The 139,628-nt window shown below is 54.7% G+C and overlaps 3 protein-coding genes and 3 long non-coding RNA genes across 11 annotated transcripts in view; all 6 read right to left on the bottom strand.

Annotated features, from left to right (window-relative positions):
- LOC132244898 (uncharacterized) overlaps positions 1-71 on the bottom strand; it is a 6,732-nt gene extending 6,661 nt beyond the window's left edge. Inside the window, exon 1 of the long non-coding RNA XR_009456724.1 lies at positions 1-71. This exon is cut by the window's left edge and continues 3,660 nt beyond it. This is a non-coding gene — a long non-coding RNA (uncharacterized LOC132244898).
- A 29,217-nt stretch (positions 72-29,288) lies between these two features.
- LOC132244767 (uncharacterized) lies at positions 29,289-31,698 on the bottom strand. Its single transcript, XR_009456515.1, has 2 exons — positions 30,180-31,698; positions 29,289-29,845 (listed from the first exon to the last, which is right to left on the bottom strand). It is a non-coding gene; the product is annotated as an uncharacterized LOC132244767 (long non-coding RNA).
- Positions 31,699-35,932: 4,234 nt separating this feature from the next.
- Positions 35,933-37,192, bottom strand: LOC132244899 (uncharacterized). Its single transcript, XR_009456725.1, has 2 exons — positions 36,767-37,192; positions 35,933-36,067 (listed from the first exon to the last, which is right to left on the bottom strand). It is a non-coding gene; the product is annotated as an uncharacterized LOC132244899 (long non-coding RNA).
- A 7,419-nt stretch (positions 37,193-44,611) lies between these two features.
- SOX13 (SRY-box transcription factor 13) lies at positions 44,612-116,918 on the bottom strand. Of its 4 annotated transcripts, none has more exons than XM_006261233.4 (14): positions 116,727-116,918; positions 60,688-60,895; positions 59,383-59,488; positions 59,066-59,152; positions 58,409-58,581; positions 56,871-56,939; positions 56,626-56,740; positions 55,671-55,768; positions 55,424-55,583; positions 54,692-54,804; positions 54,048-54,144; positions 52,877-53,020; positions 49,376-49,592; positions 44,612-48,359 (listed from the first exon to the last, which is right to left on the bottom strand). In XM_006261233.4, the coding sequence occupies exons 2-14, from the start codon at positions 60,892-60,894 to the stop codon at positions 48,080-48,082; spliced, it is 1,866 nt and encodes a 621-aa protein (XP_006261295.1). In that variant the 5' UTR covers position 60,895; positions 116,727-116,918; the 3' UTR covers positions 44,612-48,079. The 4 variants fall into 4 exon arrangements, with proteins under 4 accessions (XP_006261295.1, XP_019347070.1, XP_019347068.1 ...); XM_019491525.2 differs by lacking the exon at positions 116,727-116,918 and adding an exon at positions 91,410-91,479; XM_019491523.2 differs by lacking the exon at positions 116,727-116,918 and adding an exon at positions 91,236-91,376.
- Positions 116,919-120,239: 3,321 nt separating this feature from the next.
- Positions 120,240-123,436, bottom strand: SNRPE (small nuclear ribonucleoprotein polypeptide E). The gene is made up of 5 exons (XM_006261230.4): positions 123,328-123,436; positions 122,878-122,904; positions 121,721-121,783; positions 121,374-121,452; positions 120,240-120,505 (listed from the first exon to the last, which is right to left on the bottom strand). Exons 1-5 carry the CDS (start codon positions 123,379-123,381, stop codon positions 120,450-120,452), a joined length of 279 nt encoding a protein of 92 aa, XP_006261292.1. The 5' UTR covers positions 123,382-123,436; the 3' UTR covers positions 120,240-120,449.
- Positions 123,437-124,143: 707 nt separating this feature from the next.
- Positions 124,144-139,148, bottom strand: LOC102568143 (RRP12-like protein). 3 transcript variants are annotated; one of them, XM_019491527.2, is made up of 28 exons: positions 138,961-139,146; positions 138,402-138,569; positions 136,233-136,462; positions 135,929-136,012; positions 135,349-135,425; positions 135,026-135,131; positions 134,551-134,661; positions 134,270-134,390; positions 133,827-133,954; positions 133,377-133,475; positions 133,217-133,308; positions 132,819-132,930; positions 132,479-132,576; positions 132,168-132,282; positions 131,529-131,671; positions 130,612-130,733; positions 130,103-130,167; positions 129,364-129,526; positions 128,961-129,106; positions 128,541-128,614; positions 128,226-128,319; positions 127,908-127,989; positions 127,548-127,655; positions 127,005-127,162; positions 126,555-126,631; positions 125,662-125,717; positions 124,731-124,810; positions 124,144-124,414 (listed from the first exon to the last, which is right to left on the bottom strand). In XM_019491527.2, exons 3-28 carry the CDS (start codon positions 136,443-136,445, stop codon positions 124,322-124,324), a joined length of 2,817 nt encoding a protein of 938 aa, XP_019347072.2. In that variant the 5' UTR covers positions 136,446-136,462; positions 138,402-138,569; positions 138,961-139,146; the 3' UTR covers positions 124,144-124,321. The 3 variants fall into 3 exon arrangements, with proteins under 3 accessions (XP_019347072.2, XP_019347071.2, XP_059572993.1); XM_019491526.2 differs by having other exon boundaries at positions 138,402-139,146; XM_059717010.1 differs by lacking the exon at positions 128,961-129,106 and having other exon boundaries at positions 128,226-128,390; positions 138,402-139,148.
- Between the last annotated feature and the right edge of the window lie 480 nt (positions 139,149-139,628).

The raw sequence follows: 139,628 nt of genomic DNA, 5'->3' as shown, positions 1-139,628 counted from the left end.
CTTGGACTCCCTAATTAGAAAAAACCCTTTACTTTGTTTTGTCATGAACGGGAAGGAATCACTTTAGGAGTACTCACTCAGCTGCATGGTGAAAAGCATCGCCCAATTGCGTATTACAGCTCTGTCCTTGATCCCGTGGCTGCGGGACTTCCTCCTTGTCTCCGTTCAGTTGCAGCTGCTGCCTTGTTGGTTGAAAAGGCAGGTTCTCTAGTTTTGGGACACTCTTTAACCGTTGCAGTTCCACATACTGTAATGGCCCTTCTCCTCAAGGGCAAAACTCAGCACATTTCCAATTCCCGTCTTACTAAATATGAGAAACTTTTACTGTCAGCTGCAAATGTAACCTTAAATCTCTGTTCAATTCTGAATCCTGCGTCACTTCTGCCAATTGCCCCTGATGGTGAGCCTCATGATTGCCTGTCTGTCACAACTCAGTTGTTAACCCCTCGAACTGACCTCAAGGACATTCCTATCCCGAACTCTAACCTTGTTTTGTTTGTTGATGGTTCCTGTCTTAGAAATGATGCAGACAAATTAGTGGCAGGATACGCACTATGCACTCAGTATACTGTTTTAGAAGCTTAGTCTTTACCCCAAGCTCGTTCTGCTCAAGTTGCTGAACTCATTGCTTTAACACGTGCTGGCATTCCTGCAAAAAATCAAACCACAACCATTTATACTGACTCTAAGTATGCTTTTAGTGTTGTTCATGATTTTGGACAAATCTGGAAACAAAGAGGGTTCCACACTTCATCAGGGACCCAAATCAGTCATGGTTGTTATGTAAAAGTGCTCTTAGAAGCTGTTCAATTGCCTTCTGCTATTGCTATTGTTAAACGTAAAGCTCATGAGAAACCCTTTGATGATGTCACATGAGGAAATGGTCTGGCAGACCGTTCTGCCAGAAACGCGACCCTTTCTGGCCCACGGGCTCCTAACTCTGTTCTTGTTTGTTTTTCACCAGACCAGTCTCCTTTGGCTAGCCTTTCAAGTCTGGCCCTTCTTCAAAATCAGGCCCTAAAAAAAAAGGAAAAGATGGCTGGCTGCATGCAGGATGTTCACTGCACCCCGACTCTCTCTGGTGCTCCCTGGACAGCCACCTGGTAGCACCTAGAGAGCTTTTGCCACATCTTGCTCGTTTAACCCACTCTGTGGCCCATACGAGCAAAGGGGGGATGATTGCTACAGTACAAAGAAATTGGTTTGACCCAAATTTTCCTTCCATGGCACAACAGTACTGTAGCTCCTGTCCCATCTGTTTAGCTCACAACATTGGGCAACGGGTAAAAACGACACCCGCAGCCCATCCCCCTCCATGGGGACCGTTTGTGAATCTGGAAATTGATTTTGTGCAGCTACCTAAGTGCTGTTCTTATGAGTACATTCTTGTTATTATTGATGTGTTCTCTGGATGGGGAGAAGCCTATCCATGCGTACATGCTGATTCCATCACTGTAGCGAAGAAATTGCTCAAAGAATTCATCCCTAGATTTGGATTGCCCCTCACAATAGATAGTGACCGAGGCACCCATTTCACAGGACAGATAATAAAAAACATCTGCCAAGCACTCAACATACAGCAACACCTAAAATGTAGTTATCATCCACAATCAAGTGGTGCTGTAAAACGTAAAAACTCTCATTTGAAAACGTGGATTTCGAAAATTTGTGCTGAAACAGGCCTCAAATGGCCTGATGCGCTGCCCATTGCTCTTATGCACATTAGGAACACTGTTAACAGAAAACTTGGCCTAACCCGTTATGAAATACTCATGGCACGACCCATAAAGATGCCAGCTACACCACCTGTTGCCTCACACCAAACAGACGTACAATTAACTGATGAAACTGTACTAAATTACTGCAAGGCATTAATGAAATCTGCCAGGTCAGTTCATTCACAGGTCCAAGAAGCCTTACCTCAACCACCGGATGTTTCCTGTCACAACCTTGAACCAGGAGATTGGGTCTACGTAAAGATCTATCAACGGAAAAACGCACTTTAACCCAGATAGAAAAGACCGTTCCAGGTACTTCTGACCACTAATTCTGCTGTTCGTTGCCAAGCTCACCAAAACGTGGACTCACGCCTCGCACTGCAAGAAGGTATCACCTCCACTGGACCCCGCAGCAGCTGAATTCCAACCAAGGTTGAGATCTTTCCCTGAGGACAAGGACAAAGACCCTCAGGACCTCGCTCAGGCAAGTGAAGAGCATCAGGGTGCAAGTGCTAGTAACCTCTCCCCTGAACCCAACACCTCAGCCCAGCCAGATTCATCAGTTGAAGAATGAAGGTATCATCTCCGGCCTCGAAGAAAGTGAATGCTCACACTCGAAAGATCACCACCTCGATCAAGACCAAGAGCCGACGTTAGCAGTCCTTTAAGTAACCTGAACCCAGAGGACGAAGAAAGACTTTAGCTGCCATCCTGGGTTTGGCTAGATAGCAGCCCAACGTGGTCCGTCCTATACGATGCATGTCAATCGAAAGTGCCGGATATGGCAGAACAACTGTTCAGATTTGAGTACCCTTTCTGCCCCAGGCCTTTACTGGCTCTGCGAAAACAGGGCTCATAAAATCTTGCCCTAGAATTGGGTGTGGGCATGCACTCTTGGACGTGTTATCCCTGGTTTCGAAATGCATAGTGCAATATATCTAAAACAAATAAAAAATTTCAACCATCACATGAAAAGGGCGCTTAACCCCTTAACTACCAGAAACACAGGGTTCCATCAATTTGTGAGAACCTTCATACCGTGGCTTGAAATAAGAGAATTGGAACTAGCCATAATTAACGTTTCAGCCACAATGGAAGCTATGGGAAATGCCACTGCGGGTGCAATTCAGGCTCTGCAAGAAGAGATCTCCCAGATCTCACAAGTAACTATACAACACCGCATAGCCCTAGGTTACCTATTGGTATCCCAGGGAGGAGTATGTGCCTTAGTAAACTCCACCTATTGTGTCTATGTCAATCAGGACATGCGAATAGAAACCGACATTCGTAAAATTCGAAATCAGTTAAGGGTCCTACATCAAGCGGCCTCAAAAAAAAAAATACTAAGGTCTAGAAAAAATGTGGTCTTAGCTAACCTCCTGGCTCCCAGATTTCGAGACCCTTGGCAAGAAAATCCTGTATAGAATATTGTTTGTCTTCATAGTTCTGACAGTGTTTTATGTCTTAGTGCAACTGATCCTCTGCTGCGTGAAAGCAAGCAAGAGAAGCTTTAGCAAGGCAAGAAAACCCACAGCAGAGTCTAGAATAATGGTGTTACATAAGTGTGAGCAGATTGAAAGAAAACATGAAAAGCTGCATGATGAAATAGAGGGACTCATGAGAATGGAAGTTTAAGACTAAAGTGAGACTAAATAGTCTCAAAGGGGGGACTGTGGAATCAGAAAAAATAAATGCCTTAAACTTTGATCATTTGAGTTATAAGATGACATAACCGCTTTGTGGAGAATTGCTGGCTCTGTACAGTAGAACAGATAGGGGAAAGTGTTTGTTCTTTGTAACTCCTCTGCAACTGCTTCGCTCACCGCGGCCTTGAAGATAGCAAAAAGTATGTACAACTCTGATTTCCAGGTGCAAAAAGGAGGTTTGTGAACTAACCTTGCCTCCCCCATAAGTTCCCATCCTGATTACAGCAAAGAAGTAAGGAAGTAATGTTTATAGCTGCTTTTCATGCTAATTTCACTATGTGATCATGTGAGTTGTAAGCGACTGTTAAAAAGTATATAAGCCTCCTGATTTTGCTCTTGGGGGGGAACCCCTTCCAAGTGCTTAGAAAATCCATGTCACTTTGGAATCCCCCCTACAGCTGTAGTTTCAATAAAAGCTTCTGCTGACCTGACCCAAAAGTATACTGCGTGTGTTTCCACGACAGGGGTCAAAGCTGCCCCGTGGACAGAAGGGCCAGACAGGACTGAAGGGTCACGACTTCATTGACGTCATTGCACAGCCACTGGCGGGAATATTTGAACACTCATGGCGTACGGGCCAGGTCCCGGAGGACTGGAAAAGGGCCAGTGTGGTCCCCATTTTCAAGAAGGGGAGGAAGGAGGACCCGGGCAACTATACGCCAGTCAGTCTCACCTCCATCCTTGGCAAAGTCTTTGAAAAAATTATCAAGGCTCACATTTGCGAGAGCCCGGCAGGACAAATTATGCTGAGGGGAAACCAGCACGGGTTCGTAGCAGGTAGATCATGCCTGACCAATCTAGTCTCTTTTTATGACCAGGTTACAAAACGCCTGGACGCAGAAGTAGGGGTGAATGTCGTATACTTAGACTTCAGGAAGACCTTCGATACGGTATCCCACCCCATACTGGTGAACAAGTTAAGAGGCTGTGACTTGGATGACTACACATTCCCGTCAGTGGCAAACTGGCTAGAGGGTAGTACCCAGAGAGTCGTAGTGGATGGGTCGGTATTGACCTGGAAGGGTGTGGGCAGTGGGGTCCCGCAGGGCTCGGTCCTAGGACCGATACTCTTCAATGTCTTCATCAGCGACTTGGACGAGGGAGTGAAGTGTACTCTGTCCAAGTTTGCGGATGACACAAAACTGTGGGGAGAAGTGAACACGCTGGAGGGCAGGGAACAGCTACAAGCAGACCTAGACAGGTTGGACAAATGGGCAGAAAGCAACAGAATGCAATTCAACAAGGAGAAATGCAAAGTGCTGCACCTAGGGAGGAAAAATGTCCAGCATAGCTACTGCCTAGGGAATGACCTGCTTGGTGGCATGGAAGCGGAAAGGGATCTTGGAGTCCTAGTGGACTCCAAGATGAACATGAGTCGGCAGTGTGACAAAGTCATCAGAAAAGCTAATGGCACTTTATCGTGCATCAGCAGATGCATGACGAACAGATCCAAGGAAGTGATACTTCCCCTCTATCGGGCGTTGGTCAGACCGCAGTTGGAGTACTGCGTGCAATTTTGGGCGCCGCACTTCAAGAGGGATGTGGATAACCTGGAGAGGGTCCAGAGAAGGGCCACTCGTATGGTCAAGGGCTTGCAGGCCAAGCCCTATGAGGAGAGACTAGGGCACCTAGACCTCTTCAGCCTCTGCAAGAGGAGGTTGATAGGCGACCTTGTGGCTGCCTATAAGTTCATCACGGGGGCACAGAAGGGAATTGGTGAGGCATTGACTCCAAGATGAACATGGGCCGACAATGCGAGGTCACGGTCGGCAGGGCTAACCGGACCCTATCGTGCATCCACAGGTGCATCTCAAGTAGGGCCAAGGAGGTGGTCCTCCCCCTCTACGCGACACTGGTCAGGCCGCAGCTGGAGTACTGTGTCCAGTTCTGGGCACCCCACTTGAAGAGGGATGTGGACAACATTGAGAGGGTCCAGAGGAGGGCCACCCGCATGATCCGGGGACAGCAGGGCAGACCCTACGAGGAGAGGCTACAGGACCTGAACCTGTTCAGTCTTCACAAGAGAAGGCTGAGGGGGAAACTGGTGACCATCTATAAACTCATTAGGGGGGACCAGAAGGGTTTGGGGAGACCTTGTTTCCCCTAGCACCGCCTGGGATAACAAGGAATAACGGCCACAAGTTGTTGGAGAGTAGGTTTAGATTAGACATCCGTAGGAACTACTTCACAGTCAGGGCGGCTAGGATCTGGAACCAACTTCCAAGGGAAGTGGTGCTGGCTCCTACCCGGGGGTCTTTCAGAAGCGGCTTGATGCCTATCTGTCTGGGGTCATTTGAGCCTAGTTTCCCTCCTGCCCAGGCAGGGGGTCCGACTTGAAGATCTACAAAGCTCAGGAGGCTTGTCAGTGAGGCCCTAAGGGACTGTGACCACAGGGCGAGGGGAGTTCAAGAAGAGTGGTTGCTCCTCAAGGGAGCGATCCTCAATGCACAAACTAAGTCTATTCCATCTCGGAGGAAAGGCAGCAAGAGGGCACAGCATCCCCCCTGGCTCTCCAGGGACCTAGCAGACCTCCTGAGGCTAAAAAGAAAGGCCTACAAAGGATGGAGGATGGGAGTCACCTCCAAGGAGGATTATTCTGCACTGGTCCGGTCCTGTAGGGAGCTGACCAGGAAAGCCAAGGCTGCAACTGAACTCCAGCTAGCTTTGAGCATCAAGGACAATAAAAAGTCCTTTTTCAGATATGTGGGGAGCCGGAGGAAAAGCAGGGGCAATGTTGGACCCCTGCTGAACCAGATGGGGCAACTGACAACTGACGCCCAGGAAAAAGCCAACCTATTAAATAGGTACTTTGCGTCGGTCTTTCATCAGCCCCATGGGACGCCCATGCCCGCTACTGGGCCAGGAAGTCTGGGTGAGGGTGATCCCCTGCCCTCCATTAATGCTGACTTTGTGAAGGAACATCTTGAGAAGCTGGATACCTTCAAGTCAGCCGGCCCTGACAATCTTCACCCCAGGATACTCAAGGAGCTGGCAAGCATCATAGCCCAGCCTCTAGCGCGGATCTTTGAAAACTCTTGGCGCTCTGGTGTAGTGCCCGAAGACTGGAAGAAGGCCAATGTGGTGCCTATCTTCAAGAAAGGGAGGAAAGTGGATCCGGCTAACTATAGGCCCATCAGCCTGACTTCTATCCCGGGGAAGATCTTAGAAAAGTTTATTAAGGAGGCCATCCTTAATGGACTGGCCGAAGCCAACATCTTAAGGGATAGCCAGCACGGGTTTGTTGCGGGTAGGTCTTGCTTGACCAATCTCATTTCCTTCTATGACCAGGTGACCTATCACCTGGACAAGGGAGATGAGATTGATGTCATATATCTTGACTTCAAAAAAGCCTTTGATCTGGTGTCCCATGATCGTCTCTTGGAGAAACTGGCCAATTGTCGCCTTGGGTCCTCCACGATCCACTGGCTGGAAAATTGGCTCCGGGGTCGGACCCAGAGGGTAGTAATTGATGGAAGTCACTCATCGTGGTGTCCTGTGACCAGTGGGGTCCCCCAGGGCTCTGTCCTTGGATCCATACTGTTCAACATCTTCATTAATGATGTGGACACTGGAGTCAGAAGCGGACTGGCCAAGTTCGCAGATGACACCAAACTTTGGGGCAAAGCATCCACACCAGAAGACAGGCGGATGATCCAGGCTGACCTGGACAGGCTCAGCAAGTGGGCGGACGAGAATCTGATGGTGTTCAACGCTGATAAATGCAAGGTTCTCCACCTTGGGAAAAAAAACCTGCAGCATCCTTATAGGCTCGGCAGTGCTATGTCGGTTAGCACTATGGAAGAAAGAGACTTGGGGGTCATCATTGACCACAAGATGAACATGAGCCTGCAATGCGATGCTGCGGCTAGAAAAGCAACCAAAACGCTGGCTTGCATCCATAGATGCTTCTCAAGCAAATCCCGGGACGTCATTCTCCCCCTGTACTCGGCCTTGGTGAGGCCGCAGCTGGAGTACTGCGTCCAGTTTTGGGCTCCACAATTCAAAAAGGATGTGGAGAAGCTTGAGAGAGTCCAGAGAAGAGCCACGCACATGATCGGAGGTCAGGGGAGCAGACCCTACCATGACAGGCTGAGAGCCCTGGGGCTCTTTAGCCTGGAAAAGTGCAGGCTCAGGGGTGATCTGATGGCCACCCACAAGTTTATCAGGGGTGACCACCAGAGCGCCCCAAGGGATGACGAGGTCGAATGGTCACAAACTACTACAAGATCGTTTCAGGCTGGACATAAGGAAGAATTTCTTTACTGTCCGAGCCCCCAAGGTCTGGAACAGCCTGCCACCGGAGGTTGTTCAAGCGCCTTCATTGAACACCTTCAAGATGAAACTGGATGCTTATCTTGCTGGGATCCTATGACCCCAGCTGACGTCCTGCCCTTTGGGCGGGGGGCTGGATTTGATGATCTTCCGAGGTCCCTTCCAGCCCTGATGTCTATGAAATCTATGAAAGTCCCTTCTGACCCTACTTCTATGATTCTATGAAGCATTCAACAGTCCCCACCTGTACTTATCTAAGCAGACGTTAAACATTCCCCTTCCTCCTGCCCACCCCAACCCACACTTGTTGTTCCCGAGCTTTCTTCTCCTGCTTCTGTTCCTTCTTCTCCACCTGCCTTTCAGGGACCTGCACAAGTACACAAAACAGAACTGGAGTTGGCAGGCAACGAATCCCACAGAAGCCACAGAGCCCAAAGGGCTAAAGGGGGCCTCCTCCCCCGAGGTTAGAGGGGGTGGGGCTGCAGCCCTGTTTACAGGGTGCAGGGGGGCATCTCATAGTGCCAGGAGCAGCAGAACAGAGGAGCAGAGACCTGGACCTGAGTTACAGGAAGGTCACTAAGCCCGGGCTCCTGCGGGGAGAGACGTGGAGCGAGTCAGCCCCGGCGGAGGCACCGCCCGGCCCGGCCGCCCCATCCCCGTCCCCTCCCCGGCCCGGCGCCCCGCGCTCCAGCCGCCACCCCCGCACCCAGCACACGCCCCGCGCCGCTAGACCCGTCTCCACGCACCGCGCGGCGGGCGCACCACGAAGGACACTGCCGCTCCCGCCCGCTCGCGGACGTTTGCTGTTGCACCGCGCGGAGCCCAGGCCCGCGGGCAGAGCGCTCCGGGGCGCGGCGGCCCGAGCCCGGCACAGGGCGAGGCGAGCCGTGCCTGTCCCGCTGCAGGCGCAGCCCGCCGAGCTCCGCTCCGCTCGTCTCCGCTGCGGCCGCCCTGGGTGGGCCTGCGTCCCTGGGCCAGGGCCCGTGCCCCCTGCCCCGGCCGGGCCGCTGCCTCCGACCCGCCCAGTGCCCGCAGCGCAGAGGGGCCGCCGCTGCCGCTGCCCCGCGCCCCAGCCGCGCCGCGCCGCGCCCCGCATACAGCCGCCTCCGCAGCCTCCCGCCCGCGCCCGCAAGCCCCGCTGCGACCTGGTCGCTGCCGCCGCACAAAGCGCCCCTCTGCGCACAGCTGGACGGGGCCGCCGGAGGCCGTGCCCGCAGCGCGGGGCGTGCGGCGGACAGACGCGGCCTGGCAGCCGGGCGGGCCCCGCGCAGCAGCGCCTCCTGTCCGGCCCTCGCCCGCCTCCCCGCGCCGCCGCCGCCGCTTGTTGTGGGAGCGCAGGGACGTACCGGAGCCCTTGTCCTTTCCCGGCGGCGCACAGGTGCTCTGACCGGAGAGGTCCCGGCTCCCATCACTGCCCCCGGCGGGAAGCGGGTTTCCCCTCGCCGCGCTCACACCACCGACCCGGCTCCCCCACCCGCTGAGATCGCTGCTGCACCGAGTGTCAAACCAGCTGCCCTGTTAGTAGCAGCATCTCTGATCAGGCCGTGCACGCCAGCAGGTCCTCTTCACACATCTTCAATAAAGCTGCAGACATTGCACCTGGTGCGCTGTCTGAAAGGAAAAGGCTACAGGGATTCTGCCCCCTTCATCCTCCCCTGACTCGATCAACTTGAAAGAAGATATTGGTGATGTTGGTGTAACAGGACAGAATGGAGCTCTCTTTTGGGTAGACAAATTGCTTATTTGAAGGCAAGGTCATTGTCTTGCCAGCTTGGAGCAGTCACTGAAGCCTGCCGTGGGCTCGCCGCACAAAACAGAAATCCCTTTTGGGCAGACAAGGGCCTTGCTCAGCAAGGTGACACTGTGGTGTGACCCTGCCCCTGGACACTGGCCAGGATATTAAGAACTGACTAGTGATTTGGGGTGTCTAACCAGAGGCTTTGAAAGAGCCCAGGTTTTCAGCAAGTGTGGAAACCCCTGCAGCTGTATGAAAATCACAGCTTTGCGAGAGGCTTCATGGCGGGCACTCAAAACCAAAGGGCAGTGTTGAAACCTCTGCCCCTCCCCACACAGTGTAGATCAAGGCGTGAACTTCTCTATCAGAGCAAAAGTGACAGCCAGGGTAGCATAGGGAGCAGAGCAGCATTATAACCACGGCTCCTCTGCGCTGGAATAAATGCTGAAACAGCAAGAGCACCGATCCCTTCCCCATCGACTGGCCCTGCACTTGCGGGCACAAGAAGAGACATCTTCTATTTGGGCTTGGGCTTAAGATGCTCAGCAGCCAGGCGGCTGTGAGTCAGCCCATAGAAACACTAGATTTGTATCTTATACAATACGTTAATCAGAAGCCCCTACTTAGTCAAGTGAGGTGTCTTGTTTTTTCAATGGTTACAAGATATTCATGCCCTTCCAGATGCCAAGTTGCCTGAGAAATGTGCTGGCTGTCATGGACTTAACATTTCCCTAATATTTAAAGTTATACATTTGAAAAATCAATATAGTTCTAAAAATAAAAATGAATGAGAAAATGGGTTTGGCTCCCCCAAACTGAGCAGCCCCTCAGCGATGACATAGGTAGAGCTGGCTGAAAGGCTGTGGACATTATATTAAACAGCCAAGGGGGGCAGGACCACAGCTGGGCTTAAGGGACTCACAAAAACCTGGAGGCAGTTGGGGATCCACACAGTCGTTCTCCTTCTTGCAACAATGACAATGCAGCTTCCCACTGCTGGGACCCAGCCCCCACCCTGCCATTAGAAATAGCAAGACTTGTACTAAAGGCATTCAGAGAAGAAGGTCTGAAACACCTGGACTGAAAAAAACCCACCAAGTATCTCACAAGTCTCCTGAGAATTTTATTTGTATTCAGACCATGTATTCCTTTTGAGACACGGAGCAGCTGAACTTCAACAGATTACACCACAGCACCACAACTTCGCTATACTTTACCTCAAATAACTCGGAACTGCTTTCCTACAGTGCATTAGCCGTTGTAAACCAATGACTAGGAACCATGCGTTACACATTCTTTTACCACTGGTCCATCAGAAGAGGAAATATTTGCATTGCACAAGTAAGTACACAGATTGGATTGGCAGACTGAATGAAAAAGTTCATCCTTCAGCCAGCTCTCAACAGGAAAGGCCCGTAGCCAAATTTCAGCACAGAAAAGTACCAGCCACGAGGTGAAGTTTCTTAGACCATTTATTGTTCGACTGTGCACATCTAGGGCCCATTTGCTCCTGCCGGTTTGATGTTGACCACGCCAACTACCTTTACGATTGTTTAGACACAGGACAAGATCTTTGTCCTTGTGGAGCTAGAGGTTAAACACAAACACCCTGAAACCTTAACGTACAGATGCAAATATATTGCACCACAAACAGCCTCAAATTGGCCCCGCAAGCTACATCCTATGCAAAGCTACAGCCAAACCACAAACAGAACCGAGCACAAACCTGCATTTCTACACTAACACTGAGAACCGCTCAACAACCCAACCAAGAACAACCTATATGCAGCCTTCAATTGCATCTATTTTGATCCACTGCTTAACTAGCAAAGCCAAACAACCTACCAAACCCTTCACTGCTGCATATCAAAATGCACTACTACTACAAAGCCTCAACTTCCCTGCACACAATCGGGGCCAACCCAAGACCGAGTGCACAGTGCAACTTGAAGCGTGCGGCTGCTTGCTCCTAATGGGTGTTTGGAAGTGTAGAGAGGAACTCAACAGTCTCCATCTGTACTTCTCTAAGCAGACATTAAACATTCCCCTTCCTCCTGCCCACCCCAACCCAAACATGCTGTTCCCGAGCTTTCTTCTATTGCTTCCGTTCCTTCTTTTCCACCTGCCCTTCAGGGACCTGCAAGAGTACACAAAACAGAACTGGAGTTGGCAGGCAACAAATCCCACACCCCAGGAAAAACAGAGTAGAATGTAGCTCCTAGTACCCACCGTACTCTTGAGCTTGGTGTCCTTTAAAAACAAGGGGGATGTGACATACCTCCGGTTTATAAAAGAGGACGAGTACGGCCCTAGCAGTTACCTGTGTATGACAACAGCAGGACCTAATACATAAATCCTGTGTGCGCGGCTGCCCCCAGTGCTCCCACCTTCCACAAGGCAGTAATCACAAGGTCGACAACTTGCAGAGAGGACAGACACGGGGTTCAAACTCCCTTACTTTTCTGTCCCGCTGAGCAGGTGGGGATTTCTTCCTTTCTCAGTTGGTTGTCTGCCGTCTTCTCTGCTTCTCCTTCTGGGGGCTTAAAAACCAGATAGACACTGGAATTACATCAGCACGTCAGAGGACCAGACTACAGGCCCCAGCGTCTCTCCTCCTCTTACCCTTACCTGAATCTGCTGCCAATCTCTCCTCTGTCCATGGAGATGGGGGAGGGCAGACATCCGTAGGCTCAGAGGCAGACATCCAGGCCAGTCAGAAGCAGAGTGCGGCGGGCCAGGACTCTGGACAGAACTGCTAAGGTGCCACCACGAGCAGTGACTACAAACAGTGAAAACCCTGCTTACAGGACTGTGCTCTCTGCACACAGCTGGCTGCTGGGGCATGAAGCCCAGAGAAAACCTGCAAAGCCCTGAATGCCACCTGACAAGTGCCTCAGGCGGTCTCTCTATTAGGGGTCAAAGCTTCCCCATGTCTGGAGCACAAAAGGGCCAAGACTTTACCCTCCTGTCATGGGAGCCACAGTGCCCAAAGGACTAAATGAGGCCTCCTGCCCCAAGCTGAGGTCGGGGGTGAGCAACCCCTGCTTACAGGGGGGAAAGGCGGAGTCAGGGAAGCTTCTGAAGAGCAGCAAGGGCAGCAGAAAAGAGCAGTCTGGACACCTGAGCCCAGGTTACAGGAAGGGCACGACCCTCAAGGAACCAGCATCCCCTGTGCAGCACAAACACGGGGAAAGACAGACACGCACCCCGCTTACAGGAGTGCCTCACCCCACCAGCCAGCTATGGCAGCGCTCTCACACACTTATAATGGGGCAGCTACATCGTATAAGGCGCTGCACAGCTCAGTCTCACCTCTGGGCAGGAAGCAGCAGGCACGCTTTTAACAAGACGGCTGATCCATCAGCAGCCAGCTGCAGCAGCAGGCATGGGCCCTTGTTATGCAATCGTGGCCAGCAAGTGAAGAAACATCGAATCAAAGGGGAGGCGACAGGGAGGGCAGCTTCCTGCTTACAGGGCAGTCCTCCTTTCACCTGATAGCTCTGCAAGAGCTGCGGCCTCCAGAGCCGGGACCTGCTTCCTGCTTACAAGGGAGGTCCCAGTGCTCCAAGGGTCCCTCAGCCACATTTTGGCTCTTACGCAACCAAGACTTAAGGACAGGGCAGTCACTGTGTCCAGAGTCCCTTTCCTTCACTACCCATTTCAATGGCTGGCTTTCCTCCTGCCTCGCCCCTTCACCGTCAGGGCTTCCGAGGAGTGTAAGAACAAAGACCGAGACCGGTTGCAAGTCAAGGCAGCCTGAGCACATGCCAAGCGGCTGCCACTTCTCCCTTTTCCGCCCTGACGTGAAGGGGTACCAATGTGTTCAGGCTCCTCTAGAAGCCTGCAGCCCTCCCTGTAATCCCTAGATAACACCTCTTCCAAAACCCCATCAAGTAGCCTAAGAATTAGAAAAAGCAGAGCAGGAGACATGTGCCTTGCTCATAAGCTGGGGAGCCCACAAGTTCCTGGCACTCCAAGCCTTCCACGACTCACAGATGCCTAGCCTTTACCCAAATTCTCTTACCTTTGCCTCCGGGTTGCCTGGCATAGTTTTCTGCCCTGGTTATCAGTTAACTCCTATTTGTCTGTCGTCTTCTCTGCTTCTTCTTCTGGGGGGGGAAGAAAGAAAAAGACAGAAATGGGATGTGAGTCAGTGCGATGGATAATGTGTCTGCAGGCCCCAACTTCTCTCCCTCTTTTACCCTTACCTGGACCCACGTCCACTCTGTCCTCTGTCTGCAGAATGTGGGGAGGGCAGATGTCCGCGGGCTCGGCTACCAACTGTAGCGGGCAAACCGAGTCATGCTCAGGCTCTTAGCATAACTTTAGGCCTTCCCAGATCTAAGCAATTAAATTGTACAAAGTGCCTTATAAGGCCCTGGGAAAAATGAATGCTGTGATTGGTGTGGTGGGCTAACCAGGTACAGCAGTTTCCCTAAGAGGAAAGAAAACCAAAAACAGAATAGGGTTGGAGGAGTACCTATTCTGTTTTCTGTACCTATTCAAAGTTCACTTGATACCAAATCAGATGAGGGGCCATGTCAATCTTTGGGGGCCTCTGGTAAAAGAAATCCATGTGGCAACACTGACACCCCGGCCAGCCAAGGAGGAATATTCTGCCCTGGTCCGGTCCTGCAGGGACAAACCAGGAAAGCCAAGGCTGCAACTCAACTCCAAGTAGCTTTGAGGATCAAGGACAATAAGAAGTCCTTTTTCAGATATGTGGGGAGCCGGAGGAAAACCAAGGGCAACATTGGACCCCTGTTGAACCATATGGGACAGCTGACAACTGACGGCCAAGAAAAAGCCAACCTTTGAAACGGGTACTTTGCGTCGGTCTTTCATCAGTCCCATGGGACACCCATGCCCACTACAGGACAGGGAGGTCCGGGTGAGGGATATTCCCTGCCCTCCATTAATGCTGACCTCATGAAAGGACACCTTGAGAGGCTGGCTACCTTCAAGTCAGCTGGGCCTGACAGTCTGCACCCCAGGGTACTCAAGGAGCTGGCGAACATCATAGCTCAGCCTGTGGCACGGATCTTTGAGAGCTCCTGGCGCTCTGGTGTAGTGCCCGAAGACTGGAAGAAGGCCAATGTGGTGCCTATCTTCAAGAAAGGATGGAAAGTGGATCCGGCAAACTACAAGCCCATCAGCCTGACCCCTATCCTGGGGAAGGTCTTCGAAAAGTTTATTAAAGAGGCCATCCTTAATGGACTGGCCGATGGCAACATCCTGAGGGATAGCCAGCGCGGTTTTGTTGCAGGTAGGTCTTGCTTGACCAATCTCATTTCCTCCTACGATCAGGTGACCTATCACCTGGACAAGGGAGAAGAGATTGATGTCATATATCTTAACTTCAAAAAAGCCTTCAATCTGGTATCCCCTGACCGCCTCTTGGCGAAACCGGCCAATTATAGCCTTGGGTCCACCATGATCCGCTGGCTGGGGAATTGGCTCCGTGGTTGGACCCAGGAGGTGGTGGTTGAGAGAAGCCTCCTCACCCAGGGCCAGAAGGGGTGGGGGTGGAGTCCTGCTGAGAGGGTGCAGTGTGAAGCTTTCTGAATAGTGCCAGGAGCTGCAGAAGAGAGGAGCAGAGACCTGGACCTGAGTTACAGGAAGGTCACTAAGCCTTGGGGTCCCAGTGCACTCAATGTCCTCCAGAAGCCTGCAGCCTTCCCTGTAGTCTGTGGGTATCCTCTCTGGCCAGCCTCAGCAAGTGGAATAAGGGGACCCGGACCCTGCTTACAGGCTACAGGCCGGAGTCGGGGGCGCAGAAGAACGGCTGGCCAAGTGCCAGGGCACTCGCTGACAGGTACTCGGGTAGGCGATACAGTGCCTGCCCCCAAGAAGGATGGCAGTAAGCCTTCAAGCGAGCTACCAAGTGGCCAAGAGGACATACTAGCCACCCTAAAAGAGGGGGGCAAAGACCCATGCCCTGAGATACAGGGAGATTGTGTGCCCAAAAGTATTAGAGGGGGGCCCTAACACTCCCCGAGGCCAAAAGACCTGGAAATCTATACCGGTGTTTATCGCCCTAGGTATGGAGGTGGGAGGAGAAGGCTACGAGGATGCATCTCACCCCTTTCCCAGCACTGGGAAGAAAATAAAGTACGCTGCAGCGGTTTTAACAACAAGAAGAAAATAACAAATGCTTTCGTTCCCAGGCGCTCCTCTCTCTCTCGCTCGCCACACTTTGACAAGGGAAAAAATGTTCCCAGGCCAGAAAGGAACAATGTGCTGCAAACCGCTTGACCTCAGACCTTACACTGGAAAATCCTCCTCTCCTCCCAGGGGGCAAGAAGACTGAGACCGGCACCCTTCTTACAGGGCATGGCCCTCCTGATCAGCCAGACGGCCCACAGGGGGCAAAAGGGGCAAGCCCAGAGCCCTGCTTACAGGAAGGGCCCACAGCCAGCCGAAGGACAGAGCTGTCCCCAGAGGCACACTGAGACCTGCACCCTGCTTACAGGGAGGTCCACTGCCGTGCACATCCTCACTGTCCAACAAGATGCACGGGACTCGCACCCTCGTTACAGGGTGGTGCAGGGGTCCAGATGTGGAGTACCAGGCATAGGTGCAGGAGAAAGGACAGATGCCTGGACACAGGGTTTGGAGAGGAAGCCACAGGCTTCAACCCAGCCATGGGAAGGTCATCAGGCTCCAGGTTGTAAAGAGTTGGCTGTCACCAATGAGACTCGGCTCCTGTCTCCAAGGTCGTCCTGCTGCAGAACGCGGCAGACTGCTCTGTCTCTCTCAGGCCAGCGGTAGGAGGCTACGCCCACGCTGCTTACAGGGGCTCCTCTCCGACTGGTTGGGAATAGCAATGGACTCTGGCTCCCAATTACAGGATATCCAGTGCTACACACGTTCAAATCCACTGTCCTTGTCACGTGGTAGGAGGCAGCATGCCAGAAAGCCAACTGAACAATGGTTGTCCAGGTGGCGCATTTCAAGTAAGCAAGCAGCCCCACAACTGGAGGACAACAGACAAATACTAAGGCTTTCCTGACAGAGAAGTCAGAGCTCTCAAAGGACCCGAAAAAGGATCCAAGCGCCCACACTGAATTGGGGGATGTAACGAAACCCCAGATACCAGCAGTGAGCAGGGGAAGGAACAGGTGCCCACTTGCAGAAGGAACAAACTTGGACCCAAGTGGCAGCAAGCTCACAATGCCCACTGTACTAAAGAGCTCCCTGCCTTGGAAAAGGAAGCGGGAGACGACACAACTCTAGTTTACAGGATCCTGACTACTCCACCTAAAACCTATCCATGTATGACACCATCAGAAGTTAAGACAAATCCTGCTTAGAAGGAAGTGTCAGGAACACAACTTTCTGGGGCCCACCGATTCCAAGGTCTACCGCTCAGTGATGGAATAAAATTAAAAACACAAAATAAAATAAAAAAGAGTCACCGCATCAAAACTCCGTTACTTTCCCTGGGCTAGCATGGTTTTCTTCCCTCCTTGGCAGCTGACGCCTGCTTGTGAGTCATCTTTCCTGCTTCTCCTACCAGAGCCTATACTAAACAGAGACAGATGCTGACCACCTTGGAGGATGGGTCTGGGGGTCACAACTTGGCTCCCTTTCTTACCTGAATCTGCTGCCGATCTGTCCTCCATCGATGGATATGGGGAAGTGCAGATATCTGTGGGCTCGGCTGCTGACATCCGGGCCAGCCAGAAGGAGAGTGCGACGGGCAAGGACTCTGCATGGAACTGCTAGGGCGGCACCATGAACGGTGACCACAAACACCGAAAACACTGCTTACAGGACAGTGCTCCCCGCACACAGCTGGCGGCTGGGGCATGAAGCCCAGAGACAACCTGAAAAGCCCTCAGTGCCACCTTAGAAGTGCATAGAGGGGTCTCGATCAGGGGTCAAAGCTGCCCCATGTCTGGGGACATCAGGGCCACAACTGCAGCCTCCTGCCATGGGAGACACAGAGCCCAAAGGGCTAAACGAGGCCTCCTCCCCCAAGGTCGGGGGGGTGGGGGTGCAGCCCTGTTTACAGGGTGCAGAGGGGGCATCTCATGGTGCCAGGAGCAGCAGAACAGAGGAGCAGAGACCTGGACCTGAGTTACAGGAAGGTCACTAAGCCTTGGGGTCCCAATGCACTCAATGTCCTCCAGAAGCCTGCAGCCTTCCCTGTAGTCTGTGGGTATCCTCTCTGGCCAACCTCACCAAGTGGAATGAGACCTGATACGAATCATGGGGAGCGCACCACAGGAGGGGCAGCACTGACCCGGGTTTCCTCCATGCAGGGTGCGGATGCCCCATGATGGACACAGACAGAGCAGGCATCTTCAGACACACATCACAGACACAGACATCTTCAGCTCCCCGCTCTCAGCTTCACACTATTTACACCGAGGGTCCCAAACTCCCCTAGAACTGAAGCGATGTCCGGCGCTGCTCCCGGAACCGCAACACGTGTTCATTTCTTTCTCTTTAAAGAAGCGAAATCTGGTGCCTGGCGAGGCGGTCGCTGGAGAGGTTTCAGCGCCGCCCGAGAAGCAAAAGGCCCGTCTTGCACCGCCTGCACCACCGCCCACCACGTCGAGGAGCCAGGGAAGCTGCCCAGGCGGCAGGCGGAGAGGAAAGGGGCCCCGGGACAGACAAGCAGCTTCGCGCTGCAGCACCCGCCGCAGAGGAGAGCCCCACGGGCCCCGCGCACGGCGGTACCTACCCAGTCTCCCGCACGACCCGCCGTGGTCGCCACAGCACGTGCCGCAGCGCTCCAGGTCCGTCCGTCCCGCCGAACAGCGCGACGTGACTCCGCGCCGCCCGTGCGCACACCCCGCGGAGCATCGGGGTCGGACAACGAGGCTCGGCTCCTGATCCCGCCTCCCTCGGCACAGGCCAATCAGAGCGAAGGAGGGCGGAGCGGCTGTCACCCCGGCCAAACGGCCGTTCCACCCAATCGCCTCCCGGCTCCTGTTGGCCAATGGGAACACGAGCCTTGGATCCCGGCGCTGGCGCTCTCCCCGGCCCGGAGTCGATGTCGCGCATCGTGTGTCCGCCTGAGCAGCGCCACCCCGCCTGCCCCGGCCGCGGGCACCGCCCGAGTGACCCCGAGCGAGCGACGCCTTCGTTCTTGTCATCCTGCCTTGATCTCCCGCCTGCCTGAGCTGCAGGCGCGGGGCGCGGAGCCGCGTTCTCTCTCCCTGCCCTCATCTCTCGGCTGGAAACCCTGGCTTGACTCGTAGGGCAGTAGCACGGGGCACCGGATTCTCTTCTCTATGTTTAAAAAGCGGCTGCTCCGCGCAGGCTGACGCGCAGGAAGGGCGGCACGGAGCCGGCTTCGTTCCGGGCCCTTCCCTCCGGGCTCCACCCCCCGCTCCAGCCCCAGGCGGGCAGCGCGGAGCCGGCTCGGGTGCCCGCCCGGGTCTCCCCGCCGCAATGCCCGGCTCGGCCACACGAGGGCGGCTCTGAGCAGGGCTTGGGCTCCGACTTCACGGGCTGCAGCAATGCGCCGACGCGGCCACAGGAGGGCAGCACCGAGCAGCGGGGTCGTCTCCCCTCCGCAGCGGTAAGAGCGAAGCACCGGAGGGCAGCACTGAGCCGGGTGTCCTTCATACCGCGGGTGCTGGCCTGGAGGAGCCGCTGCCTGGCGGGGCCGGGAGCTCGTCCCTGCCTGGAGCGAGGTGCTGCCGCCCCGGGGTGCGGGCAGTGCCGGGCGGGAGGGAAGGTTATGGCAGGGCAGGGGCACCTGGTACGGGGCAGGGCAGGGAGCTCCCCCCGCTGAGCCCAGCGAGCCCTGCCTGTTCCCAGGGCAAGCACCCCCGGAGCCGGCTGGTCTGCAGTGCAGCAGGTCCCGGGGGTCCCCCTCCCCGAGAGGGAGATCCCGGCTCCCGGCACGAGTCCCGGGCTCTAGGGGGCAGGCCCAGGGCGGGGGCAAGGCTCCTTGGGGCGGAGGGGCCATGCCCAGGAGAGCAGGCTCCTGCCTCGGACAGGGCTGGAGGAGGGGGCTGCAGGCGGGTCTTTCTCCAACCCGCGCCCGGGGGGTCGTGATCCAGCACCGGGCAGGGCCCTGCCAGGAGGGCAGAGGAGCCCGTGTGCAGTCCTGGACAGGGAGCACCGGTCCCCTGGGCTCAGAGGCCCCCCCAGCCAGAGCAAGGCTCTGCCCCAGCACAGGGTGGAGGAGGACGTCCCACAGCGGGGGTTGCTCGCCTGCCCTTTGCACAGCTCCTGTGCACCTTTGCATGGCACAAGCTCATTGTGGCGGGGAGCGGTGTCCTGGGCACAGCACTGTGAACCCTCTCTGAGGCCAGCAGCCCTGGGATACTGATCTGGGGATTGCCCAGTGGCCGCCTGGCTTGTGGCCCTTTGTATTTTGGGGCCCCAGAGGCAGCTCTGCAGCTGGACCTTACTTTAGATGAGGCCCCAGGGGAGAGTATTTGGGCAGGTGGCCTTCCCGGGGTCCCCACGTATCTGCGCTCAGCAGGACATGACTGTCCAGCTCCCCGAGGGCAGCCCGAGGCTAACACCGAGAACCGCTCAACAACCCAACAAAGGAAAACCTACACACTGACTTCAACTGCATCTGTTCTGATCCACTGCTTAACTATCCAAGCCACGCAACCTGCAAAACTTTCACTGCTGCATATCAAAATGCACAACTAGCATAAAGCCTCAACCTCCCTGCACAAAATTGGGGCCAAACCAAGACTGAGTGCACGGTGCAACTAGAAGTGTGTGGCTGCTTGCCCCTAGTAGTTACCCATGTATGACAACAGCAGGACCTAAGACACGAATCCTGTGTGTGCGGCTGCCCCAGGGCTCCCACCTTCCACGAGGCGCTAATCACAGGGTCGACAACTTGGGGATGCAACTTGCAGAGAGAACAGACACTGTGTCCAAACTCCCTTAGCTTTCAGTCCTGCTGGGCGGGAAGGGGTTTCTTCCCTCCATAGTGGCTAATGCCTGCCCATCTGCCGTCTTGTCTGCTACTCCTTCTGAGGGTTAAAAAACAGACAGACACTCGATTTAAGTCAGCATGTCAGAGGACGAGACTACAGGCCCCAACTTCTCAGCCCTCTTTTACTCTCACCTGGACCCACGATCACTCTCCCCACAGAAAGCAGGGAGGGCAGACATCTGCAGGTTCGGGTGCCGACATGCAGGCCAGCCAAAAGCTGAGTGTGACGGGCCAGGACTCTGGACAGAACTGCTAGGGTGGCACCATGAGCGCTGACCACAAACACCGGAAACCCTGCTGACTGGGCAGTGCTCCCTGCACACAGCTGACTGGTGGGGCATGAAGCCCGGAGACAACCTGCAAAGTCCTGAATACCAGCTGACAGGTGCCACATTCGGTCTTGATCAGGGGTCGAAGTCGCCCCGTGGACAGAAGGGCCAGACAGGACAGAAGGGCCATAATTTCAGTCTCCCACCACGGAAGTCACAGAGCCCAAAGGGCTAAAGGAGGCCTCCTCCCCCGAGGTTAGAGGGGGTGGGGGTGCAGCCCTGTTTACAGGGTGCAGAGGGGCATCTCATAGTGCCAGGAGCAGCAGAAGAGAGGAGCAGAGACCTTGACCTGAGTTACAGGAAGTTCACTAAGCCTCGGGGTCCCAACGCACTCAGTATCCTCCAGAAGCCTGCAAGCTCCCATGTAGTCTGTGGGTATCCTCTCTGGCCAACCTCAACAAGTGGAACGAGACCCAACCCAACCCTAATCAAGGGGCTCTGGACCCTGCTTACAGGCTGCAGGCCAGGGGTGGGGGCCCAGAAGAACGGCTGGCCAAGTGCCAGGGCACTCGTCTCCAGGGCCTCGGGCAGGGAATACAGTGCCTGCCCCGAGAAGGAGGGCAGGAACCCCGCATGCGAGGTACCGAGCGGTGAAAAAACATGCCAGCGTCCCAAAAAGAGGGGGTCTCCCCGCCGCAATGCCCGGCGCGGCCACAGGAGGGCGGCTCTGAGCAGGGATTTGTCTACACCTTCACCTACTGCGGCAATGCCGGGACGCGGCCACCGGAGGGCAGCACCGAGCAGCCGGTTCGCCTCCCTTTCTCGACGCTGCTCGTCGTGGCTGCAGTGCTGGGAGCGCACCACACGAGGGCAGCACTGAGGCGGAGTTCGTGCGGGGAGTGGCGGCGCCCGAGGCCGCTTAGTGCGCAGGCGGAGCCGGCGGGGACGTGCCGCGGGGAGTAGCAGTAGCGGCCCCGGCCCCGCACACGGGAGCGTCCTTCCCTCGCGGCGGCGGCAACGGGAGCGGCCGCGTGTGAGCGGGGCTTCCGCGGCGGCTCGGGACGGGCTCGGGCAGCGGCTCCAGCGCGGCCGGTCTGTGGCGCAGGAGAAGCGTTGGGAGGCGGCGGCTGTGCCGGCTGCTCCGAGGGAGGGAGCTGCAACGTCCTGCGCGCTGATTGGGCGCCTGTGCGCTCTCTGCCCCTATTGGTCCGCCTCGGGTCCGGAGCGCGCTGCAAGGTGCTGGCTGCGGGAGCGGTGCGGGCGGGGAGCCGGCGGGCGGGCGGGCGGGCGGGCCAGTGCGGTGGGCCAGTGCCGGGGCCACCGACAGCTCGGGGCTCCTTTGGGCAGACAAGGGCTTATGTCAGCACCTCAGCAAGGTGACACTGTGCTGTGACCCTGCCCTAGCCCCTGGCCGGGATAGTAAGAGTGGACTAGTGATCAGGCCCTCTCAGAGGTCGAAAGAGACCCCGGGCCACTTCCATTTTTTGAGGCTCAAAATACAATGCAATCATTTGTAATAAATTGGCTTTCTAACTTTTTTCTTCTTTCAATCCTGTCAGTGTATCTCTGTGTCTGTATGTGGAACCTCCTTTGGAGACAACGACAAAAGTCTAAATTTGAGGCCCTCCGTGGCTGAGAGGCCCTGGCCAAATGGCCCTCCTGGCCCCATCTGTGATAGGCCCTGCTGGTGGTGTTGGGTGCCTAAGCGCGGGACGTGGAAGAGCCCCGATTTGCAGAAAACGTGGAAAACCCTGCACCCATGAGACGACTGTCACAGCTCTTCAGGGTGCTTAATGGCAGGCACTCAAACCCACCGGCCCGCGGGGAAAGCTCTGCCCCTGCCTGCAGTGCGAAGATGAAGATGAAGACATGAACTTCCCAGTGAGACCACAAGCGACAGGCAGGGGAGCGCAGGGAGCAGAGCGGCGTGTGACCCACAACTCCCCGGGGCTGCAGTGAACGGGGACACAGCAAGAGCACCCGTCCCTGCCGGGGCTGCAGCCAGCACTGGGCCGAGCCCCTCGGAGCCGCGTTTGTGGGCACAAGGACAAGAGGCGTCTGCGATTGGGCTTGGGCTCAAGAAGGCTTAACAGCTAACCTGATGTGAACCAGCCAAAGGCAAGAGGAGACATGTATCTTATATCTACATTAATCAGAAGCCTCTACTTAATCAAAAGCATTTCTGTTTCAATGGTTAAAAAATATTCTTTCCCTCCTTCCAGCCAAATGCCCTGGAAATGCACAACGTATTTTCCTCAATATTTAAAATAAGTAATACGTTTGAAAAAATAATTCAGTGCTTAACCATGGTTAACGATGCCCAGGGGGGCTGGCCTTTCAGCACAGCCTCTTTGCACACACGTAGCAAGCAGTGCCACCAATTCACGGAGGGGCCTGAGGGCTCAAGCGAGGCTAGGCCTTGAACCCACCACCTTTGCCACCATAGGCAGCACCCTTACCACCATGAAAAAAGAGAAGGCTGAGAGCTCCTCCTGCTGTGGGCCCCTTGAGGTGCAGTGGCCAGGCCCCCTCCACACAAAAGGTAAAGAGACCTGGACTAGAACCCAGGACCTCAGCATTCACAAGGGGCAGCCCAGCACTGTGCACCACAGGATGAAGCTGGCTGAAGCCCTCACTTCTGGTTCCCTTGACTCTTTCCCTGTGAACATGCACTGGTTTCCACACAAATAGTTCATGAAGTTTCACCTAATTAGGGGGGGGTTGACCTGCAGTTGACCCCAAATGTGACCTACTGTGACGCCAAGTTGAACTTTCTGTGACCCCTGGTTTCCCCAAAAATAAGTTGGTGATCTTTCACTTAATTAGGGGGATTTGACCTGTAGTAACCCCACGTTGACCTCTCTGCAACCCTGCTTGCCCTGAAAATTGGGCTGTGACTTGAACCCTCTGTGCCCCCCGCACCCACCCCTGTAGGCTGGGGTTGACCCTGCGTTGGCCTCACAGTGCCCCCTGCTCCTGCCGAACCCCAGCGTGCCAGCCCTCAGCCGGTCACCAGGGAAGGGGAAGTCATGCGATCATGAATGAGCCACTTCGGTTGCCATGGGCTTGTGAACTCGAGGAGGGAGGAGCCGACTCCAAGGATAGAGCAGAGTCCTTCTTTGACTCCAGTCATGTGAGCAGCAAGAAGCCGTGGAAAGGCCATTTTAATTCTTCTCTACCGTCCAGATGAAAAATGTCTCCGTATACGAACCTTCATCACTAGGAATAATGAGCCCAGGAGGAAAAGACCCAAGAATGAAGGGGGAAAAGCCCAGGAGGAGGAAAAGACCCAAGAATAAGGAGGAAAGACCCAGAAGAAAAGAGGGAGACTGAAGAATAAGGGGAGAAAAGAGTGAGGAAGAAAAGGAGGGTGGGAAAGACCCACCAAGGGGAAGGAAGAAGACCCCTGAGCTGCCCCCCACACCGCGCAGAAAGGTGAACAGGTCGGAGGCAAAGCAAAGGAAGAAAGAGAAAGCCCCCCCTAAGCCAATCCCCGCGCTCATGTGGACTCGGGCCCGGCGGCTCCAGCAGGCCATGTCCAGAGTGGCTGCGAGCAGAGGGGCGGCAGCAGCGGGAGAAGGGGGCAAAGGGATGGGGGGTGGGAAGCACAGGGGGCCAGAAGGGACCTAAGGCCAAGGCAAAAGACACAAATACAAAGGGAGGAAAAGACCGCAGAACAAGGAGGAACACCCCCAAAAGAAAAGGGGAAGAGCAATGACTAAGGTGGAAAGACCCAAGAAGAAAAAGGGAGAAGACCCAGAATAAAGGGTGGGGAAGAGCCACGAAGGGGGTGTAAAAAGCCCCAAGAATGGGGGCAGCACAAAGAAGAAGGAGAGAAAGGGGGAAGAAGAGAGGCCCAGGGGAAAGACAGAGGAATGAAGGGGGACCCCAGGGGAAGATCCAAGAATGAGGGGGTGAGAAGAGGCTGAAGAGTAAGGAGGAAAGACCTCCCCCCAGAAAAGTGGTGATGGGTGGAAGACACCCAAGAATGAAGGAGGAAGAGCCCAGGAGGAGCAAAAGACCCAAGAATGAGGAGAAAAGACCCTGAAGAAAAGAGGGAGACTGAAGAATAAGGGGGAAAAGACAGAGGAAAAGTGGGTGGGAAAAACCCACCAAAAAGGGGGCAGGAAGAAGACCCAAGAATAAGTGGGGGCAGCCCCAAGATTGGAGGGGAAACGAGCCGAGGAGGGAAGGAAACACGGAGGTATGAAGGGGGGAAGCCCCAAGGATAAGTGGGGGAAGAGCCCGGAAGAAGGGGGAAAGACCCAAGAAGGACGGAGGGGAGAGAGCCCAGGAGAAGAGGGGCAGAAAGAGCCCAGAATGGACGGGGGGAGCCAGGAAAGAGGAAAAAGCCCCAAAATGAAAGTGGGGAAGAGACCCAAGAAGAAAAGGGGAGAGTAGAAGTAGGGTGTGGGGGGACAGAAAGACCCCAGAAGAGGGAGATGAGCGCACTGTGACGGGGGGAAGCGCCACGAAGTCGCTATGCAGCGGGGAGCGGACTGAGGCATGGCGGGGCAGGGGAGAAGAGCCGCAAGCACGAAGCAGGCAAAGAGCCAGGAAGGAGGAACAAGCCCCGGAGCCAGAGGGAGAAGGACCCCAAAGAGAAACAGGGGATGGGGAGGGAAAAAGGGAGGAAAGAGATTGAAGGATCAGGAGGAAAAGACCCAAGAAAAAGGGGTGGGGGGAGAGGCAGGAAGAAGGTGGGAAAAGCCCCAAAGAGAACAGGGCAAATGACCCGGGAATAAAGGAGAAAGCACCTAAAAATGAAGGGAGGAAGAACCGGAAAGTGAGGGGGAAGAGGCCCAAGAAGCAACAGAGAGACATGCCAAAAATGAAGTGGGGGATGTGAAAAGGGAGGGGGAAAACCCAAGAAGGAAGCGGGGAAGAGACTGAAGAACAAGGAGGAAAAGACCGAGGAACAAAGAGAAACGAAACCCAGGAAAGGGGGAGACTGAAGAATTGGGGGTGGGGCGGGGGAGAGACCCAAGGGGAACGGGGCGGTTGGGACAAGCGAAAAAGAGCCAAGAATAAGGGGAGAAAGCCCCAGGAATAGCGGGGGACACGAGCCCAGGAGAAGGGAGGGGAACACCCAGGAATCAAGGTGGTGGTGGGAGGAGATCGGCAGGAGGTGGAAAGTCCTCAAAAACGGGGAAGGGACTGACTGGAGAGGAAAAGCGCAAGGAGGAAGAGGGAAGAGTCCAAGAAGGAAGCAGGGGGAGACCCGAGAAAGGGAGGAAGAGCCCAGGCAGGAGGAAAAGAGCCCAGAAGAGGGGCAGCCCGCAGGGAAGGGAAGAGAAGGGAAGGGGCCGAGAGGAAAGAGGGCAGAGAGCAGAGCCCGAGAAGGAAGAGCGCGAAGGAAGGGGGACCCGCGGGGGCGGGCGCAGGAAGTGGTCAAGAGCCAGGAGCGAAGCCGGGGAGAGACCCGGAGCGGGGAGCAAGAGCCTGGAGCGGGGGACGAGCCCAGGAAGGGGGTATTCCCGGGAAGAAACGGGCAGAGCAGAGAGTGGAGGAAGAAAAGCGGGGAAAGAGCCGAGAAGAAAAGGAGACGTGACCGCAGCGGGGAGGAGAAGGAGCCCGGGGAAGAGGGAGGGGAAGCACCGGGCCCAATGGGGGGAAACGCCGGGGGGCCGGCAGGTCATCCCTGCCCCCAACGACCCCGACCCCGGGGGTGCGAGAGAGACACGGACACGGGGTCAAATACCTTTATTGAAACGAGCCACATGGACACGGGGGAGCTTTACTGGGGTAAGGGGCGGGCAGCAGCGGGTCCCGGCTCCGGCGGGTCCCGGCTCGGCAGCGGCCCCGGCCCGGGTTCCTGCGGGGAGAGACACGGAGAGATTCAGCCCCGGCGGAGGCACCGCCCGGCCCGGCCGCCCTATCTCCATCCCCTCCCCGGCCCGGCGCCCCGCGCTCCAGCCGCCATCCCGGCACCCAGGACACGTTCCGCGCTGCTAGACCCGTCTCCATGCACATCGCGGCGGGCGCACCACGGACACTGTCGCTCCTGCCCGCTCGTGGACATTTCCCATTGCTGCGGCCGCCCTGGGCCAAGGCTGTGCCCAGCCCCAGGCGGCAGCGCGGAGCCGGCCTGGGTGCCGCCTCGGGTCTCCCCGCCGCAATGCCAGGCACGGCCACAGGAGGGCGGCTCTGAGCAGGGCTCCTTCCCCGCCGGCATGGGCTGCGGCAATGCCTCGGCGCGGCCACAGGAGGGCAGCACCGAGCAGCCGGTTCGCCTCCCCTCCGCTGCGCTGCTCCTCGTGGCTGCAGTGCTGGGAGCGCACCACGGGAGGGCAGCACTGAGCCGGGTTTACTGCATGCTGGGTGCGGATGCCCCATGACACGTGTGATACCCACACTAACGACACACACTCGTGTGCGGTGCTGTGGAAGGGTGAAAGTTGAACACCTACATCACTATCGCCATGAACAGAGACAGAGGGAGAGAGGTAGTAACAGCATCACTGTGTTAATGAGGATGTATATGAGACACACACAATCTGCATGTCTGCATATACACACACGGCCGTACTGGATACATCTCTGTACAACGTAAGGTTTCCGGAGCACGCACGCACTGAATAACACCGTCCCTTCAGCTCCCCGTTCTCAGCTTTACACTATTTACACCGAGGGTCCCAAACTCCCCTAGAACTGAAGCGATGTCCGGCGCTGCTTCCGGAACCACAACACGTGTTCATTTCTTTCTCGTTAAAGAAGGGAAATCTGGTTCCTGGCGAGGCGCTCGCTGGAGAGGTTTCAGCGTCGGCCGAGAAGCAAAGGCCCGTCCTGCATCCCCTGCACCACCGCCCACCACGTCGAGGAGCCAGGGAGGCTGCCCAGGCGGCAGGCGAACAGGAAACAGGCCCCGGAACAGACAAGCAGCTTCGCGCTGCAGCACCCCTCGCAGAGGAGAGCCCCACGGGCCCCGCCCACGGGGGTACCTACCCAGTCTCCCGCACGACCCGCCGTGGTCGCCACAGCACGTGCCGCAGCGCTCCGGGTCCGCCCGCGGGACCGGCCCAGCAGTACGACGTGGCTCCGTGCCGCTCGGGTGGACAACCCGCTGAGGATTGGAGTCGGACCAATCGGCGCACAGAAGCCCGCACACACCCACCTACACGTTAGCCAATCAGAATGCGAATAAGGAGGCCGGGCTCCTAGGCCCGCCTCCCTCGGTACAGGCCAATCAGAGCGAAGAAGGGAGGAACGGCTGCGACTCCGCCCATAAGGGCATTCCACCCAATCGCCTCACGCCTTATGTTGACCAATGAGAACACGAGCCTTGGATCCCGGCGCTGGCGCTCTCCCCGGCCCTGAGTCGATGTCGCGCATCGTGTGTCCGCTCGAGCAGCGCCACCCCGCCTGCCCCGGCCGCGGGCACCGCCCGAGTGACTCGGAGCGAGCGACGCCTTCGTTCTCCTTCCCTCCCTGACTCGATCTCGCACTTGGCCGAGCTGCAGGCCCGGGGCCCGGAGTCGCTGTCCCTCTCTCTGCCCTCATCTCTCGGCTGCAAAGACCGGCTTCAGCCCTAGGGCAGTAGCACAGGGCAGGGGTTTCGGTTGAAGCGCCGGGAGGTCGGCGCGGAGCCGGCTTCGTCCCGGGTCGGTATCTCCGGGCTCCCAGCCCCGCTCCAGCCCCAGTCGGCAGCTCAGAGCCGGCTTGGGTGCCCGCCCTGGTGTCCCCGCCGCAATGCGCCCACGCGGCCACAGGGGCCAGCACCGAGCAGCCGGTTTGTCTCCCCTCCGCGGCCCCGCTCGTCGTGGCTGCAGTGCTGGGAGCGCACCACAGGAGGGCAGCACTGAGCCGGGTTTCCTCCATGCTGGGTGCGGATGCCGCATGACACGTGTGATACCCGCACTAACGACACACACTCGTGCGCGGAGCTGTGCAAGGGTGAGCGATGAACACCTACATCACTATCGCCATGGACAGAGACAGAGAGAGACAGCATTGTGTTAATGATGCTGTCTATTACGCACACACACACTCTATCTGCATATCAGTATCCGCACACAGCTGTACTGCATACACCTCTGTACAATGTAAGTTTTCCAAAGTACGCATGCATTGAATAAATAACACCGTCCCTTCAGATCCCTGTTCTCAGTTTTAAGGTTTTTTTGTGTATCTGATATGCTACATTAATCAGAAGTCAAATCAAACACATGTTTGTTTCACTGTTTAAAAAAATATTCATTCCCTCCTTCCATCCAAATGCCCTGGAAATCCACTATGTGTTTTCCCCAATATTTAAAATAAGAAATACATTTGAAAAAGTTTTTTTTTTTTAGAAATAAAAATATATTAAAACCAATTACATAATAGTGCTGAGAATATGAGTTCGGCTCCCCCCCAAACTGAGAAGCCCCTCAGGGATGGCATAGGTAGAGCTGGCTGAAAGCCTGCGGACATTGCATTAAACAGTCAAGGGGGGAAGGACCACACCCGGGCTTACAGGACTCTCAACAACCTGGAGGCAACTGGGGATCCACACAGTCATTCTCCTTCTTGCAAGAATGACATTGCAGCTTCCCACCGCAGGGACCCAGTCCTTAGAGAAAAAGAACCCACCCAGCCATTAGAAATAGCAAGACTTGTACTAAAGGCAGCCAGGGAAGATCTGAAACACCTGGACTGAAAAAAACCCACCAAGGAACTCATAAATTTCCAGATCATTTTATTTTTATTGGGACCATTTTTTCTTTTGAGACAAGGGACAGCTGAACTTCAACAGATTATACCGAAGCACCACAACTTCACTGGATCTTATTTTTCAGTTCCTCAAAGAAATCAGGACTGATGTCCTACAGTGCATTAACCATTGTAAACTGGGAACCATGTGTTGCACGCTCGTTTTCCACTGGTCCATCAGAAGGGGAAATATTTGCATTGCACAAGTAAGAACACAGATCAGATCGGCAGCCGCAATGAAAAAGTTCATCCTTCAGCCAGCTCACAACAGGAAAGACCCACGGCCAAATCTTCTCAGCATAGAAAGGCACCAGCAGCGAGGTGAAGTTTCTTAGACCTATTATTATTAGACTGTCCGCTCCTAATGGGTGTTGGAAATTGTAGACATGCACACCACTCTCCATCTGTAATTACTTAAGCATACATAAACATTTTGCTCCCTCCCTCCTGCCCACCCCAACTCACACTTCTAGGTCCCTAGCTTTCTTTTCCTGCTTCTGTTCCTTTTTCTCCAGCTGCCCTCCAGGGACCTGCAAGAGTACACACAAAAGAACTGGACTCGACTGGCAACGAATCCCACACCCTAGGAAAAATAGAGTAAAAAGTATCTCCCAGTGCCCATCGTACTCTCAAGATTGGTGTCCTTTAAGAACAAGGGGGATGTGACATACCTCCAGTTTACTAAAAGAGGACGAGTACGGCCCTAGCACTTACCTGTGTATGACAACAGCAGGACCTAACACATGAATCCTGTGTGCGCGGCTGCCCCAGTGCTCCCATCGTCCACAAGGCGCCAATCACAAGGTCGACAACTTGGGGATGCAACTTGGAGAGAGGACAGACACCGTGTCCAAACTCCCTTACCTTTCTGTCCCGCTGGGCAGGTGGGGGGTTCTTCTCTCCTTAGTGGCTAATGCTTGCCCATCTGCCGTCTTGTCTGCTTCTCCTTCTGAGGGTTAAAAAACAGACAGACACTGGATTTAAGTCTGCACGTCAGACGACGAGACTACAGGCCCCAACTTCTCTCCCTCTTTTACTCTCACCTGGACCCACGGTCACTCTGCCCTCAGAAAGCAGGGAGGGCAGAGATATGCAGGTTCGGCTGCTGACATCCAGGCCAGCCAAAAGCCCAGTGCGACGGGCCAGGACTCTGGACAGAACTGCTAGGGCGGCACCATGAACGGTGACCACAAACACCGGAAACCCTGCTGACTGGGCGGTGCTCCCTGCAGACAGCTGGTGGCTGGGGCATGAAGTCCGGAAACAATCTGCAAAGTCCTGAATGCCAGCTGACAGGTGCCGCAGGCAGTATCGATCAGGAGTCAAAGCTGCCCCGTGGAGAGAAGGGCCAGACAGGACAGAAGGGCCATGACTTCAGTGTCCCGCCGCGGAAGCCACAGAGCCCAAAGGGCTAAAGGAGGCCTCCTCCCCCAAGGTCAGAGGGGGTAGGAGTACAGCCCTGTTTACAGGGTGCAGGAGGGCATCTCATAGTGCCAGGAGCAGCAGAACAGAGGAGCAGAGACCTGGACCTGAGTTACAGGAAGTTCAATAAGGCTTGGGGTCCCAACGCACTCAGGATCCTCCAGAAGCCTGCAACCTCCCATGTGTCATAACCCAATGATTTTTAGTGCCTCGGCACATTGGAATTTTCCCGCCACATGGAGCTTTCTTTGCACAGTGGTTTTCTCAGCTGCAGAGAGAAAACCCCGGTGCAAAAGAGGTCCTGCCACACATATGCAAATTTGTGTCCCACTATTGGTTAGTTCTAAATTATTCCAACGTAGCGGCTGGCAATTGGCTCACTAGCCATATAAAAGGTTAGAGCATTTTTCACCCAAGTTGGAGGACTCTACAACCATCTTGTGGGGAACTGTAAGTGCGCTGTGGAGCCTAGCAAACTGCTTGTGCCTTGGAGGAAAACTTAGGGGCCTGATCAGCCTACTCCCTGTCATTGTGATTATATTGACGTACCCCTGTGTTAAGCGCTCGTGAAGTCGTGCTCCGACGACTCATCTCAGTTCGGTTTGAAGAGAGATCTTACCCTCGTGTGTTTGTGTGCAACTGTAATTCAAGCAAGTTTTTTTCCTGCACTGCGACCATCAGCGGTGTAAGTAAAGTTTTCTTTATAAAACCAATACGCTTCCGTGCCTAACTCTATTCCATCGCGGAACATTCCCACCTGACAGTCTGGGTTACTGGCCATAGCCTTAGACCGCCCTCGGCCGCCGCACCACGTAGTCTGTGGGTATCCTCTCTGGCCAACCTCAACAAGTGGAACGAGACCCAACCCAACCCAAATCAAGGGGCCCTGGACCCTGCAGGCCAGGTGGGGCTGCAGGCTAGGGGCGGGTGCCCAGAAGAACGGCTGGCATAGGGCAGGGCACTCGTCTCCAGGGCCTCGGGCAGGGAATACAGTGCCTGCCCCGGGAAGGAGTGCAGGAACCCCGCATGCGAGGTACCGAGTGGCAAAAAACATGCCAGCGTCCCAATAAGAGGGGGTCTCCCCGCCGCAATGCCCGGCGCGGCCACAGGAGGGCGGCTCTGAGCAGGGCATTGTCTTCACCTTCACCTGCTGCGGCAATGCCGCGATGCGGCCACCGGAGGGCAGCACCGAGCAGCCGGTTCGCCTCCCCTCCGCGGCGCCGCTCGTCGTGGCTGCAGTGCTGGGAGCGCACCACACGAGGGCAGCACTGAGGCGGAGTTTGTGCGGAGAGTGGCGGCTCCCGGGGCCGCTTCATGCGCAGGCGGAGCCGGCGGGGACGTGCCGCGGGGAGGAGTGGCCCCGGCCCCGCACACGGGCGCGTCCTTCCCTCGCGGCGGCGGCGGCGGCGGCCGCGTGTGAGCGGGGCTTGTGGTGGGGCTCGGGGCGGACTCGGGCGGCGGCTCCGGCGCGGCCGTGCTGGGGCGCAGGGGAGGTGGCGAGAGGAGGCGGCGGCCCGGGTTGCTGCAGCGGCGCCTGCTCCGAGGGAGGGAGCTGCAGCGTCCTGCGCGTTGATTGGGCGCCCGTGCGCTCTCTGCCCCGATTGGTCCGTTTACGGTCCGGAGCGCGCTGCAAGGTGCTGGCTGCGGGAGCGCTGCGGGCGGGAGCCGGCGGGCGGGCTGGCCAGTGCGGTGGGCCAGTGCCGGGGCCACCGACAGCTCGGGGCTCCTTTGGGCAGACAAGGGCTTCTGTCAGCATCTCAGCAAGGTGACACTGTGCTGTGACCCTGCCCTAGCCCCTGGCCGGGATAGTAAGAGTGGACTAGTGATCAGGCCCTCTCAGAGGTCGAAAGAGACCCCGGGCCACTTCCATTTTTTAAGGCTCAAAATACAATGCAATCATTTGTAATAAATTGGCTTTCTAGGTTTTTTCTTCTTCTTTCAATCCTGTCAGTGTATCTCTGTGTCTGTATGTGGAACCTCCTTTGGAGACAACGACAAAAGTCTAAATTTGAGGCCCTCCGTGGCTGAGAGGCCCTGGCCAAATGGCCCTCCTGGCCCCATCTGTGATAGGCCCTGCTGGTGCTGTTGGGTGCCTAAGCGCGGGACGTGGAAGAGCCCCGATTTGCAGAAAAGGTGGAAAACCCTGCACCCGTGAGACGACTATCACAGCTCTTCAGGGTGCTTAATGGCAGGCACTCAAACCCACCGGCCCGCGGGGAAAGCTCTGCCCCTGCCCCCAGTGCGAAGATGAAGATGAAGTCATGAACTTCCCGGTGAGAGCACAAGCGACAGGCGGGGGAGCGCAGGGAGCAGAGCGGCTTGTGACCCACGGCTCCTTGGGGCTGCAGTGAATGGGGACACAGCAAGGGCACCCGTCACTGCCGGGGCTGCAGCTTGCACTGGGCCGAGCCCCTCGGAGCTGCATTTGTGGGCACGAGGAGGAGAGGTGTCTGCGATTGGGCTTGGGCTCAAGAAGGCTGAACAGCTAACCTGATGTGAACCAGCCGAAGGCAAGAGACATGTATCTTATATCTACATTAATCAGAAGCCTCTACTTAATCAAAAGCATTTCTGTTTCAATGGTTAAAAAATATTCATTCCCTCCTTCCAGCCAAATGCCCTGGAAATGCTATGTGTTTTCCCCAATATTTAAAATAAGTAATACGTTTGAAAAAAGAATTCACTGCTTAACCATGGTCACAGATGCCCAGGGGGGCTGGCCTTCCAGCACAGCCTCTTCGCACCCACGTAGCAAACAGTGCCACCAATTCATGGAGGGGCCTGAGGGCTCCAGCGAGGCTACGCCTTGAACCCACCACCTTTGCCATCTTGGGTAGCACCCTTACCACCATGAAAAAGGAGAAGGCTGAGAGCGCCTCCTGCTGTGGGCCCCTTGAGGTGCAGCGGCCAGGGCCCTCCCCACAAAAGGTGGAGCAACCTGGACCAGAACCCAGGACCTCAGCACCCACAGGGAGAGGCCCAGCACTGTGCACCACAGGACCCAGCAGGCTCAGGCCCTCACTTCCGGTTCCCTTGACTCTTTACCTGTGGACCCACACTGGTTTCCCGCAAAATAAGTTGGTGAACTTTCACCTAATTAGGGGGGGTTGACCTACTGTGACCCCAAGTTGAACTTTCTGTGACCCCTGGTTTCCCCAAAAATAAGTTGGTGATCTTTCACTTAATTAGGGGGATTTGACCTGTAGTAACCCCTGCGTTGACCTCTCTGTGACCCCGCTTTCCCAGAAAATTGGGCTGTGACTTGAACCCTGTGTGCCCCCCCCCCCCCCGTAGGCTGGGGTTGACCCTGCGTTGGCCTCACAGCGCCCCCTGCTCCTGCCGTGACCCTGAGGTGCCAGCCCTCAGCCTCAGCCGGTCACCAGGGAGGGGGATGTCATGTGATGATGAATGTGCCGCTCGGTTTGTCATGGGCTTGTGAACTCGAGGAGGGAGGAGCCGACCCCAAGGATGCAGCGAGGTCCTTCTTTGACTCCAGTCATGTGAGCAGCAAGAAGCCGTGGAAAGTCCATTTTAATTCTTCTCTACCGTCCAGATGAAAAATGTCTCCGCGTACGAACCTTCATCACTAGGAATAATGAGCCCAGGAGGAAAAGACCCAAGAATGAGGAGAAAAGACCCTGAAGAAAAGGAGACTGAAGAATAAGTGGAGGAAAGGCTCAAGAGGAAAAGTGGGTGGGAAAGACCCACCAAGAAGGGGGCAGGAAGAAGACCCAAGAATAAGTGGGGGCAGCCCCAAGACTGGAGGGGAAACGAGCCGAGGAGGAGGGAAGGAAACACGGAGGTATGAAGGGGGGAAGCCCCAAGGATAAGTGGGGGAAGAGCCCGGAACAAGGGGAAAAGACAGAGGAAGGACGGGGGGGGGGGGGGGGGAGAGAGCCCAGGAGAAGAGGGGGAGAAAGAGCCCAGAATGGACAGGGGGAGCTGGGAAAGAGGAAACAGCCCCAAAATGAAAGTGGGGAAGAGACCCAAGAAGAAAAGGGGAGAGCAGGGGTTGGGGGACAGAAAGACCCCAGAAGAGGGAGATGAGCGCACTGTGACGGGGGGAAGCGCCACGAAGTCGCTATGCAGCGGGGAGCGGACTGAGGCATGGCGGGGCAGGGGAGAAGAGCCGCAAGCACGAAGCAGGGAAAGAGCCACGAAGGAGGAACAAGCCCCAGAGCCAGAGGGAGAAGGGCCCCAAGGAGAAACAGGGGAAGGATGGGGGGGGGGGGAGGGAAAAGGGGAGGAAAGATTGAAGCATCAGGAGGAAAAGACCCAAGAAAAAGGGGTGGGGGAGAGGCAGGAAGAAGGTGGGAAAAGCCCCAAGGAGAACGGGGCAAATGAGCTGGGAATAAAGGGGAAAGCACCTAAAAATGAAGGGAAGAAGAGCCGGAAAGTGACGGGGAAGAGGCCCGAGAACGAGGGGGGAAGGCCCCAAGAAGCAGCAGACACATGCCAAAAATGAAGTGGGGGATGTGAAAAGGGAGGGGGGAAGCCCAAGAAAGAAGCGGGGAAGAGCCTGTATAACAAGGAGGAAAAGACCGAGGAACAAAGAGAAACGAAACCCAGGAAAGGGGGAGACTGAAGAATTGGGGGTCGGGGGGGGGGGGAGAGACCCAAGGGGAACGGGGCGGTTGGGACAAACGAAAAAGAGCCAAGAATAAGTGGAGAAAGCCCCAGGAATAGCGGGGGAGACGAGCCCAGGAGAAGGGAGGGAAACACCCAGGAATCAAGGTGGTGGTGGGAGATCTGCAGGAGGAGGAAAGACCCCGAAAAGGGGTAAGAGACTGACTGGAGAGGAAAAACGCAAGAAGGAAGCAGGGGGAAGACCCGAGAAAGGGAGGAAGAGCCCAGGCGGGAGAACAAGAGTCCAGAAGAGGGGCAGCCCGCAGGGACGGGACGGGACGGGAAGGGAAGGGAAGGGAAGGGAAGGGAAGGGGCCGAGAGGAAAGCGGACAGAGAGCAGAGCCCGAAGAGGAAGAGCGCGAAGGAAGGGGGACCCGCCCGGGGCGGGCGCAGGAAGGGGGCAAGAGCCAGGAGCGAAGCCGGGGAGAGACCCGGAGCGGGGAGCAAGAGCCGGGACCGGGGGACGAGCCCAGGAAGAAGGGAAGTCCCGGGCACAAGCGGGGGAAACGCCAGGGCTCGCAGGTCACCCCCTAACCCCACCGACCCCGACGGTGCGAGAGACACACGGACACGGGGTCAAACACCTTTATTGAAACGAGCCACACGGACACGGGGGAGCTTTACTGGGGCAAGGGGCGGGCAGCAGCGGGTCCCAGCTCCGGCTCCGGCGGGTCCCGGCTCGGCAGCGGCCCCGGCCCCAGCTCCTGCGGGGAGAGATACGGAGAGATTCAGCCCCGGCGGAGGCACAGCCCGGCCCGGCCGCCCCATCCCCTCCCCGGGCCGGCTCCCCCCGCTCCAGCCGCCACCCAAGCACCCATGACACGCCCCGTGCTGCTAGACTCCTCTCCACGCACCGCGCGGCGGGCGCACCACGAAGGACACTGTCGCTCCCGCCCGCTCGTAGACATTTCCCATTGCTGCGCCCGCCCTGGGCCAAGGTTGTGTCCCGCCCCAGGCGGCCGCGCGGAGCCGGCCTGGGTGCCCGCCCGGGTCTCCCCGCCGCAATGCCCGGCGCGGCCACAGGAGGGCAGCTCTGAGCAGGGCTCTTTCCCCGCCGCCATGGGCTGCGGCAATTCCCCGAAGCGGCCACAGGAGGGCAGCACCGAGCAGCCGGTTCGCCTCCCCTCCGCGGCGCTGCTCCTCGTGGCTGCAGTGCTGGGAGCGCACCAGAGGAGGGCAGCACTGAGCCGGGTTTACTGCATGCTGGGTGCGGATGCCCCATGACACGTGTGATACCCGCACTAAAGACACACACTCGTGGGCGGTGCTGTGCAAGGGTGAAAGTTGAACACCTACATCACTATCGCCATGGACAGGAAGCAGGGTAGTAACAGAATTACTGGGTTAATGAGGGTGTGTAACACGCACACACACACACAATCTGCATGTCTGCATATACACACCCCGCCGTACTGGATACATCTCTGCACAATGTAAGGTTTCCGGAGTACGCACGCACTGAATAACACCGTCCCTTCAGCTCCCCGCTCTCAGCTTCACACTATTTACACCGAGGGTCCCAAACTCCCCCTAGAACTGAAGCGATGTCCGGCGCTGCTTCCGGAACCGCAACACGTGTGCATTTCTTTCTCGTTAAAGAAGGGAAATCTGGTGCTTTGCGAGGCGCTCGCTGGAGAGGATTCAGAGCCGGCCGAGAAGCAAACGGCCCGTCTTGCACCCCCTGCACCACCGCCCATCACGCCGAGGAGCCAGGGAGGCTGCCCAGGGAGCCTGCGAAGGAAAGGGGCACCGGGACACACCAGAGCTTCGCGCTGTAACACCTACCGCAAAAAAGAGCCCCACAGGCCCCGCGCACGGGGTACCCCCACCCTACCCAGTCTCCCGCACGACCCGCTGTGGTCACCAGAGCAGCTGCCGCAGCGCTCCGGGTCCGCCCGCGGGTCGAGCCGGCAGCGCGACGTGGGCTCCGCGCTCACCGGGAGGACAACCGGCTGAGCGGGGCCGCTGAGGATCGGAGTCGGACCAATCAGCACACAGAAGCCTGCTACACTCACCATTCACATCAGCCAATCAGACTGTGAACAAGGAGGCCGGACTCCTGGTTCCGCCTCCCCGGCACAGGCCAATTAGAGCGAAGAAGGGCGAAGAGGCCTCATAGAGGCCTCACGCCTCATAGTGGCCAATGGGAACACTGGCCTCCGATCCAGGCCCTGCCGCGCTCCCCGGGCCGGGATCAATGTCCCGGGAATCTCGTGTCCTCCCTGAGCAGCGCGAGCCTGGCCCGGCCGAGTTACGCCTCCTTCTCTCTCTGCCTTTATCTCCCGCCTGCCCGAACTACAGGTGCGGAGCCGGAGCCGCTGTCCCTCTCTCTGCCCTCATCTCTCGGTTGCAAAGCCCGGCTTGAACCCTAGGGCAGTAGCACAGGGCAGGGGTTTCTTTTCTCTACATTTAAAGTCCGGCTGCTCCGCGCAGGTTGAAGCGCAGGCAGGGCGGCACGGCGCCGGCTGTTCCGGCCCTGCTCTCCGGGCTCCGAGCCCCGCTCCAGCCCCAGGCGGGCACCGCGGAGCCGGCTCGGGTGCCTGCCCTGGTCTTCCCGCCGCAATGCCCGGCGCGGCCACAGGAGGGCGGCTCTGAGCGCGGCTCTTTTTCCGCCGCCATGGGCTGCGGCAGTGCGCCGACGCGGCCACAGGAGAGCAGCACCGAGCAGCTGGTTTGTCTCCGCTCCGCCGCTCCTCGTGGCTGCAGTGCTCAGAGCGCACCACCTGAGGGCAGCACTGAGCCGGGTTTTCTTCATACTCCGGGCGGATGGGTGCCCATGACGTCACTGTCTGTCTGTCCGCGGGGCGCGGACCGGCGGGCGGCGGGCCGTGCGGGAGATTGCGTGCCCAGGGCGCGGGGGTGCGGGGCAGTGATGTGAAGCCGGGTTCCCTCCCGCCAGAGCCCTGTGCCCTGCCTGGGGCGGCGGGAGCTCCCCGGCATGAGAAGGGCTCCGGGACGTCCGTGCGCGCCCACAACCAGCTGCCGCGGCCCGGGGAGGCGGCGAGGACAAGACGCGCTGGTGCGCGGGGCCTGCCCTGCTGCCCCTGCAGGCACGGCCTCCCGCGGCCCCGGCCCGGCCCGGCCCGCTGCGCGGACAGTGGCGGCGCCCGGGGCCGCTCGTGCGCACGCGGAGCCGCGCGGGGACGGGCCCGGAGAAAGGAGCGGCAACGGCCCCGCACACGGGCGCGCCCGGACCCCGCGGGGCTTGCGGCGCGGCTCCGGCCGGCGGCTCCCGGGCAGCCGGGCTGGGGCGCGGCGGCGGCGGCCCGGGCTGCTCGGGGCCGGGCTCCGGGCGGCGGTTCCGAGGGACCGAGCTGCAGCGTCCTGCGCGGTGATTGGCCGCCGCGTGCGCTCTCTGCCCTGATTGGTCCGACTACGATCCGGAGCCCGCGCCGCAAGGTCTCGGGGCGCTCGGTGCGGGACGGCGGCTGCTGGAGCAGGGGGCCGGCGTTGGGGCCACCCCCAGCTCGGGCCTCCTGGGCGTTTGCAGGGAGAAGGCCGCAGCCAGCGCCCGCGAGACCGCTCCGGGGGCCGGGAGGCAGCGTCGGCCCCATTTCCCTGCCCACCGGCCGGGCAGAGAAGAGGGGAGGGGCCGGTGCTGCTCCGTGGGGTGTGGTGGGGCAGCAGCTGACCTTTTCAGAACAGTTTTGGGGTTTGTTTTCTTTCTTTCTTTTATCTCTGTGCGCTGCAAGGAGTTGTTTCACCTCATAGGAGACGTCCGGGAATAGTAGGACCTTGGTTGAGGTTGGGCATTATAGGAGTAATTGCATGTGCAAAATGGCTTATTTAGCTTTTGACTAAAATAACTAAACGAGAAGATTGGTCTTACTTCCAACGGGAACCTAAGAAACGCCCACGAAACAGAAATCCCTTTTTGGCAGACTTTTTGGCTGATCTCAACACCTCAGCAAGGTGACACTGCTGTGACCCTGCCCCAAGACACTGGCCAAGATATTAAGAGTGGACTAGTGATGTTGGGTGCCTAAGGGCGGGCTTTGAAAGAGCCCCCATTTTCAGAAAACGTGGAAAACCCTGCACCCGTGAGACGACTGTCACAGCTCTTCAGGGTGCTTTATGGCAGGCACTCAAACCCACAGGTCAATGGGGAAAGCTCTGCCCCTGCCCACACCGTGAAGATCAAGACATGAACTTCGCTACGAGAGCACACGCGACAGACAGGGGAGCGCAGGGAGCAGAGCGGCTCATGAACCACGGCTCCTCAGGGCTGCAATGAATGCTGAAACAGCAAGAGCTGTCGTGTCTGCGTCTTGAGCTGCGTTTGTGGGCACGAGAGGCTCCTACTATTGGGCTTGGGCTCAAGATGGCTCAACAGCTAGGCTGATGTGAATCAGCCAAAACCAAGAGTAGATGTGTATCTTATATGCTACATTAATCAGAAGCCTCTTAATCAAACACATTTTTGTTTCAATGGTTAAAAAATATTCATTCCCTCCCTCCAGCCAAATGCCCTAGAAATGTGCTATAAGTTTTCCCCAATATTTAAATTAAGTAATACATTTGAAAATATAATTTATTTTTAAAAATAATATATTAAAAGCAATTATATAATGGCACTGAAAGAATGGGTTTGGCTCCCCCTGAACTCAGCAGCCCCTCAGGGATGACAAGGGTAATGCTGGCTGGAAGCCTGCAGACGTTACATTAAACAGGCAAAGGGGACCGCAGCTGGACTTAAGGGACTCATGAAAACCTGGAGGCAGGTGGGATCCACACAGTCGTTCTCCTTGCAACGGTGACAATGCAGCTTCCCACTGCTAGGACCCAGTCCTTAGAGAAAAAGCACCCACCCTGCCATTAGAGACAGCAAGACTTGTACTAAAGGCATTCAAAGAAGGTCTGAAACAACTAAAATAAAAAAAACACCAAGAAGCTCAAAAGTCTCCTGAGCATTTTATTTTTATTGGGACTATTTTTTTCCTTTTAGACAAGGATCAGCTGAACTTCACCAAATTATACAAAGCACCACAACTTCGCTGTACTTTATTTTTTTAGTTCTTCAAATAAATCAGGCCTGATTTCCTACAGTGCATTAACAATTGTAAACTGATGACTAGGAACCGTCCGCTACATATTCTTTTACCATTGGCCAGTCAGAACGGGAAATATTTGCATTAAACACATAAGAACACAGATCGGATCGGCAGACAGAATGAAAAAGTTTATCCCTTCAGTCAGCCCTCAACAGGAAAGGCTAATGACCAAAGCTTCTCTGTAGAAAAGCACCGGCCACAAGGTGAAGTTTTTTATACTGTTTATCGTGCAACTGTGCACATCTTAGGCACGCTTGCTCCTACTGGTTTGACACTGAGCAGGCCAACTACCTTTACCAAAAACCTACACGCTGCCTTCAATCATACATCTATTTTGATCAACTGCTTAACTAGCCAAGCCAGACAACCTGCAAAACCCTTGACTGCTGCATATCAATACATACAACTAGCACAAAGCCTCAACCTCATCGAACACAATCAGGGCCAACCCAAGACCAAATCCACGGTGCTACTTGAAGCGTGCGGCTGCTTGCTCCTAATGGGTGTTTGAAAGTGTAGAGATGTGCACAACAGTCTCCATCTGTACCTATCTAAGCATACATTAAACATTTCGCTCCCTCCCTCCTGCCCACCCCATCCCACACTTGTTCCCGAGCTTTCTTTTCCTGCTTCCATTCGTTCTTCTCCAGCTGCCCTTCAGGGACCTGCAAGAGTACACACAACAGAAGTGGAGTTGACTGGCAATGAATCCCACACCCCAGGAAAAATAGAGTCAAAAGTATCTCCCAGTGCCCATTGTATTCTCGAGATTGGTGTCCTTTAAAAACAAGGGGGATGTGACATACGTCCGGTTTACTAAAAGAGGATGAGTACGGCCCTAGCAGTTACCCGTGTATGACAACAGCAGGACCCAAGACACAAATCCTGTGTGTGCGGCTGCCCCAGGGCTCCCACCTTCCACAAGGCGCTAATCACAAGGTTGACAACTTGGGGATGCAACTTGCGGAGAGGACAGACACCGTGTCCAAACTCCCTTACCTTTCCCTCCTGCTGGGTAGGCGGGAGTTTCTCCCTTCCTTAGTTGCTCATCTGCCATCTTCCCTGCTTCTTCTGGGGGCTTAAAAACCAGACAGGCACTGGATTTAAGTCAGAAGACCAGACTACAGGCCCCAACTTCTTTCCCCCTCTTACCCATACCTGGACCTGCAGCCACTCTGTCCTCTGTCTGCAGAACGTGGGGAGGGCACACCTCTGCGGGCTCCGCTGCTGACATCCCGGCCAGCCACAAGCGGAGTGCCACGGGCCGGGACTCTGGACAGAACTGCTAGGGCGGCACCATGAATGGTGACCCCAGGCACTGGCAGCCCTGCTTACAGGGCGGTGCTCCCGCCAGACAGCTGGCTGCTGGGGCATGAAGCCCAGAGACAACCTGCAAAGCCCTCAATGCCTGCTGTCTCCATCAGCAGTCAAAGCTGCCCCATGGACAGAAGGGCCAGACAGGACAGAAGGGCCACGACCTCAGTCTCCTGTCACATAAGCCACAGAGCCCAAAGGACTAAACGAGGCCTCCTCCCCACAGCCCAGAAGGGTGTGGGCGGAGGCCATCTCAATAGCGATGGCTGCATGAGCCTTTGCAGTAGGGGAGCAGAGACCTGGACCTGAGTTACAAGAAGGTCACTAAGCATCGGGGTCCCAACACACTCAGTGTCCTCCAGAAGCCTGCAGCCTTCCCAGGCCAGAAAAGCCCCATGTTTCAAACCGCTTCACCTCCTCCACTCCCAGGGGCCAAGAAGGCTGAGACCACCAGCACCCTCCTTACAGGGCACGGTCTGCCTGACTAGCCAGACTGCTCGCAGCGGGTAAAAGGGAAAGACCCAGAGCCCTGCTCATAGGGAGGGCCCACAGCCAGCCAAGGCACCAAGCTGCCCCCAGGGGCACAGTGACACCTGCACCCTGCTTACAGGGTGGTCCACAGCTCCGCAGAACTTAGCCCTCCAACAAGAGGCATGGGATTCACACCCTCGTTACAGGGTGCCCCCCCACCATCCGGATGAGGAGTTCCAGGCACAGATGCAGGAAGGACAGGTGCCTGGACACAGGGATCGGAGAGGAGGCCACAAGCTTCAACCCAGCCACGGGAAGGTCATCAAGCTCTGGGTTCTGAAGAGTTTGCTGTCACCCCACGAGACTCGGCTCGTGTCTGCAAGGCGTCCTGCTGCACAACGCTGCAGACTGCTCCGTCTCTCTCAGCCCAGCCAAAGGAGGCTACGCTCACCCTGCTTACAGGGGCACCTCTCCGACTGGCTGGCTATGGCAGCAGACCTGGCCTCCCAATTACAGGATGTCCAGTACTACGTATGTTCAAATCCACTGTCCTTCTCGCGTGGTAGAGGCAGCACGCACCCTGCTTACAGGAGCCTGCGCCGTCAGCAGCCACCTCTGGCAGCTGGCCTGGACCCCGATTACAGGGCGGTTGCGCTGCACAAGACCACCAACCAGATCCACGCCCTTTACAAACGAGGTGGTGGTGACACGCCTTGCTTACAGGGTTGTCCACCATCCACCCAACTGCTGCACAAGTGCGACAGCATCAAGGGCAGAGACCCATTTCCGGGTTACAGGGAACTCGCTCAAAGGCTCACGCAGCCAAAATTTCACCAATACATGATCGAGACCTAAAGGCAGGGAGGTCGCTCTGTCCAGAGTCCCTTTCCTTCATGTCCCATTTCTCTGGCTGGCTTTCCTCCTACCTTGCCTCTTCTCTGCTGCCTCCCCATCTACTTCTTTGCCAGGGTCTTCTGAGGACTGCAAGAACAGAAACGGAGATCGGCTGTAAGCAAACAGAGCCTGAGCACACATCTAGCAGCTGCAACCTCTCCCTTTTGAACCCTAATGTGAAAGGGTTTCAAAGCGCTCAGTATCCTCCAGAAGCCTGCAACCTTCCCTGTAACCCATGAGCAATATCTCTGGTCAACCTCACAAAGTAGCCTAAGATGCACAGAAATAAAGGGTAGGAGACCCAGACCTTGCTCCCAGGCCAGGGGTCACAGGTCCCATCATCCCAAACCTCCTGAGGTTCACAGATCCCCAGTCCACAACTTAATGGTGAAACCCAAGAAGCCCATGGACTCCCCATGTCGAAACTCTCTTACCTTTGCCTCCTGTTAGGCTGGCCTGGTTTTCTTCCCTCCTGGTCAGCTCGCTTCTACTCGCCTGCCGTCTTGTCTGCTCGTCCTTCCGGGGCTGATGTCGGTTGACTCCCAAAAGCGTCTGGACTTGCATGACTCGGGGCTGCAGCCTCAGGTGTTTGATTCGATCTCCAATGCTTGACTCCCGGAGAGCCAGGTCAAATGACGTCTGCCACGAATCCCTTTTCAGCAAGGGATTCAGCATCCTGGGTGATCCACTTGTAGGCACTCAGCACGCAGTGGTTACAAGAGAACCACTGTAGAAATGAAAGAGGGCAGCAGGTAAGGGGAGCTTGGATGTGAAATGACAGGAAAGAGCAAAGACAGCGCAGGGGGGAAGGATGAACTTGGAGATGAAGATACCAGGCACCAAGGAGGTGGCTGGCACATCAATTTTATTAGTCTCTTAAATAGCAGCAGGCCAGCTCACACCTGCTTTCCTGCTGTCTTCTCTGCTACTCCTTCCAGCGGCAATGGGGGTTGATCGCTGATTTTTCTGGTTGCAAGATGGCAAAACCCGGTCCTGAAAGGAGTACTGTCGCGGGCAACGGGAGGGACTTCTGTAGCAAAGGTCAGGGGTTAGAGGGCGGGACTTCTGGACCCAATGTGGCAATCAGAGGGCAGAGCTACCGATGCGGCCCTCAACCGCTTGCCAAGACTCAGTAAGTGGCCCCCTGTGCAAAATAATTGCTTGTCCCGAGTAAGGCGGTGTGGGTGTGCCTGCAAAGAGGAGACTGGCAGCAAATGCAAAGCACGTAAGAAATAGCTCTGAGTGCACCGCATAGCCTTGCTGCTCTGACATCCAGAGGTCAGGGGCTTGATCCTACTGCTGCCCACCCAGCGAGGGTGCAGTGCATGGTTGAAGTAAGAGAACAAAGCAGGTGAAGACAGCTGGATAGAAGAAAGATGTGAGAAGACAAGCAAACACCTTAGTAGGAGATGGAGAATGGAAGTGACCCAGAGGAATGAAGATCCAGTGTGCTCTGTGCTGGAGCCAGCACCCTCTGGCCCGCAGCATCTGACCCCAAAACAGCGGTGAGCCCCACTCTCTGCTCCAAAATGTCATCTTTATTGTGCCAAGAGGAGGGGGGGATTGTAAACAAGTATGTGAAATATACAGGTTAAGTTACTCCTCGTCTTATTAACAAAATAAAGCTCTATCTATATTTACAGTCATGTAAAAAAAAAAAAAGAGAGAGCAGCCGGTCACCTCGGCACAGCGTGGGACGGCAGGGAGGTACAAAATCATCCTGGTGCCAGCGCCCGTCTGCCTGCACAGCCCAGCTCATGCCCCGCCTGGCCCAACGAAGCTGAGGGCTAAGCGCACCAGAGGGAGACAATAAATAACTGGAACAAGGAGTGGGGCTGCTCCCTGCCTTGGAGAAGCCGCCACAGCCAGCGGGGTGCAAAGCCGGGGAAATGGCAGGGTAGGAGCAGGCCACACGTATGGCAGCCGTCAGCCCAGGGTGCTGAGGGAACTGGGGGGCCAGAGCGGGGGAGGAGGGGGCAGTGGAAGGAGAGGCTGTAGCACACGCACACACAGGTGCACTTCACTTGCCAGCAATATTAGTTGCTTCTCTCCACTGGAGACTGGTATGGATTTGGCCTCTTGCCCTCATGCCAGTGTTTCTTGCATGCACACACACACACACACATACGTGCACAAACACACATACACAGATGGAGATGCACATACACATACATACACACTTATGGATGGAGAGGCATACACACACACACGCGCACAGATGGAGACGCATGCAGGCACATGCAGCCCCCCCACCCCCCCGCCAGCGACCTGCGCTGAGTCTATGCAAGGCCTGATACCAGGGTGATTGCCCCCCTGCTCCCAACTACCCCAGTTGTCCCAGTATGTGACCACCTTTGGCTCTTCCTTACAGCTGTAAGTAAACCTGGCTTAGCCTTGCCACCCCCTGCCCTCCTCCCCCCATCCAACAACCTGCTGTCTGCATCACCACGGGACAGACAAGGATGGACATGCACACGCACACCTCCCCACACACCGCGTACAAGGGCTGGGACAGCCCCTCTCCCAAGCAGAGGCACCATCCCAAGGGCTCAAGGTGGTGGTGATGTTGGGGAACCGTTGCGGGGGCGGCACAATGTTGAACTGGGGTCATCAGCCCCTAAGGGAGGCAGGCCAGATGCTCAGCTACCATCAGGGCTAGGCTGTCTTCAGCTAGATGGCAGCAATAACTTGCCTTGCCTTCTTTCCCCCACAAAAAAACCTAATTTCCTGCCCTTTTGCCCTGGCTGGCAAGGAGCTACAGGGCCTACCACGTCCCTCAGGCCTGCCCAGGCCACACCAAACAGCCTCAGGCAGTGCCCACATGCACCCACTGGCACTGCAGCACTACAGCCAGGGGCAGGCCAGTTGCCAAAAAAAAAAATTAGATAAAAGCAACCCCCCTACCTTTGTCAGTGTCCCTCCCAACAGTTCATGCAACCTTTTGGAAAGAGACGTCCCACCTTCGGGCATCAAGCCAGCCAGGGCTAGCCTGAGCTGGGGTGGGCAGAGCTGTGGGTGGGGTGCTTTGCCACTCAGTCCTGGCACACACTGATTTGGATGGGGGGAGGGGGGATACTAGCCCATCCTTTCACAAAGTCACATGCCTTCCCCCCCACACCCAGCAGTGCCAGCTGTCTGGTTCAGATGGGGCAGGGGCTTGGGTGTTTCAGTTTGTCCTCCCCACCCATGCAGCCTGAGCAGCAGCCAGTGATGCCAGAAGCTGAGCACCTAGTGATGCCAGGACGCCCCTCCAGGCCCCTTGGCTGGGACACTTGCTGTACATTGGGTGTCATGTCTGTGTGTACCGCCAGGGGCTGCTGGCCCCCTACGCTGGGCACAAGCACCAAGGACAGCCCCATGGCTCAATGCATAGGCCCCTAGGGTAGTGCTGGGTGCAGGGCACAGAGCTGGCTGGCGGATTTGTTTTCTGCATGTCTTTGGCAGCGGCTCTGCAAAGCTGCAGGAGAACTGAGCTCCATCATCCTGCTGGATTGGGGGGAGGGTTGGTCAGCTGGGAAAAGGCACAGAGGACCCCCCCCCACCCAACCTCAGAGGCTCCCTCTGTACCCACTGCTGCAGGTTTTTGGGGGTGGGGGAAGGCCCCTTCCCTGCAGCTTTCTGGGGTGGTTGGGGGGGGGGGGGGGGCACAGGCAGCAGGGCTGGGAACCAGGCAGCAGCTTTATTTACAAACGGGGCCAGAGCTGTCAGGCGCACAAAAGGGCGCTCCTCTGAGACCTTGGCGCTTTCTCATGCTAGGCGAGAGCTAAAAATGACTCCATGGGAATTTACTGGCAGGCAGCAGCCAGAGAGTGGGAACAAGCAAGCGGCCCGTGGGGGGGCAGAGGGGGGTGCGGGAGCCGAGCGGCCTGGTACAGCGCCTGAATGAGCAACAAGTGTTCCCCACGCCATTTGCTACCGAGCACAACACAGACCTCAGTGCCCGGCTGAAGCGGGGCCACTGTGTGGCCACAGCTGCCCGGGCAGCTGGCTGGGCCCTGGACAGTTGAGGATTCACCTCGGCTGGCGTCACAACCAGCGTTGGCTTCCTCAGGGAGGGGGACAGGGGAACAGGCCACCGTGGTCTCCACTTGTTTCACCTCTGGAGAGCCAGAGTCCCTCCAGACCCCCTTTGCAGCACCCCCCAGGCCTGGGAGGGTCATTTCGATTGCTTGCTCGGGACCTCTCCACTAATGGCTCTGAGCCCAGCAGGCAGGAGCTGCTCCTTGAAGCCGCACTGGGGAAAGGCGGACCCCAAGAGGCAGGAGCACCAGAGATTGACCAAGAGACAGAAGCATCAGCCTGAGCCTGCTTCTTGTCTGTCCCAGGCTTTCCTGCCTGTCTCCACACACCGGGCACTGCTCACACTGTCCCGGGCATGGGGGCCTCCCCACTGCCTGGTCCCATAGCAAGTCCTTGAACCTTCTTGCAGGCCCTGTGAATGCAGGCACCAGCAGGTCTCACAGGGCAGCAGCAGGGTCTGCTGCATGGTCACCACTACTCTGCTCTCAGCAGACCTCCTGGAGACACCCACCTGCTTGGGCACCCACTCTGGCCGTGCTGCAGCCCCAAGCCTGCACCTCTGCCCCTCTCTGTCCCAGGAATATGCCCCGGTGCCAAGGAAGCATGTGAGTAAACCCCAGTGCTGCTCTGCACGGTGAAGCCAACTCCTTTGCCTCCAGAGAGGGGGCGAGAGGGTGAGCCTGTGCCCCATGCCTTGACACATGCCCACCCCAGGTCCCCTGTTCACAGCCGGCGTTGCCCTGTGTCAGGCCTCTCTGATGGGAGAGGCTCCTCCTGGCCCAGGGAGTGATGCCTACAGACCTGCTTTGCAGCATTGCTGCATCCCAGAGCTTTTTAGCACAGGGAGCCAAGCCACAGGGGCTGTTCCCCCTGCCCACCTTGCCCCCACGCTCCCACCCTTTCAGTTCCAGGTGCTGCCCTTCCTCCCTCATGCCCACCCCGCACACCCTCCCTGCCTGCCTGGGCTCAGTCCGTCAGCACCACTAGCTCCCCATCGCTCTTGTCCTCGACCTCGGAGTCCTCCTCCTCGCTGTACCGGTACATCTCGCCATCTGCGACTGAGTGCCTGTCCTCCATGCCGTCGGCCTCCTGGGCTTTGAGGCTGCGCGTGTTGATGATGACGGGCATATTGGGGTCTGTGCCACGGGGCAGGTAGTGCTCCATCAGCGGTGGCGTCAGCTGCAAACCCACTGGCCTTGGGTACAGGACATCTGAGGAGGTGGCTTGCATCTGGCTGCTTTGGGGTCTAAAAAGCAGGGGGACATGGTCACCTTGGTTGGGGGTGAGAGCTGGCTGGCACACAGAACTCCCTCCCCCAGGGACAGTGCTGACACCAGCTGGGGAGAAAATAGCATCCTGGGCAATTTCCCAGGGAAAATTCAATTTTCTGCTGGAAAAAAAAAAAAGAACTATTCTGACCAAAAAAACCTCAGAGGAAAAATAGGATTCACCAGGAAAGCCCCAGCAATCTCCCCATGCTCCCACTCCCCACTATGGGCTAGGCTCCCCCAGCCTACCAGGGTCAAAGGCAAGGGAGGCTATCACATCATGGGACCCCTGGCCCTGTAGCCTGGTGTAGGAGCAGGGTTGGTGGGAAAGCGCACAGCACGGGGCACCTTTCACCCGGTGGTATTGCCACATCAAAGCCTTTTGGTTTTCAAGTGTCATTTTCCAACACGCAGCAAGGCTTTTCCTCAGAATGCAAAGACCATGCATGAAGGGCTGTTTCCATGACTCAAACCCTTCTTTGCACACTAAAAAAGAATCCAGCTAGGGTGGGACATTGTCAGTCAGCCTCCTGTGCGGAGGGGGCGAGAGGGGTGGGAGGGGAGAAACCTCATGAAGGGACCATCACCTTCTGTTCTTCCTGACCCCGCATCGCCACCTCATAGAGGACACCAGGCACCAGCAAAGAGCTGGCTGCTGTGCCCAGGTCCCATTCTGTTCATGTCATAGAGCCCCTACTGCCAGCAGCTAATGGGGATTCTCCTTGATGTCCCATTGCTCCAGCCTCACACCCCACAACTGAGTGAGGTGTGCAGCCTAAACATGCCTGGAAAGCCCCAACCCACCTGGAGCTCTCTGGGCCTATTCTCACCTTGATACCCCTGCCCTTCTCCCCCATGCAGCTTTGTCATGATGCAGCGCTGCCCGTCACTTCCTGTTCAAACGTCCACCCAGCTTTGCTATGCGCTGCTCTCTGTGCTCTGCTCCCAGACGCAGGGAGAGCCCCGCATGCACCCACATGGCTGGGAGCCTTACGCTATCAAGAAGCCCTGCCTGGCATCCTGCCTCCGGTTCCTCATCAGGGCCTTGTACTCGCCCACGCGAAGCCGCTTGCCCTCCACGATGCAGGTGCGCTTGGGCCGCGGCTTGTACTTGTAGTCTGGGTACTTCTCCAGGTGCTGCCGGCTCAGCCGTGCCTGCTCCTCGTAATAGGGCTGCTTCTCCTGGTTCGTCATGGACTTCCACCGGGACCCTGCAATACAATATTGGGAGGGGATGGGGGCAAGATTTACAGACTGCCTGAGCTACCTTTGAAACTCCCACCACAGCCTTGGCCACCGGGAAGAACCAGCAGCAGACAGGGCTGCTGCGACTGCTAACGCTTGACCTGAAAGAGTGCTGGCAGGTAGAAATAGTAGGTTATTGTCCTACTGCTCCAGTTGGATGCCTCTCAGACTTCGCACTGTGTAGCCCCTTCAAGGCATCACCTGCTCAAGCTTCACAGGCTTTGTGGCCACAACCAAGTCGGAGGGAAGGGTCTTACCACTTCCCAAAACTCCTATGAAAGCAGCATAGATGTGTCTGCTCTCCGCTGCTGAGCCTGAACAGCAGCAAAGCAGGTCCCACAGTGGGAATACTCGCCGTGCTTTGCCAACATTAGTGATACCTGCTGCATGCCCATTTCACAGGTGAGGGAACTGAGGCACAGAGGGAAGGGGTGATTTGCTTAAGGTCCCTACAACAAGTCAGCATGGGAGCAAGATAACACAATCCAGAGGCACTGAAATACGAGTGTCCACACAGGAGCTTGCGTCAACTGAAAACTGACCCAGCGTTCCCAGGTCAATTTGGGTACCCAGGCACTGCTGTGATAAACACATGCAAATGGCATTTTACATTTGCATACAACCCATGCAAACAAGCTGTACCACCCAACCTGAGTGATTTGCCCCTGATTGGCAGGTGCAGAGTTACTGGCAGGTCTCAACAGGGACAAAGCCATCACAAGTGACATGGCGGGGATCTCCCAGACATGCCACGGGCCCATTCCCATTGAAATGCAGCCATCCAGGCCTCGCTCCACCTGCCCTGAAGGAGACCCCCTCCCCCAGCCCTGACCTTTCCTGGTCACCTCTCTGTCCTGTACTTCTGCTTCATTGTCCTCATGAAAGGTATGGCCAGCAGGTGCAGCAGCTAAAATAGACCGGCCTGACATGTGATGTGCATTCCTGCTTACTGACCTTTATTGTCATCCCGGGCAGCACCCAGAGCCAGAGCCAGAGCCAGAAGGGAAAAAAGTGGGAGGAATGCAGGCCAGAGAGGGCAGGGAGGAGCAGAAGGGGAAGGGAAAACAATCAAGCATCACCTATGCCAAGGGAATGGGAGAATTGGGGGCCAAAGGCCTGTACCATCCTCCTCTCCCATGCCCCAAAGCAAGGGTGAAATGAAGAGGTCTTCCCACACCTTGCAGTGCTCTTTGGACCCAGTCCCTGGGCACAGTAACTCCACTCAGCTACAGGCAGCCCAGTAAAGTCCAGTGTCTCTGATGCCTCATGGCTCTCTCCGCCACTTGTCCCAGGTGTGCTGCTGGCTACTGCATGCTGGCAGGGCAGGAAGGGAGCTACACACGGGTGGCCATCTGGCCTGCTGGACAGCTCGTCCCTCACCTGCATGGCAGCCACAAGCACGTGTGCATGCAGCGGGCAGGGCCGGGGATGGGTCTCAGTGCAGGATTATCTCAGCCAGCTCTGAAAGATTCTGTCCTCCATCATCTCAACAAGTGGGCACTGCTCATGCCACAGTCTTCTCATGCTTTGCCTCCTCCCCTACTCCCCAGACTGGAAGGGATGGGACCAGGGAAGTCCCTCTTCCAATTCAGGCCACTGCACCTCACACAGAAGACCATATCTGTCTCTAGTCTAGCCAAGCCTTTGCTCCAAGGTAATGATCCGTTAATAGCAAGGCCACACACAGTGGACTGGAAGGACTGGAGTCTAGTCCCCTGCTTTCCCAGGCAGCCCCAATCCCTAGCTCAGACCCATTTTGAACCGCACACACAACCACAAGGCACAAGGCCAGATCCACGGAGGACAGTCTGGAGTAGACCACAGGCACAAGGAGGGCAAAAGAGGCCACTGCCAATGCAACAACAAGGGAAGGGGTTAGTGGGTACACAAGGGATCCTGGCATGGGGGACATGACCCGATGGACAGCACAGCACAAGACAGAGCTTCCTGCATCACTGGCTTTGAAACACCAGTGTGAGACACACACACACTACGCACCTACCAGCTGGAAATGCCAAGGCTACAGTCTACTCTGCCTCTGCTTCATTACCCTTCACACCAAAATGCCATGGCCCAGCTCTCTCACGGCTGGGCTGGAGTCACTTGCACCCAGGCAAAGGAGAAGTAGCCAAATCAGGACATTCCTCCTCACCAGCATAAACAGCAGTGCCAGGCAGCTTGACAGAATGGATCCAGAGCTCAGGCAGCACTGCCCCATGTTAACTTTGGGCCGACACAGGGTGCTCTGCAGAGTAAGAGCCCTGCCAAGGCACGAAGCATCTGTCCTAACCATTAGGCAACTGCATGGTCTGTCCCCCACAACAGATCTTGCTCTGCCCTTACACGCTGATGAGAAATGGAGGCTCTGGACACTGGGTGCCTGGCTCAAGGCCACTCAGGGACCCAGTGCCTGAGCCGGCTTCTCACGCGCCTGCTACGTGTACAGGCCCCCCACGGCAAGAATCCCACCAGTTATTTAAAGCTCCGCTATGGTGTTGAGCGAGCAGACAGCACACCACAAAGCGTCTACTCCTGACATACCCCAGACGCTGTGGTTTGCCATTGGTCACAGATCAGATCCTAGCCCAGCCATCCTTCAAAGGGAGCTGCTTTTTTCCCAAGAATGGAGCTGTGAGACCAAATCAACAGCACACGCCGAGGGCAGGCCACAGAAACCCTATGCTGTGCTTCAAGCGTGCCGGGCTAGCAGTCTGGGATGGACTCTTCGGAGACCGCACGTGTGTCTTTAAATAGCTAGGGCGGGGGCTGCGTGAAGCTGGGACGACGTGGAGACTCAACAAAAGTCCGCGGTGCAGGGACCATGGTTGAGACCAAGTTGAGGTCTGCAGCAGAGGGGTTTGATACACAGGCAGCAGAAAGAAGGGTGCAAGCCTGCCAGAGATACTAATACAAGATTGCGCTCTATGGGCTGTGTTTTCATCCAAAATCTCCAATCCACTGTCTATGGCTTACGGCAAAATGGTGCCAGGAACACTCTGGTTTAGCACCGTGACAGTGCAAAACAAGCATCTACAAGAGGAATATCTCACTGGGCATAATGGCTCTGGGAGGAAAATGGTTAGTGTCAGGAAGTCTGTAATCTATTCCCAGCAGCAGGTCAGAGGCAGGGGTAAATGGGAAGAAGCATGTCTCCAACATGCCCAGACTCCACTGCTTTCAGCCATCCCTTCCCTGAGCACCAGGGCAGAGGGCTCCCACCACACCTGCCTCCTCCATGGGACATACTTACCCAGGATCTTGCTGATACTGGAGTTGTGCATATCTGGGAAGGCCTGCAGGATCTTCCGCCGCTCGTCCTTGGCCCAGACCATGAAGGCGTTCATGGGCCGCTTGATGTGGTTGTTGTTCCTGGACTCGGGGAAGTGCCGTGAGCCTGAGGGAGCACAGCAAGGAAGAGTCAGTTAGGAGGCCTGGAAAGCAAGGAAACAATACAACCTGCAAGGGAATGAAGCAGCCAAGCACTTCTCCCAGCTTGGAAAGTGTTTTAAAGAGGGCAAAGGCACTGTTCACAGGCCCCCATGGAGGAGGCGGCTCAAATCCCACCTCACTTGCAAGACAAGACCAAATGTCTGTTCACAGTTTGGAAGTTCATTCTTAGCAGCCCAGCCACAGAGACAGGGTCCCATCAGCCTGTTTCCCCGACTGGACCTGTGGCTTCTCAGGCCCTCTAGGAAAATAAATCTCAGCCCCTTGGAGCCTGTTTTTTCTGTAGTGTTAGCATTGGCAGCTCTCACACACTTCTCTGGATCCACGGGGGGCTCAGCACGTCTCAATATTGAGCTCCCGAGGTCTCCGGGTGAACAAGGCAGCACCTGAGCTAAGCAGGAGGGGACACTTCCAAAGAGCTTGGATGAAACAAAGTGCATAGGTCTCAGTTCAGCTCCAAAGCAGTATTTTCCTTCTTCACCTTCAAGGAAGGTATACAACTGGAGCTCAGAGCAAGGGCAGCTGCCCCTCAGAGCAAGGAGCATCCGCGGGGCTTGTGGAGGGGCCTGTGACCAGGAGCTGTCTCAGCAGCTCCCACAACACGGCCCACAATACAGAAAGCACCATTTTGGTGCAAACTACAAGTGCTCCATCAGCAATGGAGAACCCCAGAGTAGGGCTGCAGAAAACAGGTGATCGGCTGGCCACAAAGGAGATGGCCACACCCTTCAAACAAGCACCAGCCTTGGTTGTTTTCCACTGAGAGCTGTTTTTAGAGCACAGGCTGATGGAGCAAGGTGAAGAAAGGAAAGACCAGAAGAGGGGGGAAAGTCTGGAAGAGGAGGAAAGGTATAGAAGAGCAGAAAAAAAAGAGGAAAGGAGAAGCCACCCACAGCCTCGGCTCAAAGAAGCCCTGTGGCAATTGGCATTCAAAGCTCGTGGCACATCTCAGGCCCAGGGGAAGGCGTCCTTACCATCCATGTCACAGGTTATCATGGCCTCGTCCAGCCTGTGTGCACAGGTCTCTTCCACCCGCTCTTTAGCTGGGGAGGAGTCCACTCCGATGTGGTCCTACAGGCACATGGAGAGCGGAGGTTACTGCCAGCTGCCGATGTAAGGAAGTGGGCTGGCAGCGGAGTTACTGGCAAGGGACCTTTTCCCTAGGGGAAGGTCCAACATTGCCCACCCGCAGACAGGCCATCTGGCTTGCAGTGTCATGGCAGAACAGCTCTGGGACCCAATGCCTGGGGTCTCCATTCTCTTGGGCTACTCTTGTATCTGAGCACAGCCTCCCCCAAGAATCCTGCTCTGTGTGCAGAGCTGGCTTCTCCCAGACACGTCTGCCTACATCCATGCTGTGCCCAGGGAGCGTCACCGGGGAGCCAGCCATGCCCTCCTGCTCCCCACTAGTGTGTGCCAAGACCCAGAGAGTGGGCGGTGGGGACAACTGAGGGTACAGTCCAGTGTGGCACATCTCGAGCATGCTCAGCACATGCTCAGCCTTTCTACACTGGCCCATTTCTGGGCTTTGGAGCTCGGCAGTGTCGACAGGGCCCAAGACCTTCCCATCCAGTCTGGGGTCAGAGCCTAGGAGCTCCACAGCTGGGGTGTCACTCACCTTCACTCTGTAGGGGTTGCTCAGAGAGCTCTCCAAGGCCCCGCTGTGGCCATGCAGGAGCTGCCGGGCATCCTGGATGGCTCTGGTGATGGCATCCCCCTCTCCCAGGAACCCTGAGAATAAACCCCCAGGACAGCACAGGTCAGGGCCAGCACCATCTCCTTGCAAAGGTCTCACAGCCCCTGGGACAGGCCTCTGGAAAGGACCCGATCCCCAGGCATTGAAGCCACCATCTATTTAAGGAACATCTCAGGCCACCATGAGTTCCAACTTTTTTTATTTCCAATTAGCAGCAAGCAAGGAAGTGAGAGGGTGTAACAGAAAGTTTGGTCTCTATTCTATCCATCTCCCCGCGCCCCCCCAAACCCTGACCAGTCTTTCCCTCTCTCTCCCCCAGCAATGATCCCCTCTGGACTTGGCTACTGAGGGACTTTGTTGTCTCCTAATACTGCTGTGGGCATGAAGCTTCCTCCTTAAGAATGGATCCTTTACTCTTGCTGTCTTAGAGTCATAGAGAAGTAGGGTTGGAAGGGATGTCCAGAGGTCATCTAGTCCAATCCCCTGCCTGAGGCAGGATCATCCCTGTCCCCAGAGCCTTCCACGGTACAGACACAGCAAGTCCTTGAGCTATGGGTCTGGTACGTAAGGTCTAGGCAAAAATCCTTGCTCTCTCCCCTCCTGCCATGGATACAATCCCTAGTATCATTGCAGAGTGCACCTTGGTGCTCTTACCGAGGGGCAGGTTGGAAGGGCTGGACTGCAGGTCCCGTGTGGCCCCGTGATTTGGTGTGAGGGACTGGCAGCTGCCCATCTTCAGGCTGGGAGAGCTGGAGGCACTGGGGAGCTCAGGGCCTTTGGGCTTGGCCGTTAGGTTCAGGGGCTGTGAAGACTCCTGGTTGCGGGGAGAGAGAAGGCAGAAGTGGTGTGTGTCCCAGCATGACCCCCAAGCCCTGTGAGGACAGCAGATTTGGGGCAATACCTGCATCTGGAGGTGGCTGGAGCCAGAGGGTCTCTTGAGCGACGGCGGAGGAGGGCTGTGTAGGAGCTGCACCGGGTACTCCACTGCAGAAAGAGAAGCTGGGGGAGAAGACACAACAGCAGCCATGAGCCAGCTGGCCTTGCCTGTGCCTGGAATTGGCCCCCGACCTCCACTGCTAGCACAGGCCCCTGTGTTTGGGACTCCCAGCAGATGGGCAAAGCTGTTGTTCATGCCAGTGGGGATAACAGCTGCTTGAAACCTAAATGTTCCCCAGGCCTGCTAGCATAGCACTGATGATTAAGGAGTGCTGCTATTATTGCTATTATGGCAGTGCCTTTGGGCCCCGATGGTGCTCAGGGCTGTAGGGTGCAAGGTACTACTACCGCAACCCCCCCAAAGAACCTGGGCAGACAAAGGAGGGACTGCTCTCTCCTTTCTACAGATGTGGAGCTAGGGTACAGGCTCCTGGGCCTCACTGACAAACCCAAACTGCCTCTATAAAAGACAAACTGCTACAGAGAGCAGAGGGTCTTCAAAGAGTTAATCAAGAGATGGGAGAGGCAGGGGCCCAGCGAGGTCCAGCAAAGATACCATCGACCAGCCAGAGGGAGGGATCTGGGTCCCCAGTGTGAGTCCCAGTGGCAAACGGGAGGAGGGCCAGGACCCCAAGTTGGGGGCAAGGGCACATCAATGCCTGATAGAAACCATCCAACACCCAGAAGCCTCCTGGCTCTCCCCTGCCCAGCCCCAACTTAGCTTCTTAGACAACTCTCCCCAGGTCTTGCTGAGCTTCCAAAACCCAAGGTCACAATCCCAGCAAAGGCACACAAGGGTCGATGCCCTGATCTAGGCTGTTTCTGAGGACAGTCACTTTTCCCCAGTGCCGCCTTTCTCACCTGTCCCTTCCCCCCCCTGTTCCCTGTAATCCTGCCACCCTCCGCCATCCCTTCCTTACCTGGTTTGCAAGGGATGGGCTGGATGGGAAGTGCTAGCTGGGAGTCTGGAGCCACAGGGAGTGACTGATGGCTGGGGGGAAAGGCTGGGATCATGACATAGGGCATGTTGACCTGCTGGAGAAGAGAGAGGTCCATGACAGAGCAGGTGGGAGCCCTGCCCAGGATCCTGGGATGGAGAATCAAGGGGACTCTAAGCAGGGACTAACAGCATGCCAGGGCTGGCAGAGAGGAAGCTGCCTCTTACCTGGATCTGCTGCTGCAGCAGGTTAATCTTGTGCTGCTGCTGAATAAGCTGTTGCTGCTGCTTGGCAATCTGTCAGAGGGGGAGACAATGGAGCCAAGTGACATTAATAGCAAGGTGGGAACGGTCCTGCTCAGTGAGCCTCCTCAAGAGCTCTCCCCGCTGGCAGGATGGCTCTGAGGGGCAGCCCCCCAGCACTGGCAAAACAAAAGCACAGACAGTTGGTCTACAGGGCCTCCGAGGACCAAAGGACTCTCCTGAGGGCAGGGTCATGGCAGCAAGCTGCCAGTCAGGCCATATGCCAGCCCCTCTGGGCCTGGCTGAGATGCGACTCTGCTGCGATTACCAGACAAGGGTCTCAGGGCTTGGTCCACACACAGGGTTGGGCCTATTTATCAAAAAGGCAATTAGCTTATACCCATGCCAGAGGCTTAGGGTGAACGGTCTGAAGCTTAACCAAGAGGAAATAAAAAAGCAGCTACACACAGGTGTTTGAACTGGTTTAACTAAGCCAGGCGGTGTCTGCGTGCGTCATTCATCAACTCTGTCCTGAACCCAAGCTGTGGTGCCTCTAGTTCAGGTGCAGAGGAATTTGATTCAGTTCTTAGTGACAGCCAAGGTGATGGTCACCATCCTTTGAAGGTGATGCCATGAAAGAGCAATGCTATCCCCTGCCAGCCTTCCACCATGACTGATAGACAGGTGGGGAGAAAGATTACCTTGTAACCCCCAAAAGCCCTCAACCCCCAAACCCCACTCAGCATGGAGAACAGACTTAGAAACACCAAGATACACAGAGGGAGAGTGACTTCTCCATGTTCACACAAGGAACCAAGCCCAGATCTCCTATGTAACCTCCCAAGTCAACTGTAATGCCAGCCTTTACTTCTCTTTACAGCCTACTAGAGTCTGAGAGATGGAAGTCTATTTAAAAATGATTAAAGATGAGGAAAAGCCTGTTCTGAGTCTCAGCTTAATTCAATTAAAATATCTACTTTAATACAGGCTCTCACTGCCATCTCCTTGGGAGCTCAGCACAGACAGAAATGTGATTTGTCCCCCACTCGTTACTTGGAGATGTTATTTGGGGATATGGAGGCCAGCGGCTGCCAAGATAAACTCAGACTTTTTGGTACTCCAGTTCTTAGATGAGCCTGGACATCTTCTGGGGTTGGCATGGAGGACACAAGAAAGGGCAGTATTCGGGGGAAAGGTCAATCTTGAGCTGTCTGCTCAAGAAGAGGTGAAAGCCTGGTCCCATTAGAGCCAAAACCAAAAGGCCTATTGACTTCAGCAAGGTCCAGCTCTTCCCCCAGCCCTTGCTGTGTTTCTGCCCCTACCTCAGTAGCCAGGTGACAAAGGCCATCTTGCTCCATGGCAGTTTAGCTGCTCCGTGCCACCGTGAGGTGAGGCTTGGGCAGATCCCAAACTGTGGGAAACCCAACAAAGGTTGGCTGGACTACCTGCCCTGGTCCTCATGGTCTAGGGGCCAAGTGGCATAGGGAAGAAGGAAGCCCCAGGGCCCAGCCCCTGTGGCCTACCTGTTCCTGCTGCTGCCGGGCCAGCTCCATCTGCTGCTGCTGCTTCTCAAAGAGCATGGCTGCCATGTTCTTCTGCTCTGAATGGGCTGTCAGGAGCTGGTCCCTCAGTGTGGAGAGCTGGTTGATCATGACAAGTAACTGCAGCTCCTTCTCCGCTAGGCTCTCCTGTGTACCTGGATCAAGCAAGCAGCAGAGTCAGCCACTGTGATTGGGTGCCTGATACCTGTTTTTTCTCCATAGATGATACCCTCAGGACTCCAGTGAGAAGCTAAGCAGGGATGTGGATGCAAAAACCATATGTAGGGAAATGGCAAGGGCTGCCTTGGATTTCATCTCTGTAGCAATCACTCTACAGAGGTGCATATCTGAGCTCTGGCCATTTGACCAGTCCTTAGACTTGGTTATTTTTTTCCTCTGCAAAAAAGATTCACAGAACAATTTTGCCAAAAACATCAAATTTTGACACCCCCCACCCCCCCCCCAAAAAGGGAGGGATACACATTCACAAAATCCCTCTCCCCACCCCTACCCACACCCTTTTCCACCAGTGTTGACATCCATAAGCACCAGAGAAAGGATAAAAACAGTGTGATGGGGAAGTCATGATACAGGAGCGGAAGGGTGTTCCTCTAGAGACAATGTAAGAGCACAACTTGCCTTTCACCTCTTTGGATTCCATGTTATTTCTTCCCAAAAGCCTTTCCTTCCAGTCACTGGAGAGTAACTTCTCAATGGTTGGCATAACTATATCCCAAAAGCAGAGTGGGGGGGTGAGAGAGAGTGATTGGAAAGGAAAAACAGAAAGAGAAACATGATTTGTCACCATTACTCTCTTTGTGGCCACCATTGTCTATGGAGCTACACTGATTTATGCAAGCTGAGGATCTGGCCCAAGCATGGTTACTTGCACACTGGAGGCCAGAGACAAGATACCAAATAATAAGGGAATAGGGAATGTCCAAAATCCTTCTCACCCTCCTTCAAGTTTCTATTGAAGTCCAACTTTTCCTGGCTGCCCACGGCAGGCTCAAACGTGGAGCTCTTGGAGTCTATTGCGTCATTCCCGGGGGAGGGGGATTCCTGGAACAGACAGAGAGTTACTCTTGAGTGACTGCCTATTGCCAAGCACACCAGGGAGGGGAAGGGGAAGACTCCTGCAGAAAGAAGCCCTGAGGTCCACCGCAGGATGCTCCTGAGATGGAGCAGCAGGGAGGCAAGCAGACACAGATGAAGCAGCACACTGAGCTCAGCTGACAGAGGCATTCCGATATGAACCTCGCAGGAGATTTCCATGCACTCCAAAAGGCAGCCTAACCCAGAAGTGGGGAAGTCAAGGGGACAGGTAAGTAACCTGCCTTTGGTCTCCACACAGGAGCCAGGGGAGACTGTGGGAGTCAAGAGGCAGATTCAGTGAGCAGAACAGGTAGGGGCAGAGCTAAGGAAGGCTGAATGGTGTTCACAACGGGTAAACCCAGGAAAGTTAGAGGCCTAATTGCTTCAGGCTGCTTTCCAGTCTAACTCTGAGCCTTGGGCTGTGACTGCTGAAAAGCGCTTCTCAACTGGAGACTTCTTATCCCTGATCTCACACCAGCCCCGGGAGTCTTTGGAGAATTCAAAGCGACTTGAATTTTTGTGCTGCAAACATTACTTTGCAAAAGATTTGTCTTGGCAAAAACAATTGCCTGGAGGAGCTGGGCTGGTGGGGGCAGGAGGCTGGAAAGTTATCCAGGCACAGTGCTCAGCGGCAGAAAACCCAGGAGCAATTACAAAAGGAAAATGAGAGCGTGGCCACAGGTCTCCCGAAGGAGCTGGAGCCGTTTCTAAGGCAGCACATCTGCCTGCTGCTATCACGGGGCCACCTGCTCTGAAGGCCACAGCTCAAACCCCAGGCATGACAGTGGGCAGAAAGCCTGGAGGAGCCTCAGATAACAGTGCTGTCTCCTCGGGAGGAGAGTGAAATGGAGGCGATGGGAAGAGGAACAGCAATTTTCTTCCATGGAGCTCCATTGCCTTCCCTTGCATAGGAGGGCAGCCTGGCTTATGGCTTCAGCTGCTGGCAGTGCAGAGAGTGGAGGGGAAAATGGCCCAGTGGTTAGTGCACTAGCCAGGGACCTGAAGACTTGGTGGATCTAAGGTGCTTGGTGACTGTGGTGAGTCCATCAAACAGCCAGACAAGGGGGCAGCAGGTGCTACTACATTCAAGCCGGTGCCCCCCGGTCTGCCCCGACTTCTGCCCTGTGAGCAGTGAGGATGGAAAGGACCAGAGGATTTGGCTCCACCTGCGGCAAGGCCCGGGAGTCAGCGGTGTCTCTCAGCGACGGCGGTGCTCCGTGCAAGCTGCTGGTGTGGGACTCAGGACCGGCAGCTGCTCCCTTTGGAGACTCGTAGCAGCTCTCCTTCTTCTCCTCTGTCTTGATGGTGCAGTTCACCATGTTGCCAGCTCCATCGAGGTCCAAATGGGGAGAGACGGGGTTCCTCATGGACATCCTGCGGGAGGAGAGATGCTGAGCATGGTGATGGGGCCAAGTCTGTCTTCTGGAGGCAGAACTGTGGGGAACGTGCTTGAAGTGGGAACAGCCCAGGTCCCCTTCCCCTCGGACTGCACCTCCAGGGCACTGAGGCCTCCACACTATTTAAATGCACAGTATGGGCACTCCCCAATGACCTACGCTGCACTGACAGCAAAGCAATGGGACACCAACTATCCCATCTTGCCCTAACAAGGCTTTACCTCCTGAGCCCCCCAACGCTGCTTCAACACCTTCCATGCTAGTCCTTTTCTGCCTGCCCAATTTGGGAGGCCTGGACCTGATGGCCCCAGAGACACCTTCCAGGCCTATGCTCCCTCTGGGACAAGCAGGAGAGTTTCTGGGCCAGCTCTGTATAATCAATTTGCTTTCAGATCAGAACAAACAAAGGTCTCGAATTCTCCTGCTGTTCGTGGAGACCCCGCTGTCTGCCGTTTCTTTTGCTTTTTCTACTGCAGGTACTGGCTCCGCTGACCAGAAGTGCACAGGAGAATAAACCCAAAACCTCCTCATTACAATCAATGAAGAGAATGCAGCAATGCCAGTCTAACAAAAACCAAGGCAGAGTTGAAAAGAAAGGGAAAAGAAAGCAAGTGAGTGTCAGATGAGGATCTTGGACTTTGTATTTGCCTAGCAGCTTTCTCAAAGGGTTCCCATGTGCTTTTGTGACCAGGCATAGATAAACCTTCACCTCCCTCCCACATTACATGAGAAAAGAATCATCAAACCCATTTTATGTTATTCTCCCCATTCTGCAGATCAGAAAACTGAGGCCCACAGGGGTCAAAACTATTCAAAGCCGAGCACCCACAGCCCCCACACTGAAAGTAGCAGGAGCTGCAGACATTGAGCACAGATGGAAGTGAGGCCCCGTGCAAAGGCTGTGGCAGGAGCTCATCCTGACTCTGGAACTAGACCCAAGGGATGCCTGCCTCCTGGCCTTGAGACCAGGCTGCTTCAATGCAGAAGGGACCTCCTGCATCCAGAGAGCAGGTCCTCGAAGAGTCCACCAAGGGCTAGCCAGAAAGAGATGCCAAGTACACTGCCAGCAGTGCCAGGCTAATCCTCTGCCAGGGCTGTGCCGATGGGGCCAGGCTCATTGGAGAGAAACACCATCAGCCTCATCTGCAAACCCATGAGTAGCGAATGGCCAACAAGCCAAGACACCGATGCATCTGGCCTTGTGAGCCAGGGATCCGAGTCCATTTTAGTGCAGCACCTCAGTCTCAAGTTGTCTCTTGAAGGCATAGGCGGGTACATGGAGGAAGGCGTTATCTGCAGCTGCTCCAGCAAGGATTTGCTCTATGAAAGCCACCAACTCTCACCAACTCACAGCCAGGCCTGGTCACCAGCAGGGAGAAAGTGGGTAGGAAAAAATTTGGCTGCCCAAACCCTTCCCTCCAGAGAATAATAGAAATTGAGGGGCAGGAAGGAGAGGGATTTATGCTTACATTGAATCCTCCAGTATCGGCTGTGGCTGGAGATGGGATCCCAAGCCAGGAGACAATGGGACCTGCTGCGGTGCAGCGATGCTAGGCTGGCACAGCCTGGTAGATAGAGCGATAGATACCGGATAATATGGACTGCTGCATCCACGGCAGGTAGCAGGACCGACCAGAGTAAATGGACCACAGCTGGATCCTCTTAAACGAAGCTCCATTGAGATGGTCCTTCCCCTGAGAAGCCCCCCCACCAGCTTGGCGACAGTGCCACCCCGGAGCAGGCAGGGAGCAGGGCCGGAGCGATGGCGGCTTCCAGCTTCTGCGAGCTCTGGAAAAGCGCAGGGCAGCAATTACATAACAAACAAAGCCCGGCTCAAGCTGTGAATTAATCAAACCGCTGAAAATAAAACCTTCCTCTCAGGAACTTCAAACAAAAGAAATGAAAACAACAAGGCCGGCTGGGTAATGAAAAGCCAGGGCTCTGAATAGGGGACAAAAGGAAGTGGAACAATAGGGTGTTGGACAAAAGCAATAAAGTAAAGGGAAGTGTGACAGCTCAACAATGGAGTACTGTGCGCGCCAGAGTTTCTGATCTTAGCAGGGCTTTTTATCTCAGCTCCCTGCCCTCCTCTGAACAAATCATTGAGCTTTCCAGGCGATTGGGTTTCCTTTTGGCTGGTACAGTAACTCCCGGTAGAAGCCTCCATGTCCCCAACACGGCCCTCCTCCACTCCTTCCCCACCGCTAAACCAGAGACCCAACAGCCTCATCTTCTGGAGATGGGCACAATCCAGGAGCTAGACAAGAAGGTCCCAAGACAGGGGTCTGTCTCCACAACTTGGGCATCCCAAGTGGGGCCCTTCCACAGCTCCACACCTACTCATAAAACACAATAGCATTAATTGCACCTCAGCCATGGAGAAAATGACTCCGCCAGAAATGGAGGAGAGTGAGAACCTCAGGGGAGATGCGTCAAGAGCTGTGTTGAGGGTTGGCCTGGCCTCATCCGGCCCATCGGCTTTGTGTCACACAGAGGTGCAGGGGAAATACCTATGCTCCCTGTGGCCCCATAATCACACCGCAACACCTCCTCGCCCCGGCCTTTCAGACCTCGTTGGACTCCATGCACTTGGGAAACCTCAAAGCTTCCCTTTTCTGTCCCAGGCTGTGCAGAATATTATTCCTGTACAGGGAAACTGAGGCAGGGCAGTGTGGCTATTTCAGCATCTTGCCTCCATTTGACCATCAGGCTGGGATCAAACCCAGGAGTCCAGCTCCCCCGCTGCTCTAACCACCAAACCCCATTCCCTGCCTCCAAAAGCTTTTGACAGGTCCCAGCAAGGGCAGGAGGACCCACTCCTCGGGGATTCCTTTATTCCTTCTCCAACATTTCACGGTGTGGAACCAGTCAATGGACCTAGTGCCATCCTACGTCTCCCAGCAAGGGAAAAATGAGCATTTTGGCAAGACCTGAGGGGGCTGCTGTCCACCCACAAGATGGCACGGAGTAGCACGGAAAGCACCGTCCCCAGCCTTTCCCCTAGAGAAAGAGCTGTGGGTTACAGGCTGGACTGGCCTCACAGTAATGGCCCACGAGACCTGGGATCACAGCCTGAACCCTGGAGAAGGCACAGCATACACTCAGCAGCAAGCCCACCCTTAAGCCCATTTCCAACCACGGTCCCTAGGTTTACTTGCAGCTACACCGTAGCTGTCCCCCCGGGACGGTGGCATAGGGGCTAAGAGCTTAGTGTTCCAGTCTGTGCTCTGCCACTGACTTCCTACAGGACCTCAGGCAAGTCACATGAGGCCAGACGCCACAAGCTCTTTAGGTTCCTTGGTACCCACTGACTACAATGGCAGCTAAGGTACCAGGGGGTATCTTAGCTGCCACTGGCAACCACCGACACACCTCTTTGGCTCAGCCTCAAGTTCTAGTGTTAGACAACAGCCCCCTCCTTCTTCACAGCGGGGTTGTGAGCACCAACACAGGCTGCACAATGGAGGCCAGTTGGACCCTGGACAGACAGCTATGGCTAGCCCTGGGTACCATTTCCAAGCACAGAGAAGATGAGCTGCTTTGGGTTTGCTACGCGGCTGCCATGCAAAACTCTCCTGCTCAGGAAGAGATATATTCCTCCTTAGGGACTATCAGTCCAGCATGCACCCCCTAGACCCAAAACCCTCTCACTCACTTGCACCCCCCAGAAGCTAAAATGCATACTCTGAAGAGCATAAATAACCTGCAAAGGTCAGAGGGGCAGAAACTGGGAGCTGCTGGGTGACCTGCCCGGGAGTCTCACAATGGACTAGAAATGGAAATGAACTGAGCATGGAGGGAGGAGGGGGGGCATCTCCCAGCTCTCATTCTCGTCCTTGTTACTCAGTGCATTCTTGTTGCTGGTCCGGCTCTCCCCCTCCGGCTGGTGGAGAGCTGTGTGAGAAGGCGAGCTTGTCGTGCGGACAATGGAGGAGCCGGGAACAATCGACTTGTGGCGCGGTGAAAACGTATTGGTTTTAAAGAGCACACAAAAGGAAAGTTCCATTCCTCCGGCAGGTCAGATTTCCATTGTACTTAACCTTTCAGTGCCACTGGAAGTTTACTCTTAAAATGGGTTTGTTACTTTAATAGGAGCCTGTTTGAAAAGGCCTTCATTGTACTTTTATTATACGGTTTGCCGAACAAAAATTAAAAAAAAAGAAAGAAAGAAAGAAAGAAAGAAAAAGAGGGGAAAAAAACCTGTTATCTTGTTACGGGGTTGGTTCTGGTAACAGGCCTGTTCTAACAGTCTCAGGTGCTCAGCTCAAGGGACTCCTCTGTTGAGCAGACAATGGGAACGGGAACAATTGGCTTTGGCACATGGAAAATGTCTTCATGTAACAGATCTTCTCCTTTAATGTTCCCTCTTTTGTGGAGGGACGGGCTGGGGGGATGGACTGAACGCAACACAAATGAGTGGGACCAGGCTGACAGGCTTACATCTTCTCCTCACCCAGCTGGTTCATAACCAACGCTGGATTTGTGGCTGGGCTGGGGAAGGCAGCTTCTCCTGGATGCATGGGCATTCAACCTCCTGGGGCTCCTCCCTGGTCTCTCAGTTGCAAATCTGGGTGGTTTTTGGGGAGGTGTGCACCCCTCTGCAAGGAACATCTCGTGCCACAGCCTTTTCCAGTGTTGACAGGCTACAGCAAGAGGAGAGCAGCAGCTAAACCCCTTGTTAGCACAAGGACGATCCTGCTTAAGGCCATGGCATCTCAGACACGTAGTTGGGGATCGTGACTCGCGGCTGCTCGGCTAAGCTGTGTGTTGCAGGGAACAACTTGTGGCTGACCACTTGCCCTGCAAGGCCAGCGTCTTGCCAAGGAGACCTGAGCCAGCCTGACCAGAAAGGTTATTTCATCCCCTTCAAGCCCCGGTACTGGCTGCAGCGCTGAGAGGGATCAGATCACTTTGGTGTAACAGTTCCCTAGGGTATCTCCTCCCTCGAGGCTGGATTCTCATGAACTTCAGTGGAAGGAGGCCCATTTATACTTGCTAAATACCTGGCCCTGTAAGACCAAGAGCAGAAATCTTGGGAGGGCGACACGCTTTCTTCCACAGCCATTATGCAGCTTTCCTTTCTTGGTTGTTATTTCTCTGTGGCACATCCTGCCATTGTCCCCCTGCACTGTGCCACCCTTCCAGGCAAAAATGTGATCCTATCTCCCCTGTTTACTCCATCACAGGACAGCTCAAAGGGCCAGTAGAGTAGCAGCCACTTGACAAACTCCCACCCATGCCTGGCACCACAGAAATTTCTTTCTGGTGGCCTTGAATTCAGGGAGTGGCACCTTTTCCGGGGTTAGGGCCTTTGCCAAAGTTGCCATGTGACCACACGCGGAGTTTCTCTCACTGTAGTTATTGGTCAAAAATGTGAACTTGCTTGGATTAAACCCTGATGGCTCATCCAAGTGGGACCCAAAGTGGAGCCAGGCCTCAGATGCTCTTGTTCTTGCAGGGGAAAGAGGGAAAATGCTGGAGACAGGTCCAATGCACGATGTTCTGCACTTCAAGGGGAAACCCCAAAGTATCATATTGGAAAAACGTCCTCTAGGTTGTTCCCCACAACACCACACAGGTAGAGACCTTGTGAGGTCCCATCCTTCCTTCAACTGAAGCACTGGACCTTGGAATAAGACAAGGGAGGCTGTACTTCATCCATTAAGATCCCTGCAAATTAAGGGCATGGAGCTGTGACCTTCCCACCCTTCTCCAGTGACTTACCCTCTATGGAGGACTTGTGCTGGGGAAGAGGAGGAGCAGGGTCAGCTGTGGGGGTGACATCAAGGTAACTTGACTCAATACTTCCACACCTGTTGTACCTTTACCTCCGCGGATTTCCAAGTGCAACTGATCCCACAATCTGGGCTTGGGAGGCTTTCTGCAAAGGTGCTCTTTTTGGTTATAACAGCCCACGTGTTTCTAATTACTGACTGCAGAGGAAAACCACTGGAAATGAAGTGGACAGGCCTCTGAGAGTCCCTCTTTCACTGCTAGGAGGCTGCTCAGGCCAAGTCTTGTGCTTTGGGCTGCACAAGTGACAGGCGACAGCCAAGCCTCCAAACTGCATGAAGTACTTGAGGATTAGGCAAAAAATACAGGACCAGAAGCAATGGGAGATACCTGCTGAACAAGGCACCTTGAAGCAGTTATGCCCTTCTCCTCCCTTCAACAGACAAGTCTCAGGCTCTAGAGAGCGTAGGGGCAGGCAGACAGACAAAGCCCTCCAAATCCCACCTTTTTTTAAAGCGCTTTTTGTCTGTAGTGTTTCAGTAGCATCCATATCTCCCAGCTGAAGGGCCACTGGGAAGCACTTCAGAGCTATCTTCACTGCATCCAAAATGTGCTTTTTTTGTTTTGTTTTTTGTTTTATCGAGTTCAGGCCGATTAGTAGCATTCTAGCACCATGTGGCATCTGTCTGCTCAATTTTTATAGCACTTTAAATTAAGGCACTACAAACCTTACATCTGCCCATGCCCTGCAACTAACACGATGCCCATCACATGTGGGCTAAGAGAACAGCGACCCCTCAAGGCACAGCAACACCTTCCAGTTGTCTTCAGTCCCCACAACAATGCAAAAAAGTTTCTGCAGGTAACTCAGAACCAGATGAACTAAATCACGACTGAAACCCAGCCTTGCTAAAAGAGTTAAGAAGCACTGGAGGGGAGAAGGGGAAACAAAATAGAACATGCAAACTGTCTCAAGCAGCCAGAGGACAAAGAAGAGAGTCCAAGGAGTGGCAAGCACACTTATTTGTTGCTGTGGGAATAAGTTTTCAGGCAACTGGGAGTCAGGATGCTCACACCTGCACCCCAGCCTGCCCCCAGCTGCCCCAGGGAAAACCATGTGGGACTCAGTTTTTAAAAGATCTCAGGATCCGATTGTCGAGGGCTCAGCCACAGTTAGAGACAGACTTCCAAAACCTCCGCACTCCCCAAGCCGGGCTCTTCCATCCACTTGTTCAGAGGCGAGCCAAGCTGCTTGGAAAATCTGGCCCTGATTGTGGGTGCAAAATGCTATTGCAAAATCTGGCCTTTTAACTTCTCCGTGACTGCATCCCAGGAGAGGGAGGGTGAAACTTGCTTGTTGAAAAAAAAAGGGGGTGGTTGGGACGCTTTGTTAATGTCCGAAAACAAGCTGCAGGCTGGGGTGGAAGAAGCCCTTCACCTGAGATGCTCTGAAAAGACATCCTAACCCAAGGTAGCAGGGGGAGTGGAGCTGCCTGCAGGGGAATTTTCTTTAGAGCCTGTTACTAAGATGCTCTAGTCTAGTGGCCTGTGAACTACAGTGAAGCCGAAGCCTCGTGACCTTAATGACCTCTGGATTGAGCCTAGAGCAGTGAGTGGGATCTGAGTCAGCCCCTAGACACACTCACCTCCCATTGCTCTGCATCTGCTCTCCTTCAACCTGCTCTGAAACACTACAATCAATGAACCCAACAGCTTACCTAGTCCTTATACCTTGCCTAGTCCCTCTGATGCTTTTCCCATGTGCTAGCACTCTCAAAAAACATTGCCTGGTTACTTCCTAGCTGATCCACAGCATCGAACCTTTTCCAGATCCACGCCAATCATTCCTGGAGGACTCCCTGGAGAGGAGGGAAGAGACCAAAGGGGAAGTGGGGCCTGTCATCACTTCCAGTCCAGCCTAGGTTTGCATTCATAGCCCCATGACATGAAATGTCAGAAAAAGAATAGAGGAATCCCCAAGGACTGGGTCCTCCTGCCCTTGCTGGAACCTGCCAAAGGCTTTTGGAGGCAAGGAATGGGGTTTGGTGGCTAGAACAGCGAGGGAGCTGGACTCCTGGGTTTGGTTCCCACCTCTGCCACCAGCCTGATGGTCAAATGGGGGCAAGATGCTGAAATAGCTATACTGCCCTGCCTCAGTTTCCCCATACAGGAATAATGTTCTCCACAGCATGGGCCAGCTGGCTGATTGGGCACTGGTGGGAATTCTGGCTCCTGCCACCCTGGAGCTTGGTGGGACGAATTCCAGATGGAAGATGTAGGTCCATGGCTTTCTCCTTGGGCCTGAACTGGGAGACAGGCCCAAACTGGGACCTCAAGTCTGGGCTGAGCTCTAACAGAGTATCAAGGGAAAGTGTGGCTCTAAAGGGGGACAATGCTGGGGTGCAGAGATGAGCGTGGCATAGCACTGCAAAATCTCCGTGGCTGGGGGATGGTTCCCAAAGCAGCATGTCTGGCCCTTTGAAAAGCATTTCTACCCTCGCCTTCCTGCAAGGTCATTTTTAAACCACGTGCCAAGACAGGGACAAACAGAGATACCCCTCTGCATCTGGCTGCAGCCTGTCCCAACAGAGCACCTACTGGAGGCCCCGCCAACACATGACTCAGTGCCACCTCCTGTTGCAGAAGATCGGGGTCATGCTCTCAGGAAGCATCACAAACTTGTGTGTCCATCTCTTGTCTTCCAAAACACAATGCCCAACTGTACACAGGGCCCCACACAGCGGACACTTCTCGCCATGGGATGCCTTTAAAACACCTTCCCAAGCCACATTCCAGGCCTACGAGCTGCAACCTCAGTGCCCCCCACGAGAGAAGGGAGAGGAAAAAATAGGACAAATGCAAGTTTTTTTCCTTCCAAACAGAGCCCAAGGAATCCCCGCTGGCCAGCAGGGGAGACAATAGCGCGTATCCTGCCAGACAAGCAGGCTGCTTTCCGGCTAGACGTGGCATGTCCTTTTGGGGCTGTTTCCAACTGTTTCCTCCCGGCGTGCCTCGGCACACAAAAGAATAGGCAGCTTCCTCCTAACTTCCACTCCTCATGTCCTCAGCGAGGCCGCGGAGGAGAGCGTTGAATCGCATGCCCCCGCGCTCCCAGGAGGTCAGCGCACTGCTGGCTCTCACAGGTATTGTGCAAGTCTCACTCCGTTCGGCGTTGCTCTTGGATTCTCAGCGCTGGAGCCCCACGCTTGCGTGAGAGTCTCGGCTTGCAGCGGATGGGAAAGCGAGTTCCTAGCACTCGGAGTGGAAGGGAAGAGCTTGACGCTTCACCCCCTGGCTATTGAGATGGTAATTTTTGCCTCTCATGATTTGGGAATTCTCCAAGGTTGGTGCCACAGTGCTCTGAACTGCATTCAGGCTGCTTAGAGAGGGCCCATCTCACTAGGGCAGCACTGGGCCCCTATCGCCACTGAATCTCTCGTGCTGAGTGAAATGGTGACCTTTGTGGAGTAAAGCAAAGACGTCAAGGAAAACTGAGCCCACATTTCTGCCTGTCTTGGGCCTGATAGACGATAAGACTGCAATAAGGACCCCACCGCATAGGACATGACACAAATGACCCGTTCAGAAAGAAACGTGGAAAATTAACTGCTCTTAGCAGCCAAGCTCCAAAAGACTCCAGGCTAAGAGTCACTGGCGACAGGGCAAATAGTTTGGGGGAGTAGGGGGGGATATTTTGCCTGGCAAAGAAATGGGAGTGACTGTAAATGGAGACACCTGTGAGGAGGACACAGGGTGGCCCCATCCAGAATAACTTTCAACTGAGGATCAGCAGTGCTGAAGTGTCATCAGCCAGCATTGCAGGATTTGGGCCCAAAGTAGCAAAACCCACATTAAATCATGTCCCATCGTCCATCCGCCCCCCCGGTTGAGCCCAAAGCTTGGGGCTGGAGCACCATTTCTCCACAAGGCCATACCATGATTTCATACCATTTGTGAAATGGTTGCGCTGCTTAGCTACTCGGGACAGGACAGCGGGCCAAAAAAGCACAGCACTGCCCAATAAACAAAAAAAAGAAAGACTCACAAAAATACCCCGAAAAAAGTCATCTTGTTTTCCACCAGGTTCCAATTCACAACACGAACAATAAGGCTCACGGACGTCTGCCAACTGGCCACAGCCATAAATTAAGATCCAGGGGAGTTTACAAGCTTGGCTTTGGCCTTTGGAGGACTCTCGTGTTTTGCTGTGAATACATTTGATTAAAGTTGCTCAAGACAAAGTCTACTGCAGTGAAGAGCCTCTCACTTCTGCAAGGGCAGATTTAAGTCCCCCTGTTCTCGAAGGGGACACATCAGATGCTGAACCGATTCTGTAACAAAACTGGCTATACAGGGAAACAAATTGCCAGCTTAGCCATGTACATGGCACCAGAACCAGCAATTCCAGAAACACAGGCCTGCCCTCTCTGAAGGGCACATCTCCATCAGCTGCTGGTAGAAGCAGCAGGACTTTTATCAGCTACACAGGCTGTGCTCTCTCTTGCTCCCCAACACAAGCACATGCCACAACCTCGTTATCCACATAAACCAGGGTGCTATATATAGCAGGAGAAGCCTCTTATACATACCACCTAGACTTAAACTCTTCATTGCCATCAACCAGCCAGTCTTAACACGCACTGTGATTTCTAGCATCTGGCGCACACAGCCCAGGGAGGAGCAAATGGCCTCACGTGCCACCATAAAAGCAGATAAAGGGTTGTCGGAAAGCTGCTAGCTGAGCACCAGGGGGTGGCTGGCAGAAGAGGTTTTCAAGTAGAGATCTGATGGTGGTTAAATGTCACTGGCATGGTTTAACTATGGTAACAATACAGCAGGTACAGACCCAGGCTGACACCTCTGCTGTCTTGGCTTGCTAAGTCCTTGTTTCGGTTACATAGTGCCCAGGGCAAATGGGAAATGGGCAGGCCCCCCCAAAACAGCAAGTCAGCTAATACACACTTCCTGCTCCAACATCAGCTGCTCGTTGTCTTGTTGCTTGATCCAGACTGACCTGACAGCTCAGAGTCTCCAGAGAGCTCCCCGCCTGCACCTGCCTGAGCAAACCTGCTCCCACGGCAGAAAACTCCGCGCCCGGGAGAGTCCAAACCACCTGAGAAACCACAGGCCTCGTCTTGTAAGACGCTGTAGCACTCAGCTCCCCTCTTCCCCCCACGGTTACAAGAGATACTTCACTTCAAGTGCACAAGTATCCTAAAGAACATCAGTGCCTCGAAATAGCCAGCATCGGCAACAACAGACAGGGAAGCACGCAGAGGCAGCAGCCAGCCACGTGAACAATACACTTCACAGCATCCAGAGCATGGGAAGGATGAAGGGTTTTGGCTGGGAGCCTCTGGGAAAGGCCTTGGGCTATCCTGTTGTCCAGGAGCTCGACTTATCTCCCCGTGAAGGGCAAAACCTGCAGTGACACTGCCAGAATCTGGACCCGTGGTTCCAGAGAGTCTACTATTTCAGGCCAGAGCCATCCGTCCTCTCTGGCTTCACACCCTGAACCCAGCAGACTCCCCCACCTGTCACCGTGTTGCAGAATCAGCCCAAGAGCAATAGGTGCGAGCTGCCCACCACCCACTACATGCCCCTGCTAAGACTTTCTTGCGGGGTCAGAGCGGAACAGCAACACCCCAGGGCAGTGGAACACGCATCATGGAAACTCAAGGGAAACCTGCAGAGGAGGGTGCAGTCAACTACAGAAAGAGCCACCCCCAAAGCCACGGTTGCTTGCTGCCCCTCCGGTTCTTGCTGGTTACGATTATGGGCTGCTAAGTCATAAAACAGCCAATCTGTCCATGGTTCTGACACAGCTCCTAATCATGAATGTATCTATCCGCATAACGCCCCAGCGAGGTGGTTAAGACACCAGCTCAGGACTTGAAAAACTCCCAGTCTGAGGCCCCAGCTTGCCTGACTTCCTGTGCGACCTTAGTCACATCACACAGTGCTTTCATGACTTGGGTCCCCATCCGGACAACAACACCTCTATCGTTCATGGGAGTATTGCAAGGACAGGTGCAAAACAGCCTGGGAGAAGCCCAGGCACTGCGGTGATGGGCACCAGAAGAGGCTCTAGGATTGGCAATAGCCCCCAGTTCCAATGACGTGCACAGAGATTAAATGACCTGCCTGAGGATACACGAAGTCCTTTATTTCACCCCGAGGGACAGCTCAGAAGTCACTTCTCCTTGCCCTGCAGGTGCGGACCCTCCATTTCATTTAGCGACTGATACTGTTTTATTTTCTCTCCCAAAGTTTACGAGATTGGCAAAGTCCTTGCTCTGAATTATCCAATCATTTCAGTGCTGGCACCGGGCAGGGAGGCACGTGTTGTGTAAGAAATGCTGCATCCCACCCAGGAGAATTGCTTATACAGCAATCAGCAGCCTCTGAAGAAGGCAGGTTGGGGTGGCACACCAGGGGCAGGCCACATTCTGTGACTCATGCATTCACCTGAACTCCACTGCTGGTTTAGGGGCAATGAGCAGAGCACACGTCCAGACCCTGCTAGACTGAATTCATGCACGTGGTCAACTGTGCAGGGGAGAAGAGCCCACACCTTCACTCCCTGCCCGGTGTCCCCCGGAGTCGAACGCTGGGTGTGGCCCTACAAGGGGAAGACAGGCAGCTTGCATGAGCTCTGTGCCATTTCACCCCATTGGCATCTGAGCCAACCCACCAGCACGTTTCAGTTGGGCTGCCTGGCTGTCCAAGCAAGATAGCTTACTAAGCCCAGCCTTCCACTGTCCTCACGCTTTCCGTTTTTACTGTCTGTTCCCGTTCCACGTGTGCTCGGAAACACCCACAGCCCCTCGCTACATTTCTCCAGAGTCAGCAGAAGACGCCGGGACTAAATCTGGGTCCTTCACGTGCATAAAGAAGGGCTCAAAGTTGATGTCCCACACCAGGAGGCGACAGGCCCGGGCTACCCGAAGGAGATCTCCGTGCATGTTGTGTGCGTCAGAATCCATTTTAGACTCCAGCATTGCAACCGCTTTGCACTGCACGCAGCTAGTCGGATGCCTGTGGCCTGAGGCAGTGAACAGCCGTCAAGATCCTTACCAAAACCAACATCACTCTTCACGGCCTCAACCCAAGCAGAATCTTAAACACAGCACATGCGACTTCATTACAGGCTACGCACTGAAAAGGGATGTTTTACAGACAGGGGCTGTGCTGACAGCCAACTCAGATCCACTACCAGCTATAGCTTCCCGGGTTTCTAATATTTTTCCTTTAAACACCAGCTGCTGGTCCATGCTATTGACATGAATCAAAACTGAGAGTTGTAGGGATCTTTTGAGTTTCTAGCTTTGCTGTTTTTTTGAGAGCTTAAAAATGTGAGGCATGAGACTGAGAGAGGAGGAAGAGAATGGTCAATGCAGAAGGCAAAGAAAAATAATGCGGCATTTATTTTAAAAAAAGAAGTCTCATGATTTTTTTGATATTTGGGCTTGGAAGTGCCCACGTGGGTCATCGCCTGAAGCCCTAGTGACAATGAAGTTATCTTGAGAGCAAAATGCCTTTGCTGCAGGAGACTCTCCTATTCACAAGAGACATGAGATAAACACAAGCCAGGCTGATCTTGGTTTTGCACTTGCCCAGTGGTTTTTAAAAGTGGTTCAGGGAATCAAATCCAGTTCCAAAGCTGGACACATCCCTTTGACAGCATCAACTGGCAGAGCTCCAGATGGCTGTCAAGGATGTGACCCAACATCTTTTTCCTTTGCCGGGATGGTGCGATACGGTAGCACTGAGAGGCGAAGGACTGAGGCAGACCATCAGGGGAAGCTTCCTGACAGCGGGATTGATTAGACAGCGGAATGAGCTCAGCAGGAAGTGGGTGAAGCTCCATCACTCAAGCTATTTAAAACTGGACAAAGCCCTAAGGAGTGAAGACAGCCCTGCACAGCCTCCCCACAAAGCTAGAAGCCTCGGGGGGTCTTCTCCATCTCCTCATCTTGTGCTCAGACTAAGTAGCTTCTCCGTTTTTGAATCATAGAAAATGAGGGCCGGAAGGGACCTCAGGAGGTCACACCAAGTCCAACCCCCTGCTCCAAGCAGGACCAGCCCCAACTACATCATCCTAGCCCAGTCTTTGTCTAGCCAGGCGTTAAAAATCTCCAAGGATGGAGACTCCACCACCTCTCTGGGGAGCCTTTTTCCAGTGCATTGCTACCCTCCTAGTGAGAAAAATTTCCTCATATCTAACCTAAACTTCCCTTGAGCCCATTGCTCCTCACAAGTCATGTTCCCCAGTCCCCAAACCATTTTCATTGCCCTCCACTGGACTCTCTCCAACTTGTTCACATCCTTTCTGCACTGGGGGCCCAAAACTGGACACAGGACTCCAGATGTGGCTTCACCAGTGCCAAATAGAAGGGAAGAATCACTGTCCTTGATCTGCTGGCAACGCTCCTACTAATGCAGCCCAGGATGCCCTTAGCCCACTTGGCAACAAGGGCACACTGTTGGCACAGTGGCTAACACTGTTGGGCCATATTCAGCTTATTGTCCACTGTAACCTCCAGGTCCTTCTCTGCGGAGCTGCTACTTTGCCAGTCAGTCCCCAGCCTGCTCACAAGCATCTTAAGGCAGCACAGGAATTAAAGAGATGTCAATTGATCCTTTTAATGATGCAGCAAGCCTTTCCCTGAAGAGACTTGACCTTCTTTAAAGTAGTATGTGAGGAGGTCACCCTTCCGGTGAGACCACACATAGTAGTTTACAGAGGGCGAGTACGCAAGTAAGGATGCTTTAATATGCAGATAACTGACTATTACAGAATCCAACACATCAATGGGCGACTACAGGCCAGAGCTTTCAAATCTCATGATTATTTGTATTATCAGAGCATCTCAGAGCTCAGCATCCTGGGCAATAGGGGCCTGGCAAACACAATCCCTGTCCCAAAGAGATGACAGATGGATGCAGACAGACAGACACGAGGAAGAGGCAAGCCAATACTGGTTGCCTGACGGGCTGAAATCCCAGAACACCTACAGTCAGCGTCAGAGCAAAAGGGAGTTTTATGGCGGGATCTGCAGGAGAACAATGAGAGGGCTCTGAGTGCATGCGGAGAGCTCCTCTCGTGTGAGGGGAAGCGTGGGAGAAAGTACCAGCTTGCTCACTGGAACATTTAACAAGTTGTAGATGGGGCTGATCAGAGGCAGGAACTGAGGAGGAGATGGCAAGTAAACCGTGGGCAGGCCAGGAAAAGCCCTGAAAGTAAAAACAAGTAGTCTGATCCAATAGAGAAACAAGGATGCACTGGAGGGATGGTGTGGTCAGAGTGGTGGGCCAGGAAACAGCCTTTGCAGCGGGATTCTGCATAGGACTGGGTGGAACACAGCCACATTTGTCAAGGCCAGCTCCCATCCAAGCTCCCATCCAAGCTCCTTAAATGCAAGAGGCAAAGGGTAGCAGTTGCAGAGGCAAGTAGGACCAAGGTTTGGGTTCTTCATAAGCTGGGAGAGACTAAAGTTGGTGCCAGGAAGGAAAGATCAAGTGTGTAAGAAGATCCACGAGACCAAGAGATAGGATGGTATCTTCAGACGCCGTGCACATGGCCCTCTATAACACACAATCAGGTGGGTCACATAACAGCGTCCTGCCATTACTGTCAGCCCGTTACAAACCATTTATAAGCTTGATCTTCCAAACAGCCAAACCCCGTTGGTGAAAAGGGATGCCGGGTTCACTGGTATTTAGCTGATGCACCTTACACCTCTGTGGGGCAGGAATAACATTCCCAATCACAGACTCATAGAAAATGAGGGTTGGAAGGGACCTCAGGGGGTCACATCTACTCCAACCCCTTGCTCAAAGCAGAACTGTCCCCAACTAGATCATCCCAGCAACGGCTTTGTGTAGCCGAGTCTTAAACACCTCCAAGGATGGAGATCCCACCACCTCCCTGAGTATCCTGTTCTAGTGCTTTGCTACCCTTCTAGTGAGAAAGTTTTCTCTAAACTTCCCTTGCTGCAACTTGAGCCCATTGCTCCTTGCTCTGTCATCTGCCACCACTGAGAACAATCCAGCTCCATCCTCGTTGTTACCATCCTTCAGGTAGCTGAAGGCTGCCTCTCGGTCTTCTCTTTTCTAAACTAAATCAGCCCAGTTCCCTCAGCCTCTCCTCACAAGTCATGTCCCCCTCAGGCCCGCAACCATTTTCATTGCCCTCCGCTGGACTCTCTCCATTTTGTCTACATCCTTTCCAGATTTGCTCCTTGAATACAATCGGTGTCTTCAAAAACCTGAAAACGCTACGGATGAATTGTGGAGGGGTTGACGGGCCCCACGCCAGAAAGCCAAGCAGAGAACGTAATGCTGGGGCTGTGAGACTCCAGGAGAGAACAACTTTTTTTCTCCATGAGGACTGAGTGTGGAAAAGAGATAAAAGAGGAAAATTCACAATTTTTTTCAGCGAAATCTTCATGAGCAATGAGGAGAAAAGTGAGGGGAAAGGAGAATCGTTAACCCGAGAAGGAGCTGCGGCATTAAAATACACAAAATAAAATGTGAATGGACGAATCAACACACCCGGTTCTTTGTGCAGTCCTACAATCTTACACATTTTCCCTTCTCCCCTAAAACTGGGCCAGATCCTCCTCTGATATAAACTGGCCTCATTTCCATTAAAGTTGATCGTGGTGACAGCTGTTGCAAAGACCAAGGCTACTGAGAAAAGAGCTTTAAAATTACTGATCAAAAACTTTTTGCTTGAAAAATAAATGGGACTTTAATGGGGGACAGGGAAAAGCAATGCATCCTAGGTTTTCAAAAGTCAACTCCCCTTCCCCGCCAAAAAAACCAAACAAACCCTGCTCTCTATGGTTTTGAAAATGTTTTATATGAGTTTTTGTGTTCCTTTTCCTTGCCTTCTCTCTCTGCCTTTTTAACTATAAAAAATAAAATTCAATATAATAAGAGAGAGAGAATGGACAGAAAACAAAAGGAGCGAGGAAGAAGGGAAAGAAAGGGAATATGGAAAATGTCAAAAAAGAAACCCAAAGTGATTTGCCGTGTTTTATTTAAGGTTTGGTTTGTTGCAGGGAGCGGTTTCCAATTTTGATGGAGGAAAAAAAATGCATATCATTTTTTTTTTTTTTGAGGGGGAAAAGAATATTTTTCAGTCGTTAAAAAAATAATCTGAAAAGTTCTCCCCAATTCAGTATCGCTGAACACTTCTTTTACAGCAGCACCTGAAGTCCAGCTCAGGGCCCATCGTGTTAGGTGCTGTACATCTATATCACAGTGGCCAATGTCTGCCATAGAGCATCGAAGGAGCAATTGCTGCTTAGACCCGCCAAGGATCTGGCACTTGAAGCATTCACTAAGCCAACAGATATTAAAAAAAAAAATCCCTTTCTTCCTCCCGACTTATTCTCCCAGTTGCAGTTTTCTCTGGCCTCTCTCAATGGCTCACCCCAGTGCTAACCTGCAGAAAGTCCAGGCAATTTGTATCTGAGTGATGGATTAGGGTTCCCTGCTTTTTTAATACACACACACACACACACACACACACACACCCCTTTCCTATGAACACATAGCAGCCAAAACACACCGCGGGCTTTGGGGTGAGCCAGGACAAGGGATGCAGGAAGGAAAAGAAATCAGCAAAACAACTTACCTAGCACTAGCGGTGCGGCGAGATGAACGGGTTGAACAATGACGCCAAGGGTGATGCGGGCACCGGAGGGCAGACAGAGAGCTATTATCGCCGACCCTTGTTTTTGTCGGCTGCCTCCCACTCCCCCACCCAAAAGCAGTGCTCGCACCTATCTCAGAGTCCAATCTCCCTGTTGTGTGCGCGCCCGATCGCGCTCGCTCAGCATTTACAGGCAGACTGAGGTTCTGGTTTGCCTCGAGCTGTTCATAAACACTACGTTCCCATTGTACGAAGAAGGGGGCAAGATGTCGGGTCTCCCCCCGTGCCCCCCTCCCCACCCAATTCATCACCGCAGGCACTAATCTCATCTGACGGAGAGATGTCTTCCTACCCCAAACACCTCTGAGAACTAAACAACACGGGGCGGGGGAGCTAGCTAAGCGCTGCGAGAAGTCGGCTGCGTGGGACACCACATGAGGCAGAACTTGAAGCACAGATCTAAACCAACCACTGCAGCTCGGTCAGCTTGGCTCCGAGAAGGCCTGACTCTACTGCAAAGAAGTCGTGGCTGGGAGAGACGTAACAAGTCAGTCAACCCGTGCCCAACCCCCCCCCCAAGAAGCCCGTGCAGCACTGGTTCCCAGGCCAGTAGGGTCTGGTCTGGCTTGGGAGTCGGAAAGTAAGCAGGGAAGGTAGTTCTGGGGACTATCTCTGGCTCTGCCACCGACTTGTTGCATGACCCTGGTCAAGCCACTTCCCCTCCATGCCTCAATTCCCCCCAGGGGATGTTATTTACCTGCCTCACCAGGGAGTGGTGAAATTTTAAAGGCTGACTCTCTGGCAGGGGTAAACACACACAGCTCTGCTAGCTTCCACAGAGCCACCAGCTGTGGGATTCGGCTCTTCAGGTTTGGAGGAGCTTGGACGAAAGGTGCTGATATTACAGACATGGACAGATTTACCACTTGGACAGGTCTCCTGAACTTCCCTTTGCTTAATCCCATCCCGTTAGCCTACGCTGGATACCGCATCCCTTTCCCAAGCTGTTGCAAAGCAACCCTTCTCCTTCTGCAGGGCAGCCAGTCACCCCCAGAAGGTCTCACTTCTAGCGAGGCTGCCACGGGGCAGCCGCAAAGAGAACACCCTATGCCCCTGGCTGGATGCGCTCCCAAAAGCACAAAGGGGGCCTGTCCTGCAGCCTTGTGTGGTGCGAGCACTGGTGGGATTGCAGCCGCTTGGCCACATGAAAGCAAAGCTACGGAGAGCACAGCCACGGAGCAAGAGCAACAGACTGAGCAAGTGTCCAACACTAAAGCTTGCACCTGTCCTTGCCAATGCACTGCTCTCCCAGTCTGCCCCACCTCCTCTCCTGCTCCTGGGTCTACACTCAGCCGTGGTTACAGTATCATCCAGAGCCAACAAGCAGCCCCGTGTCTGAGATCAGCACATGGCATTGGTAAACCAAGTAGAGGAAGTGCACTAACCAGGTCCAACATCTTCAGTCTTCTCCTGGGGTCTTGTACTCAGCCATTTCCCAAATCCTTGGCTTCCACTCTAGGAGACAGGAAAGCCATTTACTTCCAGGGGGCACCAGTGGATTTTGTCAGCCACCTCCATTTATTGGTCTGCCTTGGACCTGAGCTCTGTCCTTCATGAAAGCAGGGGTTGTCAGCACCCTCTGAAAGAAATTCAGAGCCCGGCTGCCACAAATGGGACACCCAGAAACCACAGGCAGTGCAGTGCGTTCATGACAGCCTCTGAACATCCCGTTGCAACATGTGGTGACTGCTCTCCCCAAAGATACTCAGGATGGCAGGGCCCCTTGGAGGGCAGAAAGGAGAGCAATATGATGGCAGTAAAACTACAAGCCTGAAGAGCTGCCCGCTTACCTAGAGACCGAGACAACGAGGCTGAAAAGGCAAGCTCATCTGAAGCAGCTGCCGTGAGCAGCAAATGCCTCAGTCCTGAGGCACCCTGCACAAGTTCAGTTCGGAGGATAATGCCACAGCCCAGCTGCTGCGTCGCTTTGACATTTCAACAACAGATTGTAGCTGCCGTGACAGCCATGGCTCTGGTTTGCTGCCATGCACCAACTTTCCTCTTACCCAAGGAAAAGCCTGTGATGGTGGCTCAGTGCACCAGCTGAGTCTGTTCAGCTGTAACCCGTTATCCAGGGGAAACCATTGCCCACTTGCTAAGGAAGACCTTGAGCTCCATTCCTCTTATAGTTTTATAGAGGTTTCATAGAAGTAGGGTCAGAGGGGACCTGAGCAGATCATCTAGTCTGACTCCCTGCCCTGGGCACGAAAGATCTTAGATCTCATGTGCTAAACAACACCAGGGCTGGCATTGGGAGGCCTCTAAGGAAAGCTCCTGAAGCCTGGCTTTGCTCTGCCTTCTCATTGAACAGCCATGCAGGTGCCCCAAGGTGCCCAGGGTTCAATGCAGGGAGTGTTTGGCTTGCACCATGTGAATGGCTCTTGCTCTCCAGTACCCACCTGAGCTTCCCAGGTGGACTCTTATTAAAAACCACCTTTAGACTTGGTAAGGGAGCTGCTAATGGGCATAGATACATAGATGCCAGCCATGGCCTTTAGAGCTGATCAAATCAAAACTGCCTGGCTAAACCTGTCGGTCTTCCACAAGCCAGCGTGATGCCCCAGGTGCAGCCCTGCCTGTCTCGAGGAACAGCAGGACTTAGCGTGCCAGTCTCATGTGCATCCATGAGACTCCTAGGAGAGTGCAATCAGGATGGCTAGGGCTGGGATTTAGGGACTGAGCCTGCCAGTTCCTACTGAATTTCTGGGGATTTCAAACTCCAGCTCACTGTGATGGAGATGCTCTAAAAAGCCCGGTGCCCTGTGGACTCCCAGTGATCTGACACAGTTTGTGCTGCTATCCCAACTCCATTGCAATGATAGTATAGGCCATCCATAGGCGGATGTTAAATACAGAGCACCTCAGGCAGGAAGGAAGAACGTGCCACAGTCCCTCTACGGCTGCTAAAACCACAATAAAAATCTTCCCCTCTACAGCAGCAAGAGAAGGCTCCGGCCCCAGCTCACAGCACCTTTGCATTGCAAACCTTGCTATCTCACCCCGCTTCCCTCATAAGGTTTTTAATGCGTCTTTGCATTTGCTTTCATGTTTGCAAAGGGAACTGCCCCTTGCAGCCCTCCTGGCACCCCCACATATCAACCCATCACCTCTACGCCAAGGAGCCAGCAGGAATCTGTGCAAGTTCAAACTGAGTCAAGATGGGAGACTAGGGAGGAGGGGGACAGGGTTTGTTAGCACCAAAGTGTCACCAGTCCCCAGCTGCACCAAGAAGCCAAAGGTGTTGGGTTTTCTGCAGAAATGGTGCTAGGAGTCAGGCCTGAGCTGGAAGATTCACACCTACCAGCTGGGAGATTCACATCTACAAATCCCTCCCCGGCCCCTTACCTCCCCTTTGTTTCAAAGGTGCCCTAGATCCCCCAGAGCAGTGGTTTCCAATCTGTGGTACCTACATGTTAACAGATTTATTATAATTACTTTATATGACAAAAATTTGCTGGTGGTACTTAAGGCTGAACTGAAAAATTTACCGGTGGTACTTAAACCGGTGGTGTGCAACCTGCCAGAGTTTGGGAGTTGGAAAGTAAGCAGGGGGCTTATGCTGAGGACTGGCAAGCTGCGGACCAACAGAGACGGGCATACTGTCAGCAGGCAGCCAACCCTTTTTATACGCAATACAACAAAGGGTTGGCTGCCGGTCCACAGTATGCTGGTCACTTCTAGTCCATAGTTTGCCGATCTGCGGTTTGCTGATCCGCGGTCACTTCCGGTCTGGCAGCCACCCCTCCTGCGGACCAGCAGCCAACCCTTTGTGGCCCGGGGGCTGGGAATCCCTGCCCTAGAGTGAAAGTCTGGCCCCTAATGGAGTTGTACCATGAAGGTGAATGGGGCCTGAACACACAGGGCAAGATCCTGAGCCAGCGCCTGTCTGCATTGCACTGCTGACTTCTCCGTTCCTGGCTCCACGCTTGAGCCTTATCTGCCTCCACTCAGGCTGGGTACCTCATGCACCCGGCCAGGCCAGTTGGGATTTGGGAAGGGGCCTTGGGAAGCCAAGGAGAGCAGCACAGCGTGCACAAGGAAACAACGCAGTGACTTTCAAGTGAGGAAGCAGCCATTCGGCTTTGTTTGAGACGGGCTTGGCTTTGCCCATGGCTTGGCCGCTTGCTCATTGGTTTTGTTCCCCAGTCCTGGCCAGCAGACAAGAGGGTCTTTGTGTCTCTCTGGCTCCTGAGGCACCTGTTCCCCCTCTGCCACTCCGTTCCCCGGTGTGTCCTTATTTATCCCCGTGTGGCCTGCAGCCTGTTCCCTGCAGCAAAGGGTTTTGGCAGCCCCTGCCTACACCTGCCTCAGCCTGGCACTCCCGCCCGGGGACCGTTTGAGTGAGCCTGTGGGCAGGCACAGTTGCTTTGTGCGCGCACGCGCGCACTCCCCCCCCCCCCCTGTTTACACCAGTTGTTGATGTGGGGAGGGCAGGGACCCGGGAAGGATGAGAGCGAGTGAAGGCATTTAACGCCAGCCTGGCAAATTCGCACTTGGCCGCCACATGCCGCAGCTGCCGAGCTGCCTGCCGCTGCCTCTGAGCTGCTTGGCCAGGAGGAGAGGCTTGGAGCCCCGAAGACCATAAGGGGCCCGATCCTTGTTGTGGCATTGTAGCCCCAGGCCCTTCCCCGCTGCCCGCCTAAAGGCAGAAATGCATCCGGCTGCCAGCAACGAGCCAGGCTGGGACTCTGCAGACCCTGGGACAGCTGCTTGAAGCCTCCTCGCTGCCTGCTGTGAGCAGCCCGGGCTCCATGGTGGGCGGCAGGGGCTTGCCCAGAGGCCAGGATGGCTGTGGCAGGCAGCAAGCAGCTGCACTGGGGTCCATGGAGCCCTGGCCTGGCTTGCAGCTGGCAGCGGGTGCACACACACTTCAGGGCAGATGGTGGGAAGGAGCTGGGGCTGCGTTGCCACAACAAGGATTGGGCTCCTTGTGTCTCCCCTGCCATCCGCCCCAGCACACCAACATCTTAACAAGTCGAGGTTGCGGGTGTTTTTGGCACTTGGCCTGAAAACATTGCCAGCGCCTGGTCTAGGGAGCATCAGTTATGCAAAGCCCTGAGCTCAGAGCACTGAGCCAGCCTGTGTCCCCCCACTTCCCTGCCCCACTCCAACCTCAGACCACATGTGCAGCTCAACTACACACAGACAGAGCATTTGCAATATGCACAAGACGCTCTACCTTGCTACATGCCTCAGCCGCCTTCACCTGAAACTCCAGGCTGCTGAGCTCCTAAACCCAGTCCTGGGGGTGCATATGAGAGGGGAGGGCTATCCTCAGTCCTACAGACCAAAAGCAGAAATCCCCCCCCAGCTTGAGGTTTTCTGGGTCTGGGTTACAAACAAGGCCAGCGAGCATCAGTGGTTAATGAGGGTGTAACACCTTTAATGGCTTCACACCACCACGCAACACACTGTCCCCATCCATCAATTGCTGTGGGGTTTCCCCCACTCCTAAGAAAGGCCCTTTTTCTGGCCCAGCAAGAAAAGCAGCAGCGCACCCAAAAGGCAGTGTTTCCCACACAGCTTTGAGCATGCTGCTGAGCTGGATACGCCAGCCTGTGGTTATGGCTTCACACCCTGCTGGTCTCAGACACCCATCTTATGGCACCACAAGATGCTTCCCCATCTGCACTAGCCACTCTGAATGTCTCTCTCAGAGCTCATCTACAAGTGAGAAAGGTCCGGCTTGTGATGAATGAGACAGGACTGAGGGGGTTTTGTCTCAACCCTGCCACAAGCTGCTGGGCCTCACTTTCTGTCCTTATAAAAGGCAAGAAGCAAGGTTTGTTTGGTGCTATCTTTCAATGTGCCGATGATGCAGTTGGTGCCTTTGTGTCCAAAAACTTGTCAAACTTCTCTCCCAGCTACTTAGCTGGTCCAGCAAAAAATACTGCCAAACAAACCTTTCTTGTGGCATACAACAGCACAATGAGACCCCTGTACAATAGAGCTGTTATTCACAAGGAGAGTGTGATGCTCACTTCTTCGTGAGCTACAACCTATACCCCTACTTCTTCATGAGGCATCTTGAGCTCTTTAAAAGAAAGGTTCTAGCTCCAGGCAAAAATGGTTATTACCCTCCATCGGCAGCACAGCCTGCATGCACGCGGACGGTGTCCTCAGCTCTACACTTGCTTATTCAGAAAAGAAAGCTGACTTAGCCATGCTCAGAGAATCTCCCTGGCATTAACAGCCATCACCTTTTGCAATGCCCCTCTCCTCCCTGGAGCCGGTGTCACTGCACCAACTAGCAGATCAGATTCCAAAACAGCCACACACTGGATTGAAGGGGACTTGACCAGCAGCACTAGCCTGGCATAATTACTGCGGATTAAGAGTGTCCACACAAGAGTGCTATTGCTCCAGCAGCATAATTATACCGCTGGGTTTTGCCAGTAAATTTCCTCCTGTAGCCAAACTTCAGGCACGCTGGTGTGCAAACCCTTTGCCCCAGGGGACTCTCCTTCCTGCTGGGAGAGCAAGGTGGAACAATAGGGCAGGGCTTGCTATTGTTCGAAACAAAAGCTAAGCAGAGAAGAGCTGGGCCGCTGGCATTCCAGTGCAGCAGAGGTAATAAATGCTGAGCGCCAGCCAGGATCCCAGGCAACCCTTGGCCTTGTCCACAGAGGCAGCTTTCTGCAATGATCTCAGTGCAGCACCCGCCCTCCACCTCTTCTAGCAACAGTCTCTGTGCTCATGTACTTCACTGTGATCACTGAGCAGGCACACACATGCACACTCCCACCCCCACAGACACACACACACACACAGGTGCACATGCACACAGACATAGGTAGGTAGGTAGGCAGGTAGGTAGAAAGAAAGCAAGAAAACAGGAAAGTAGGAAAGAAAAGAAAGAAGGCAGGCAAGAAAGAAGGAAAGGAAGGAAAGCAAGAAAATAATAAGTATTTGCTCTTTAGCATTCAAGCCTTTAGAGGGCCCACACTTCCCCAAATCCTAGGCACTTTCCTTTTGTGACTGACAGCTAAGGACCCTCTCCACCCTGTGATTTCCTGGGGATTTAGAAAGAAAAACCCCTCCAACTTCATGAGAGTCATAATAAAAAAATCAAGAGTTGGCAACACTGACTCCAGCTCTGGGGCCTCTTTTTCAGTGATGCCCAGATCACTTTGCACTAATCGGGTAAAGAGAGGTCAAAATGGGTATAGGCAAAATTAAAGGGTTTTTGAACCTGAAAGCTTGCTTAAAAATTGTTCTCTAACTATTTAAGTTGGTCTAATAAAAGATATCAGGTTCACCCAAAGAACCTTGTCTGCCTATGTCCTTAGACAAACATGGCTACAACCTACACCCCTGCAAAATGGGTATAAGCGTTCTCCCATTTTAAAAGCACTGCCAGACAGGAGACTCAGCCTCTGATACAGCACCCAGAACCACATACACCCACATAACTCTCCTTCACTAAGTCCTCCATCCAGGCTTACACAAGCCAGATCCCTGCATTTGGTCTCACACTTTGGCATCCAACATCTCCCATCTCCTCTTCCTGCAAAGCCCAGATGTGTCTCTTCCTTCCTGGTTCCTGGCTCACACCTTGGCTCCCCACTGCTCCTATTGTGTTCCTTTGCCCACCACTGATTGCTCTAGTGCTTCACCAGGACAATCTGAGACAGGCCTGGGGAGCCAGTGGAGGTGCCTGGCAGCTCCTATTTCAACCAGGCACGTGCCAGTGTGCCTGCAGTTGGCTGGCGGCTGTACAGTCATGCTCAACAGGTGCCTGATGCCGAAGAGGAAAGGCTCATTCTTTCTCCCTACTTCAGGGGGCCTGAGATCTCGGCCCAGCACAGGCTTGGCCAACTCACTGCTCAGCCACGCAGCTCCTTGGCACGCTCCAGCTGGGCACTGATGATGCATTGGTTACCAGAGTGGAGGCTCTCCAAGCCTCTGCATCTCCATCTGGAAGGTCAAGCCACTCATGCCTGTTGGCCAGCAGTGGGCTAAGGCAATGGTTTTCAAACTTTTTGAGCTGAGCCCCTTTGAGTTACAATTTTGTTTGCACCCCATCACCCTCCTCACCCAAGAAAATCAGCGCAGCCAGGCACAGGGCACCCCTCATCCTAGCAGCTGCCACAACTCCGCTTGGCTTGGCACGGATGAGCAGGTTCCACCTGCTGCAGCTCCAGCACCTCCTGCCTTGGCCCTGTAGGCACCGGGCTCCGGGAGGTGCAGCAGCCTGCTGGCACAGCCTGTTCGGGGCTCTCCACCCCCGCATGCCCCCACGAGGCTGCAGCAGCACCAGCTACTTGCAAATTTCTTGCCCGTGCCCCCCTGCGCTGCACCCCTGCAATGTTCCTTCACACCCCACCCCCAGAGAGGTGCACCCCACACCTTGAAAACCGCTGGTCCAAGGCATGGTTTCGTGCCAAGGCAGCACTGTGACCCTCATGCAGAAAGCAACAGGACTAGGACAGATAATCTCCCACCTCCTGGGCCTGCCCCGAGTAGATCAGAGAGGTCCTTCGTCTTGCAGAGTCAGGAGTGGGCAGTCTAAAGCCTCTCAAGGCAACACAGCCTCTACGGCGTATGGCACCAAGGGCTGACTTTACACCCAGACCCCTTGGACTCTCCAGCCTGAGTGACCAGCTACCCATTGGCAGCTGAGGCTCCTAGGGGCAGCTCATCAGGAAGCCTGACCGCAAGACCGTAGCAGAAGGAACTGCCATTGAATATTTGTCTAGGACCTAGCACATAGGGCCCCATCCTGATTGGTTTCTAAGTTCCACCATTATAGTACAACAGCAGGCATCAAAGCACCACGTATTCTGCTTAACAAGGTCATGTGAAGTCTGCTTTCTGTTGTACACGCCAATCTTTTTTTTATTATTATTTTTAAGGAAAATGTTTCGTGTCCCAGGTCCAATCAGCTAAATCAGGTCCAAATCCATTTGAATCGTTCAGGAACCCTATGTGGCCCTGCTACCAGCAAGTATCCTCCACCCCAGCTGGGGCTTCAGATACTTCCAAATCCTTTGGTAGGCATCCAACATGCAGGCCCGAGCCTGGAGACTTGGGGTTTGGATGCCCCCTGAGTTTCGCTTGCCCTCAGCTGTATGGCCACAGGAGCAAGCTAGGCAGATCTACCAGAGAGAAACAGCCAGGGCTAAGAGGCCACTGGTGTTCTTGCCACCACATCACCTGGTCCTGCTCTGCTCACGCAGGTAAACCACATGGGGCAGGTTGGACTTAATGTCTAAACTGCTTTGCTTTCTGACCCTTGCTTCCAACCACAGAAAATGCAGCAATGAATTGCATATATAAATAAACAACTCAAATTTGCACCAGCTGCTACAAGCAAAGCCAACCCAGGATGGTGTTAGTTCATTCGCACATTGCTGCTCATACCAGATCCAGTTCTTACTTCCGGCTTGATCTTCTTCTGAGATAGGCCAGCGTAAGGGGATGTTCTCCATTTCTACCCTCCACTGCCCGATACACCTCCAGCTCCTTCTATTGGCCTGTCTTCTCCCCCTCCAACAAACAAGTGAAATATCACCAGGCTTTTTTCACCACTGCCACCAATCCTCATGAAAAGTCAGGCGCACTGATCTGCTGCGTGGACTAGTAAATTTTCCTGACGGTTCAAGGCTGTCGTAATGATCAGCCATATTTTGTCATTGCCTGGCTCGCCTAAGAGACCCTGGGGGCACATGGTGGGGGGAGGCAGCCCGGGACGGCACCTTTTAAGACAGTCACATGCCCAAGGCAGGCCTGGATGGTAATGGAGCAGTAAATTACGGGGAGGCAGAATTTCAAACATTTCAGCTCCATCTCCCGCTTTGCATTCTGCAGTGACAAGGCTGCAAACCAGGGTCCAAGCAGAAAACACAGCTAGGGGGAGGAGGCTGGAAAAAGGGGAAATACTCCCTCATATCAAAGGTAAAAGTAGCCACCACTTTCCAGCAGAAGAAAAATTGCTGGCTCAGCTTTGCAAAGCTGGGGGAGAAACGGGCATCACTTGAGTATCCAGGTGATGGTTAGGGCACAAGGGCAAGGTCCCAATCAGTACAGCCCCCCTCAAGACACACTTTACTGAGTCAGTCATAATATTCACTCACAAAGTTTCCTGCTCTTTTTTTTTTTTTAAAGTGATCCACCCAAACGGTCGGGACACCGCTGAGACGCGCCAGGGTGAAGTGCAGCAGTTGCAGTCTGTCCCGACATCCATCCCCCAACCCCAACCCCTGCACTTTTTTATTAGTACTATTGCTCCTGCCTTTATCCCTGAACTGGTGGAACTCATTCAGACCAAAGGCCATTGTTTAGGACTGGACCCGTTCCAGGTCTGGACATATGGTGCTAAAGCAGGTGGATAAAGCGCAGAGTGGGAGGGAGGGCTTCCAAACAACAGCAAAATTTCCAAAAGTTGCTGCCTCCGGCGCTGCCAACTTTTCTCCCGTTTGCAATGACAGCAGCACTCCCACAGCTTCCCAGCCAGGCATGAGCAAGATCCAATGATTAGAAGCTCATTAGAGTGCAGGAGAAAATTTGGCCTGAGATACCGGTACGCAGCAATCAATGAAGTCAGTGGCAGCTTTACAGCATACAACAGAGAGCACAGTCGGCTCATAAGGGGATAGTTTCCAAAGGAGGGGAGGAGAGGATCAATGCAGCTAATGCCTCATTGCCTTGGGATAATTTCTTGGATGGCTGGGGGGCATTAGTTTGTCTCTCTCTCCTGCAATCTGTACTGCACTAGAACTGGATGGAAAATGGAAAGTCGCAAAAACCCAAAATCTTGAAAAAAAAAATCTTATTTTGCTTTGGAAAGAAACCAAAAATCTTTCCAAGCTGCTTTGTTCATTTTTTTTTTTTTAAGAGAAAAACAAAAGAGAGTGTGAAACTCTTGGATAGGCAAGAGCCTGGAGGTTTGACCACCTAAGTGCAGTATAAGAGACCCACATTTAAAATCCTTTTCTGCCCCTTTCCAATATCACGGTAAGTGCCTGGACGGACCACTATGATAAGTGCCCAGACCACCACAGTGGCTTTCACTTGCACCAGAAATGCCAGCCTGGACCTAAAAAGCCTTATTTGAATAAAAATGTTCTTGACACTGAGACTTCCTGGGAAAAGTTGCATTTGTAATGTTTTTAGCTGAGGAATATGTTTCATCAAAAAACTCTCAACCTAGCTCTGTTCTGCGCTCAGAAGACAGTTCAAACTAAGCAAGAGCAGCGCTGTCTTTTTACCCATGTTTTTTAATGTGTAGGGGGCAATGTCTTAGTCATGATAATGCCCCTCTTTGGGTATTTTTAAATAACTACATTTTTGTGGGAAATGAAACCAAAAGATTTTCGTATTGAGAGACAGGGAAGTAAAAAACCCATAGGAGAACTCTAAAAGCAATCTGTCCAGCTCTCAATAGCACCCTTTTGTGAAAGGCAGTCTCCGACATAATATAAGCCGGTCTGATTTCTCCAATTACACGTACACACAAAACAAGTCAAACAAAAAACAATCCTAAGGTTTCCTACTGCAATAAGCTAGAGCAAACAGGAACATGCCATCGCGGCATCCAGACAAAGCAGGTCTCCATCCACTTTGCACTGGCGAACTCAGGATGTTGCACGCTCGGCTGTTCACAGGGCTGGCTTTTGGGTTCTGCAGGCTGCTTTGTTCCCTGATGGAGCGCTTCTCTCCCCATGCACGCATCTCCAAATAGCTCACTAGGCGATCCAGTGGGAAGGAAGCCACCGACCACAATCTGGGAACAGCTGAGTTGAACAGCTCCAGCCACCAACACACCCGGGGGAGGAATGACAGGAGCCCAACCTTCCCGGCCTTGATGGAGCCAACTGTAGTGGTATCCTGGGTCCACGGGAAAAGAGCTGGGACGCACCGGTTACACAAGGGTGGATGTGAACGAGCGACCTTAAGCTGAAAAGCCCGATAGCACGTTACCAACTCTCTGAGCCCCCCTCTCCTCACGCTGCCCCCCAAGTCGCTTTTTACCCTAGTGACTGGCACTGGGCCTGAGAGGTCTCAATCCCAGGCAGTGTGAAACCTGGGAGTTCAGACCAGTGCTCCGGGCCCCTAAACAGATAACCAACATAAAAATAAACCCACTGGAAGACTAGATTTACAGCGCTCCCATCACTACGCCTTCCCCTCCTTGTAGCAGAGCCCCCTGTGCTAGATCCTGTAGACAAATTAAACCTCTCAAACCAACAACAATTTGAAAGACTCGCTCTATTTTAACCTGCTGCCCACATGCCAGAGCTGGATGGGCAAATCCTTTTTTAAGGGATGTTCAGCTTCAAGTCGGGCTATTTTTCCACACGGGTCAGAACAGCTTTTGCTTGTCAGGAACATTTTCTGGCCTAGGTGTCTGAGCAAGCAAAGAAAGGGACTCCATCACGGGGATGCCAGCCTAGGTAAAATGAAACAGGACGGGGCTGAGTCACTCGGACTCGCCCGAAGACCCACACTCCCTCCGTGGATCCTGTCCCACTGCCACTCTCCTACACTCCCCTAATGGCCAGACTGACAGGGTGAAAGCTAGTTACGCTCGGGTTTTTTTAACTTCCAGACAGGGAGTAACTAGCAGCGGCTGATTCCCAATCAGCAGCAGATTCGGTGACAAGCACCATTGCAAATCCACACCCCCCCAGAGGAGCCAGGCCATTTGAAATCCTCCGCACCCTGATTTAGAAACACCTCCCCGAGGGCTAGGGACTTTCAACAGGGGGGAGGCACTTCCCAGTTCAACCAGCAACCACCACAAGGGCTTCTGCCAGTCTTAAAAAGGACGAGAGAGACAAGAAACACCAGTCCCGGGGCTCCGGGGAAGATCAGCCGGGGGGAACTTCTTCTCCAGGCTGGCTCAGTCCCTTCTCACCTGCAAATCTCCCAAGCGAAAGGCAAACTTTGTCCGTGGAAAGATCTGCCGGAGACTTCATGGGGAGGCGGGTGCCAGGCAGTGCCCCCTCTCCTCTCCCCTCCTCAACTCCGCGGGGCCCCGCTGCACCCCGGATCCCCTGCCCGAGCCCGGGAAGGACGCGGAGGCACTCACCGCGAGGCCGCCGGCTCGCCGGGCTCCGCCGCGCTCCGCTGGGAGCTGCCCCGGCGCGGGGCGGGGAGGCCGGGCGAGGGCCGGGGGAGGAGCCGCCCGCAGCCCGGCGCGGCGCATCGCCGGCTGCCCCGGGCGGGGAGGGAGCGGGCTCCGGCGGCCCTGGGCAGCGCCCGTGCAGCCCGGCTCCGACCCGCGTCTAGCACGGGCGTGTCCCGCACAGACGGGTCCCTAGCACAGACTGGACCCCCCAGAGTGATCCCTAACGTAGACCTAGGTCTAGCGCAGAGTTGTCCGGCACACTATGTCCAGCACAGATGTGTCCGGCACGGTTATCACTAGCACAGGCATCCATCTAGCACGGACCTGGCCCCCAGAGTTATCCCTAGCATAGACCTAGGTCTAGCACAGAGTTGTCCAGCACTTATGCCTAGTACAGACATACTCTGGCACACAGTTGTCCAGCATGGATGTGTCCAGCACAGACATACTCTAGCACAGACTTGCCTCCAGAGTTATCCCTAACATAGACCTAACTCTAGCACAGACATGTCCAGCATAGACATGTCCAGCAGTTATGTCTAGCACAGACACGCTCTAGCACAGAGCTGGCCAGCAGACATGCGTCTAGTACACAGCTACGTCCAGCACAGACGTGTCTAGCAGAGTTATGCCTAGTACCCCTGTATATCTAGCACTGCACAGATGGACACCTAGCACAGATGTCCAGTGCATACGACCAGCACAGTTACATCTAGCGCAGATGTGACCACCAGAGTTGTGCCTAGCACAGACCTAAGTCTAGCACAGAGCTGTTCAGCACAGACATATGTCCAGCATAGTTACATCTAGCGCGGATGTGTCTAGCCGAGTTACACCTAGCACAGAGGTACGTCTACCACAGTTGACCAGCTCAGACATATGTCTAGTAGAGCTATGTCTAGCACAGCCATGTCTAGAAGAGATATGCCTAGCACCGAAGTACATCTAGCATTTCACAGATGGACAGTCTAGCACAGAGTTGTCTAGCACAAAGATATACCTAACACAGTTACGTCTAGCACAGATGCATCTAGGAGAGTTGTGCCTAGCACTGACGTACATCTAGCTAAGTTATGCCTAGCACAGACTTATGTCTAGCATGGATGTGTCTAGCACAGTTATGCCTAACAGTTATGCCAAGCACCAACATATGTCTAGCACCGCACAGATATACACCTAGCACCCGTGCTTGTTTAGCACACACGTACATCTAGCATAGACACGCGTCTAACGGAGTTATGCCTACCACAGACCTACGCCTAGTACAGACATACATCTAGCACAGATGTATTCCATGTTGCTGCAAGAACCTTGGAGTGGTCATAACCTGCACTTTGCCTTCTCTCTGAGCACTCAGGAGAGAGGAAAAGCTTTAACAGCTGCCCCAGACTAGATGTGCTGGACATCAGTGCTGCCCTCTGCACTGCTCGCCGTCCTGTGCTCCTTGCTTTCTTGGGAAAACCAATTAGAGGTAGAGAAGAGAGCCCGAATCCTGTATGTTAGCTTCGTCTGTGCGTGAGGAACCCAAGAGATCTGGGCTCAAAGACTCATTTACAGGCTGGAAGGGACTGTTCTCATCATCTCGCCTGTATGATGCAGGGTAAACACTGACTTCTGCATTGATCTCAAGGGGTCTACAACTTGCTGCACCCCTGGCTTTCATGACCTTGAACAAGCACTTCCCTCTTCTCTGTACCGCAGCTGACTCATCTGTAAAACAACAATAATGCCCATTTGCAAAGTGTTATGTTGTTCATCAGGCTCCCAACACCTACTACTGGAGCTTTGAGCCCATTTGAAAAAAGTATGCAGGGCTGGTTGGCACCCTTTATAGCTGTAGGAGTGAGCACAGTCGTGAAAACACATGCTGCCTGCTGACTCCACCCCACACACCCACGGTAGCCTCCATTTGGTGCATGCCCAGGATGTGCCCAGTGCCATTCTCACTGTCTCAGCAAGCCTGCTTATTGGGTGAGGACCAGCTGCTCTAGCAGCAGACACGTCACATTTTCCCACATCTGGTGCATCTGGAGTAGGACCCAGCGTGCATGGTGTGTTTCAGTCCAGTGCTCCCTGGCATGTCAGAGGTGGTGTGGACATGCTTCCAGGACTTGGCCCACCCTTGCCACATGGATGAACTGCATCCCATGTCCTTGATTCTTAACTGGTTTTACCAATACATCCTCTGTGCCAAGGAGATGGGGGCAAGACCTTGCAGGGCTTCTCTGTTCCATGTTCCAGCTGAAGGGTGTCCCACCTGCCCTCCACCCCCAGGGGCTTGCAGGCACACATCCTAATGTCCAATTTCTAATGTCCCATGGAGACAACATATATTTCATCTTGTTACCTTGCAAAGGCAGGCATCATTCCCCCTTCTGCTGACTTCACAGCAGCAGCCTTGTAGAAGGCAGCAAGCACAGTGCGTGGTGTCTGACAAAGGTAGCCGCCAGCTGCAAGAAGAACTTTCATATTCTTGGCATCTTAAGGCATTGGTATATCCCAGCAAAATGGGGATTTGATGAGTTTTGCTTTAATTCCCCAAGATGGATTTAAAAGTTATCTAGAATCTGAAGCCTTTTGCCCCAGGCAGTTCTAGGTCAAGTAGCTGGAAGGTCTTAAATGTAGAGCTTCCTCTCTGACCGTGCACAAGACCCACATTTCAGAGCCTATCTCATGAGTAATTAAGCAGAGAGATGCTCCATGCTACAAAAGTGGTTAAAAACTGGTTCATCTCTGGAGCAAGCCATGAAAGAAAGGAGACTCCACTGCTGCCTTCCGAAGCCATAGATACAAAGGCCTGAAGGAACAGCTGGGTCATCTGGTCTGCTTGTCTGTATAACAGGCCAAAGAACTGACCCCATTAAAACACTTTTACCTGCTGGAAGGCAAAGAGGTGCAAACACAGACCCAGTTTGCAGCCAGTAGGTATGTACCTAATGGGGCACATTACTGTAATGGACTTGTTTTCAGTCTCAGCAGAGAGGTTGATGATTGCAGTGGTGAGACTGAGCGGTCCTCAGACCTCATATCATGGAGTGGAGGAGGAGACCTGAGCTTTTGTTGCCACCCAGAGACCTTCAGTCTCTGGAGTTGCAGCCCTTAGGTCAAGCTGGTTGGGGGTTTCCCACCAGGCTTTCCCATTGGAAAAAAGCCAGTTAGAAGCAAAAATATTCCACCTAAAATGTGCTGATTTTGCTGATATTTCATTGACAGGAAATTGGAGAAAGCATTTTGATGAGACAAGAAGTGTTTGGTTTCAACATTTTCCAAATGGAGGGCCCCAGATTTTCGCTGCAGAACAACTCTGGCTAGAAATGTATATTCTATCCCGAATCTCTGTTCACAACATTAAAATGTCGACGGGAGAGAAAGCTCGTGCTGATTTTTTGGAAGCTGAATACTTCTGTTTATATGAAAGGACTAGTTTTTTTCTGGGATTTGGGTCTATGGGCATTTACAAAGTTTTAAGTTCTGTTAAAAAAAAGTGGAAACTCCTGGAATTTCCTCTGGGGAACAGAAAATCCAGTTCCTGCTTATCTCTGCTATCAAGCCAGCACCAGTTGGCATAAAACTTACAAACCTGAACAGCTGGGTTTTTCACAAGCACCCAGATCCCATTTTGATGGGCTTTTGAAAATCCCAACTGAAACAAACAGCGTAACTAAACTCTAGGCAGTGTCTTTGATATGGTTAATGCTAACAGTACATTATATTACAGCAGCATTCACAGGCCCCAAACAGGATCAGAGCCCTTGTACCCAGGGCACTGCACAAACAGTGTTTGTCCCGGAGAGTTTGCCATCCTGAAAGTTCAGTCACAAAGTAGATTTAAAGACCAAACATACCAACACCTGAAAGCAAAGGCTGCTCTAAGGCATTTTGGAAGCCCAGCTAATACAACAGTAATACAACCTAGAACATAGATAGCACATTGCATCAGCAGGTTTCAAAGCACTTTACAAAAGATTTCTTCAGCATCTTAATCCCCATTTTATAGAGGGGGAAATTAAGGCACAGAGAAGTGATTTCATCAGTCACCCAGCTGACCAGTAGCAGAATGGCAAAATTCAAGTCTCCTGCATCCCACTGCAGCATCCTGCCCACAAAGCCCGACAGGCTTTGCAGTCTCTCTACAACTCATCCCTTGTACCTTCATCCAAGCTGATCTAACCACTCTATAATAGAGCCACCAAAACTGCCTCCCTCAAGCAACAGTCTCTGAAGGAGCCATATGCAACCTTGGCCAAATCCTTTGCAGGTAACTTTAAAGGCACCCCTCCGGCACTGCAATTGGTGATGCATAGAGGGTGCACGTGGGTGCACGTGTACACCCTGAGATTGGCAGTGCACCCCTTGATATTGGCCACCACTGACGCTGCCCCCCTACCTCCGACACCGCTGTGGCCACCTGCAGGAGCTCCCTGCTCGCCGCTGCCGTGACCCCGCCGCCACCACCGCCCGCTGGCATTCGCCATGCCCCCCCAGCCTTGGGAGGCACGCAACATTCATGAGCACTGCATTTACACCAGTACATTCTAAGGACAGTGCCCATTGATGCAGCTTCATCCACAAGAGTCACAAAATCACAGAAAATGAGGGTGGAAGGGACCTCAGGAGATCACATCTAGTCCAACTCCCTGCTCAAAGCAGGACCAGCCCCAACTAGATCATCCCAGGCAAGGCTTTGTCTCCCTGGGTCTCAAAAACCCTCAAGGATGGAGATGCCACTACCACTCTAGGTAACCTTACTACCCTCCTCGTGAGAAAGCTCTTCCTAATATCCAACCTAAACCTCCCTTGCTGCAACTTGAGCCCATTGCTCCTTGTTCTGTCATCTGCCACCGCTGAGAACAGCCCAGCTCCATCCTCTTTGCAATCACCCTGCAGGGAGTTGAAGCCTGCTATCAAATCCCCCTTCTTAGTCTGCTCTTTGCTACTGAGTCCTCCCTGTAGATCACCTGCTGCAGTTTCACTTCTCCTATCCCTCTGGCAGACCTGCCCCACTGCAAGTGGGAGAACTCCCCCCCAATGCTAGCTGTAGAGCAAGAGGCTTCCCAGTGAAGGGAAGCAACCCCAGGGCGCTGCAAAGTGGGGTCACGGGCTGCACAGAAACTCACTTATCATACCCTGGCTTGCATTGGACGGACAGTCATGAGACTGCAGTTCAAAAAAGGTTGGGACCCACTTTCCCAGGGGTTCAGGAAAGTCCTGAAAAGGCCAGCCTTTTTGGCTGGGCCATGACCCTGCCAGGCCCCAGGGTCTCTGGAGCACCTTTGGGAGGGTCAGAGCCTTGCCTTAGCCTCCCAGCACCTAACAATCACTCCCTTGATGCCTCCTTTCTGGGAAAGGGGTGGGGGGATGGAGGGAAGGAGGCAGGAACACCCACCCAGGCTGGGCAAACAATTAACAAAGGGGCCGAAGGGAGGGATGAAAACAATGGACAATCCCAAAAGAGAGGAGAGAAAGGCTTTGTTCTGGTCTCCATGGCAACAGCTAGGACCAAGGGAGGAGTCAGAGGCAGCTGCATACTTTCACTTTCCTTTCACTCCTCTTCTCCCACTCCCTGGATTTATTGCTGGCAAGGTAGCTTTGGGAGAGCAGTAGAGGCAGGGTCCATGGGCTGGACTAGCAGCTTCCCCGTGTCCCTTTACCCCCATGCAACGGGCTGGGAGACCTACACCATCACAGTGTGTTGGCGGAAGTGACTACAGTCCACAGTCAGGCTCTCCACCTTCCCCGGAGCCAAGGGACTAACCAAGCGTGAGGCCTGGTCTACTCATACTTGCAGTGTATGGAGGAGCACAACATCTACCATGCGGTCCCAGCACGGATGCCGCTACCCCAGGCTCACAACACCTTGTACTGGCGTGGGAACAAGCGACACCAATATGCACGGGTCTACACTGCTATCCTTAGGGCGACCAGCTCTGCTGCACAGCTGCGCAAGGAGGTGCGATTCCTGATCTGCACGCAGGTTGTGCCAGCAAAGGAAGACAGGTGCACAGCTCAAGTGGCATCCATACTTGAGTGCTGGGCTGGTATAGCATACTGGTGCTTCAACACGGGAAATGTGCTCCTAGCCTAGATGTGGCCCACGTGCACTCAAAGGGTTGTACCGCTGAAACAATGCTGGTACGATGGTACTGTGTGTGTGTGTAAGCAGAGCAGACCTGGTCACCAAGGAGGAATATGGCTCAGACGTGGTCACCAAGGAGGAGCATGGCCCATCAGCCCAGGGGGACTTCAGGCAGCTCAGTTCTGCACACTAGACATGAGGTCTCTCCTTTGCAACAGCGTAAAGCAGGAGTAACTTCACAGAAGCCGGTGAAGAAGTCACACGACCTGGCATGTGGGAGAATGGCATTGGCAGGTGTTTTTATAGTATATTCCTGCTCTTAGCTCTGCTGATTTCTCCCCCACCTCCCTCAGAGCAAGATGGACTTAATCCAAAGCCATTTGTGGGCCCTGTGGGCTTCAGGTCAGGGAGTCTCCATCATCCTCTGACCACCTGAGGACTGGTGCATCTAATTCACCCTCCCTCAGGTTAAGATTTGACCCCTTTCCTTGACTTAAAACAGGTTCGTCGCAGCCTCTCTGCACAAAACCCTTTGTCATTATTGCTCTTTTTCCATGTAGTAAACAGCCTTTGTTACAAACTCCAGGTTTTATACACCAGAGAGACTGAGGGCTGCTTCCTATTGGGATGTTCTTCCACCTTCTGTATGATAGCCCCTGACAGTTTTGTAAGGGACAGGCATGCACTGCTTACTCATCTAGGTCTCCCCACCAGTCAGCAGTACTGTGTGGGGACAGGAGATCCTGGAGCAAACATTTCCTTCTTCACTGCTCAAACATGCTGGGTCTGAAGGTATCCATTGGTTTCTGCTCAGTATTCACTTAAAAAAGCAAAGGGGCTCTTGACTGAACAAGGAACTTGGACTGGCTCCTGTTGCCGTCTGTCTGTCGGGTTGGTTTCAAAGTGGTCTGATTATCCAGCAGAAGGAAGCAAGGACAGTCAGGATGGATGGCGAGGCCTGTCTCTGGTGCAGGGGATGCAGGTGGAGAAGAGGCAGCTAGCAGTTACACTCCCTTTCCTGGGCAATCCTTCCTCCGACAGAGCCCGGTGCTGTCTCTCTGGCTTTGGCCGTGCGTGTCACCCCGAGCACTGGCTGCAACCCTGCGCTCTCTAGATCTCAGGATGCAGTTGGCTGAGTCATGGAAATGGGTTAGACAATGGCTTGGCCCCTCCGTAACTGGTCAGAGGGGGCAAACCAAAGAGAACAAAAGGGCCCTTGCTTCCTGCGAGGAAGTGAACCATTGTTTGGAAGCAGGCATGGGCTGAATTCCTCACCAGAGGCCCAAGGAGCAGGATTCGCTCACCAGGAGCGACGGACACAGATTCCGTCTACTGCTTCGGTTACCTCGGCTTCAGCCTCTGCTCTTCATAATAGATCCCCTCTGGACTTGGTAACAAAGCAGCTCTCAACCCTGGGTAGGCCAGTACTGACTTTCTCTATAACCAGAAAAAGCAGTAGACACATTCTAGGGGCTGCCATTATTCATCACCTCCCTCAGGCTTCACCAAGAGATTTATGTGAACAAAAAATGGGCAAACCTTACTAAGGGTATCAATTGAATCCCAGTAATAACATCCCAGCATTATTTCTAATTTAATTAGGTGTTCTCTGAACTTTTGAACTGGGTACTATGATTCAAGGCACCTGGGCTGTGTTCCCCGCCTGGCCCCTGACTCAGACGGTGTCTGATCTGGGACAAGTCCCTGGGAGCAAAAGGTTCAAGAGTAACCCCTCGTTTTGGGTGTCTCCGTTATGAGGTGTCCAAATGAAAATAACTCAGGCTTGACAGTGAGAGATGCTGAACAGTGGTGGCTCCAATTGGATCTGGGGTGCTTGGCACTTCTGAAAAATCAGACCCCTGAGATACCCCCTACTGAGATACCCCCAATTAATGGCCTTTCTTGAAAGCATGGTTGTCAACTTATCGGTGCTTTGGTTTCTTCATCTATAAAGCAGAGATGGTTCTTTCCCATAACCTGGGATGGAGAGAGATGAGCACAATGCTCATTGATTCAAGCGTGTGCAGCTCTTCTTGGGTCCTCAGGCGCACACATTTTGCTTGTGCAATCTAGGAGCCAGTTCAAGTGACCTCATGATCTCTCCGCTTTCTTTCTTCCTGGCTGTGGTGGTGGGTCTTGAGTGTAGCGAGGCAGGACAGTGTATGCTTAGCAGACAAAGCCAGAGTTGGAGGAACATCCAGTGATGAAAAGAACATGTCCACACTACAGTTCTTGCAAAAACAGCAGCAACAATCAAGGGCAGTATCAGGTGTGATATCAAGCAGGCACAGCTGTGCCAACAAAAGCCCCAAAGGGAACCAAAATAGGCCTTTGCTAGTCAAGCTGATTTTTCCGGTGAAATGTGGTTTCACTATTCTAGTCAGAATACCTGGTATACCTGTGTCCACATCCACAGCATTTGGCTACATGCTATTCTAGTACCAGCAAAGCCTTCCTAATTCTCATTCTCTCAAGCATGCCCTGTTTAGTGTGAAATTAGGTGACATTTTGCAGCGAATAGTTCATTTACCCTGTGCTTTGTGGGCAAGACTTTTTCAGAAGAGGCTATGGGGCTATGGACTGAGTTCCCAACTAAGAGCACCATCACTGTGGCCAAGCTCCTGTTTGAAAAATCAGGCTTCTCAGTTCAGGCCTTCCCCAAAACTGAGGAACCAAACCAGAGACAAAGCGCTCTCTCTCACTCGCTCTCTCAAAAAGTTTTGGCTCCAAATGCCAGATTGATTTGGAACAAGAAAAACCCCACTGTGAACTGACACATTTCCATGGTTTACTTATAATTTCCAATTACAACAGATTTAAAAAAACATATAAACGCTCCCTGAAGAGCCAGGCAAGTGGAGGTGACCCTGAAAAGGAAAGCAGTGCCTGTATCCCACATCCTGTTCCAGACCCCAGTCTCATGTTGGGGAAAAGGGGGAGGTCTTCAGAAAGTGTAGCTGCCTGGCTTGGCATCACTCTGCAACACACACGGCAATACAGGAGATGTGGCATTGGCAGGAAAAAATACTCAAGTTTGTTTGTCGCTCTTCCAGCGCCAGGCCCTGACACTAAAAGCTGCTTGCTCTGGGCTGACTCTGTAGCTACACACAGCCAAGCTGATTCAGTGATGGGTCCAGGCTTGTCCAGCAGCCACAGTGTCTAAGGCCACCTCTACACTAGCTGGTTTAATTACACTGGCAAGCGCTCCTTGTGCGGGCACAGCTTCTACGAGTCTTATGTATACCAGTTCCCAGAGTGAAACAAGCTGTCCCAGAAAAGCCTTTTCAGCCAGTGTAACACTGTCTAAATTATGACTGCTGCTGATATAAAAAATGTCACCCCCCCACCCCAATCACCCACCGTTATTATACTGACCAAAGCTTTTAGTGCCAGCCTAGCCTTAATACCCAGAGTAATTAATAACTCAGGTTACAGCCAGCTTCCTCAAGGTCTGAGAAGCTCTTTACCAGCTGATACCTCCCCTACCACAGGACTCAAATCTCCAGTAGCAACGAGACGATTTTGATGATCTAATAGGTCTTTCCCTGACCCAGCATCATTTTTATCTAGACGCTGTTTTGGTCCTCTGTGTACGGTTAACAAGTGCCACTAAAATATGCTTGGGCTGGAACAAGTTATAAATATTTGGGACCAACCCTCTAGGGAAAAGCCAGCGTGGTATCAAAAACTCAACAACAATAATAATGATAATATTAATTATACTAACTTATTCCATTGTATTGTAATATACATACCTATATACAAATACACACACACATATGTAGGTATATGTATATGTATATACACACACACACGTGTGTGTGTGTGTGTGTGTGTGTGTGTGTGTGTGTGTATACCAATTAAAAGAGGCATTAAGGTCAAGGACAGGTAAAGCTACAGGACGGTAATAATACAGGACAGACGCATCCATATAACTGGCTGAGCACTATGGGTTGATAGATCCTTCCCCAAAGAAAAGCCATGGGGAGGCCTCTGTCTGGGTTAGTTTAGGAGCCATCTATTCTGCATCTGTCCAGGAGATGGGTCTAGATAATTCCTGGAGTCCCTTCCAGCCCTGTGAACCCAAGGGAAAAGACCTTTCTGATGTTCCTCCCCAGATGTTCGTGGCTTGAGCCCTACAACCAGCCCATGAACCTTGCAGATCTCCCTGCATCCGAGGGGCTGGAGCCAACCCCCTCAGAGAAGCTGTGCCCCAAGTAGCAAGGCTACCTACACGTTCACACTCCATGGCTCAGTGCAGCTGTGCTGCCAGGGGGTCTCAATGAGCCGCTCGCCTGGGGATCTCCTCTGAAGCTGATGTTCAGTGGAGGGGAGTTGTATGAACTTCCCTGGGGGACTCTGAAGGAACCAGTGGCTGCGTGACTGCAACCTTGGATCTGCAAGGTAGTGATGGGGAGAAAGCTGGTTAGATGTGGCCACATTAGAGATGGGGGCAATGCTGAGCTTGGACCCATCCCAACCTGTTCTTAGGATCCTTGAACACAGCTGCTATCCATCCTGGTGCCTAAAGGGCAGCCAAAGGGGCCCTTGGAAGACCAAGGCCCAGACTCTGGCTGTAGATCTGCCTTTCCCATCAAGATCCCATGTGCTTTGCTTTGGGCCAATCACTCCTTCATAAGCAACCCTCCTCCTTGCCCCAGCTTGCCCTAACCCCCAACTCACCCACCAGTGGGCACCATGCATGAACACCATGACATAAATAAGAGCCTCTTGCCCCCTGCAACCCACCCAGGCACCCACCCTCATGGTCCCGGGCCCCTCCTAACTCTCAATCCCAACAGAAGAGCTTTTCTTGTCCGGGGCCTTTGTTTGCTAGTTAGTGCCTTTGTTCTCCATCCTTTGTTCTCCTTTCTTTGGTCTTTTGTTCCGGCTGGTCTTTGTTCCCATGTCTTTGTTCACCCTCTGGTTATTCCTCTCTTTGATGCTTTGTCGCTCCCTTCATCTCAGGGCTTTTCTTTCCCTGGTGTTTTTTCTAAGCTGGCCGTTGTTTTCTCTCTCTGCCTTTCCACCGTTTTTTTTATCTTTTCTCTTGCCTTGTCCACTTCTGGTGTCACATGGCCCTGGTCCTGATTGTCTTCAAATCCCCATTTGTCTTGTTTCAGTGCCTGGATTTCCCAGCCTTTATATTCATTCTTAAGAGTCTCCTGAGTGATTATTTTCCCTTGCTGTGGAAGGGAGGGGGGTGGGGAGGGGGTGTTGTAAGGCTTAATTAATTAGCGTTTGTAATCTTGAGCTGCACGGCACTGCAGAAGTGCAGAGTAGTATTACTAATTATTATTATTGTTGTTATTTTATTAAGGGTTTGGGAGGCTTTAAACACCGTCTAACTGCAGCAAAGAGCCCCTGCTTAGCAAAATAATATCAGAGGCAGCCAGACTCTTTCTGACCCAGGCTGGGAGAAAAGAGAAGGCCACATTAAACATTGCAAATGGAGATATATGTGCAAGCAGCAACAAACACATTCAAAGCACCAACTGGATCAGGAAAACCAACTCCAAAAACCAGATTCCCTTGTCCCAAAGTCTGAAGAGACCCTTCTAAAAAGAGAGAGGTGAGGATGCTTAGGGTGATACCTTTTATTGGACTAATGGCATGCTTGGAAAGGCAAATTCCAGCTTGCAGGTATCCCAGTACCCTTCCTCAGGCAGACTCGTTCTTTTTGCAGTGAGGAATAAGTAAAGCCTTGAAGAGATGGGCTTTTTCCTCCTTATTTTTGACCTCAGACATTCAGCTATTACCTGACTGAAGGACTCTGCAGAAGACTAGGAACATCACAAGAACCTAGGAAGTGAAAGCAGAGCTGCTGGAAAGGGATGTGCGGGGTCTACATGCCACTCCTTACTATTTTGCTACTTTTTTGGCTTAATACACATTTATTTCTTGACCAGTTAGCCTTTGGGATAAAGGAGTTCTTGGTTAAAGATCTGACAGCCCTTTCCCTTCATTTAAGGTGTGAGATGATGAGAGCGAAAGAGATCCTCACAGGTGCTAGTATTCCAAGCATGCTAGAAGTGATGCAGTTGTATTGCTCCAGTTCCCCTCTTCCATGCCCCAGTTTTACAAAGCAGTGCCGCCGGCTTCTGCAGAATGACTCCCGATTCACACTGATTTCAGAACCAGGCCCTTGTAGGAACACCACGCTGAACGTCACGCATCAGATGGAGAAAATCAGGTGCCAGGGAAGAGCTGCACTTTAAGGACGGCTGCTAGTTTGCTTTGATTTAATGTCCCAAATATTTTCCCAAGTATGAAGAAAGCACTTTGTCCTCAATCAGCCTGGTCATGCTGTGATTACAGCCTGGGCAGGAAGTGGCAGGGCACAATGCTGCTTACTTTAACATCTCACATGGTTTTGGCTCTCTGTTTCCCAACACAATGTTGAATCAGGGAGTCAGCGTTAGCTCGTAGCACAAAAAAATCTACGTTCCCCTTCACCCCCCCAAAACCTCTGTACTTACTGCAACAACAGCTGTTCAGCTGAGGAAACAGCCAAACTTAGCAACAGGATGCACCCTTCAGATAACATGATCGATATCAGAAATCCGTCCTTTCAAGTGAAAGCTAAGCCCATCTGTTAAAACTGGGTGTCTTAGGAGATCTGCTCTGATATGGGGTTTGTCTAGCACGGTCTTCGCAACCCCCTGAATTCTCTGTTAGCAAGAAGGTTGTTTTTCAGTACGACTTACAGGAGGTCGAGGAAGCCCCTGCACTCTGTGACCGCCTGCATGCAGCACGAGGGGTCAGGTTCCTAAAGTGGGCTGCAAAAGCAAAGGACTAAGGCCAGAGTAATACAAGGGCCTCCAGGATGAGCTTAGGAGGGTCTCTAGACTTCAGCAGAGTGGCTGATTTGGCAGGGAAAGGGTTTGGGGGACAATTATTTCAGGCCCAGCTGGAAAGAGAAAGGCTCTGTGAAGCTGCGGCTTCAGAGGAGAACTGTAGCATCGGTGCTAATGCAGCTCACTGCATATCATGAACATGGCTTATTACGGCATCGTGTCCCTGCGATCCAGAGGGCAGCACAGAGTGGCAGGGAGGTCACTAACAGGAGGCAGAAAGCTGGGAGCCAGCACAGAATCCCCTCAGGGAAACAACTTGCAAACGAGGGGCCAAATCACCACCTGGGACAAACCAGTCTTGCTCTGCTGAAAGGCATGTGGCATGCAGGGAGGAGACTTAGGGCAGAGAAACACAAGAGCCAGAAGAAATTTTTGAGTTATGCCAATGCTGCATCTGGTCCAGTTCTGGTGGTACCAGTCTGTCTGTCCCCGTCCCCCGACCCACGACACAGCCTGTCCGAGGATCAGAAGGGAGCCATGCACAGCGGATGCGGCCTAGATCCTTCTCTCCAGCCCCAGATGCACGCACTTGATGGGCTGTGTTAACTTTGGCAGCGCTTGCTTAGCATGACTGCAAGCCAAGGACTGCAAGAGCACTGGAGAGAGAAAGGGGCGGTAACAGTGCTGATGGCAAGAAGCTTTGCAGAGGACGATGGGAGTGGGTTTTGCGCCTGCCCCCCCCCCCCCACCTCCAAAAACCCGGGGTGTAGCAGTACAGCAAAAGGGATTTCAAACTGATCCAGCACCTTCAACCCTGCTGAAGCCCACCTGGGCCTGCCTCACCCTGCTTTTCATCTGAGAAGGGTATCTGGTCCTCAACCCTGGCTCCTGCCCATGGATACTACCCTGAGAGTGTGTCCTGCCCTGTACAGTCCTCAGCCAAGGCTGGGATAGTATCCCAGCTGCACAGATGGGGGACTGAGGTACCAGGGGCAGGGGAGGTTAAGTGAGGTGCCCAAGGTCAGGCAGGCAGTCTGTGGCAGAGGAAGGACCAGTACCCTTGTTCTCCTGACTCCTAGCCCAGTGCCTCATCTTCATTAAAGACAAGGTGCAAGAAGGGGACTAAACCAACCGAGACAAGGGAAGGGCAGAATGGAAGAGAGAAGAGAGTGAGCTCAGTGCTTTAGCCCATCCTGGCCCGAGAGGCTGCACACCGGTGTGACAGGGAGGGTTACAGACCAGGCGGCTGTGGGGGAAAAGAGCCAGGGACAGATGCAGGGAGCTTTACTTGCTCTGCCAGCAGCTAAGCCAACACTGCCAGGCTCGGGAGGCTTCTCACTTCAGCGGGCACCCGGCTGCTGCCAGCAAACGTCAGATGGTAAAACTTAAGCCCTCCAAACAAAGGGCGACTGAGGGGAGCCATCTTTCTGCTTTGTCCAGCTGTGGTTTCCAGCCACAAGCTGTGCGTGGCCGAGCTGGTGGGCTGGGGGCTGAGAAGCATTCAGAGGACACATGATACAGCAAGCGCCAAGAGGCAAGGACACAGCCACCACCAGGGCAGTGTGCACTGGAATGCAGCGGTGCAACTCAAGAAGGCAAAAGCCCAATGAAGCATGAGTTTGGGGAGGGGGATGTGGGGAAGCAGACCCCCCTGCATGGGGATGCAGGCAGGACCAACAGAAGAGGCTGCAGGATCTTTAAGTGCACAAGCAGCCAGGGCCTCTGCTTTGGTGTTGTACAGCTGGTCTCCCCTGCAGCACTGTCCCTCTACCTCAGGCTGAGTGTAATCCTGAAGCAAGGGCCCCAACCCCTGAGAGCCAGCCACCCACAGCTTCATCCACAAGCCTGGTATTGTTACTGGCTGAGGCATCCACTCTAGGACCCCAACACCGAACTCTCCAGTGGTGGCCAGGTCTGATACCCAGGTCCCCGGGACCATGGGAACACCCACAAGTGGCTCACTGTGTTTCTGTGGGCACCTTGCTTGCCGGGCCAAGACAGGTAGGGAGTGAGCCACAAGACCTGCAACTGAGGTACTCCTGCAACTCCTCACTCCTTGAGCTGCCAAAACCAGGCCCTGGCAGCTTCTGAGGAGCAAGCGAATGGGCAGCAGGTCACGCAGAGCCCAGGCCCATCCTGAACCTGCCTTTAACGCAGAGTTGGCACCAGGAAGGGGAGAGAGAACCAAACCCCCCTCATCTTTCTATCTGCAACCATGCAAGGAATATTGTTCAACCTCGCACAAAAGCATCCCTGAAAATAGAAGCGAGGCGGCCAGGCCTGCCAGTGGCTGTGTGAGATAACGTCTACTTGCAAACACTGGTGCCTTTGTGCCGCTGTCACTGTCCCTATTGTTCCCCAGCCTATTGCCTCGGGGATATTGTTCCCTTCTTTTGTCTCAGCCCGGCTCCTTTTTGTTTGACTTTACTTACCATTTCATTCCTCTCCTTTGTGCTGGGGTTCTCTCTTTTGTCTCCCTCTCTCTCTCCTTCTCTGTGTGATTGGTATTTAGCAATTGTTCCAGGCCCATTGGAAACACAATGTACTCAGGGCTCTTTTCTCTTCCTCCATTCATTACCTATTCAGGTGGGTTTGTCTGCTGATAGGTACTCAAGGGCCTCTGACAAACTCCCTGCATATAGGAGCAGCCCCAAACTTTGGAGGGAACTGGCATCAGGGGGGACCATTGCCCCTATTGGGCTCCCCCTTCCAGCTGCCCCGTGGGTTCTGGCCTGGAGTCAAATTTCCCCACATTTTGCTGCCATTGAGGTCTTGCCAGCACCTATCAGGATGCAGCCCCATTACACTGGGGGCCACAAGGACAGGGAGGTCTCTGCCCAGAAGGACTTATAGTCCAGAAGAGAAGACAAGACAAAGGAGAGTCAAACAGGAGGCGGGGCAGTGAAAAAGGGCAATGCCTGTCCAGAGCAGCCATCCGGCAGTTGCCAGGCAGGACTCTTTACCCTCCATTTCAAGTGTTTTGCAGAGCAGACAACTCTCATTATCCACAGGAGGAAACAGGCAGAGACCTGCCAAGCTCAAAGAGCAGGGGCCAGGGCAGAACTGGAGCTAGAGGCCAGGTTGATTCCCTGCCCAGGGCTCTGGTCGCCAGGCCAGGCTGCATCCAAGATTTGCCTAGGATCTCAGCTAGGCAACTGAGCCCTGATGCCAGCCAGGGCCTTGCAGCTGTGCCCATCTCTAGATACAATACATCCCCCCACAGCTTTCTGTGCAGAAGGCAGAACCCCAGGCAGGGGAAGCTCTTAGCACGACAAAGCCCTGGGGCCTAGTGAAATCCCTGCACAGCAAATTTCCATGTTGTTTGTTCACCTGCCTGTCCCTGTCTTCCCCCTGCCTTTCCACGGGGCCTGAAACTGTGCTGGCTCCTGCTCATTTGCACATTCAAATGCTGCTTGCTGTATGGCAGCCCCGATACCCTGGGCCGGCGCCACTCTGGTGCCACAGACGGCTCCAACCCGGTGCCGTGTATGGCGCCAACAGAGCAAGCATCCTTGGGCAGAGCCTGTCCACAGACAATTAATGCTGCTATTGCTCTTCCAATGACCAGATTTGTGGGGAGCCCCACAGGCCATATCTTGGTCACCTCTGGTCTAGAGGATGATGTGCCAGGCCTGAGGTCATCTCAGGCCTGGCTGCCCCTGTGCTATCTCCTTGCATACCAGGCTTCGCCCCTTGGCTTACCAGAGACCCTCCTTGCAGTCCCCCACCCACCTCCACAGACCAGTGCAGGGGGTGACCACACTGGGGAGTGCGAGGGTGGGCAATGGGGAACATTTTCCACATCCCTCAGAGAGCAAAGCCTCAGGAAAGCTCCAGGGACCGTGGCCACCACAGAGCAAACAAGTGGCCCTCCCCAGAGACAACAATGCCCCATTGTTCTCCTGCATGATCTCATAGGAGTTTTCCATCTCTTGTGCCGACAAAACCATAGCCATCACCGAGTGAGAAGCCACTTCCTTCTCCTCTGGGCATGCCCAGCCAAGCCGGGGGTGGCTGTGGGACTCACTGGGCCTGATGGACGCATCCTAGAGGCGCAGGGATGTGGTGGGGATGGCGGGAGCCCCTGCCTGCGGAGTGCATCAGGGATGCAGGGCCTGCTGCAGGGGGGCGTGCCTGGGAATAAATGAAGCAGACTGTGGTCTATTGTTCCATTGTTAGCACTCTGCAGGACAATGGGGCATTGTTGTCTCTGGGGATCCCATTGTTTGCTGTCGCTGCAGATACCAGCCGCACAGTGGCTGGAGGTTTCCTGAGAGCTGGGCAGGCTCCGCGCCGGGGAACACGGACTGACTGGGCAGGCGTGTTTTCCAGAGCAGGGGCACGCCTGTGTGCACGCAAACCTGCCAGGGCACGGGACTGGGCGTGGGCAGTGCATACCAGCCATGGCCGCATTTTCCAGGGCTGAGCTCTGCTGGGCCAGAGTGAGGCCTCCTAGAAGCACTGCACACATTAACCCCGAGCGAGCCTGGGAGCCTGGGCTGATGGCAGCTGCAGGGATGCGGAGAGCAGCGAAAGCCCTTCTGACATTGCCGGTGCCTGGCCCATGGGGGCGATGGTGCCGGGGACAGCCAAACCTCCAGTCCACCCACAGCCCAATAGGTTAACCCCCCCATGGGCTATGTTTACCCTTCTCAAAGGGGCCAGAGTTGTGGACTGGAGGTGACTGGGATTTGGGCACCTCTAGCCCTTGGCTTCCTAGGTCCCTGTTGGTCTCTGGGGTGTCTCATGGGCCTGACTTGGAGCAGAATTTGACTCTCAGGCCCAGACAGCCCAAGGGCAGGCTTGAAAAAGATGCTCATTTCCTAGCCTGCCCCTGTCCCTGGTAGCCCAGGTCACACCTGGAGGGATATCCCTGGGCAGCAGGAAGCCAGGGGTTAGCTGCATCCCAGCAGGGTGCTGTCCATCCCAGGACTTGTCCTGAATTACAAATCCACTAGGGACTTCTGCACCCCCCACCCCCAGGGGAGAACAAAGGGATGCAAAGATGGAGGGTGTGAAACAGCAGGTGGAAGGGGAGCCTGAGAGAGGAAGACAAGCAGCCAGCTCTGCTTCTCTCCTGCCCAGCCGTGGCAAGAGCCCTGGGAGCCAGGATGCTGGGGGACTACCCCTGTGCCTCCAGTCCCTCTTGGGAAGCCCGGCTGCCCAGTGTGAGGCAGGTCACAGCAACTGCTCAAGTGTACTGAAAGGACCTAATCCTGACCTCTTGGGTCTCGATCCTCCACAAAGAACTGTAGGCCTGAGCAGCCGCATGAAGCCCAATGGAAGAAGGTCCCTGGTACAGCCCGAGCCTGGCCCAGGAGGGTGACACCCGCTTCTCCGTCCCTCCTTCTCCAAGTAACAATGGCCCTTTGCCCTTTGGCGCAGACGTGCAGGCAGGCCCAGCCCTGCCCTGATGCCCGACATGTCTGCGTGAGACGGGAAAGGGAGCTAGCCATGCTTCAGAGGCCTGGGGAGATGATGAACTCAAAGCTGGGCTCAGACCCCCTCTCTCACTCCTCCAAAGCCAGGGCCTGACCCACAAGCCCTTCCTAATCCATGGGGAATGGAGCCCGTGCTCCCAGTGCTTTGTGGGGAAGGGCCCAGCTGTATGGCTGCGGTCAGACAGGGCATGTTTGTCTCCCAGGGGTCCAGGGAAAGCAGAAACAAGCAATGACAATAAAGACAGAGGGGACTGTCGCCAACACCACAGTGTCTGGGCTAGGCATTGACCATGGCATTAGCATCCTGAGAAGGTGCAACAGGCTACTCACAATACAGGCCAGAAGCTCAGCAAGCAACAACCTCCATCCGCTCCTGCAGAGCTACACACCCAACACCTCCTCCCACCAGACCAATCCCTTGAAAGGACCACATGGTGGAGAGAGCCCCACAATCACATCTTCCCAGGGCACCCAGCGGGGCAGGAAGCAGCCCGGAATCACTTCCATCCTGTTTGCACACTCTCAGCCCCAGGCCCATTTGCATTGCTCTTTCCTATGTAAAAACCAGAGCCCTATGCAAAGGGCCGGGGAACAAACACAGTGGTGATGTCCTGCTCCACAGGCTCAGGTATCCTGCTGTGCCCTGAGCCTGGGAGGCAGAGCGGGATCTTAAGAGACCAGGAGAAAGACAAGAGGTTCCTAGAAGAAGCATTTATCTGCTGGGCCTAGATGAGGGGTAGGAACAGAGGGGGCTGAAGCAGAGACTTGGAGGACAGGATGTCAGGGCTGATGACAGCTGACGGGCCAGGGACACCTCACTGCTTGGCTTCATAACCTACTCCAACCCCTGCCTCAAGGCCAGAGCCAGGCCAGCAACACCCACATCAGTGGGAACATGCATGGCTTTGCAGGTACCACAAGCACACACCACGTAATGCCTCTCCCCAGCAGGCAGGCTTCCCAGGCATTGCCCATTGTGGATGAGCACCCTGCCTCAGACAGCCTGGTTCACAGCCTTCAGAGCCTTCCACCCATGTGCCCATGGCCCAGGCAGCAGCTTGCTGTTCGGGTCTCTGCCATTGCTGGGTGCAAGTCTCCACTATTGCTGGGGACTTTCTGTTCCCTCTGAGGCCCTGTGTGCTGGAGTGCAGAGAGAGACCCAGAGCCCCACCCCCAGGCATGTTTCTGGGCAGCCCCAGCCCTCTCTGTGGATGGCTGAGGTGCAGCCAGTCACTGCTCCACCCACAGCACACCTGGGCCTAGCTAGCACTTGGGAGGAGGTCCAAGCCTCCCCAGGTGTTGCAGGGAAAGCTCAAAGAGCCTTGCAGTCAGCAGGCTGGTGGAGAAAGGCCAGGCCTCGCCAGTGCTGCTGGCTGAGATGTGGCGTGTTTATGAGCCAGGAGATTGCTCCTGCCACCACCGCTCCTCCAAAGCCCCTCAGTGATGTGACTGGTTCCCATAGGAGAGGCCTCATGTAGGGAACAGGGCTGTGTCCGTCCCTGAAACACTACAGGGGCCCTCTCTGCTTTCTCCTCCACACACCCCTGGACCCATTAGGAAAGCTGATGGAGCAAGGTCTTGCACATCTGTGAGCACCTGCTAGGCTCAGCTAGCTGGAGCTCGGCAGTTTTCACGTGGCTTCCTCACGTTCTTAACATGGTGTAGACAGCAAAGATGCACTTGTGAGGTCTGGCCCTTTAGCTGGGGTGCAATGGCTGTGGAGCAGATTACAGCAGCCATGGTGCGACCCCTTCAAATGCGAGCATCTGCCATCCCATTGGCTTAGCCTCCAGGGGCTCTGTGCCTGGCATACAGAGGGAGTGCTGCTGACAGCCTGGCCCTTGCTGGGGTCTAAGCCCTTGTGAAAATCCCCGCCATGGCGTGTAGGTTTGCCTGGGTATCCCATGGTCTGGCCAATGCTGCAGGCACCAGAGCACGTTAGGAATGGGCACCACCAATGAGCAGTGCCCACCGGATCACTCTCACGCACAGCCCTGGGCCCCCAGGCCTCTCTCGTGCAGACAGCAAAAGTCTGGCCTACCTCCTGCTCATGTGAAAGCCTCTCAGATGTCATAACTTCTCACCCCAGAGCAAGGGGAGGCGTGCAATGCACACATCCGCCCTCTTCTCTGTCCCCATCTTACTGCAGGTCTCGTGATGGCAGCACCCAAAAGAAGCTGAGATTTCCAGTGAGGTACAAGCACAGGGCAAAAGCCAGGCATTTTTTGTTCATCAAGACCAGGAGCAAATTCTCAGCAGATAAAAACAGCCCAGTTTGAATTGTGCCTCAACGTCTCTCGTGGGTAAACCTGGGGTAGAATTTGCCTCCAAAGTGACTGAACTCAGGTTTCAAAGGGAGCTGCGGGGACCATCTCAGGGGGATCATTATGCCACACAGTGCAGGGAAGAGGGACAAGGCCCGAGTCTGGCAGCCTGGATACCTCACCCTGCCACTGACTCACTGGGTGACCATGGGCCAGTCACTCTCTGTCTTGCCTCCGTTTCCACCTGTGCCCAATGGGGGACTGTAATAGCGGGCGAGATCCCAGAACACCAACCTCCTGAGGAGCATTTCTGATGACTGTGGCATGGTCAGCACGCGGTTGGTCTCCACATTGCCAGTATTTGGGGTGTTTTCCTACTCTGAATCACCATCTCCTCCAAATGTCGGATATAACCTGAGCCTCTGGCTAAATGACCCCAACCTGCCATGCAATGGGTTCCAGGGCATGTGCAGCAGACTGAGCTAGTCCAGTGGGGGACGAGTCTGCCCTGAACTCAAGAGTCTCTAACCCCACCTGCCAGGGAGCCACACAGAGCACTTTCCCCCTCCTGCCTGAATACAGTGCCATTTCCTCTCTGATAAAGAGTTCCTGCCACAGCCCCCTTTCCCTCACCCACCAAACCCCTGCACGCCTCATACACCCACTTCGGAGCCCAACACGGTCTCCGATAGCATCTCACTTCCTAGACATGAATATTAGCTCTGTTGTTGATGTACGATAAAGGGATGAGCCTCTGAGAGCTGGCGTTTGTGGGGAGGAGGTGTTTTGAAATACTTTGTGCCATGTCCCCAGCAGGAACAAAGCCCGTTTAAAGGGAGCGGGTGATGCGACCTGCTGCAATGAGAACTTAAAAGCCCAGCTGAAGCAGACGCCCGGTGCCCGCTCAGACAGCTGCACCTTGGCAATGGGGCAGGCGCTGAGACAGACCCTGCAGAAGGCAAGCCCCGGAACCTGGATGAGAGGGAGAGTGCGAGGCCTCCAACAGAAACAGCTCCCCTTCTCAGCCGGGTTGTACAGGGGTAAGGACCCAGCTGGGCTGGCTCCCTCAGAAGCCAGCCAGCTGCTCTCTTACCTGGAGCAGTACTATAGGGGTTTCACCCACTGTCACTCAAGCCCCTGGGGCGTGATTCGATGCTACTGCCCCACAGTAAACCACAAAAATCAAAGGGAGAAGCAGTGTTCCCCAAGCACCTCACCCAAAAGGTGCTGATCTGTCAGGAGAGCTCAGCCCCAACCTGCAACAAGGGGGACCACTGAACGCACAGCTCCCCAAGACCCTGCAGCAGAACTCAGGAGTTTGGTATCTGGCTCCCTAGAAAATACTTCCCACCAAGCTAAAGCATGCATGCATCCAGCACTCAGCCTAAGGCAGTGCACTGCAGCCTTTCCTGCAGCTTTGGTTTCACCATGTCCCGGTTACCGATCTGAGTGGAAAGACTGTTGCCACTGGCAAAACCCTCCAGACACGCAGGGATTACTGTTAGCATCAGCTCATTCTTTCAGCAGGGAGGCCATTCCTCACCTTAATTCTGCTTAGCCTCACACCCAGAACAGGGTGCCTGGGCATGGACTCCAGCCTGCTAGTCTAGGGTCTAGTCATGAGTCATGGGTTCAAATCTACTCCTCAGGAAAGAGCGTGGCCTGGCCATCACAGTAGGAGACTGAGAAGCAGACATGCAGAGAGCCCTTGGACCAAATCACTTGACAGCCCTGTGTCTTGGTGGGTCCCCCTGGGCGCACACCTGCTGCCCCAGGTTGTACGAAGCCAAGTGAAATAAAATATATAGAGCAAGCTGAGATCCAGGTACGATGGGGCCTGTGCACCTATTCAGAACATGGTCCAGGGATGCTCTTTCTGCCTGGCAAAGCTCCCCAGCTGAGGATGGGATGTTGATCCCTCCCTTGGCTGTGACCCTGAACTCATGTATCAATGGGGTGAACATAATGACACACTGACCCTTACAGAGTGTCAAAATGCCAAGAGCTCAGTTGTCCCACTACTGTAGCAAATGGAAATAAGGCCACCCCTGGCAGGCAGGAATATGAAAACACATGGTGAGGGGGACAAATGGGCTTGGCAGCTTCTAAGGGGGCTCCTAATAAAAGCCTCTGGACCAGGTGTTTTGCCATCCCTGGGCCAGACCCTGACCAGAGCTTTGCAGAAGGAAAAACAAAATTCCTTCCGCCCAGGCAGTCTACCTGTCACCGCTTTGACAACAAGGAGCCTGCTCTGTACAGCCATGCAGGGAAGAGTTTGACGATCTTGGGAAAACAGAAGATTCTGAAAAATTTCCTCCATCCTCAACCAACACAAGAAGGTTGTTCGGGAACCAAAACCCCCCAGAAACAACAAAAAGCTCCACCCAGGTCACCAACAAATGCATTTCATATGTACACAGACTACTTCCAAACCTTGCCAGCCTGCAGGAAGTAAAGGGCATCTGGGTTGAAGCGAGGTCCCACTGGGAAAAACCCAAAGTTTAATTTTGAAACAGAAAGTTCCAGCAACTATGGATTTTTTTTTTTTTTGACAAAAAGTCTTGAGCTAAAAAAGTTTCTGAAAAAGCTCTTTGGCACTAAAAATTTGGGTTGGAAAAATCATTTATCTGTGTCTTGGGCAGGGGAAGCCTCTCTTATTACAAGATCCCCAATTAGCCCCATGTTGAACCCGTTATTCCAACCCATCACTGCAGGGTGCCCCACTCGGTCACCACCAAAATCATGGCTTTGCTTCTCCAGATCTAGTGCCCGAGCTGTGACGAACACAACTCAGACTTTCAGGTTTGTAGCCTCAGGCCAGAGCGCCCCTATACACACAGAGTTTTCAAATCATCGTGGCCACCTGCTTTAGGGCAATCACTGTGCCATGGATGCTGTTAGCAGGTAGCTGGCTGACATGGGATGGTGCACTGCACAAATCCCCAGATCCTGTTCACCCAGAGCAATTCTGATCTTCAGACGCCATCCCCGAGAGGCTGTTTCTGAACCACTTGATTCTTCTGCCCTGTGCACTTGTGGGTTTAATTAAATGCTGGAGCTTACCCAAGATCAGCAGGCAGCCACACACAGCCTCCTCCATTCCCTTCATTTGTGCTTATGCCAAACTATCCCAATGCCGTACCCTGGGATTGATCACATTGCAAGAAGCAGCAGAGAGGGCGGCAGCGCAGGCACACCCGTGCGCGCACACACACACACACACACACAAATACAGAGCCACCCTTGGTCATGGGCATGACACTCCTTCATCCATCTCATGGCTTCAAAAATATGAACAGGTAAGATCTCAGTCCTCCCATTGCCACCAGCGAGATTTTTACCATCTGCAGATTTATGTTCAAGCCTCTACAAAAGCTCCTGTGTGAGTCTCAGGGGTCATATCAAAGAATCACAATGGAACTTACTTACCTAGGCACAGAATAGACCCACTGAGCATATTGTCTGCACAAAAACAAGGCTGGCTATTCACACCAGTGTCTCTGCAAGGCTGCAAAGGGAGAAAAATCTACCCCTGAACAGCAGAGATTTCGATCCAAGTTCTTTTGGGCACGATAAGCGTCAGTCCCCACAGAGCCTCCTTCAGAAAAGAAACCTTTAAAAAGAGAAGCTGAACTCCAGCCCCTTCTGGGATACTAGAGGGCAGCGGCGCTTTCAGCTGGATGGCAGCGTTAAGGGAACCTATGGCCACAGAGCCAAAGGATCAAACCCAACAGGGATCAAGTAGGGCTGTGAAGGGAGTGTTAATCGCAGGAGGGAGCAGCAGGCTCTTAAAAGCAAGGTTTTGGGGTGGATTAGGCTGACCCAGCTCAGAGCATGGGATGTAAGGGTCAGAATGTCTTTAAGTTCATCCCATCCATACACAAGCTCAGTCCTGGCCAAATGGAGCGACCAACATCCCACCCCAGACCACCTACCCTCCAACACAGATGGACAATCCCAGGGACACACCCAGGGATCCTCCATTGTGCTCTAAGAGACCTGCCCCCTGTCCACGCTCAGGTTTCAAACTCTGTAAGGCCAAATCAGAGCAAACCCAGGCTGCAAGGAACCCCCAGCAAATCACGTCTAAGTCCGGCTCTCAAGGCAGGATCATCCCTGTCTAAACCATCACAGACAAGGAGTTCGTCTCCCCTGCCCCTGAACACCACCAGAATCCTAGAGACCGTGACTACTTTAACGTGCCAAGTACCAGCCACATTTACAGCCCTGAACTATTTCTTGCCAATAAAGACAAGTTGTAAGTGCAGTTTCTATGAAGGGTCCTGGCAGGGAGGAAGAGCTTACAATGGCTGGAGGTTTGTCTACACCTACTGCCATAGTGTTGGAGCCCTGGGTCTAGAAGGAAACTCTGGCAAGCTTTGCTATCATCAATGCTTCCTGACAGAGATCACAACATGCCAACTGCTCCATGCAAGTACAATAATCAGCTACAATAATTCAACTACAATAGTCCACACGCCTCCAAAGCACTCGCAGAGTTAACTGCTTGTGTCGGGAGCCTTAATAAAATGCAGCGCATTTTCCGCAGGGGTCCATACCTACTGCGACGGCTTGGAGGAAAGGAATCTGCATGCTACGGAAAAGTCCAAGGCACAAAGCAAACACAACCAGCTTCAGCAGAGCAGAAAGGCAACAAGAGCTTTCTAAACACAAAGCCCAATTGTAAGAGTTCACTCTACCTCGTGCCTTATCCCCACCACTTGCTCAGTCACTAGCCGAACCGTCCACTCGTCTCCTACATCTCAGGTCTCAGTGCGCAGATGGGCCAGAGAGGGCCTGGGAGCGAGGAAATAGGCTGCTGGGCTGCTGCACTGAGGGCAGCTCCACACTCCGCAGGCTGGCTCGCTCTTTTTTCCAGGATGTTTGGCAGCCAATAAAGCTGCATGAATGCTGGGGAACTCCTCTGTTCCAGCTGAGGCTGATGACACTTCGCAACAGCCATGGAGGGGAGTTGCTGGGTACAGCAGTGCCCTCTGCCGCCCAAAGTGGAGGAAGGAGCATGAAGCAGCAACTTCACTCTGAATCTGGGTCTCCAGATGGACATGCACCAATGTAAGACACCCTGGTGGGATCTCAGAGCCACTGCACTTCCCTACCTCTGAGAAGAAAATCAAGCCAAGGGACTCCCTTTATAGAAGGGGGTACAAAGTGGAAGCAGCGACCCGCTTAAAGCCAACAGTAAAGCGCAAAGCAAGAAAACAAACTCAGAAACCGAGGCCTCCAGTCCTACATCCCTGTGCTACACGTGGTGCTTTGTTTAGAAAATTAGAAGAGGGGAGTCTGGAATTGTGAAAAGCAAAAATAAAAGGCAAGCACAATTGGAATGACTTAAGTCAGCTGTGAGCTTTCAAGTAAGCCAGTTCCAAGACCTCCACAGAACAAGCGTTTCAATTGGGGCTGAAGGCCACCTATTCAGAGCAAGACACCACCATACTAGGTGCTGGACAAACAGCCAGGCTGCGTCGTCTCCCCCCCTCCCCCCCCCCCCCCCCATCTGCACACAGGCACGGTTGCACACCCTCATCCAGGCTTTGCATTTTTCATGGCTTCCAACTGTGGAGCTTATAATTACTCATTACTGCTGCAGCTCCCACTTGCAGTGCCAATTCACGCGCCCTTGCGTAGTTTGCCATGGAACACTTCAGAGCTGATCAGTCCACTTCCTTCCTCCCTGCCAGCTGACTCTGCATCTCTGGAGTTTATTCCCACCTATTTGATTGTATCAAGCCGCAGGGGAGCTCCAGGCAGCCTCTTGAAATATAGAACCGGGATCCAGCAGCTACTGCTTTTACTGCTCTCTGGTTTTGGATAAACAACTGCTCTCCTGATGCAGATATAACGGACAAAGTGCCAGAGGCACTGAGCCAATTTTATGTCACTGATCCTATTTATTAGGTGCCGATTCTGTGTTGATTGCAGTTATGGGGTGCATCCACATGAGCACTGCAAACTCGCATGCACGCTCAAAAGGCTTTTGAGATTCCACAAAAAGCACCCTGCACACAGTTTGTTTCTCCACGATGCGTATTTGCAGCAGGGAGACAAATTTAGGTACTAGGAAATCCAAATTTTAAAAGAAGTGCACAACTGGGAACCTGGCCAGCCAGAACCATGCTCCACCTGCTGACTAGGCTCCACACACCTAGATCACTGCTGCCGCAGCCCAGCCCTAGGAGGCCACCAGGACCCCAGGTAAGGCTGCTGGGGCCAACCCAGGCGCTGATCCCAGCCTCCCCTACCCCACCCAGGGAGATTTGCCCCCAGCAGCACATACAGGGGCATTCCCCAAGGACAACTTGCAGTGGCACAAATATGTGCTGCTGCTAACTGTTCCTAGGAAAACGCACGTGCACTTCAGTCTGGATGAGCCCATGGTATCTTTTTACTGTTCCTATGGTAAATACCTTTTCCAGATTTCTGCATTCTCTCACCATTTCATTTTTCTTTACTCTTCTATGACATATTCTTTCTCCTGGAGAGAAAAACAACTACCTCCAAAAACATACCATTGACTTTTTTAGATAAAGAATTATCAATGTCTTGATTTGCCTCTAACAAGATACAGATGTGGTCAGCTTGAGCTTCCAGGCACTGTAACATGTAAAACTGTAACGCACATAATCAATATATAATGCTTGCACTATTAACTAGGACAGTAACTAGTCTACCTTCTGCTGTGCAGAACTTTAATTCAGATGAAGGTAGCAGATAAAATGGAGAATAGATGCAAGGGTAGTCAGCTATTATTTTATTTTGTACATACCCATTCGTGACTGAACAGTGCTAATCCTACCTATATCAGTAACTGCAAAAGGAGGTGTAGTGGTTGATGTGCTACTCTTTGCACCTGGAAACTTGCAAAAGCAGATACCAAGACTCATTAGCAGGCACCATTGTCCTAGCTGCCACATCAGGATGTCACACTCTGCCATCATAGTTTCTAGTCAAGCATGCTTGTTACACTATCCTGTAGAATTGCTCAGGGCACAGGTGAAACAGCCATAGGTTATCTGTGCTGGAACAGCATCAAAATTCTCTTCCACTAAACCAAATGAAGCACTAACCTGCATGTGCGCGCATGCCTGGGATGAAGTATCAGAAAGGAAACGAAATTATTTTTATCTGAAAGGGAAAACTTTTCCAGTGACCTGTTCCAGACTGGTCCAAAATACAGTCAATATTTTCAATGCCTTCACTACTGCTCTGTACTTAATATATTGTTCTTAGTAGAGACAAATGTTTTGGGTTTTTCCCTCCCTAGTTCACCGATTTTCAGGTTAAGAATGAATAACTTATTGCTAAGCAAATGATTGTTACTGAAGCCCAACAAATCACATGGGGTCTTGCAGGTAAGAATGCAGGAAGCATTCAGGGACTAGAGCTGCACAAATGGCTGGACTTTCCACCCCTACACTCCTTTAAGTAGGCCCAGAGCTAGGAAATAGCATAAGAACAGGAAAAGATAAACACTTAGCAGATCCTCAGGCAAAGCATCCAGGAGATCATGCATCAACACATTAGAGAGTGCAGAAAACATTTCTGAAAGATCCAGCTGGCTTGGTCCAGTATTTTTAGGGTATCTGGATAAAGGTAAGGTTTACTTGCCTGCCCAGAAAACTAGAAATCAAGTTTTAATCCTGGCTCTGACACCAACTCTCTCATGCCACTGGCTCACTGCTGAACCTTTCTGCTCTATTTTCCCCACTCCAACGTGAGAATAATAGCAATTCCACAAGCAGGATTAAGCAATATTGGCAAAATAGGTGTATTATGACACCTTTGAGGCCCCTGACCCAGACCTCCAGGCTGGCACATCTCTATTTAAACCATCCCAGACAAATATTTACCTAATACACTGCAAAGGATTTAAAATTTCCCCTTGCTTGGAGGTCCCTGCAGAGGACTGCTTTAAGCCAGAAAGGAAGATGACAGCAGCAGCATATACCTAGATACATCAACAGTTATTTTACTAGATCACAACAGTCTGAGCATTACAAGTGGCTTCAGGACACTGGCTAAACGGTTCAGTTGTCTAACAGAGCCCACGTTAAAGTTTGTGGTTCCAGAATTCGTGAAGATTTTCCCCTTGTAAGCTGAACAGAACAAATGGGGTGGGGGGAATGATATTTTTCCCCAAACACAAAACAGCAAGGAAGTGATATAGGAGCAGTCAAGTAAATGTATGGTCACAGTTATCATAAAACAAAGTTTTATTTATGAAATACAGCAATTGCTGATCACCAGAAAGGGAAAGGTAAACATTATTCACAATGTTATGAATCAGAGAGCTCTATAAAGGATTCTGCACACTTGAGCAGAACTTTAGATAGATAAAGTAGCCACCCATCAGCTTTTTACAACAGCAAGTACCCAAGTCCAAATGTCCCAATTTATGACAAATTCTAGTTAGAAACACTCTGCAGAAGAGTAATATTGTCCCCTTTTAACATGATCCGACCTGCAAGACAGAGAGAGAAGGTGGTCAGGAGTGGCATGGCCTGAGAACAAGGATACCTGGAAAAGCATTTCACAGAGGAGACTAACAGCAGAAAATTTTGCAGAACAAAGTCCACAAAACAAGTACCTCGTCTTTCTACTGACTGGCAAAACAACAGGCTACGGTTCAGATTGCAAAGGTTTCTGTTACAGCAAACTGAGCTAATATACAGGTGTACTACTACTGCATGCTTCACAGGGCTCCATGCCTGTAAGTCTGTGGTACTCATCTCTCTGCAGTATACGATCTAAAGGTACAATTCACTGTATCGGTGCACATGAACACCATCTGCAGCTAGTACATCAATTTCCTCCTGTATAACGGAGTGTGCTGCAATAAAAGGCACCCCAGCTACCCCTGCACACCCCCGATTCATTGTTTACCTTTGGCACCTGGCAAGCAGTGAATATCAACTACAAGCAAACAGCGAGAGTCATGGTTCCGTGCCCTGACTCTGGAAACGCACACTTGAAAGAGTAAGACAGAGAGCTGGAGGGTCTCAGGACTGAGATAAATGTGGCAGAGATCAGATTGGGTTTCTCTGGCCATCCTAGTAACAAAGAGGAGGCAGAGAAGCACAAGATATTTACCTGCCTCTTTAAGGTTTTAGACTAGTTTCTGGACTTCTTGTGCATATCTAATGGGATACCTATCAGATCTCTGACCCCAGCACTGTTATTCTATAGCAAACAGCAAAAACAAGCATCTTCACAGCAGCCTTTGCTGGACTTCAGCCCAAGCTTCTAATATGTCTGCATTTAAATTGCTGCCCCACACAAGGCTTATCTGGACAGGTTTGGGGCCCATCATTTAAACCATGTAAACGTACCCAGCTGTTTCCTTGACTTTGTTTTGGAGTGAATCTCCTCAGCATCATCCAGCACTAGGTTCATGTATTCATCAAAACCCTAAAAACCAGCAACAAAATCAGTTAGTCGCCTAACTCCCCTGGTGTTAAATCCAACTCCCCTGCCCTTACTGAGGGCAGAACCAACTGCAATCGCCTTCTCTTACAGAAGCACAGACTTATTAAGTGGAAATGGCTGAGGCCGCTGCTTCAGACAGTGCTGAGCACTGCCTTTAGGACTAGTATCTGTCTCTGTTTACATTTGGGAGCTGCAAACAGAACTTGCAAGTTCAGAAAAGCAAGAGACTCAAGAACATCCTGGCACTTACAATGATGCATCCTTCTATTCGCATGTTCACCTGCTCATAAAGCCACACCTGGATCCTGGACCGCTGTAAAATGAGAAGCAAAAAGAGACAGTAGAGTGAGTGTCAGCACATGTATTCCAAGTGATTTTCTGTTACCCGTTGCTGTCCACTCAAAATCTACCTTTGCCCCTGGCCAAACTGGCTTTTAAATAGTATCCATCACTCCATAATAGCAGGCATGTCACACTGTGTTTTACAAAAGGGGCGGGGGAAGGTATCCCCAGCTACCAAACACTTCTAAGCACATAGAGAAATGAGTCTTAAGAAGCACCCATGTGCATCACTGCACCCTTGCCTTCAAGATGGTATCCTTAGGAAATAATAACACTGCTTAACGTAACAGCAAAGCGTTGATTTCAGAACCCAAGTTCATTGTGGGGCAGGAAGTCCACCACCTCTGGAACAGTTCTGCTTAGCTAAAGGCAAGTTTTTTCTCAAGTGATGAAAACTCATGTGTGGGCCCCCACGTGTTTCAGAATATCTGCAATAATCTTGCAGAAGCAAAATCAAATCCTGGGGGGTCATCGCAAGGAAGCTTTTGGTGATGAGGATACACGTTAGTGATGATCAGACGCTGCACAGGCAGATGTGTTGCCATCCCTTCTATCAACACAGCACAAAGAAGCCGACCTAGGCCAGGACCCATTTCCTTCTATCGGGGAGGGGGGGATCAGGGTCCAATCCCCTACAGCTGCAGGCCCACCTGAAGGGAAGCACTGGGGTGGGGGGGATGCCTTGCACTCCACACCCCACCTGCAAAGGCTCCTAACAGAGCAGCCACCTCCAGGGCTGCCGCAAGGACAGTTCACAGCACAGCAGAGATACAAGCTGAAGACCCCGAGTCCAGACACGTGCTGAAAAGGCCCTGGGACAAGCTGCTCCCAGGGACCCCAGTCCCAGCTGGCCCTTGAGCTTTCCACTTTCAGCCTAGTACAAGCAGGCTCTGCCCCTGCCCCATGGCCCCGGGCAGCCCATAGGCTCCTTCTCCAGTGCCTCTCTCCAGGGCCCCGCTCCAGACATGAAGCAGCAACACCGCCCACACTACTACCAGCAGCTCCAGGCCAACTTGCCCCTCCCGGCCCCCCGAAGCCGCGCGCGGGGCCAGAACCGTCACTTACGTTCTGCAGGTAGCGGAAAATCAGGTTCTATTGCAGGCAGTTAAGGAACAGCGCGGAGACAGCGTGGGCCGACCTGAGCTGGGGAAGGCATGGGTAGACACCACCCCCAGCCAGGCAACACCCCCCCCACAGGTTCCCCGCCCATTGCCAAGCAACACCCCCACAAAAACCAGGCAAGCACATCTCCCCAGGAACCCCGCCCTGTTGTCAGGCAACCACATACCCCGGGATTACACCCCGCTCCCGTTGCCAGGCAACCCCCCACATCTCCTCCATTGCCAGGCAACCCCCCCCAGAATTTCCCCCTCTATTGCCGGGCAGCCACATCCCCCAGAATTGCCCCCCCCGTTGCTAGGCAACCCCCCAGGAATCCTCCCCTCCGTTGCCAGGCCACAGCGCCCCCCCCGGAGTGTCGTCCCCCCGCTGCGGCCCCGCGCCCCTGGAGGATACGATGGGCTGCACCATCACCTTCTGCACCTTCTGGCCCTGCCCGCGGTACGCCATGGCTGCGCACGAATCAGCCCCGCTGCACGCGCCCCCTGCCGCCGGAAACCCCGCAGCATGCCGGGAAGCCGGAAGCGACGCGCTTTGGCGGGAAGAGCGGGGAGTTCCGGGCGGACGCTCTAGACCGCGGGAGGACTCCCGCTCTACTGCCCTGCCCTGCCCACCCTTCCATCATTGCAGCGCCTGGTGAATGCTGCCATAAATGCAGCCCAGCCCAGACTGTGCCAAGCAATGCTCGCACCGTGCCAACCGCACAGCTCACACTGGTCCGCACTGGGGGTTGCTTTCCTCTGCCGCAGGTGCACAGCCTCTGCTCTGGTGGATCCCTGCCGCCCTGGCAGCAGCGGGTCATGGGTGGCCGCGGCCCTGCTTTCCTGGGGCAGGGCCGGGGGTGCCTGGGGCTGTGTCGTGTGGCGCGGAGGTCAGACACGGGGTTTGTTTGGGCTGGTTTGGACGGGGCTAATCCTGCGTCTGGCAGGGCTGGGACTGGATGTGACCCTGCCGGTCCCAGCCAGCCCCACGGCTCTGCGATGCTACGATCCGCTACCCCGGACAAGGCCTGGTTCACCTGCCTGCCCTCAGGCCCAGGCACAGATTGAGGAAGAGAAAATTAAAAGCAGCCCATCTGGGACTGCACCCTTTGCTGGGTGATCCCAGGGTAAAGACCATCAGGATCCCCTGGACATACAGCATGTCCTGGCCGTTTCTCTGGTCTCCGATCCAGGGGCTGGGGCACCAGAAGGACGAGGAACAATCGATCGGTCCGGGGGGAATCGTATTTATTGCTCCCCGCTCTGTGGGCTCTGCACACCTACACCCGCTCGCACAAACACCCATGCACACGCCACCCCCGGCGGCACTGAGCAGAGATCGAGGCCGGGGCCACCACGCGCAGGGCTTGCACATCTGGTGGGGGGGCAGGGGGCCAGCAGGACTCACTTCACGAGTGAGGCGGTGTCTGCGCCCAGCCTGGATGCCGTGCTGGGCTCCCTTCATCAGCCCCTTGAAGTGTCCCTGCTTCTTCGCCTTCTCCCTGCGGGAAAAAGATGAGGCGCAGGTCAGGGCAATCTATGGAAGCCCCTTGTTATTCTCACCCAGCAAGGGGTGCTGGGGGGTGATGGGGCAGGAGTTGGCTGTGGGAGCAGTTCCCAGCATAGGGTTGGGGCTGGGGAGGGTCAAGGGAGCTCCCTGATGCTCTGGACCCTGCAATGAGGCAGAGCCAGGTCACAAGAACAGCTCAAGGATCCAGGGAAGCTAGGACCCAACCCAGCTTTTGCCATGGCCCCCGACTCCCCCTCCCACAGCCATGGGCAAGGCCACCCCCCCCCTGGCAAGCATCGGTGCCGTACCTCCTGTTGAGCGTGGCGCTGTGGAGGGCGAAGTAGGCGTAGGGGTCCAGCTGACTGGCCTTCACGTCGTCTCTGCCTTTCTGCAGGACACACAGGACAGTGGAGACAGATGTATGTGGCCTGGGGCAGCTGGCAGCCTGCCTGGCAGGGGACAGTGCCCCCTTCCCCTGAACCCCGGGACCAACACTGCTGCAGTGGTGTGGGCTCGAGGCAGGGGGTGGAGGGGCAGCGGGCCTGGGGGACACAGCCCCATGGCATCTCCCAGGTTTTTAAGCCTCCCCAGAGGTGCTGGGTGCAGGCTGCAGCCAAGCCTGGGGATGGGGACTGGGATGTGCCAGTGCTCCTGCTGGTACCAGCCCTGCAGGGTCCTGGCTACAGGGTCTTGCCCCTCTGCTCAGTCTCAGACCGATGCTGCACTGGGGGTAGGAAGAGATTTCCTGCAGTCAGATTGATCTGAGCTGGGGGTTTTGCCTTCCTCTGCAGCGGGGGCACAGCTTCTGCCTGGGGTCTCTGGAGCACCCAAGAACCCCCCTGGCAGCAGCAGGTCATTGGTGTCCGCAGCCCCCCTGCTTTCACGGGGTCAGGGGCAGGGGTGATGCCTGGGGTTGTGTCTGGGTGACTGTCGTGTGGCTCAGCAGTCGGACATGAGGTTTGTCTGGGCTGGTTTGGACAGGGCTGGTCTTGCCTCTGGTAAGGCTGAGACTGAATGTGACCCTGTGGGTCCTGGCCAGCCCCACGGCTCTGGGACTACAACAGCCCCACACATGTTGCAGCGCCAGGCTGGGCCCCTGAATGTCTGGGCTCTGGGCAACTGCCTCCTGCTGCACCCGGGGCTCCAGGGCAGGGCACAGAGGGCACCACAGCACAGGGGTTGCCTGAGTTGGCGCCCTACCTTGCTGCCCTGGAGGCAGGTGCCATAGGGGCCCCTTACCTTGGGCGTGTAGTCCTCCTTGTGTCCTGGCGGCAGATGGATACTGGAGCCTCCTACTGCAACACAAGACCCAGGGCAGGTTAGGTAGGGCCCAGACACCAGGGGGGTGGGTAGGGAGCATGTCACATCTCAGCAAAGGACAGGGTCCTGCCTGGACAGAGCGGGCTGGGCTCAGCCCTGAGTAGGGTGGCCTGGGGCCCGGGGGCCTCATTATCCCCCAAGCAATACTCAGGATGGGGCAGAGCATGCGAGCCATGTGCCAGGGGCTGCCCCGGTGACTGCGACAGCTGGCAGCCAAGAGCTCACACTGCCCCGGGCACAGAAAGGTATATGTTCTTTGTCACGTGCTTGAAATTGTAAACTGCTGCAATCAATAAATGTTCTCACAGAATGGACTGATCTTGTTCAAGCTTTTGTTAAATCATTGTTACTACCTGGAGTCTAGTGTTAAGTCTGGTAACAAAACGGTGAAGGGTTAACAGGGCCAGTGTCTCCCATGGGGCATGAGACCCCAAAGCTCCCCATTCTCTTCTGCCAGTGGGACCGGAGCCAGGCCCAGGCCCCCCAGCCTCTACCCTCCTCTGGGTCTTGGAGGCGCCTCGTGGCGCTGGTTGCAGGCGACCGCCTGGCACAGAACGCACTGCCTCCACCCGTGGGCCTCAGCCACACGGACGTTCAGCACGCAGCACATTGTAGCACACGGCCGGCAGCAGCACCTGCACCAGCTCGAAGCTCTGGGGAGATGGGGGTCAGCTAGGAAAGCCCACCCCCCGCCAGGGACACCATGCTTGCCACAGCTACGGGTCAGACGCAGCTTCCCCCACCCCCAGAGTGCCCCAAGGGCCCAAGCTGGATTCAGCCATGCTGCACCTCCCTGCCAATCCCCTACTCACCAATGGTTGCGAATGAACTTCAGCTTCGCACGGAAGTGATGCTTCATGATACCCGGCAGGCCCTGCAAAGCCTCCAGCTGCCAGGACAGGGATCGTCACCCTGCCATCCCAACACTCACTACCTCTCCAGGCCCCATACCCTGTCGCCCCCATCACCCCCACACCCCATTGCTCCCTGCCCACCACACAAGGTGCCCCACACCCTCTGCAGATGGAGCTGATCTCCCCCAGTATCACCATTCCCCCACCCTGGACCCTGCATTGGTGCTGCCCCCACCCCACAGCAGGGCAATTCAGCCCTCACCCCCTGCTTGGCAGTGGCTGAGTGGGGTACGTGCAAGCCTAGGATGTGCTGCAAGCCAGGGCAGTCCAGCTTCTGAGTTGGGAAGGGAGCCCTCCCCCTGCCTCCCACTGCAGGAGCCCAGCTCTGTCCCCACAGGCCAGACTTACCACGGCAGGGATATGTGGGGCCAACAACCTGTCATCCAAGAGCAGCAGCGCGGCCCGGAGGAAGCCGAGCACAGCCTTGACCACGCGGCGGGTGCGGAAACCCAGCAGCAGGCAGACGCTGCGCAGCAGGTGCTCCATCTCATCCGGGCCCAGGTGCTCTGTGGGGCAGGCAGTGCCGCTGAGGTCTGCGCCCACCCAGGGGACCCTACCCCCCTGTGCAGGCCAGGCCCACACCCAGCTGGGGCTGGTGAGCAGGATGGAGCCCTTCTTGCTGGCAGAGGGGGTCTGGCTCTGGTAGGTGCCAAGACAGGCTCTGCCAAGCAAGAGCTCCCCTAGATGGGCCCACAGTGCCCCCACATCCGCCCCTCTGCTCCCCCAATGGCACCAGGGGGCTGCAAAGAGCCCCTCCACCACCTTCAAGGGGCTCGGCCCCAGGACCTCCCACTTCCCAGGTCTGCCCCAGCCATAGGATCCCGTGCCCACAGCCAGCTGCCCTGCAGCGTCCAGGCCCCCAGCCCCCATGCCCTGGCAGCCCAGCCTCACCTTTGAAGTTGAAGAGGAGGCGGGTGAGCACCAGCACGGTGCAGCTGATCATGCTGACAGAGCCCCTGAGCCCCGGGGAAACAAGGTACAGGAACCTCTGCATGGCCTCTGTGTGGGGCAACAGTCAGGTCAGCGAGGGCCATGCCCCCCCGCACTGGCTCCTGCCCCAGCAGGTGCCAGTTGCACCCAAGGGCTACAGCCCAGGCTGTTGCAAGTGACCCACATCTGAGGGAGAGGGTACTGGGAAAGTTCAGCACTGGGGGCAGCCCGGGAGAGGTCATGGCCCTACACATGGTGGGGGGGCTGCAGGGTGCCAGGGGGGCAGTGAGCAGCTTGGGGTAGGGTAGTAGGGGCTCTAACCTTGTGGGGTGGGGCCAAAGCACAGGAAGGCCTGGCCCATCTTCACCAGCAGCATGGCAGCGGTCTCGCAGACGCCCAACACCTTGGTGCACAGAATCACCTAGTGGCATCAGCCATGTGCACTTCCCAGCCCTCCCCCCAGGCCAGCAGCAGCTCTGAGCACACAAGGACCCCATCCCCACCCAGCTGACCCACGGGGGGAGTCCCTGGAGACATAAACCTATCCAAGCCCACGGCCTCTGGCCCTGAAACTGGAGGTCCCCAGCCCCTCTCCTTCCCAAGCCTTCCCAGGGTGGGAACTCTCGCCCTGTGACTCACCTGCAGGAAGCGCTGGATGATGTGGTACAGGGTGCTCAGGGTTGGCTCGTCAGCGTAGGGGATCATGGCCATGACCAGGTCCAGGTTGGACAGCCTGTGCAGGAGGGGGTGAGCCTGTGGCTGGCCTGGGTGCTGATCCCCAGCTCTCCTCCCCGCAGTACCCAACTATGGGGGCGAGGGGGATGCTGGGAGTCAGCTGGGCTGGGGACACACTGGGGGCTCTGGGTAGGCAGTGGTGAGTGCAGCCCATTGGGGGGGGGCTGATCTCTCCAGGGAGGCAGCGCCTGGGAGTCCCTGTGATGGCACAGATATTACCTGGTGAACTCTACAATGTGGGGATCTCTCCAGAGCAGCATCTTTCCGGCATCCTGAAGGAACCTGCACACCATCTGGGGAGAGAGAGGGCCAGGCCAGGGGGCAGTGACTGGTTAGCTGCAGTGCCAGCTTTCCTGGATGCCCTGAGCCCCCCACAGTCTCCCCTGCTGTGCCTGGTCCTGCCTGTCAGGGCTGGAGCACGGAGGGACCCCTGGGTCTTAGCTTGGTCCCTGCAACTCTTGTTCCAGCACCTTTGGCCCCCACTGCAGCCACGCTCCCCTTCCCTCCCTGTGGCTCTGCCCAACTTCCACGTGCTTCCACAGCAATCCCAGCCCAAGGCTGTGTGGAGACGCTGGCACCAGGTCCTTCCCTCTGTACCCACCAGGGTGCTCACAGGCCACCCCCTGGTGCCCCCCTCACCTGCTGGTTAGTGATGGTGAGGTAAGTGCGGATGGTGTCCAGCACAGTGTGCTGATGTGCCCTGTTGTTGTCGGGCTGTCTGTACATGATGAACAAGATGGGCAGGAAATACTTGGCGAAGTGGCTGACCTCTGCCCGCTCGGCAGCTGGGGATCAGGGGGCAGAGACCAGGGGGGGCCATGAGGGTCTGCACTGAGGCCAGGGCCCTGCCACCTACCCGTGTTCCCCCTCCAGGGCTCCCCTGCGCATGCCAGGCCTGCCCTACAGGAGACAGTGGAGCCTGCCCTGGAGAGGCATTGGGGCAACCATCCCAGTCTCACTGTCCCCCACCATTCCTCTGCCCTTGGGACAGGACACCAGCTCCCTCACCATGCTGCTCTGAGTCTCCCCCTGCCCACCTTACCTGTCTGGCAGCCTTTGGTGATGAGGGTGCACAGGGCCTGGCACACAGTGAGGTGCAGGTCAGGGCGCTCACTGAGAGTCATGCCCAGGGTGTGTGCCAGCCTGCTGAAGGAGTTCACCACATCCGTGGGACACCTGCAAAACACGGGCAGCAGGGACCACACCTGGAAGGCAAACAGAGACTGACCGTGGAGAAGGGGCTGGAAGAGGCTGGCCTCCCAGCATTGACAAGAGGGGGTCCCCCACTGCTCACCCCAGCTTTCAGTGCTGGAGCCAGGGAGGGTAAAAGGCCCAAAGATTAGGGGTTTGTCTGGGATGGTTTGGACAGGGCTGACCCTGCCTCAGGCAGGGATTGGATTGGATGTGACCCCTGTGGGTCCCTGCCAGCCCCATGGCTCTGGGACTACATGAATGAAAGGCCTGCTAGCAGATATTAGATAAGGAAGACAGGCATGGGGGTGGAGGGGTCTGTGTCAGAGAGCCCCAAACCTCCCAGCCCTGGAAGGTGCAATGAGAAAGGAGCAGCAGGGAATTCTGGCCAGGCCTGCTTCATCCTCCCCTGCAGCACCTATCATCTGCTGTGGTGAGAGGCAGGACACCGGGCAGGGGAACATAATAGGGCCCCAGGGGATCCTGGCACCCACTGCTGCACCCCCTCTACAGTTTCATCAGCTCTGCTGGAGCCTGGAGCTCGGGACCCTGGGGGTGCCTGCTGGCCATGCCAGTGAGCCACTGTTCACCTGCCCCTCTAGCTTGTTGTAGATCTTGGACTTCAGCATCATCCTGTCTTGAGCTAGCTTCATGGCTGCAGCAGAAAGAACGAAACGTAAGCCTGGCGGAAGCGGGCTTCAGCATATGTGCATACGTGCATGGGTGTGCCCATGTGTGTGGTGGGGGGAGGGCAAGGCAGGCACCCTGGGGGGCAGCAGGGTGAACTGTGCCATGGAGGGGGGCAGCTGGGCCTTAGAGAGCAAGGGATGTCAGCAGCCCTGAGATAGAGAGCCCCAGCTGGGGAGACGAGCTGAGTCCAGCTGGCCCAGCCAGAGCTGCCCAAGGGCCAAGCATACTCAGCCTGGGGGTGCAGGGGGACAGGGCCAGCAGGACCCCCTGCCCCCTCCACCCAGCAGCACCAGCCTCGCTGTCCAGTGCTGCCTACTTCACCCAGGGGTGGGGAATCCCCACGCAGCCACGGACTCGGCTCTGGCTGACGGAGGGGACCCGGAGCTCTCCCTTCTGGTCCCCCTCTTACCTCTGCCCTTCAGGGCAGCCGCCAGTGGCAGAAAGTAGTGAATGAAGAAGCCAAGCCGGGCACTGCGGATGTGGTCCTGGAGCACAGGCAGCAGCCAGCTGTGGGAGAAGTCCAGTATCTCCCTGGCAGGAGGGCGCAGGTCAGCCAGGCTGGGCACAGACAAGCCAGGGCAGGTGCCACAGCACCCAGGTAGGATGAGGCCAACGTTGCCCGAACCCCACAGGTCCCAGCTCCTCATTATTGCAAGCAGGAGCCACTGGGGTGGGGAGCGCAGAGGAGGGGCTGGCTGGGAAAGGGCAGGAGCCAAGGTGGCTGCACAGAGACCCCTGGAGCCAGAGCCTCGCTAGAGCTGCTCCCCTGCCAGCAATGGTAGAAGAGTCTTACCCTCCCTCCAGGCCAGCTGACAGCAGGACCCAAAGGCCCTTGTGTCCTCTTGGGACACAGATCCCAGGGCAGGGAGGGAGGCTTGTGGCCATCGCCCTGCTCCTGAGCCCCTGGCCCTGGCTGAAGCACTACAAATCTGCAGGCAGAGCCCACGCTGCCCGAGTCCTCAATGGAAGGGGGGGTGAGGAGGGCTGGATTCAGTGCTCGGCCAGCAGCCCACTCCTGGGGCTCCTACTGCGGTAAGCGAAGAGCCCCTCTGGGATCCCAGAAACTGAGGCTGCTCCCCTCTCCCAGCCCATGCCTGTCCGTGCAGGCCCAGGGTCGGCAGCTGTAGGGGGAGAGCTGGGGCCTGGGTCCTGCCATCATTTCCCTCCCCATGGCTCTCCTTGGCTGCAGAGGCACAAGCCAGGACCTGGCAGCTGCCTGGGAGAAAAAGGTTCCAGCTGCCATAGCTGGGAGCCTCTGCTTTCCCCACCCTGGTTGCTGGCAAGAGCCCTTGCCGGGCCCAGACCTTGCGGCAAGCCCGTACTCACTCCCTGCTCTTGACACCCAGGGGCACGGCCTCCAACAGCACCTCGGGACCCATGGCGCTCACGGCAGCCCCCACCGCCTTGTCCAGCTCGGTCACATCGGGGAAATCCAGGGACAGACGCAATTTGCACAGGGTCTTCAGGCACTGTGCGGGGAGGAGGGACATGGTCATGGGGTGCCCAACAACTCTCCTGTCCTCTCCACACCCCACATGGATGTGGCCAGTGCTGGGGAGCACCAGCCAGCACCATGCCAGGATACAGAAGGAGACAAAAGCCCCCACTACCCCCTTCCATGTCATCGGGGCAGAGCCAGCTCTTGTGCTGGGATCTGGGGCCCCCTTGCCATGGGTCCACAGTCACTCAAAGGAGCAGGAGGCCACCTCACACCACCCTGCCCTCACCTCCTGTGTGGCAGAGACCACAGCCTGGCCTGGTGCCAGTGCCATCACATGCAGCCCCCAGGCTGACACAGCCCACTGAATTCCACCCTGGGGAACCATCAGGGCAGCTCTCATCTGCCCAAGCCCACGTGTGAGCACAGGCCGTTGTGCAGAAAGTGTCATTGCTGCAGTGCACTGTGCAAGGCAATTATGAGGCCCTGAAACGGACAGCCTCCCTGCCCCAGTCCGAGCCCCTCACCTTCCTCATGATGGGGTGACCCTGTTTCCCGCACACCTTGAAGAAGACCTGCAGCACCTGCAGTACAGGTGCCCGCACCTTACGGTACTGGTACGTCAGCCCATCCTCCACTGCCCTGCATGGACAGGAGGCAGGAGACTCAGTGCAGCCTCCAGCAGGGCAGGGAGCAGCTGCCTGACCCATCTGGGGTGGGTGGGCTAGATGCACCAGAAGAACCGTGGGGGCTTCTCCCAGCTACGAGAGCCTGGACGCAGAGAACATGGGTGGGAGTACCTGAGGCCCCGAAGAGACAACCCCAACCCCAGCCGCACCTGAACATCTCGCAGAGAGAGGCAGCGGGGCCAGAGGCAGAGGTGGAGATGAGCCCCAGGTTGGCCATGTGGGGGACCACGCACTTGTTCAGCAGCATCTGTAGGGGCCAGAGGGAGTCAGCAAGTCTGGACCCCTCCTGGCCTGTCCCCTGCCCCACTAGCCCACCCTGCTTAGTTCCCCACCCTCCACTGGGGAACGGGCCCTGGAGGCTCCAGCCCCAGCGTGAAACACTCCACCGTCAGCCCAGAGCACTGGGGGTGGAGACCCTGCACTGGCCCTGCTGGCTGGGCTCCCAGATGTGCCTGCAGCCCCCTCACCCTCATGACCTGGGCCTGGTACCTTGAGGGTCTTTGCGGCAACTGATGGCACCTGGGGGTGCGGCAACAAGAAGAGGGTCATAGTGGCTGCGAAGAGCCGGGGCAGGTACCTCCAGCACAGCTCCACCTGCAGCCTGCAACACAGATGGGGCTAGCAGAGTCCCTGCAGAGCTCCTGCCCCCCAACCCCAACACGGCAGCTCCCGTCAGCCTGGCACCAGCTACCCCCTCCCATGGCCACTTCCAGGCTAGACTGGAGCAGAACATCAAGAGCCACTGCCCCGGGCCAGGCCAGGACCCCAAAGCTTCCAGCCAGGCCAGTACCAGGCTCCGAGGCAGCCAGTGGGAGGCACTGTGTGGCAGAGCATGCATAGAGGGACCCTTCCCATGCCCCAGCAGGTGCAAGGTCAAGAGCTCGCACCTGCCCAGGTGGATGTGGGCCTTCTCCATGACATCCAGCCAGGTCACCGTAGGCTGCAGATTGCTCTCGCTGGGCAAATAGTCATACAGCGCCTGTGGCAGGGCAAAGGGTGTGAGCAGGGCCCAGCCATGGCCTCTTCCCCATGGCCCCCCATGCTCACCTCGATGATCTGGGCATTGAGCTCAACAGGGAGGCAGGTGTGACTGGACTGCGCACTGAAGAGGAAGTGGAAGATCTGCATGGCGGACTCCATTACCAGCTGCAAGGGACAGGGTGTCAGGGGGTAGGGAGGTGTTGGTGCCAGGCAGTGCCCCACAGGGCCCTAGGTCCACAAGGCAGGTGCCCCTCCCCATCAGGGCTGTCCATCAGGACCCCTGCACCTCCCAAGCATCCCAGCACCAGGCCAACTCCTAGCAGAGCCTGCAGCACAGCCCCACAGCCAGGGATGGTGGGGTCTGGCTCTGTCCCAAGTGGCACCTGGGGCTCCATGCACATACCCCGATACATTGCATCCCCCTGTCAGCCCTGCCCTGGGCTCCCAAGGCACAACATTGGGAGTGGGGTCCTGGTAACGGCCAGTATCTGCCCCCTGCCCTGGGCAAAGCCTCACCATTTGGCCAAGGGTCATGATGTGGAGCAGGGTCTCGCAGTAGATACTCATGGTGGCCCCGGGCAGGCGGGGTAGCAGGTCATGCAGCAGTGTCAACACATCCAGAATGGCAGTGGCCTCCCTGGTGCCTGGGGGTGGTCAAGTAGGCACTGAGCGTGCACAACCCCAAGCAGCAGCCCTGGGTGCACAGCCCCTAGCCAGGTCTGCCCCTCTTGCCCCCAGAGCTCAGCACAGATGCTGGCTTGGGCACAACCTCATCCTGGCCACTGCTCAAAATCCCTCCCAGCCACCCATTCTCCAGCAGGCTCCTAGCCCTGGCCCAACTCCCCTGAGCTGCTGCCCTGGAGTCACAAACTGCCCCAGTGCCATCATACCCCCCAGCCCCTGTTACCTGCCTCTACAGTGCCGTGATCCGCCCCTCAACTGCCCCCACAGTCCCGTACCTCCAGCCCTCCTGATCTCCTGTGCACAGAACTTGACAGTGACACGCACGGCCCGGCAGTATGCGGGGGACACGACCTCAAACAGGATGGACGAGATGCCACACTGCGCCGCCTTCTGCACCTGCAGGGGTTGGGGAGCAGGTGAGGAGAATGCACAGGGCCAGGAACCGGTGCCGGGAAGCCCAGGCTTAGCGCTGCCAAGGCATGGCAGGGACCAGACCTGAAGGGAGGCTCCAGGAGGGGCTGAGCTGATGCAGGGGCCATGGGACAACGGGACTCACCTGGGGCTCAGCATGGAGTGTGAAGCTGAGTAGGTGTTGGTAGGCCTGCCGCATGACAAGTTTGTTCCAGGGAACCAGTTTCCGCAGCAGCGTGGCCAGGCAGGAGAGGACCTGTCGGGGAGACACACGGGGATGCTGGCACGGGGCCCATAGAGCCAGCAGGGCAGGAGACCTGACCCTCACCCCCGGCATCCTGCACGTGTCCCCCTCCCACCTCCCCCCAGGCCTCTGTCCAGGCACCAGCAGGGTGAACACCCAGCACCCCCCATTGCAATAGGCTGCACTACACCTTGTTGCAGCAGCATCCGGGGGGGGGCTGACTCCCCCTGCTGCCGGCCCCCACCCCCAGCTCAGGAGGGCACAACAGGCCCCAAAGCACCCAGAGGGGAGCCCCAGGCCAGCCAGGCCATAGGAAGGGGCTTTGAGGTCCTAGGGCAGCTCTCACTGCTGCCTCCTCCCGCCCCGGGCCACTCACCGAGCACAGGGCAGAGCTGGAGCTGCTGCAAGTCAGAGAGGCCAGAATGCTCCTGAAGGTTTTTGAGGTGTCCAAGAACCGTCTCCTCAGCATGGGCGCCGGGACCCTGGTGGAGACAGAGGCATTGGCACAGCCATGCGGGTCAGGGGCATGGAAACAGGCAGCACTCAGAGCTGTCTGCTCCCCACCAGCCTTTGGACCCTCCTCCTGCTGCTGCCTTTGCCCAGCACTGCATCATCCGCTCTGCCCCACAAAGCCCAGGACAGCTCTGCCCCTGGGCAGCCAAGACAGCCTGTGTATGCAATGCAAATGGGGGCACTCACCGCTCCAGCACCAGGCTGAGTGGCTTGGCAGCAGCAGCCAGTGACTCTGGGCACTCCGTGGTCTTCAGCATGTTCATCTGAAGATGGGCACAGGTGCACAGCCCAGTCTCAGGGCAGCCCAAGCCAGGAGCCGGGGGATCTGCCTCTGGCCAAAGCCCCCAGAACCCTGCAACTGCCCTGAGCCAGCTGGGTCCTGGCCTGCCGAGGCGAGGTGGAGGACACTTGGAGCTGCTCCCTGACCCCCCTGTGCCAGGTGGAGCAGAAAGCAGCCCCCACCCCACAGCTGCAGCTGCCTTGGTCCCAGCAGCACTTGTCCAGGCCCTGTGACCTAGGCACCTGGGGACGCTGCAGGCTGCAGCTGAGCACCCCAGCCCATGGGGCAGCCGAGGGAGAGCCCAGAACCCCCCAAGGCAAGGCCAGCCCATGGCGGGAACAACTAGCAGGGGGCATTGCTGCCCTGGCCTAGCACTGATGCAGTACACCTACCTGGACACGGAAGGAGCACTGTGCCCCTATGTCCAGCCCAGGTCCATGACCCCTGCACCTCCCAGCACAGCCCTGTTGGGCCATGGGCACTCACCAGCACAGCAAAGTACTTAGTCACTCCCTCAATGCAGTCCTCAGCACGGATCTCTTTTGGCACAGCTGCCAACACCAGGCGGAGCTGTGGGCATGGAGTGGGGAGGGAAGCTCAGGCCCGGCCCCAGCCTGGTCCACGAACACACCCCAGCCTGGAGGCTGTGACACCTGCAGCCACTCAAGGGGGGAAGCCCTTGGCCCCAGCAGAGAACACCCCAAGCAGGGGCCTGAGAACATCCCCTTCTCCACAGCACCGTGGGCCCAGCTCCAGCCCTGCACCCCACACCAGTCCCAGCCCCAGCCACCTCCTCATGCTCGACGGAGCTGCTGGGCCCACACAAACACGGCAGCTGCCAGAAGGTGACTTTGGTGTAGTAGCTTGGGCCGCTCAGGAAGGTGACCAAGGACCTATCGGTCTGGGCCTCGCAACCATCCTGCTCCTCCATGCGGGGCTGGGCGACCTCGCCCACCCCCAGAAAGCCTGACTGCAGTTCATCAGGCAGGTTCACAGCATCCATGGTCAAGTTGCTCTTCTCTGCCAAACAAATGAACAGACAGACACGGGGGTCAGTGCTGGAAGGACAGCAGGAGGGCAGTCACCTGGCAAGGCTGCGAGATCTCTGCACCCCCCAGGCTGACTCCTGAGCCTCACCCTCCCTCCCCAAGATACCCTATTATGTTCCCCTGCAAGGGAGCATGCCCCAGGCCCTGTCATTGATCAGCTGGTAGTCCCCAAGCATCTCCTTGCAAGGTGCCTCGTCTCCCCGGGGCTGCAGCACTGGCAGCCAGGACCTCACATGGGATGGGCCACAACAAAATGCCTAAAGGCAGCTGGGGACACAGCCCTGCCTGATGGAAAAGGCGCTGCCTCGGATGGGTTCCCTGGGAGAAAGGTCCCTGCCCATGGTCTCCAGCAGCCCTGGGGTCAGTGCAGCCCAACAAGGCAGAAGCCCTTGAAACAGCCTGGCTTATGCTTCTCTGACTCAAAGCTCAAGCTGGGGAAGTCTGTCTGGGGGCTGTCACTGCTGAAGTTCAAGCCAGAGCCGTCACTGCCACCCCCAGGGTCAGGGGCAGGACCGTGGCACCAAGCCCCTTCGCAGTGGGGTCTGAACCCAGAGCATTCTGTTGCTGCTGCTTTTGCACATCCAAGATGCTGTCCTGTCCATGCCCCACGTTCACCCCTCTCTCCCGGATGGCAGCAGCAGAAGGGCCGGGACCCTGCACCAGCCCCAGCGAGAACCAGGCTCCCAGGGGCTCTGTGCACCCCCCATTCTGTACGCACAGCCTGAGTTCTTTTTTGCTAGATGCGATTTGTGTTTTAATACAGTCAAATGCCATGCCAGCTAGCCAAGGACGGGGCATAGCCAAGTGATCTGCCCAGCTCTTGGCTCCGAATACAGGGGGACAGGGCCGGGGAGGAGAGACGGCTGATGAGGGTTTCCCCATCCCCGGAGAGACCCCAGCTGGGAGCCCAGTGTCCAGCAGAGGGGAGGATTTCCCCCCACACCCCTCTTCAGGGGCCTGGACTGAGGAGGGGGCATGACTAGAGGACCAGCTCCAGGCAGGGGGAAAGAAGGAGAAACACCCCACGGGGGGCTTCCCTCCTCCCCCTTCCCCAGCATGTCAGCCAGGCTGGAGGCTGAAGAGGGGCGTCTGGGGAAAGTGCCCTCTCCCAGCTCTGCGCTGGCCCGGTGCCCCTGCTCCTGGTATGGGCCACTGCTGGGTCCCCCGTCACTTTTGAAAAGCAAATATAAGTGCACTACAAAGATCAAGTGAGTCCTGGGGCTTTTTCATGGGCAACTGGTGCCTCCCAAGTCAGGGGGAGGGCAATCAGATCACTGACCGGGGTGGGGTCCCCTAGCAGCGGATTGCCAAGCCCAAAATCGCCAGCGGTGAAACCGGAAGTGCACTTCTGCTGGCACTTCCAGTTTTGCGGCTGGTGTTTCCAGGGCATGCATGGCCAGTCTCAGGGGGTGCACGTGCATCCCCTATGTGTCACCAGTGGGCTTTTTGACTGTCTGTATTTCAGTACAAATTGCTTAACAGGGCCCCCCGCCGACTCCTAAGTTGCTCAGTTCATCAATGGGACAGAAGAAAGCCCATTGACAAAATCAACTTAACTTCAGTCAGTCCTTTTGCAAAGGAAGGCCAAACCATCAAGTTCCCTTCCTTGTGCTTCCCTCCATTAATAAGTCTGTCAATGAACTGTATATTCCTCAAATTCAGTTGGACCCTGCTGATCTTCCCAGGTCCCTTCCAGCCTTACAATCTATGAATCAGTCCCACCAGGTTGTTAGCCCACCCTCGCAGCCCGAGTGGGGGCTGGGGACCCTCTGGCATAGGGGCTTTTCCTTCTACCATTCCCCCTCCCAATCAGGGGAAAGTCCCAGCTCTCCAACAACAGAAAAACACATCAAACAGAAACGAAAGCAATTTTGCAATAAAAAAGTGACAGGCCCCTTTTAAAGACTCACAGGCCAGTGTAACGGAGGCTTCCTGCTCTTTCCCCACTGTCACCTCCCAGCTTGCTTCCTCGCGCCACTGGTCTTGGTTTGGAAAGATGATTCTTCAACCACCCTGGCTCCTCTGACGGCAGAGGGGACCCTCTAGCTCCTCTTCTACGTGCCAGCGCAGCTTTGGTCCTGCCCTCTCCCGGATACAAACACAGTTTTCAAGCTCCCCAACCAGGAGCGAGCAAGAACTCAGAACCTCCCAACCACTCCCCAGGCGCTTCCCCTCCTACCGAAACCAAAACTGCTTCCTTTGTAGGCTGCTTTTTTTGGTTTTTTTTTTGAATGGCCCTTTTTTTACAAACAGTTCTGCAGCTGTTCTTATCTTCATCCTCAGCAAAGGCAAACATTGTACAAGTACTAGCGAACTGCCCATCAAGAAGGACAGATGAATTTCAAAGCACAAAAACAAACAGATAGATTTTACTTTTTATATTTATTAAATAAATTTAATATTTATAAAACTTAAATGACATAGGCTGAACATTTGAAGATACCAATCCCTCCCTCCACTTGCTCTCACCCTGCTGGAAGGAGCCCAGCTGCTGTCCGTGTGCCTCTTTGCTAGGCAAGGGCAGACGAGCTCCGTGCCTTGCAACAGTTGCCCACGCCCCGGGGGCTTCCTTCGTGCCACCCTCCTTCCCTGGTCCGGGTTTGGGATGGGGCCACCGCTGCTCACCCACTGCCTTGCGCCTCTGCCAGGCTCCTGCTTTTCCTCAGCTGGCCCCTCCCTCTGCCCTCTCCTCCGGGGAGGAGCTCAGTAGAAACAGCCCTGGTCCCTGACTGTTTTCCCTAATTCTGGAAGTGGGGATCATCCTGACATGGCCACTAAACAAATCCCAGACTAACGTGGGAATTACCATACAGACAGTGCAAAATGTCCAGGCATGTAAAAATAGATTAAAACTTGGGAACATTGCTGCAAAAGGCTGAGCATGTGTTGCGCCATGTCAGCAGCTTGCAAACAGAAGCTGCAGGACAACCCCCCCCCCCCCCCCCCCCCCCCCCCCGAGGCCTGGTTACACACCAAGAAAAGGGGGACGCTCAATTCTGCTGCCAGCTGCTTGGCAGAAACATTTCTGTGTAGCCCCGACAGCAACGCTGGGGGCAGTTTAGCTGTGGGGGGGCATCCCCTGAAGAGAACCGGAGGGCGCAACATGAGCCTTCATGCCAACATGCTACAGGCAACAC

Source organism: Alligator mississippiensis, chromosome 14 (genome assembly GCF_030867095.1).
Source record: "Alligator mississippiensis isolate rAllMis1 chromosome 14, rAllMis1, whole genome shotgun sequence".
Classification (NCBI taxonomy): Eukaryota; Metazoa; Chordata; order Crocodylia; family Alligatoridae; genus Alligator; species Alligator mississippiensis.
Note: the sequence above shows the minus strand (reverse complement) of the source record. Positions and strands in the feature narration are given on the sequence as shown.

Coding starts and splice junctions, on each gene's coding strand:
- SOX13 (XM_006261233.4), bottom strand. CDS start 60,894: ATGTCCATGAGGAACCCCGTCTCTCCCCATTTGGACCTCGATGGAGCT. Junction 55,584..55,670: donor CCAGCCACCTCCAGATGCAG/GTATTGCCCCAA, acceptor CCCCGCAACCAG/GAGTCTTCACAGCCCCTGAA. Junction 54,145..54,691: donor GCAACCCCTACAGAGTGAAG/GTGAGTGACACC, acceptor ATGTGCCTGTAG/GACCACATCGGAGTGGACTC.
- SNRPE (XM_006261230.4), bottom strand. CDS start 123,381: ATGGCGTACCGCGGGCAGGGCCAGAAGGTGCAGAAGGTGATGGTGCAG. Junction 121,784..122,877: donor TTTTCCGCTACCTGCAGAAC/GTAAGTGACGGT, acceptor CTCATTTTACAG/CGGTCCAGGATCCAGGTGTG. Junction 121,453..121,720: donor GAATAGAAGGATGCATCATT/GTAAGTGCCAGG, acceptor GCTGGTTTTTAG/GGTTTTGATGAATACATGAA.
- LOC102568143 (XM_019491526.2), bottom strand. CDS start 136,445: ATGGATGCTGTGAACCTGCCTGATGAACTGCAGTCAGGCTTTCTGGGG. Junction 130,734..131,528: donor CTGGGTGTCAAGAGCAGGGA/GTGAGTACGGGC, acceptor CCCTCCTGCCAG/GGAGATACTGGACTTCTCCC. Junction 127,656..127,907: donor CTTTGGCCCCACCCCACAAG/GTTAGAGCCCCT, acceptor TGCCCCACACAG/AGGCCATGCAGAGGTTCCTG.